The 143,261-nt window shown below is 47.1% G+C and overlaps 3 protein-coding genes and 1 long non-coding RNA gene across 6 annotated transcripts in view; 1 reads left to right on the forward strand and 3 right to left on the reverse strand.

Annotated features, from left to right (window-relative positions):
• LOC134396406 (major histocompatibility complex class I-related gene protein-like) overlaps positions 1–15,545 on the reverse strand; it is a 19,104-nt gene extending 3,559 nt beyond the window's left edge. The window contains exons 1-7 of one of the 2 annotated variants that reach the window (XM_063122897.1): positions 15,440–15,545; positions 13,005–13,240; positions 10,750–10,968; positions 7,554–7,826; positions 6,272–6,547; positions 2,322–2,624; positions 1,271–1,339 (exon numbers count right to left, since the gene is read on the reverse strand). In XM_063122897.1, the coding sequence (XP_062978967.1) occupies positions 1,271–1,339; positions 2,322–2,624; positions 6,272–6,547; positions 7,554–7,826; positions 10,750–10,968; positions 13,005–13,203 (1,339 nt within the window). In that variant the 5' untranslated portion in view covers positions 13,204–13,240; positions 15,440–15,545. Of the gene's footprint in view, positions 1–1,270; positions 1,340–2,321; positions 2,625–6,271; positions 6,548–7,553; positions 7,827–10,749; positions 10,969–13,004; positions 13,245–15,439 lie in introns of both variants that reach the window. The other variant, XM_063122896.1, reaches the window with a different exon arrangement.
• Positions 15,546–21,590: 6,045 nt separating this feature from the next.
• On the forward strand, positions 21,591–30,863 carry LOC134396497 (uncharacterized). The gene is made up of 3 exons (XR_010025272.1): positions 21,591–21,623; positions 24,752–24,815; positions 30,671–30,863. It is a non-coding gene; the product is annotated as an uncharacterized LOC134396497 (long non-coding RNA).
• A 15,543-nt stretch (positions 30,864–46,406) lies between these two features.
• Positions 46,407–80,814, reverse strand: LOC134396411 (major histocompatibility complex class I-related gene protein-like). 2 transcript variants are annotated; one of them, XM_063122902.1, is made up of 9 exons: positions 80,655–80,814; positions 76,772–76,948; positions 71,630–71,782; positions 62,001–62,264; positions 59,709–59,921; positions 57,027–57,290; positions 51,722–51,823; positions 49,866–49,901; positions 46,407–48,269 (listed from the first exon to the last, which is right to left on the reverse strand). In XM_063122902.1, exons 1-9 carry the CDS (start codon positions 80,719–80,721, stop codon positions 48,202–48,204), a joined length of 1,344 nt encoding a protein of 447 aa, XP_062978972.1. In that variant the 5' UTR covers positions 80,722–80,814; the 3' UTR covers positions 46,407–48,201. The 2 variants fall into 2 exon arrangements, with proteins under 2 accessions (XP_062978972.1, XP_062978973.1); XM_063122903.1 differs by lacking the exon at positions 62,001–62,264.
• A 33,051-nt stretch (positions 80,815–113,865) lies between these two features.
• Positions 113,866–123,056, reverse strand: LOC134395741 (RLA class I histocompatibility antigen, alpha chain 11/11-like). The gene is made up of 4 exons (XM_063121903.1): positions 122,777–123,056; positions 117,474–117,749; positions 115,203–115,490; positions 113,866–113,975 (listed from the first exon to the last, which is right to left on the reverse strand). The coding sequence occupies exons 1-4, from the start codon at positions 123,018–123,020 to the stop codon at positions 113,866–113,868; spliced, it is 918 nt and encodes a 305-aa protein (XP_062977973.1). The 5' UTR covers positions 123,021–123,056.
• Between the last annotated feature and the right edge of the window lie 20,205 nt (positions 123,057–143,261).

Here is a 143,261-nt window from a genome sequence, read left to right on the forward strand (position 1 = left end):
AATTTTAAATTTTGTATACTTGTTTTTATCTCAATTTTAGAATTTCTGTAAACCGCCCAGAGAGCCCTGGCTATGGGAGTGGTATATAAGTGCAATAAATAAATAAATAAAATCTGGGAGCTGAACTTCATAGGTTCGCTACTAGAGGGTTACTTAAACCCCATGTGTAGAGAAGAACCCTGCTTCAAAAGCAGGAGACGGGTAATGGTGTTTGAGGTGACGTTGTGGTGGTGTAGATTCCCTATTAAATGTGAAAGAATGAAGAAAGGCAATTCCAGAGCGAAGGGTTAGGGTGGAAGTGATCTATGGCCTTCAATGCTATCTCCAGTATTCGAGGCAATAAGCCTGTGTGCACCAGTTACTGGGGAACATGGGTGGGAGGGTGGTGTTACACCTGCTTATTCATCCCTGGCCGATGGCAGGTTGGCCACTGTGAACAGAGTGCTGGACTACATAGAATCATAGAATAGCAGAGTTGGACGGGGCCTATAAGGCCATCAAGTCCAACCCCCTTCTCAATGCAGGAATCCACCCTAAAGCATCCCTGACAGAGGGTTGTCCAGCTGCCTCTTGAAGGCCTCTAGTGTGCGAGAGCCCACAACCTCCCTTGGTAACTGATTCCATTGTCATACTGCTCTAACAGTCAGGAAGTTTTTCCTGATGTCCAGCTGCAATCTGGCTTCCTGTAACGAGCCCGTTATTCCGTGTCCTGCACTCTGGGAGGATCGAGAAGAGATCCTGGCCCTCCTCTTCGTGACAACCTTTCAAGTACCTGAAGAGTGCTATCATGTCTCCCCTCAATTTTCTCTTCTCCAGGCTAAACATGCCCAGTTCTTTCAGTCTCTCTTCAGAGGGCTTTGTTTCCAGACCCCTGATCATCCTGGTTGCCCTCTTCTGAACACGCTCCAGCTTGTCTGCGTCCTTCTTGAATTGTGGAGCCCAGAATGGGACGCAATACTCTAAATGAGGCCTAACCAGGGCCGAATAGAGAGGAACCAGTACCTCACGTGATTTGGAAGCTACACTTCTATTAATGCAGCCCAAAATAGCATTTGCCTTTCTTGCAGCCATTTCGCACTGTTGGCTCATACAGGGGCCCTTGGTCTGATCCAGCAGGGCACTGTTTATTGAGATGTTTTCTATATGACATTTATGGGGACGGGGCTTGTTGGGGTACCAGCCACAACTAACCCCAAGACTTTGCCATTGACACATTCTCAGCCAGAGTCTGCAGCACATGATCCAGCAAACACATTCACAGGTTACTTACTGATCCAATAGACGATCCCAGTGACCAGCAGGACAGCAGCCAAGACCCCGCCAATGACGCACATGGTGACTAAAAGGAGAAACACACGTCGCTGTTCAGACTGGCAGAAGCTCTCCATGGTCCCATGCAGAAATCCCAAGATCTTTAAGTGGAGATGCTGAGTACTGAGCCGGGGTCCTCACACATTCAAAACAGGTGCTGTGCCAATGCGCCACATCCTCCTTTGTGGTGGCCCCAATACAAATTAATCCCCTCCCCTCTGAGGCTCAGCAGAGCCCAACACTACAGGCCTTAAGAGAAGCTCCCACAATGCTTTCCTTTAAGTGGCCACAGAGAACAATTCTATTTTATCATCCTATCACAATAAATAGTTCGATTTTGCCTCCCTTCGAACAGAGAGAGCTATCTTCTGCTTCCAAGAATTTCTCCTCAGCTTGCTTACTAGAAAGAAAATCACCCCCAGGGCTACATCTCCTGCTTTGAAGCCCAAACCACACACAGGGTCCAATTGAGTGTTTTTGCTCGCACTGCTGCTGTAGGAAACTCTTTTTGGGGTCCCTCCATCCACCCTGGGTGAAAATTCACCTTAGGATCTGCCCCCTGATGAAGGAGCCATCCTTTCTCCCCACCTGTCTCTCACCACCAGGCCAAGACCAGAGCCTTTGACAGGCCAGCAGGGTCCACAGACAGGTGCTCCCCCAATGTGCCACGTCCCCCTCTGTGGTGACCCCGATACAAAGAAATTCCCTCTCCGCTGTGGCCCACCAGAGCCCAACACTACAAGCCTTAAGAGAAGCTCGCATAAACTTTTCCGTTAAGAGGGCATTCAGTGCCCATGTATAACAATCTTCTTTCCTTCTCTCAGAGAGAGGTGTCTTCTACTTCCAAGGGCTGGGTCTCCTGCTTTGAACCCCATCGAGGGTCCAAGAGAGTGTTTTAGCCTGCACTGCTGCTGTAGGAAGCTGTTTGTGGGGTCCCTCCTTCATCCCTGGGCAAAAGGGGACCTCCTAGTCCCACCCCCCTGACCAAGGAGCCAGTCCTTCCTCCTTACCCTGCCATCCCTCAGGCTCCTCCCAGGCCAAGACCAGAGGCTCTGGCAGGCCGGCATGGTCCAAGTGACACTGGTAGAGGTCCCTCTCCTTGGGGTCAATCTCAATGCCGAGCCAGGTGTGGTAGGTCCCGTCTGAACTGGTTGCAACGCTTTTACGGAAGGTCGCATGGTCCATGTTCTCCCCGTCCCTCGTCCAGGTGGCGTCGATCTCCTTGGGGTAGAAGCCGTGGGCCCGGCAGACGAGGGTCTCCACGCCGTCATGAGTAGCCTTGGCCATGCACGTCACCTTCCCCACGGGAGGATCTGTAAAAATGACAATACACAGAGGCTTTTCAGCAGTTGGCAGGACGGATGCTTTCCTCTTACAGCAGGGAAATAACCCATGCAGCTTTCTTGTCCCATCCCAGAGATTCAATATCCAACATCTGCAGCATCCCAAAGAGAAACCCCAAAGTTGTCCAGTTGCCTCTTGAAGGCCTCTAGTGTTATGCATGCAGCACCTGGTGAAATTCCCTCTTCAAATCAAATCTTTATTGTTACGGTCAATACACCATCAGACATATAAACAGGCAGTTTACAGTAAAACCATAAATATACATTTAATTAAAACCACATAAAGTTAGGTTAAAAGGAAAACCTAACAGTCCTACTTTGCCTCAGTCTTCTCCCAAAAGCGGGTCTATGACCTCCCTGGAAAAAGTGAAGCAGAAGTTGAGGGGGCAGGATTGCAGTTTGAGATTGATAAACAAATGGTCAAAGAACACCCAATTTCCTTGAATGATTTCAAATCTCCAGGGCCCGATGAACTGCATCCAAGAGTAATGAAGGAGCTAGCAGAAGGACTCTCAGAACCTTTGTCTATTATCTTTGCAAAATCATGGATGATGGGTGAGGTGCCGGACGACTGGAGGAGGGCTAACGTTGTCCCTATCTTCAAAAAGGGCAAAAAGGAGGAACCTGGGAACTACAGACCAGTCAGTCTGACATCCATCCCTGGGAAAAATTTGGAGCAGATTATAAAGAAGTCAATCTGTAAACACCTTGAAATCAATGCAGTGATTACTAGAAGCCAACATGGATTTGTCAGGAACAAATCCTGTCAGACTAATTTGATCTCATTTTTTGATAGGATAACCTCCCTTGTGGACTGTGGGAATGCTGTGGACGTCATATATCTTGACTTCAGCAAAGCTTTTGACAAAGTACCACATGACATTCTCATTAACAAACTAGCTAAAAGTGGGCTAGATGGAACAACTATTAGGTGGATCCACAGTTGGCTACAGAATCAGACTCAAAGAGCACTTATCAATGGAACCTTCTCAAACTGAGGAGAGGCAACGAGTGGGGTGCCGCAGGGCTCAGTCCTGGGCCCAGTGCTCTTCAACATTTTCATTAATGATTTGGACGAGGAGGTGCAGGGAACGCTGATCAAATTTGCAGATGACACCAAATTGGGTGGGATAGCTAATACCCTGGAAGACAGAAACAAACTTCAAAGTGATCTTGATAGGCTGGAGTGCTGGGCTGAACACAACAGAATGAAATTTAATAGGGATAAATGCCAAGTTCTACATTTAGGAAATAGAAACCAAATGCACAGTTACAAGATGGGGGATACTTGGCTCAGCAATACTACAAACAAGAAGAATCTTGGAATTGTTGTAGATCGCAAGCTGAATATGAGCCAACAGTGCGATATGGCTGCAAGAAAGGCAAATGCTATTTTGGGCTGCATTAAGAGAAGTATAGCTTCCAAATCACGTGAGGTACTGGTTCCTCTCTATTCGGCCCTGGTTAGGCCTCATCTAGAGTATTGCGTCCAGTTCTGGGCTCCACAATTCAAGAAGGACGCAGACAAGCTGGAGCGTGTTCAGAGGAGGGCAACCAGGATGATCAGGGGTCTAGAAACAAAGCCCTATGAAGAGAGACTGAAAGAACTGGGCATGTTTAGCCTGGAGAAGAGAAGATGGAGGGGAGACATGAGAGCACTCTTCAAATACTTCAAAGGTTGTCACACAGAGGAGGGCCAGGATCTCTTCTCGATCCTCCCAGAGTGCAGGACACGGAATAATGGGCTCCAGTTAAAGGAAGCCAGATTCCGGCTGGACATCAGGAAAAACTTCTTGACTATTAGAGGAGTACGACAATGGAACCAGTTCCCTAGGGAGGTTGTGGGCTCTCCCACACTAGAGGCCTTCAAGAGGCAGCTGGACAAGCATTTGTCAGGGATGCTTTAGGGTGGATTCCTGCATTGAGCAGGGGGTTGGACTCGATGGCCTTGTAGGCCCCTTCCAACTCTGCTATTCTATGATTCTATGATTCTAAATTATGCATGGTGTGGAGAATGTGGAGAGGGAGACATTTTTCTCCCATAATACTAGAACCTGGGGTCATCCCGCAAATGCTATTCTGTGATATCTATGATGTTCAGAATGGAGGTTGCTCGGTCCTCTGAAAATTTGTTAATGAGGAGGTCTGTATATTTCAATCATAAAATAAAAAATTGGGGGGGGGGAACATCACTGTTGCTCTCCTCCCCCCCCCCCATTTTAATCTTTTTTTTTTATTTTTTTACTATTTTAGAGTCGCACAGCTGTCTCCGCTGCCAAAGAAGTCGGGGTAAATGCCCGACTTTTTTTGGAGTGGATTTTCCAGGGTTTGCCCCTGGATGGCTTCTCATTTGCAGCTGTGTCATCTGTCCGAAAATGGAAAGAGGCGCATTTTTCCAACTAAGATTGTAGTGCCTGAGTTTGCTTTCCTTTTCCCCCTCCTCCTCCTCCTCCCTCCCAATCCCCTTTCCTTTTGTGTCATGTCTTTTAGATTGTAAGCCTGTGGGCAGGGACTGTCAAGAAATACTTTTGTAAGCCGCTGTGAGAGCCTTTTTTAGCTGAATGGCGGCATAAAAATCCTTAAATAAATAAATAAATAAATTTACAATGGTGTAAACAGCTGTGTGGACAAACCCAGGATGCCACCACCAAGAAGGCCCTCCGTCATGCTGGCCAGCACAGAAGTGCGTCCAGGCAAGTCATGCAGTGGCTGGGAAGCAGGGGGAGATCGGAAAGTTGAATGTCGGATAGAAATAGATTTTAAATGGAGACTCTTGTTTTTATACTGTTGTTTTTATGTTTCTGATGGTTTTTTTAAATTTTTGTATACTTTTTAATGTTTACTGTTTTAACTTTTGTGAACCACCCAGAGAGCTTCAGCTGTGGGGCGGTATACAAATGTAATAAAATAAATAAATAAATAAATAAATAAATAATAGTAAAAAAATTATTTGTTACCCGCCTCTCTGGATCGAGGCGGGGTACAACACAAATAAAAACGTCATAAAATACATAAAACTAATTCAAATGTTTAAAACCAGTGCGTCGTTAAAAGTAGCACACCATTAAAAAAGGCATCTTAAAAATTCAACTGGGTTGGCCTGCCGGAAACAGACGAAACAGAATAAGTGCAATTTTCTATGTGCAGGGAGAGGGATATAAAGAGATATTTTTAACATGGGGGAGCATTTTGTCCGGTGGCTCCTTGAGGATCACACAGTGGTATCTAATAGCAGTTAGATCAAGGCAGGTAAAGTCCCATCCAGGAGACATGGGCAGGACAGGCAAAATCTGCTTAAGATGATACAGTCCAGTCAAATTCGACAGGTCAAGCTGGAAGTGTACGAGTGTATAGAAGAATTAACACCTCCATTGCAAGCGTCCCCCTGCCTCAACATCAGGAAAATTTGCCTGACTGTTAGAGCAGTACGAGAATGGAATCAGTGACCTAGGGAGGTTGTGGGCTCTCCCACCCTAGAGGCCTTCAAGAGGCAGCTGGACAACCATCTGTCAGGGATGCTTTAGGGTGGATTCCTGCACTGAGCAGGGGGTTGGACTTGATGGCCTTATAGGTCCTTTCCAACTCTACTATGATTCTATCAACTATCCCTTCCTCACCTTTCTTTAGCAGAACCTCCTTCCCATGGTCCAGGCGCTTCTCCAGCAACCCAATGCAGATTTCCTCCAGGTAGTGTTTTACGTGCTTGGCAAAAGACGGATCCTTCTCCAAATTCCTTTTGGAGCGTTGGGCCTCCACACTGGCAGCCGTCCAGGTGAGGGTCTCCTTGTCAAAGCTGATGAAGTCCCTCCCATCGTAAGCGTCCTGGTCGTACCCGCTCTTGTGCCCGTCCTCGCTGAGTTCACAGCCGTACATCCAATGAAGGGTGTGAAACCCTGGAAGAGACACATGAGTCAGAGGCTTCAGGCCTGCAGCAGGATCAGATCCGCACGGCTCTGCCCTCCCCAATTTGCCCTTTTGCGATTCTGGTTTGCCCAGTAGCAAGACAGAGACCTCGTCCATTTGAAATGAGATAATAAACTTCTGCCTGCTTTTAACCAGAACCCAAGAATCCGACGGAGATGTGTATTTTATATCATGTTTTTATACCGTTTGTTTTATACTTTGAATGGTTTTAGTTTTTGTGGAGCTGCCCAGGGAGCTTTGGCTATTGGGTGATATAAAAATGCAATAAATAAATAAATAAAATAATAATATTAATTTTATTTTATTTATTTTATTTATTACATTTTCATACCGCCCAATAGCCGAAGCTCTCTGGGCGGTTCACAAAAGTTAAAACCATCATAAAACAACCAACATGTTAAAAGCACAATTACAAAATACAGTATAGAAAGCACAACCAGGATAAAAAACACGCAACAAAATTGATATAAGATTAAAATACGGAGTTAGAACAGTAAAATTTAAATTTAAGTTAAAATTAAGTGTTAAAATACCGAGAGAATAAAAAGGTCTTCAGCTGGCAACGAAAGGAGTACAGTGTAGGCGCCAGGCGGACCTCTCTGGGGAGCTCATTCCACAACCGGGGTGCCACAGCGGAGAAGGCCCTCCTTCTAGTAGAAAGCCTCACTTCCTTTGCTATCATGTCTCCCCTCAATCTTCTCTTCTCCTGGCTAAACATGCCCAGTTCTTTCAGTCTCTCTTCGTAGGGCTTTGTTTCCAGACCCCTGATCATCCTGGTTGCCCTCCTCTGAACACGCTCCAGCTGTGTGTGCGGGGATCCATACCCTTCTCCGCCCCCCCCCCCCCAAATCACCAAGTTCCACTCCAGTCCCGCCGGGGGAAATGGGAAGAGGACGAGAATTGAGGGAGAGAAAATGAGACAGGAAGAAGGAATTGGATCAGGGGAGGATTCATGTCCTCCTCTCGTCCAATCACCCTCACTGTGGTTGTAGTAATTCCCCAGGGTAACCAGGTTGATTTTGAAACCATCCTCAGCGTTCTGGGCTAAATCGGTGTACGAGTGCCAGTCCGGGTCCTCCTCTTTCAGCTCCTCCATCCATGTGGTCCGAGGGAAATAGCTCTGGGTGTTGCTGTCATAGTGAGCGACAAGTTGGTCATCCACGTACTCATCAATGCTCAAGTGGGGCAGCCCCTGGCTGGGCTCTGACACATAGGTGTAGGAATAGTGGAGGGTGTGTGAGGAGGAACCTGGGATGGAAAAGAAAGGGGTGACAGAATTAGGGGTTTCTGCAGCTGAGGATCCCCCACCCCCACCCCGAAAACCACCTCTATTCCTTCTCATGATTTTATTTATTACATTTTTATACTGCCCTTCAGCCAAAGCTCTCTGGGCAGCACACCATTAAAAACCATAAAATGTAACAAGTATAATTTTAAAACATTAAAAAGTTTTAAAAAAGCAATATAAAACCAGCTACATTAAAAACCAGGGGGAGCCTGTGTAAAAAGGAATGTCCTCAGGAGGCGTTTAGAAGATGTTCGGTTTTCTGACCCCTACATGGAATAATAATAATAATAAAATAATAATAATAATAATAATAATAATAATAATAATAATAATATATTATTTCCATTTTGATCGAGGCGGGGAACAACACTAAATATAAAATACATAAAGCTGAATTAAAACATAATATACATTGTTAAAACATCCTAAAAGCATCCTAAATTTCCACTGGATAGGCCTGCCAGAAGAGATCAGTCTTAATAGCTTTCTTAAATGCCAAAAGACTGTTAAGTTGACGAGTCTCCTCCGGCAGGCCATTCCACACTCTGGGAGCAGCAGAAGAGAAGGCCCTCTGGGTAATACCTGTCAGCCTAATTTTGGCTGACTGAAGTAGATTCTTCCCAGAGGACCTGAGAGCAGAAAGCTCATTGGCCCCGCTATAAAATAAACCCACTCCTAGTTAAGATCTATGAGAGAATCAGGCAGGTGGGAGCCGTGGAGGACCATCCATGTCGAACAGTCTTCCCCAACTCGGTGCCTTCCAGGTGTGTTGGAATACAACACCCATCATCCAGTGTGCCAACTGCTTTGGCACCAACTGAGGCACCTCGAATCAAATCAGAGCCGGTTGAGAACCCCCGAACAGGCCTCAAAGTTCAATCAGGAGGGCTGTGCACAGCCCTACATCAAAGTCATAGAATAATAGAAAAGTAGAGTTGGAAGGGGCCTCTAAGGTCATCAAGTCCAACCCCCTGCTCAATGCAGGAATCCACCCTAAAGCATCCCTGTGACAGATGGTTGTCCAGCTGTCTCTTGAAGGCCTCTAGTGTGGGAGAGCCCACCACCATCCTAGGTAACTGGTTCCATTGTCGTACTGCTCTAACAGTCAGGAAGTTTTTCCTGATGTCCAGCTGGAATGTGGCTTCCTTTAACTTGAGCCCGTTATTCTGTGTCCTGCACTCTGGGAGGATCGAGAAGACATCCTGGCTCTCCTCTGTGTGACAACCTTTCAAGTATTTGAAAAGTGCTGTCATGTCTCCCCTCCATCTTCTCTTCTCCAGGCTAAACATGCCCAGTTCTTTCAGTCTCTCTTCGTAGGGCTTGTGTAGTATAATCGCTTGTATAGCAGGCCATTATAATATTGTGGTGCAGGGAGTGGGGGGGACGGACCTTGGGGCTGAAAGAAAACAGTCTTTTCTTCCTCTGCTGTGAACACAGGCTTCCTTTGTCTCACAGGTTTGGAAAGTCTCTTCCACTGCTCTCCAAAACCTGGTCCTGCCTTTTACATGCCAGGAATAAAAATAATAACATATTTATTTATTTCCCGCCTCTCCCTCTGGGTCGAAGTGGGGAACAACATGGAACACAACATATTATAAAAAAACATAAAACTGATTAAAACATATAAAAACTAATACAGTATTAAAACAACAGCCAGAGGTCTTAAAATTCGACTTGGTAGGCCTGCCGGAAGAGATCAGTCTTTATTGATTTTTTTAGGGTGACCAACTGTCAGGATTTCCCCGGATTTGTCCTGGTTTTTGGTGTCAGGGGGGATTTTCTATAATTTTCAATAATGTCCTGGAATGACACACCTTCCTCTTTAAGGCTGCCATTAGCATGGCAGGAGGGAGTGACATGCTTTCTTGAGGCACATCATTCCCCCACCCCGAGCTCCAGTTGAGGTCTTAAAGGGGAAAGTGGGTCATTCGTGGACATTATAGAAAAGGCCCCAATTGGAGTGGATGGTGGTGGTGCAGAATGAAATCCTTTCCCCTCCTCCACTCCAATCGGGTTCTTTAAGGTGGCAGGGGAATAACGTACTTTCTGCAGGATTCAGAAAGCTGCTTCCCCACACACACACTAGGTGTCCTCTTTTTTGGTTTCCCAAATATGGTCACCCTAATTTTTTATATTCAGAAAGTCTGTTGAGTTGGCGAATATCTCCTGGAAGGCCATTCCAAAGTCTGGAAGCGGCAGTAGAGAAGGTCCTCTGGGTTACAGTTGTTAATGTACACGTCTCGGTGGACATTCTGAATCATAGAATCATAGAATAGCAGAGTTGGAAGGGGCCTACAAGGCCATCGAGTCCAACCCCCTGCTCAATGCAGGAATCCACCCTAAAGCATCCCTGACAGATGGTTGTCCAGCTGCCTCTTAAGGTCTCTAGTGTCGGAGAGCCCACCACCTCCCTAGGTAACTGGTTCCATTGTCGTACTGCTCTAACAGTCAGGAAGTTTTTCCTGATGTCCAGCTGGAATCCGGCTTCCTTTAACTTGAGCCTGTTATTCCGTGTCCTGCACTCTGGGAGGATCGAGAAGAGATCCTGGCCCTCCTCTGTGTGACAACCTTTGAAGTATTTGAAGAGTGCTATCATGTCACCCCTCCATCTTCTCTTCTCCAGGCTAAACATGCCCAGTTCTTTCAGTCTCTCTTCATAGGGCTTTGTTTCCAGACCCCTGATCATCCTGGTTGCCCTCCTCTGAACACGCTCCAGCTTGTCTGCATCCTTCTTGAATTGTGGAGCCCAGAACTGGACGCAATACTCTAGATGAGGCCTAACCAGGGCTCAATAGAGAGGAACCAGGACCTCACGTGATTCTGCCCTCCCTCCCTCCTTGCAAACGTGGGGTTGTAGCCCCAGAGAAACGCCGAGATACTCACCAGAGCAGCCTTCTAGGAGAAGGGCAGACACAAGGAAAAACTGGTGCCATCGGAACTGTCCAGCCTGGATGGAGCCTGGACTTGTCACTGGAGTCTTGCGGCCTGCAAGCCACTTGCTCCAGAGTGACAAAAATTGACGAGGAGGAATCCAGCACAGGAGGTGCCACAGGACGCCGGAAAATGCAGCGATGCAGTAAATAACGACCGAATTAAACAGGTCTAAAAAAAAAAAAAGATGCACAATAATAATAATAATAATAATAATAATAATAATAATACTAATAATAATCCACTTCAAAAAACCACATTGACCCTCTCTTTTTCAGCACGCAAAAACAGTTCTCGTCCATGCAAAGGGGCAGAAAGTAAGCGAACACGACATGCAAAGTGTGGAAATGAAGGCAGGAGGCTTAACTTGCAATTTCTTTACCGTTTGGAGTACGATTGCATTTATTAACACCATAAACCTCTTAAACTGAAGATTTTTTGATGCTACGATGTTAAAGGTGGGTTTTTTTTGGGGGGGGGGAAGAGAATTCATTGAATTTACACAAGACCACGGACATGGGTATAGCCGCTCACTCAAGCAATCCTCTTCCTGGTTTGCCTCCACATGTACGGATGGAGCCCACAAAAACCACTCTGTCTATCAAAGGCACCGAGATATTTCCCCCCACAGCTACGCACGCTCCGATAACATCCAGGTTAGACTACGGTAATGTGCCCTGTGAGGGGCTGCCTGTCAAGAATTTGGAAACACTGATTGGTTAAAACACAGCAGCAGGACTAGCGTAGGGGCTAGAGAAGGTATTATGCCAGCACACAACATCTATCAACCAACCGGAAAATTCCACTCCAGCCAATTTAATCAGCATTTCTTTGTTTTTTGGCAACTCTGCGCTACATTGCAGCTTTGAAAGCCTGTAGCTGCGCTGCTGCGCTGCTACAGTGCATTGAATACATGCGTTATACAAAAAAAGTGTCCTTAGTTTTGTTCTGGAAAGAGACTTTCATAGGCTGTTCAGGATTCATAACCCTATAATCTGCATATAAGGAACATTTAAATACACAATCAGCTGACTGAAGTGGTACATCATCATCATTATTATTATTATTATTATTATTTATTTATATAGCACCATCAATGTACATGGTGCTGTACAGATAACACAGTAAATAGCAAGACCCTGCCGCATAGGCTTACAATCTAATAAGTTGTAGTAAACAATAAAGAGGGAAGGAGAATGCAAACAGGCACAGGGAAGTGTAAACAGGCACAGGGTAGGGCAAAACCAACAGTGTAAAGTCAGAACAAACTCAATATTTGAAGGCTATAGGGAAAAGAAAAGTTTTTAGCTGAGTTTTAAAAGCAGTGATTGAGTTTGTAGTTCTCAAGTGTTCTGGAAGAGCGTTCCAGGCGTAAGGGGCAGCAGAAGAAAAAGGACGAAGCCGAGCAAGGGAAGTGGAGGTCCTAGGGCAGGCGAGAAGCATGGCATCAGAGGAGCGGAGAGCACGAGCGGGGCAATAGTGTGAGATGAGAGAGGAGAGATAGGCAGGAGCTAGACCGTGAAGAGCTTTGAAGGTCAGCAGGAGAAGTTTATATTGGATTCTGGAGTGAATTGGAAGCCAATGGAGAGATTTCAGAAGTGGAGTGACATGGTCAGAGCGGCGGGCCAAGAAGATGATCTTAGTGGCAGAGTGGTGGACAGAGACCAGCGGACTGATGTGAGATGAAGGAAGGCCAGAGAGAAGAAGGTTGCAGTAGTCCAACCGAGAGATAACCAGTGCGTGAACGAGAGTTTTGGCAGAAGAGACAGACAAAAATGGTCGAATCCTGGCAATATTATACAGGAAGAAACGACAGGATTTAGCTACTGCCTCGATGTGAGGAGTAAAGGAGAGCGAGGAGTCAAATATAAAGCCAAGACTACGAGCTTCCTTGACCGGAGTAAGTGTGACATCGTTGACAGTAAGAGAGAATGAGAGGTGAGGAGAGGGTTTAGGAGGAAAAACAAGCAATTCAGTCTTTGCCATGTTAAGTTTCAAACGACGATGAAGCAGCCAAGCTGAGATATCTGAAAGACATGCCGAGATACGATCGTGAACATCAGGAGAAAGTTCCGGAGATGAGAGATGACCACGTCTGTCTGCTGCATGCAGGGATCAGCTCTTCCATCCAGGATTAATGCGGGCAAGACACAGAAGAATCACCATCCCCTCCCCACACAAGATCCCTGCCAACTTCTCTTCCTCACCGCGCTTCAGCAGACTCTCTTGTCCATTTTCTGATGGTTTCTCAACGGCTTTCTTCTTCACAAAGTGTTTCCTGTCTTGAAAAATATCCGGGGCAGCCTGCCACTTTTTCATGCGCACATGATTGGAGATCACCTTGTCTGAGTTGGTCTTGCCTTCCCCGTTGCAGGCACACGTTTCATGGGGTTCTTCCTCATCCATGCTCAGTTTAGAGCTGTACACATACTGCCACAAGGAACTGCCTGAAAGACACAAGCTTCATCAGAGCCAAAGCAGACCCCAAACCCCTCGTTTTCCTCCCCGCAATTTGCTGTTCATGAAAACTGGTATCAAGAAGGCGGCGTTGGGTCATTTCATTCCATTTTTTTTCATTTATTATATTTCTATACCGCCCCATAGGTGAAGCTCTCTGTGCAGTTCACAAAAATTAAAAAACCATTAAAACACATTATACAAGGTACAAAAAAAGATTTCTCTTTTCATACAGGGGAACTTTGTCAAGCACAGTCTCCTCTCCTGCTAAAGTTTCATAGAACTGCTCCGGGAGCCAAATGAAATGGCAGAAGCCAAAGGTGCTAAAACTGACTCAAAACAGGCAAAAAGTTAAGCCACGGTTGGGCCGCTAACCCTTTTGCAGCAAATTGTGAGCGTGTTCAAACCATTGAGGCTCACCCTCAACTCTGCAAATTAAATTAGTTTCTTTTTCTCCTCTCTCACCCTCATGACAACCCTGCAAGGTAGGCCAGTCCTAGGCCTGTGAGGTAACTTTAAAACAAATTAAATTAGTTTCTTTTTCTCCTCTCTCACCCTCACGACAACCCTGCAAGGCAGGCCAGTCCTAGGCCTGTGAGGTAACTTTAAAACAAATTAAATTAGTTTCTTTTTCTCTCCTCTCACCCTCACGACAACCCTGCAAGGTAAGCCAGTCCTAGGCCTGTGAGGTAACTAAAACAAATTAAATTAGTTTCTTTGTCTCTCCTCTCACCCTCATGACAACCCTGCAAGGTAGGCCAGTCCTAAGCCTGTGAGGTAACTTTAAAACAAATTAAATTCATTTCTTTTTCTCCTCTCTCACCCTCACGACAACCCTGCAAGGTAGGCCAGTCCTAGGCCTGTGAGGTAACTTTAAAACAAATTAAATTAGTTTCTTTTTCTCCTCTCTCACCCTCACGACAACCCTGCAAGGTAGGCCAGTCCTAGGCCTGTGAGGTAACTTTAAAACAAAGTAAATTAGTTTCTTTTTCTCCTCTCTTACCCTCACGACAACCCTGCAAGGTAGGCCAGTCCTAGGCCTGTGAGGTAACTTTAAAACAAAGTAAATTAGTTTCCTTTTCTCCTCTCTCACCCTCACGACAACCCTGCAAGGTAGGCCAGTCCTAGGCCTGTGAAGTAACTTTAAAACAAAGTAAATTATTCCATGACTACTAAATTTATTCAGGAGTCTTTGGTGGGGGACTTTATCAAAAGCCTTTTGGAAGTCCGAGTAAACAATGTCCACTGGATCACTACTGTGTTTGTTGATACTCTCAAAGAATTCTAGCAGATTAGTGGGACAGGACTTTTGGGACTAGATCTAAGGTTTGTTTGTTTATTTATTTATTTATTACATTTCTATACTGCCGAATAGCCAGAGCTCTCTGGGTGGTTCACAAAAATTAAAAACATTCTAAGTATAAAACAACAGTATAAAACCATAATATAAAATACAATATAAAAGCTCAACCAGATAAAACAGCAGCAATGCAAAATTACAAATTTAATCCTGGGATCATCCAGGGTTCGCCCCTGCCTGAGCACTGGATCCCCTGTGTGTCACCTAGATGAACAGGTTTGACCCTGGACAATCCAGGGATAAACCTTAGGTCTAGCTATAGCCCTAGAATCACAGAACCATAGAATAGCAGAGTTGGAAGGGGTCTAAAAGGCCATCTAGTCCAACCCCCTGCTCAATGCAGGAATCCGTGTTGATTCTTCTTCAGCACTTGATTGTTTTGCCTCCCTTCCGCCTTGGGTCATCAGTTAAAGATACAGGAGCCCTGTCCTCCTTTTCATAGGGTCACACTACCCCACCCCCCATATAGCCTGACTTGTAGGGTGACCCTATGAAAAGGAGGACAGGGCTCCTGTATGTTTAACAGTAACATAGAAAAGGGAATTTCAGCAGGTGTCAATTGAAGTGGGTGAAATCCCCTCTTCATCACAACAGTTAATGCTGCAGAAGCCCTGCCCTCTTTTGTATCTGGCCACTCTAGTATAGCTCCTGCAGCTTTAACTGTTGTGATGAAGAGGGAATTTCATCAGGTCTTCCATATATACAAATGACACCTGCTGAAATTCCCTTCTCTATGCAACTGTTAAAGATACAGGAGCCCAGTCCTCCTTTTCATAGGGTCACCCTACTGGCTTGCAAATTCTGGCCGCCCCCGGAGGTACTCACCGGAGCTGCCCCCACGAGCAAGACAAGCCACGTTTTGCTCTCAAAACCCGAAGTGTCTCACTTCTGCTCGGGTTTCCAGATCACCCAAGCCCAACTCCCGCTCCCGAAGCGGTTACTGCGGAGGAGTGGGTAGCTCACGCCCAGAGGAACCCGAAGCACGAGCTCGGATTGGCCGAGGGGAAAATATTCGACCAATGGGAAACAAAAGTTTTGATTGCGAAAGTAGTTGCTGGGTAGATGGGGAGCACGCAGTGAGCGCAGGAAAGGGAAACTGAAACCTAAAAGTTTTCCCCTTTAAGGCGCTTCCCATACCCAATCTCTCTAGCACTGTGTTGTTGTTGTTGTTGTTGTTTAGGGTGACCATATGAAAAGGAGGACAGGGCTCCTGTATTTTTAACAGTTGTAGAGAAAAGGGATTTTCAGCAGGTGTCATTTGTATGCAGACAGCATCTGCTGAAATTCCCTTTTCATAGCAATAGTTAAAGGTGCAGATGCCCTCCTCTCTTTTGTATCTGGTCAAGAGGGCAGGGTTCCTGCAGCTTTAACTCTTATGATGAAGAAAAAATTTCACCAGCTGCTACATGCATTCAAATGACATTTGCTAAAATTCCCTTTTCTCTACAACTTTAAAGATACAGGAGCCCTGTCCTCCTTTTCATAGGGTCACCCTATTGTTGTTAAGCAAGTAGGGTATTATATTGGATTTTCATTCTTTTAAATATTTGCATTTTGTATTTTTAACTGTTTTTAAATGGCTTTTTAGTTGTTGTTTTTTCAACTTGTTGTACTCTCCTCCCCCCCCCCCAAAGTATTAGTTATTGGGTGGATTAGAAATGCACTAAAAATTAATTAAATAAATATTAGTAAAAGGCACAGATAATATGTTAATTAGGGTGACCGTATGAAAAGGAGGACAGGGCTCCTGTATCTTTAATAGTTGCATAGAAAAGGAAATTTCAGCAGGTGTCATTTGTATATATGGAGAACCTGGTGAAATTCCCTCTTCATCACAACAGTTAAAGCTGCAGGAGCTATACTAGAGTGAGCAGATTTAAAAGAGGGCAGGGCTCCTGCAGCTTTAACTAGTGTGAGGAAGAGGAAATTTCACCAGGTTCTCCATATATACAAATGACACCTGCTGAAATTCCCTTTTCAATACAACTCTTAAAGATACAGGAGCCCTGTCCTCCTTTCCATATGGTCACCCTAATGTTAATGGCTTCTACGGTTTTCTTCACCCACTCTTCTAGACTTCTGACGTTTGCAGTGAGCGTGCACAAAGTTTTAATAATTTTTGTGAACCGCCCAGAGAGAGCTTCAGCTATTGGGCGGTATAAAAAAATGCAACAAATAAATAAATAAATAAAGTGGAAAGGGTTTGCATACCTCCCACGGGCCATGCTGACTAACAGACCCCCCCCCCCAAGACACGGGGCTATAAGGCTCCCTCCCACTGCAATGGGGGGGTCCCCTAAAATTGCAGTTCTGGGGTGGTGGGTGAGGGATTGGTTGGCACTCTGCAATGTTAGCAAGCCGTGCCGCACCCCAAAAGTTGGGAAACTCCAGTTCCAGCTCTCTGTGTAGAAAAATGTCATGTAGAAAGGCTCTTAGTCCGGGTGCAAGAGACTTAGGCCATAGCTAGACCTAAGGTTTATCCCTGGATCGCCCAGGGGTCAAACCTGTCCATCTAGGTGACACACAGGGGATCCAGTGCTCAGGCAGGGGCGAACCCTGGATGATCCCAGGATAAACCTTCGGTCTAGCTGTGGCCTCAGAATTTTCTCTCCTTCTCTTGTGACGTGTCACACCCAGGACCGAGAGAAGACTTTGTATGCTACCCTGGCAAATCTTTCTGTGCTACCTGGAAGCCTGTGCAGTCAGCAAATTCTCTGCTAATTGAAACTGCAAATAAAATAATAATAATAATAATAATAATAATAATAATAATAATAATCTCCCACAGCAAATGAATTCATAGTTGACTTACTGAGGTAGAAGGTGATCCCAGCCAGTATCAGGACGGCTGACACAGCAGGGCTGAAACTGGGAAGAGAGCAAGTTTTTTCTCTCTACAGCTTTTAGAACTTCATAGAATCATAGAATAGCAGAGTTGGAAGGGGCCTACAAGGCCATCCAGTCCAACCCCCTGCTCAGTGCAGGAATCCACCCTAAAGCTTTAACTGTTGTGATGAAGAGGAAATTTCACCAGGTGCAACATGCATACAAACGACACCTGCTGAAATTCCCTTTTCAATACAACTGTAAAAGATACAGGAGCCCGGTCCTCCTTTCCATATGGTCACCCTAGTAAATCAGGTGCCTCCTTTCTGAAGGCTGCCTTCCCTGTGGCTGTTTGCAAAGGCCATCCACTGTTTCAAACTAAAATAACCCAAGGCTGTGCCTCTGGGAAAGAACATCAGCAGAAAACACACAGCTCAGCTATAATAACAGGAAACAGAAGAGTATCCGTTTAGCCAGAAAAACAGGAAACTTTCGAAAAAGAATATAGCTTTGGTGCTCCTAAACCAGGGGTGGGTAACATGGCCCTCCAGAAGCTTTCTCTGACAACTCCCAGTATCCCAACTCCCATTGGCTATGCTGGCTAGGGCTGATGGGAGTTGTAGTCCAAAAATTTGCAGGGCCACAAATACGCCAGCTGCGCCCCCTCCTAGAGTTGGAAGACCTAAAGACGGTAGTGCACGTGCTGGTAACTTCGAGGCTCGACTTCTGCAATGCGCTCTACATAGGGCTACCTTTGTGCCTAGTTCGGAAACTTCAGCGAGTTCAAAATATGGCAGCCAGGCTGGTCACCGGTACCCCTAGGGGGGACCACATTACACCAGTTTTAAAATCTCTTCACTGGCTGCCAATTAGTTTCTGGATGAAGTATAAAGTGTTGGTTATCATCTTTAAAGCCCTACATGGTTTGGGTCCAGGCTACTTGAGGGATCACCTTCTCCCGTACAATCCGCCCCACACACTCGGGTCCTCTGGGAAGAATTTACTCCAGCCAACAAAAACAAGGCTGACAACTGCAAATCCCCTTCTAACCACTGTATAGAAGTATATAAGCAATTGTCCTGCCTCAGCACAGTGTGACCCTGCCTTTGCAGCGTGAGCGCCAGCTCATCACCCTATTCTCGAGAATGAACGTTTGGTGCCCAACGCCTTGCCTGTGATCTTTCGCGAGTGTCTCAATATTGGATTTGAGCACACTCGGATTAGCATAATTTATGCAACAGGAACATAACAATATCTTACATCCAGCAGGAATGCCTTTGGCGACTACAGTTTACTTTCAGCTCTGCTAGAGGGGTTTTGGTGAGCCAAGCGGATGGGAGGTGGGTGTAGCAGAAATCAGCTTACCAATTTCTTTTCAAGAGAAATGATACTAGGATGATAAATTTGGGGAGAGATTAGCAGTGTTCCCTCTTTAGAATCATAGAATCATAGAATAGCAGAATTGAAAGGGGCCTATAAGGCCATCCAGTCCAGCCCCCTGCTCAATGCAGGAATCCACCCTAAAGCATCCCTGACAGATGGTCGTCCAGCTGCCTCTTGAAGGCCTCTAGTGTGGGAGAGCCCACAACCTCCCTAGGTAACTGGTTCCATTGCCGTACTTTTCTAACAGTCAGGAAGTTTTTCCTGATGTCCAGCCGGAATCTGGCTTCCTTTAACTTGAGCCCGCTCTTCCGTGTCCTGCACTCTGGGAGGATCAAGAAGAGATCATCAAACCATCAAGAAACCATCAAAAATAGGTGGTTTAAGGTGTCTTCTGAACCGGGCCCCTCTTTGCCTCTCTCTCTCTCTCCCTCCCTCTCCCCCACCTCCTTTCCTTTATTTATGACAGTTCTTCTTGTTGAAGTCAGTTCTTCATGACTTCATGGACCAGCCCACGCCAGCCCTAGTTCTAGTTCTCCTTTTAGTCTGTTCCTCCATAAAAGTGGGACAACAGTGCCATCTAGTGTCCAAATGAGGGGAAAAGCCACTTCTTCGTTCTCACCTGATTTCCCAGAAAAGGCCGTATCGCACTGAGGGATCCTCCCATGAGACGCCTGGGAGTGTTTCCTAACCGCTCGTTTCTTTATTTACTTTCCCCTCCCAGCTTTCAGTCACAAGCAACCCTCAAGGCGGCTAGCAGTTCATCAACACAAGGCAAGACAAAAAAAGGGAAACTATTTCTAAACAAGAAACACAGAACTGCGGCATCGAAACCAAATCCTGTTTGCCTTTACCGGCTATTTTGCTAACTTACAGTTTATATCTTTTGGCAGGTTGGCGCGCATCATGACAATGGCCCCGTTCAGACAACACACTAAACCACGCTGCTTAATCACAAAATGGTGTGGTTAAGCAGCGTGGTTTAGCGTGTTGTCTGAACCAGGCCACTGAGTCAGAGGGTAAAATCTAATGTCAGTCCTATGTAGAGTAGACCCATTGAAATGAATAGGACTTAAGTTAGTCATGACTAATTTAAGTCTTATTCATTTTATTGTGTTCTAGATTTTACCCAGAATCCTAAGCTGCGGCCACAGTAAAACCTTTTGCACCAGCCAATGGGCACAGAAGCCCAGAAATTGACTAGCAGCCAGTGCAGATGGAAAAGTACTGGCATAGAATCATAGAATCATAGAATAGCAGAGTTGGAAGGGGCCTATAAGGCCATCGAGTCCAACCCCCTGCTCAATGCAGGAATCCCCCCTAAAGCATCCCCGACAGATGCTTGTCCAGCTGCCTCTTGAAGGCCTCTAGTGTGGGAGAGCCCACCACCTCCCTAGGTAACTGGTTCCATTGTCGTACTTCTCTAACAGTCAGGAAGTTTTTCCTGATGTCCAGCCGGAATCTGGCTTCCTTTAACTTGAGCCCGTTATTCCGTGTCCTGCACTCTGGGAGGATCGAGAAGAGATCCTGGCCCTCTTCACACTGGCCAGCCCCCGTTAACCATCTCGCTGCCCTATTTTGGACCAGCTGAAGTTTCCAGAACATTTTCAAAGGCAGTCCCATATCTATCGCTTTGCGGTAATCCAGACGAGAGGTTTTTCAGAGCAGGGCTCACTGTAGCTAGGCTCCCTCCGTCCAGATAAAGGAGTAGTTGGTATATCAGCCTAAACTGATAGAAGGTGCTCTGTGTCACTAAGTCCTCAAGTGACAGTTCTGGGTCCATGAGTACCCCCAAACTACGAACCTGATCCTTTAGAGGAAGTGTAACCTCCCTCCCCAGAACAGATTATATATGGCTCATCTTGGCCAAAGAATCACCCACTAAGAGCACCTCCATCTTATTTGGATTGAATCTCAGTTTATTGTCCACCCACACTGGAGGCCTTCAAGAGGCAGCTGGACAACCACCTGTCAGGGATGCATTAAGGTGGATTCCTGCATTGAGCGGGGGGTTGGACTTGATGGCCTTGTAGGCCCCTTCCAACTCTGCTATTCTATGATTCTATGATTCAGAACAGCCACTGCCTCACCTGGATCTGATGAAAGTAGAGATAGAGCAGGGTGTCATTCATGTATTGATGACACCTCAGTCCACACCTCCGGATAGCCTCCCCCAGCGGTTTCATGTAGATATTGAACAGCGTAAGGGATAAAATTGAGCCCTGTGGAACCCCATAGCACAGTTGCAAAGGTACAGAGCGATAATTCCTCAGCACCACCTCCATCCAAGTAGGAGCAGAACCATTGTAATGCAGTGCCTCCAACTCCCAACCCAGACAACCTAGCCAGAAGGATACTCAATGGAATCAAAAGATGCTGAGAGGTCCAAGAGAACCAAACGGGTCCCTCTCCCCTGGTCCCTCTCTCAGCAGAGGTCAACGACCAAGGCGGTTCATGTTCCAAAACCAGGCCTGAAGCCCAACTGAAAAGGATTTAGAAGATCCATTTCATAAAAGCGTGCCTGGACTTGTCCTGCAACCACCCACTCGAGCACTGGGGAAGATGATCTTAGCAACTGGTAAACGTCATTAATGTTTTTTTAAGAGCAGCCTAATATAATATATTCTATGATTCTATGATCTGCCTCCTTTAAAGTCCCAACCCCACCCTTCTCTCTCTCTTGGAGGAGGAGAATGGGGCGTTTCCCAGCAGAGACTTCTCTTACTAAGAGCCTTACACACTAGCATCCACTTGCAAAGCTGCATTTTGAGGAAGCTTGCAGTACTGGAGTCCTCCGATTAAGGTAAGCGGAGAACTGGCTGTGGAAATGTGAGTAAAGGTAGGCAGTTAATTTATTTATTACATTTCTACATGGCCCAAGAGCCCATGATCTCTCATCTTCTGGGCAGTGGTGGATCAGAGGGAAGCTGCATTATATGAAGCCAGACCCGCGGTGGATCCCTGGCTCAGTGTCTACCCCAGGGGCAGGCAGCGAGACCTTCAGTCTTGCGGGATCTAAGATCTACCATCTGAATCAGGTGAAAGAGACATATCCTTGGAGCTCCAGAATTCTGAACTCAGGAATCTTTCTTCATTTCAGGAGTATAATTTAGGGTATTATTATTTATTTATTTATTTATTTATTTATTTATATAGCACCATCAATCTACATGGTGCTGTACAGAGTAAGGGAAGTGTGTGTGTATGAGCTTTATCACACCAGCGTTAAACTGTGCAATCACTGCGAATTGTGTGCAAAGGACTCCGAAGTTTCCCAGCTTATAATCTGCTTTGGCTGTGAAGTACTGCCATGAGTCCTGCTTTAATTGTGCTAAGAATCGAGGTATTTTGCTAGTAGTTTTCAAGTGAATCATTTGTTGCTTCCCGAGTGGCCACTGGGGTGCAGGAGCAGGATTTGACATGTTTAAAGAAAAATTAAACAAATGCTTACCTCTGCATAAACTTTAAAGATAGACATCAAAATTGGCACAGTAATAGATATTAAGGAGAGCTTTAAGCATACCAAATTTGAATCGAATTGGGTCATCTGTTGATTTTTTATGATTTTTTTTAACATTTCCCCCTTAAACCCATTTCCTGGTATGCAAAGGATCTAGCCGCCCAGTAGCAACAACGCCGACAGCTTAGCGCTGTAGGGGATAATTCGAGGGAAACAGGTACGTGGGATGAAGCTACAAGTGTGTGCTCCTCCTGTTGTTGCTTTTGTTAAACAAAAGTCTGAAATCTTTGCTGCTCTAGAATCATAGACTCATAGAATAGCAGAGTTGGAAGGGGCCTACAAGGCCATCGAGCCCAAACCGATGGCCTTGTAGAGTGCAAAGCATCCAGAGATTTACCAGTAGATCGAGTTCTACTTTTTGCCCACCCTTGGTCTACACTTACTGACAGTGGCTCTCCAGCGTTTTAGACAGGATTCTTTCCAAGCACATTCTGGAGGTCTGATCAGGGGTCTGGAAACAAAGCCCTATGAAGAGAGACGGAAAGAACTGGGCATGTTTAGCCTGGAGAAGAGAAGACTGAGGGGAGACATGATCACACTCTTCAAATACTTAAAAGGTTGTCACACAGAGGAGGGCCAGGATCTCTTCTTGAACCTCCCAGAGTGCAGGACACGGAATAACGGGATCAAGTTAAAGGAAGCCAGTTTCCAGCTGGACATCAGGAAAAACTTCCTGACTTGCTGAGCCAAGTATCCCCCATCTTGTAACTGTGACTTTGGTTTCTATTTCCTAGATGTAGAACTTGGCATTTATCCAATATTTCAATAAGATGTGAATCAATTTTAGAGACAAATCTTTTGGTATTAAGCATATATTTTTTACCTGTATGCTGCCCTGAGATCTCAGTGATCTATAGCAGGATGGAAATGCTTTAATAACTAAAAATAATAATAATGTAAACAACTGTGATTAGGGAGTGACAGGCGCACAATAAGTGCCTCGTGTGGAAAAGCTCTGTGTCAGTTCATAAAGACCTCTGTGTCTTTAGCCAAGCCCCCATCTGTACGACAACAGGATAGCTCCTTTTTTAACATAAACCTGAATTTTCATTTATTTATTTATTTCATTTATATACCGCCCCATAGCCAAAGCTCTCTAGGCGGTTTACAAAAGTTAAAAACAGTAAGCATTAAAAATATACAAAATTTAAAACCATCAAAAACAGCAGTATCCATTTAAACAACAGCTCTGGGGGCCGTTAGAAAACCAACTTAGTGTTGTTAAATGCCTTTAAATGCCCGGGGGAAGAGAAAAGTCTTGACCTGGTGCCTGAAAGATAACAGTGTTGGTGCCAGGCGAGCCTCATTGGGGAGATCATTCCACAGTCGGGGGGCCACCACCGAAAAGGCCCTCTCCCTTGTTGCCATCCTCCGAGCTTCCCTCGGAGTAGGCACTCAGAGGAGGACCTTAGATGTTGAATGCGTTGTATGGGTAGGTTCATGTCGGGAGAGGCGTTCCATCAGGTATTGTGGTCCCAAGCCATGTATTCGAATTCGTTGATTCGAATCTAGGCAAAGAGTGTCACACTGCAGCAGCAGCAGCGATTTATCTCCTGTATTTTTTTTTTTTTTTTTTTTGGTAGTGCAGTTATTAATGTACACATACGAGAATATGAAACGCTAAAGCTTTATCTGCGGAACTCTGCAGATCCATGTAAGAGGAAAACCGACTGGGGAAAGGAACGAGGCAGCAGAGGAGGATGAGAGCGGTGGACTGAACGTGTCTCCCCTCTCTCGCTGTCCGTTCCCTCCTCTTCGTTTTAATTTTAAAAGCTCCATCTGCGAACCTTCACAGATTCATATAATTCAACATGAAAATGGTGGGAAGGAACGCGGCAGCCAGAGGAGGATGTGATAGGTGGGAAGGCGGGAAATCAGCCAATCATTTCGTCCTGCCCTCAAAGTTACACCCACATTTCAAAATGCGATTTAACTCCCCCAAGGAGACATAACTATAATGCGGTGCAAACTCGAAGGTTGATCCAAAAGTTGCAGTGAATCGCAACTACGAATCTGCACATTATCGAGTTTAAAACCTGGCACTGTAGTGAATGGGCAGCTGCGTCATGTGTCCTGAAACGTGAATCTGCGCATTTAGGTCGGGGTAAAGAAGCCGTATAGACATCCCCCAAGTGTTCCCAACACTGACTGGCAATAGCCCACTAGGGTTTAAGGCTGAGACCTTCTGCGTGTCCCCTAGGCTAGGGAGGGGGGCAAGTTCCTGGTGCAATGTCACATGGAAATTTGAGGTGTGGGGTTTTTTTGGCCACATGAATTAAAACATGTCTCTACCTTTCTTACCTCTTTTGGGTCTCTAGGCCTTGGATCAGCCATGGGGTGGGAAGGAAATCAGCTGGAAACATAGACATGGCTCTTCCTTCTCATTAACTAACTTAATTTGTTCTCTCCAGGAACAGAAATCTGAGAAAATGGAGCCAGTAACCATCCACGCTTTTTCTTTTTCTTTCCTTTCATGTGAGTACCCAGAGCTGCTAAGTTAAAACTCTTTGTGGACGATGGAGAGGACGGTTGAGCTGTTGTGTTCTGCAAAGAGATGGATGCCCTAAATTTCTGGGGATTTCCACCCCCACCCCCTGGTGGCTTGGGCTGTGTGTATTCCACAACTGCTCACACACACAAAAGGATGGAATTTGGCGTGTTTTTTTGTTTTAAAATTCTCTTAATTCAGTGATACAAATAGAGATGTAAAATTTCCCGAAATTTTGAAGCCATGGGGGAAAAAAACACATTTTTTCCCCCAGGGGTTTTCAGAAAAAAATGGAAATTTTCAGGAAAATTGAAATAATGCAATATTAGCACTTTTTACAGATTGAAAGTCTCTTTGTTACTTTAGAAACATAAAATGTAATTACGTCCATAATTGGCATAAAATTATGACATTTGGTATATGACAAGTATAGTGTATTCAAACAATTATTACAAACTGTATTTACTTTTTTTTTATTTTAATTTTACCTTTTTGGTAACAAATGGAGCTACAAGCTCCTGAACTGTTAGGAAGACCTGAACCGTAAGGAACCTCTTTGGTTTTGCCAGTTTATGAGGAGCAGGCAAAAAATCAATTTAAAAACAACAGACGAAACCATCAACATTATTATTATTATTATTATTATTATTATTATTATTATTAATTTATGTAGCACCATCAATGTACACGGTGCTGTACAGAGTAAAGCAATAAAACAGCAAAACCCTGCCGCATAGGCTTACATTCTAATAAAATCATAATGACAAATCATAAAAATCATAATAACATAATAACAAATACATTAGTAACAAAGAAAAATTATGTCTCTGCTAGTCCGCCACAGTGTCAAGCAGACATAAAGCCCCCATTCCCATAGAAAGAACTGAGCAAAAAAGGGGATCAAGACTCAATTAATATGCATGAAATTAATTGAGCTATAGCCGTCATTATAAGTTTCAGTGTCTGCTTCAGTGGCAGTGCTGCCCCCTAGAGGCAGAAATGCATCTTCCTCTTTCATTGGAGAGTTGTAGTCTCAGTTTGCAACCTAGGACTTGCTTGTCCTTGGTGCATGGAAATTTTAATAATCTGATCCTGTACATAGTTTTTAGAAATAATGTTGAGAAGTAAATATCTGAACACCTTGTCTTAAACATTTTATTCATCATGCTAAAATAAAACATCCCGTAATCCGTTTTTTCTTCATTTTTTTTTCAATTTTCCCAATATTTTCCCAATATCACAATAAATACATTTTAACTTGGTGTTTTAAATTTGTAATTTATTTTGCATTGCTGCTGTTTTTATCTGGTTGAGCTTTTATATTGTATTTTATATTATGGTTTTATACTGTTGTTTTATACTTTGAATGTTTTTAATTTTTGTGAACCACCCAGAGGCTAGTGGGCGGTATAGAAATGTAATAAATAAATAAATATTTCGGGGGGAGGGGGAAGGCTTTTTTTTTTTTAAAAAAAGAACAACAATGCCCCCCTTTTGTTTTTTTTTCTGGGTTTTTTCCCCCAGATCTTCACATCTCTAGATACAAATCACACACAAGAAACAACAACAATCATAATGACCAAAAAAAGAAAAAGAAATGAAAAGCACACATTTGGTATTGAGGGCCAATTCCAGCTTCATCTACAGCACTGCTTTCTTTTGTTTCCTTTAGTTAAGTTTCTAGTCTTTAAGGCAGTTATAAAAATGTGTGTGCATAAGACACAAATGTTTGTGCTGTGGAGCCCACCGCTGATACATCAAGATGAGGCTTCTAGTGCACCCTCACCCTGCCTCATTCACATAATTTTACTGGGGGTCTAGACAACATTGTCTTCAATTCACAACCTTCCTGTGTTTTCCTGCCACGTCTTCCGTTTTTTTTCTTTTTATCAGGGGAGAAGAAAAAAGAGGGGAAGACAGAATAGCTGCATGATGCCTTTTGACTTGTAGCACTGGGAACAACCCCGTTTTGTGCTACGTACACCAGTTTCTGGTAAACATGGCAGGCAGGTGCAATTACAAAAGTGTCTTGACTATGGGTCCCAGGTTGACAGCTGGTTGGCCACTGTGTGAACAGAGTGCTGGACTAGATGGACACTTGGTGTTACACAGCAGGGCTCGCCGCTCTGACCATGTTACTCCACTTCTGAAATCTCTTCATTGGCTTCCAGTTCACTTCAGAATCCAATATAAACTTCTCCTGTTGACCTACAAAACTTTTCACGGTCTAGCTCCTTCCTATCTCTCCTCTCTCATCTCACACTATTGCCCCGCTCGTGCTCTTCGCTCCTCTGATGCCATGTTTCTCGCCTGCCCAAGGGCCTCTACTTCCCTTGCTCGGCTTCGTCCATTTTCTTCTGCTGCCCCTTATGCCTGGAACGCTCTTCCAGAACATTTGAGAACTACAAGTTCAATCGCAGCTTTTAAAGCTCAGCTAAGAACTTTTCTTTTTCCTAAAGCTTTTAAAACTTGATTTTGTTCTGACTTTCTACTGTTAGTTTTACCCTACCCTGTACCTGTTTGCATTCTCTTCCCCTCCTTATTGTTTTATTATGATTTTTTTAGAATGTAAGCCTATGCGGCAGGGCCTTGCTATTTACTGTTTTACTCTGTACAGCACCATGTACATTGATGGTACTATATAAATAAATAAATAAATAAATAAATAAATAAATAAATAATAATATTTATTTATTTATTGCATTCCTATACCACCCAATAGCCAGAGCTTTCTGGGTGGTTCACAAAAGTTGGAACGATCAAACAAAGCCCTATGAGGAGAGACTGAAAGAACTGGGCATGTTTAGCTTGGAGACGAGAAGATTGAGGGGAGACATGAGAGCACTCTTCAAGACTTGAAAGGTTGTCCCACAGAGGAGGGCCAGGATCTCTTCTCGATCCTCCCACAGTGCAGGACACGGAATAACGGGCTCAAGTTACAGGAAGCCAGATTCCGGCTGGACATCAGAAAAAACTTCCTGACTGTTAGAGCAGTACGACAATGGAACCAGTTACCTAGGGAGGCTGTGGGCTCTCCCACACTAGAGGCCTTCAAGAGGCAGCTGGACAACCATCTGTCAGGGATGCTTCAGGGTGGATTCCTGCATTGAGCAGGGGGTTGGACTCGATGGCCTTGTAGGCCCCTTCCAACTCTGCTATTCTATGATTCTATGTTAGATGCTTTTTATGTTTTTAAACTTTGTACATTAGTTTTTAATGTTTACTATTTTTGACTTTTGTAAAGCGCCCAGAGAGCTTCCGCTATGGGGTGGTATATATTATTATTATTTTTTATTATTATTATTATTATTATTATTATTATTATTATTATTATTAATTTACTTTTTACCCGCCTCTCCTCTTGGATCGAGGCGGGGAACAACAGTGAATATAAAACACATTAAAAACTGATTAAAACATACCATACAAGATTAAAACATCCTTAAAACATCCTTAAATGCAATAAATAAATAAATAAAATAAACTTTGAATTCCGCTCGGAACCTGACTGGTAGCTGATGATGATTGATGATTTATTACATTTATATACCGCCCATAGCCGAAGCTCTCTGGGCAGTTTACAAAGAAGCTGTTGTAACAAGGGAGTCATGTGCTTCCTGTAACCAGCCTGGTCAACTGTCTGGCTGTAGCACTCTGGACTAACCTTTTCTCACTCCTGAGGGCTCGCATGAACAGATATGATCATAGAATCATCGAATAGCAGAGTTGGAAGGGGCCTACAAGGCCATCCAGTCCAACCCCCTGCTCAATGCAGGAATCCACCCTAAAGCATCCCTGACAGACGGTTGTCCAGCTGCCTCTTGAAGGCCTCTAGTGTGGGAGAGCCCACCACCTCCCTAGGTCACTGGTTCCATTGTCGTACTGCTCTAACAGTCAGGAAGTTTTTCCTGATGTCCAGCTGGAATCTGGCTTCCTTTAACTTGAGCCCTTTATAATGATGGCCTTGGGCTTTTCCTGGCTTCTCCACATTGTGTTTATCTGTAGCCACTCTGAAGCCCAACACTCTCCCTCTAGGCCCTGAAAGCTTAGGCAAGTGAGGTGCTGCATAGCATCTCTGGGATGGTAAGGAGAGTCACTATCAGAGGTGCTCAGAGCAAGTCCCCTTTCCTCCATTTCCACACTGACTGGCCAGAATTGTCTTCTCCTAGAGGTCCCTTCCCCTCCCCTCCTCCTGTCCACCTGCCTTTCTGTTCTTCTTTCCCTCTGCAAGGCAGTCAACTTACCTCTTGCCTCGCTTTCTGTTGCGACTTGTGGAGAGGCAGCCGGTGCAGTTCTCTCTGCAACGGCTGCAAGGGGGAGGTGAGCTTGGGCTCTTGGCTCCGAGCTCCGAGCACCATCTCTGAGCTCGAATCCAGAAATCCGAAAAATTCTATGCCCTCCTAAGCCAATTAAACCATATCCAGTACCAATAAAATCAATATCAATGGCATATCCACACTAAGCAATCCATTCAGCTGGTTATACAAAGAGATCCAACAAGCTTAATAGCACGCTCAAGATAAAACTAAGAAAACTGAACTACTCTTAGGAGCATCCTCCACGCAAGCTTATTATATCTCTATCCCTATAACCCCTGCTCTAGTTCTAGACAGGACTGCCCCATCCCCTCACTGGAACAGTCCTTCCTTGAATTTCAAACCATATATGTCTCTTCCTCAAAAATGTGCCTTACTTCAGTGTTGGTTCCATCTACTGCACTTGAGGGAAGAAGAATTTCTTACAGACACAGGACAGGCTGTGATACATACACATACACACACACACACACACACACACACACACACACACACACCTTTGTCCACCAACACCCCCCACCCTATCTGCCACCAGAGGTAGAGTGACCATATGGAAAAGGTGGAAAGGGTCCTGTATCTTTAACAGTTGCATAGAAAAGGGAATTTCAGCAGGTGTCATTTGTACATATGGAGAACCTGGTGAAATTCCCTCTTCATCACAACAGTTAAAGCTGCAGGAGCTATCCTAGAGTGACCAGATTTAAAAGAGGGCAGGGCACCTGCAGCTTTAACTGTTGTGATGAAGAGGAAATTTCACCAGGTTCCCCATATCTACACATGACACCTGCTGAAATTCCCTTTTCTATGCAACTGTTAAAGGTACAGGAGCCCGGTCCTCCTTGCTGTAGATCACAAGCTGGATATGAGCCAACAGTGTGATATGGCTGCAAAAATGGCAAATGCTGGAGCGTGTTCAGAGGAGGGCAACCAGGATGATCAGGGGTCTGGAAACAAAACCCTATGAAGAGAGACTGAAAGAACTGGCCATGTTTAGCCTGGAGAAGAGAGGGGAGACATGACAGCACTCTTCAAATACTTAAAAGGTTATCACACAGAGCACGGCCAGGATCTCTTCTCGATCCTCCCAGAGTGCAAGACACAGAAGAACGGGCTCAAGTTACAGGAAGCCAGATTCTAGCTGGACATCAGGAAAAACTTCCTGACTGTTAGAGCAGTATGACAATGGTACCCGTTACCTAGGGAGGTTGTGGGCTCTCCCACACTCGAGGCCTTCAAGAGGCAGCTGGACAACCATCTGTCAGGGATGCTTTAGGGTGGATTCCTGCATTGAGCAGGGGGTTGGACTGGATGGCCTTATAGACCCCTTCCAACTCTACTATTTTATCATTCTTTGGTTCTATGATATGGTCACCCTAACCTGAGGCAGCCATCTCACTCTGCCTAATGATAGGGCAGGCCCAGCTGCTTATATAGCAGGGGTTCTGTGTGGAAGGCTGTTCCCTCACAGCTTTCACAACCACCTCATCTACACCTAGGCTTGACAAACTGTAAATCTGTCTTTTTAGAGTACTCCTGAGCGTCCGACAATGCACAGGAGAGCTACGTGGATGGAGTGATGGAGCTGCACAACAGCACGATAACTGAGTCCTTCTGAATGCCTCATAAGCCAGTCAATAGTGCAGCAAAAACAGCAGCCGCTGAATTGATGTAACTGCTTTGATTCGCTATGCAATAAACTGCTTTATGCAACAAACTGCACTGACCACCGAAAGATGTGATTTCTTTTTTATGGTCCATACTGAGCTGGATGGACCAATGATACGAGGGGTTTAATGTTAGCTCAACATTCCCTACTGATGGTTGTTTATACGGGCTCTTTGGACAATGCCGTGACTGCCCAGTTTCCTTCTGTTTTCAAACAGGACTTTGGGCATGTATTTATTTTTAGAATAGGGAAAATGTGGTATTATTTCTGAAAGCAAAAGAAAGCATGTGTGTATTCACTTTATTCCACTATACCACAGGGCCACCTAGTGGTTATGTAGTAGAAAAGCAGGAAAGGAAACTCTCCTTGTGGAAAGCTCAGATTTCAGTTCTGCGGTTAAACGGAAAGTAGACGCAGTGGTTCAGCAGCCTCATTTAGAAAAGCCTCGAGACAGGTTCCCTGTGTTCCTTTTAACAGCTATCCTAAAACTCTGTAGCAGAAATGCCCGAAGGCAGGGAAAGCTACCAAGGCGTCCATTAGGGCTTATTTGCAGAGTCCAAAAAGTTTGCTTCTACTGCATTTCTGCCTCCACAGGATGCTCTTTCTGTAAGTCCGTTTCAGTTCTTTATCCAGACCGAGTGATCCGATCCAGGAGGGGAATTCTTCGGTTCCCAGAAAGGAATAGACAAATTCATTGTGTGTGTGGTGTGTGTGGTGTGTGTCAAGGACTATGAACCATAAAAGCTATGAATGAATCTCCCATATTTGGGGTGGCAGCCTGTCTTTGATTACAAGATGTTAGGGAGGAAAATCCAGGGAGGTGTAATTAACCCTATTGCCCTTGTTTTGGGAGAAGATGTTTCAGGAAATCAATCAGAATCAGATTCAGAACTAGAAGACGCAGCGGCAGACACCAGCCAGCCTGGACCAGTGGGGAAGGAAGCTCTCACGGGCGATTCCCCAGCTGGGAGTCAGCCCTCTCCAGAGCTTATCTCCTCAAGGCCAAATCCTACACACTCGGTGGGAAGTGAGCCTTCTTCCGACAAGTTAGCTGATGCTAGGGTCCGCCAGAAACTCAAATGCATGGGGCGGAAGGAAGGCGTGAGAAAGTCAGTTTGATTATGCCAGAACCTGCCTCCGCCCCAGGCACTCTGAAGTTACCGGTGTTTGGGAAGTGGCTTCCTATTCTTCTTCAGTGGAAAATTATCTTGCTTAGTTTGCATAGTTTTGCCTAGGGGGACGTTTCCAAGAGGTTAGAGTCTCTTCAGGTAAAAGAGACGTTTGTTACTTAATAAAAGTTTTGTGGATTATTTAGCAAGCCTCGTAATTTGCCTCCCATCGAAAGCAGGAGTTTTCTGAGAAACACAATGGTAGGGCGTCTTTCTTTCTATCTATCTATCTATCTATCTATCTATCTATCTATCTATCTATATTTCTGGGCGCAAAGATTACTGCAGACGCTGACTGCAGCCAGGAAATCAGAAGACGTTTACTTCTTGGGAGGAGAGCAATGACAAATCTGGATAAAATAATTAAGAGCAGAGACACCACACTGACAACAAAGGTCCGCATAGTTAAAGCAATGGTATTCCCCGTAGTAACCTATGGCTGCGAGAGCTGGACCATAAGGAAAGCTGAGCGAAGGAAGATCGATGCTTTTGAACTGTGGTGTTGGAGGAAAATTCTGAGAGTGCCTTGGACTGCAAGAAGATCAAACCAGTCCATACTCCAGGAAATAAAGCCAGACTGCTCACTTGAGGGAATGGTATTAAAGGCAAAACTGAAGTACTTTGGCCACACAAGGAGAAGACAGGATACCCTGGAGAAGAGGCTGATGCTAGGGAAAGTGGAAGGCAAAAGGAAGAGGGGCCGACCAAGGGCAAGATGGATGGCTGATATTCTGGAGGTGACAGACTTGACCTTGGGGGAGCTGGGAGTGGCAACGGCCGACAGAAAGCTCTGGCGTGGGCTGGTCCATGAAGTCACGAAGAGTCGGGGCAGAGCACAACTAAAATAATAAAAATACAATAAGTATACAAAACATTTAAAATGTCAAAAGCTTAAGAGTGCAATATAAAATCAGATAAACTACAGTCCAGGGAAAGCCTGTTGTGAAGAGGAGCATTTTTAGGAGGCAATTTAAATGATACTACGTTTTCTGCCTTCCAAACCACACGAGGGAGAGTTTTCCAGAAGGTGGGTATCACGACAGAGAAGGCCCTGCCCACGCTCGGATGAAGGCAGACAGCATTTTAATACATGGGACTTAAAATCATTTTCCTGCTAAATTGGGTCTATGGTGTCAATCAGAACCCTACATGGCTCAAGTGAGAAACCTGTCACCCTACAGATGATTTACTGTTTAATTAAAACATTTGTATCTTATTCAATCTCATGGCCTCCAATATCACCTGTATGCCGATGATACACAATTATATCTTTCATCTCCGGATCTTTCTCCTGATGTTCACGATCATATCTCGGCATGTCTTTCAGATATCTCAGCTTGGTTGCTTCACCGTCGTTTGAAACTTAATATGGCAAAGACTGAATTGCTTGTTTTTCCTCCTAAACCTTCTCCTCATCTCTCATTCTCTCTTACTGTCAATAATGTTACACTTACTCCAGTCAAGGAAGCTCGTAGTCTTGGCTTTATATTTGATTCCTCGCTCTCCTTTATTCCTCATATTGAGACAGTAGCTAAATCCTGTCATTTTTTCCTGTATAATATTGCCAGGATTCGATCATTTTTGTCTGTCTCTTCTGCCAAGACTCTTGTTCATGCATTGGTTATTTCTCGGTTGGACTACTGCAACCTTCTTCTCACTGGCCTTCCTCCTTCTCACATCAGTCCGTTGGTTCCTGTTCACCACTCTGCTGCTAAGATCATCTTCTTGGCTCACCGCTCTGACCATGTTACTCCACTTCTGAAATCTCTTCATTGGCTTCCAATTCACTTCAGAATCCAATATAAACTTCTCCTGTTGACCTACAAAGCTTTTCACTGTCTAGCTCCTTCCTATCTCTCCTCTCTCATCTCACACTATTGCCCCGCTCGTGCTCTTTGCTCCTCTGATGCCATGTTTCTCGCCTGCCCAAGGGTCTCTACTTCCCTTGCTCGGCTTCGTCCATTTTCTTCTGCTGCCCCTTACGCCTGGAACGCTCTTCCAGAACATTTGAGAACTACAAGTTCAACCGCAGCTTTTAAAGCTCAGCTAAAAACTTTTCTTTTTCCTAAAGCTTTTAAAACTTGATTTTGTTCTGACTTTTATACTGTTAGTTTTACTCTACCCTGTGCCTGTTTGGTGCATTCTCTTCCCCGCCTTATCGTTTTATTATGATTTTATTAGAATGTAAGCCTATGCGGCAGGGTCTTGCTATTTTATTGTTTTACTCTGTACAGCACCATGTACATTGATGGCGCTATATAAATAAATAAATAATAATAATAATAATAATAATAATAATGTATCCTGCCCTATATCACTGGGATCTCAGGGCGGCATACAGACACCCACTTTATATTTCCTCCAGATGGATGGTGTAAGAATATAAAATATATATATTTTTAAAGGAAATAAGCCAAAAGGAAGAGAGAGAAAATCACTCTCTAGGGGGCTGTGCTGACAAGGGCACACTGGCACCACAAGCCCCCCCCCCCAAAACCCTGGCTTCGGGTTGTCCCCACCTAAGGAGTGCGCGCGGGGTTTGCATGTGAGGAGGACCGGCCGTCCCATGCACCATTGCCTGTGCACCAGGGCGCCCGCGCCTCCTCGCGTTCTTCCATTTTTTTTTGTTTTTTGTTTTGTTTTTAACCTTTTTGTGGGGAGCCAAGCATCCTCCTCCTCATGCTGGAGAAGTATGGAGCCGGTGCCAGGCTATTTTGCACCCTAGGCTAGGGTGACCATATTTGGGAAACCAAAAAGGAGGACAACATGGCCACCCTCCAGGAGGCATGCCCACCCCAACAGGCCCAGCCCCTGAGGAGGCGTATGCCACGACATAGGCTCTGAACAACAGACCAGGCTGAGGCTACTCCCTGCTCAAGCCAAACACCACCGCTTGATACGCCTGAGGCGAGGGATAAAGCCCACCTTCTTCCAAACTATGTGGAGAAAGGGGTTTAAAATGGAGAATGGATTTTAATATATATAATAATGCGCTGTGAGTTATATCTGCTTAGGTGAATGATTGTCAGAGTGGGTGTTAAATGTGTAAACTTAAGATGATAAATGCCAAACAGACACGTGGGACTTTTGTGGTAGTTTTAAAACAAACAATCAAAATTTATTTTTAAAAGTTCACAAGCTTTGTTTCAACTAACAACATTTAAAACCCTTTTTGAAATCTTTCATACAATCCTGTCACTCATTCACATTCGCGCTTTCCTTTCTCTCACACAATCACTCTTGAACTTTCTTTATTCTCAGTATTGATTAATATACATCCACTACGTGCACATCACACTCTAAAGACACCACGCACTACATTGACCCTCAAATTTCCCAGAACTTAAGTACCATAAACACAGAGAGCACTACAGACTCTAATAGTACCTAACAAGTCCCCCTGAAAAGTCCCTCACAATCCCCTCAGTCCTTCCCTTATATATGACTCCTCCCCCTCCCCAGACATTCTAACTCCGCCCACTCAGGCCAACATTCTAAAAACCACAGACTTACACACTGCAGACATACACTTGGAATTGACTTGTGGGGTGTAACGCCACAGCGTACCCATCCTGACGGGATACTCATACTAATTTGGCAGCCATCTCACAAGTCAGGTAAGCAAAATAACCCTGAACCAAATCCATGAGAAGTGAAATTGAATGAGAATGGATGGGAGAAATTTTCGGCACAGCATTGCTTCACAATATGTGTTTTGGCAAATCAATGTGTCATCTGGCGAGTCTTTTCCTCACCACAGTTGGTCATTTCCCAGAAATAGCCAACCCCAATCATTCAAGGGCTGTGCCGCCCCAGACTAAATCAGTCACCTGAACACCGGCTCTAGATGCTGAACTCCTCATAAATTGTACAAACCTGGAGATTTGAGTCCATTTAATTTTGAAAATTATTCATATTTAAAGGACTGAGGGATGTGGGAACACTCTTGCTAGTGAAATATCATTGGAGCGGAGATGAAACATACACATCTGAAAGTGAACCTCCAATACAAGCCATTTATTTCTATGATATTGACAAACTTAAAACATAATATTGCTGTTACAAGCAGGTGGGCAGTATGAAGACATCTAATGTGAATTAGGCAAGGGGTAGTAGATTCTGCATGGAGCAAAAACATTGAGTCTCCTTTTGCGGCTGCGGATCTGGGCCCAGGCCTGCTTAAAGGGTGATGGCAAAGAAAACTTCACAAGTTTCTTTCCCCGTTGGGCTGAGGAGGAGACAGCCTGGACTTGGGTCCTCACTGGACTCTGTTTTGTCATACCTCCCTTGGTGAAGGCCAGGGTGCCCAGATCTCCAGGGGCACTGCTGTTACAGGCCCCGCTGCATGGCTCTGGGGAAGGTACCCTTATTTCACCCAGCTTCACCCTCTCCAGCAGCCTCCATTTCGGGGCAAATCCACACACAGTCTTCGGGGCGCCTGGAGTGCTGCTGCAGTGCGCCCTGAAATCGATGCTGTAGACAGTACCTTAAGTGTTCCAAGAAGAGGCGGCGGAGGAGGACGAGGAGGAGGCCCCGCATCGCCCCGCGCGGGGACGGGGTGAAGAGTTGCCGGGCCCGGCGGCTTCGCTGGAGAATCGGCTGCATCCTTGGCACCGCCCACCTGCCCGCCGGCCTCCTGTTGCCGGCAAAAGAGCCACCCGGGTGATAGAGCTCGGCGGAAGAAGCCGGCGGCGGCTTTTTCCGCCGAGCTCTCCAACACAGGTGGGCCCGGGTGGCTCTTTCGCCGGCAACAGGAGGCCGGCGGGGAGGTGGGCGGTGGCGGCAAGGACTCCCCAGCGAAGCTGCTGGGCCCGGCAACTCTTCACCCCGTCCCCGCACGGGGCGATGCGGGGCCTCCTCCTCCTCCTTTGCCTCTTCTTGGAACTGTCATTTTTAAAGATAAAGAGCTGAAAGTTGGCACCATGATAGCTTTTAGGTAGAGCTTTAGCCATACCAAATTTGAAACAGATCTGGGGCCAGTAGCAAACCCTGTTAACAACAACAGCAGCTTGCAATGAGTGAAGATACAGTCAGAAAAGATATTTGAGGGAAGGGGAGAATGTAACACACAGAGTACAGCAAAAGCTTCAAAGTACAGCAAAACCTACAAAAGTAGGAGTGAGTGAAGTTAATTTCAGATACATTGAATCTCTCACTTGTTCTTTATTTCAGTGATTTTAACATTAAGATGTTATGTAGAACAGATTTGTCTTAAATGTGTGCTGTAAAATCAGACATGTGACCAAGGCTATGTTCGGGTGGGCACGCCCCCTTGGTGCTGGGCACGCCCCCTTGGGAGAGCGACCATGTTGTCCTCCTTTTTGGTTTCCCAAATATGGCCACCCTACTTGTTCTGAGCCCAGTGATGAGGCTTTGCCCTGGTCCAAAATGTTTTAGGTGAGGTGGCTGCCTATGAGCTAGCACAGGGGTGCCCCATACTAAGTCTCTAAGAGTGGGTTCCCCTCCCAGGATGTATCCGGATCAGGGCCGTGAAGAGGGGTTAACAACCCCTGTCCCAGATATTTATTTATTTATCATATTTATACCCCGCTCCTCAGCCAAAAAAAGGCTCTCTGAGCGGCTTACACTTAGCAAAAAAGACAGTCCCTGCCCTCAGGCTTACAGTCTAATAAAGACATGACATACAAGGAACAAGAGTTCAGGAGGGAGGAGGGAGGAGAGAGAGAGAGAGAGAGAGTCCAACAGGAGCAGGCCATGATGTTTCTTCCGCCTGCTCCTGCCCCCTTGCGCTTTCTTCTTCCCCACAGGGCCAAGATGACAATGTCTGTATCTTACCAGAAAGGTGGCGGCTGTCCGGAAGAAACCAACGACAGAGGAAATTGCACAAAGTACCGGCAGCTCTAAGGGCATTTCACCCAATATCACGTCCATGTCCATGTTCATGTCCATGATATCTGCCAACTGTTCTGGGCCCCAGCTGGACTCTCTTCCTGATGTCACTCCCGCATCACAAAGGCCTTTTGCAAGCTGAGGGAAGCTGGCTTGACCTCACAATGGGGCAGGAACACCTCGGCAACCAACTAGCCCTTCCTCACTACTCTGAGTAGGGGGGACTGACACAAGACCTACACCCTACACTCAAAGGTGCGCCCTTTCCTCCAGCTGGAGCTCAAACTGTTCAATACCAGCTGAGGTTGTGCCTAGAAAACGTAATGCAGATTAAGCCATTTCGCTAGAACCCTTTTTTCATTTCCATCCTTTGAGCCAACAAGGCTACAGAAAGTGCCTCTCGCAATCAACGCCTGCTTGGCCAGAGGAGTGTGTGTTCCTTTGAATCCCAGCAAGAGCTCTCCGGGTATGCCGAAAAGGAGGTCCCACTACAGAATAGGCCCTGCCCTGTGTTTCCACAAATGAAGGCCTTTATTGTGCTGTGCAGGAGGAAAACAGGCAACGATCAAGCAGGACTCCCTGTCTTGTATTGGCACCTCCTAACGTGCCTTGAATAAAAGCCCACTGACCCACCAGGGCAGCAAAATGATTGTGAAGCAACAGAACTCTCCCCCAGTTTGCATTTAGTGTGGGTTTGCCATGGAGGGCTTCTTAAAGGCCGAGGGAGGCTGCTTGGCTTGGGCCCAAGGGAAGCAAAATTATTTCTCCGAGCCCAGAGTGGCCACTACTGCCGATGGCAGTTTCCCATCCACCCCCACCTCCAGGCTTAACTGCAACGCGATGGGGACGGACAATTTTCCATCAGTGGCACACTTGGGGAGGGAAGCGCTTAGACACACCCCACATGAAACCTCCCACCCCACACATGTCCTCCTCTGTTCCAGTTTTTGCTTTGATTTGTGTGCATGTTGCTTCCCTAGTATGCAGCACTAGACACATAACTAGGGTGACCAGAGGACCAGGAAAACCCCGGAGACCTCTGGAAAAGTGGGGATCTCCAGGGCAACCGGGGCTGGCCCCCAATTTACCAGGGGTGGGGGGAGGATACCCACGTCTTCTGTGTCTTCCGGAGGAGCTCAGATCAGCTACGCCATTGGAGTAGCTGATCTGAGCACTTCCTGGAGACATAGAAGACGTGCCCACGCTCCCTCCCCGCCTCAGACAAATTGAAGGGGCTTGTGAGTATTGGGAGCAGCGTGGGGCACATGTGCGCTGCAAGGAGAATGGTGGCTGGTCATCGCAGTGGCGGCGCCAATCACAGCGGTGAAGTTACAACTGCGCCATGTTCCTGGGCTCCCGGTAAGTTCCTCCCTCCCAGGCAGTGCGTCCTGGGAGTTGTAGGATCTTTCCAATGTACCGGGTCCCTTGGGCTGGGCACATAAAATGGCGGTCCAATCACAAAATGGCGGTTCCATCATAAAATGATCTGAACCCTGAGGCTTGCACAGGCCTAATTCTCACCCAAAATGGAGTACCTATTATTTCTGGAAGTGGGGAACTATGATATTTGAAACTGTTAAACAGATTTCCAGCCTGAGAAATGCTTGGCATGCTAGCAGAAGCCACATATTTAGAGTATTTCACAGGTCTGAAAGTAGGGTGACCATATTTTGGAAACCAAAAAGGAGGACATCATGGTCGCCCCCCAGCATAGCCTTGGTCACACATCTGATTTTACAGCACACATTTAAGACAAATCTGTTCTACATAGCAACTTAATGTTAAAATCACTGAAATAAAGAACAAGTGAGAGATTCAATGTATCTGGAATTAACTTCACTCACTCCTACTTTTGTAGGTTTTGCTGAACGTTGAAGCTTTTGCTATACTCTGTGTGTTACATTCTCCCTTTCCTTCAAATATCTTTTCTGACTGTATCTTCACTCATTGCAAGCTGCTGTTGTTGTTAACAGGGTTTGCTACTGGCCCCAGATCTGTTTCAAATTTGGTATGGCTAAAGCTCTACCTAAAAGCTATCATGGTGCCAACTTTCAGCTCTTTATCTTTAAAAATGACAGTTTTAAAAATAATAATTTTAAAACCTCATTTTAAAAAAAAATTCTAAAAAATCAATGGATGAACGGATCTGTTTCAAATTTGGTATGGCTAAAGCTCTACCTAAATCCTATCATGGAACAAAGTTTCATCTCTTTATCTTTAAAAATGACAATTTTAAAAATAATTTTAAAACCTCATTTTTAAAAAAATTCCTAAAAAAACAATGGATGAACGGATCTGTTTCAAATTTGGTGTGGCTAAAGCTCTACCTCAATCCTAGCATGGTACAAAGTTTCATCTCTTTATCTTTAAAAATGACAATTTTAGAAATAATAATTTTAAAACCTCAATTTTTAAAAACTTCCTAAAAAATCCATGGATAAACGGATCTGTTTCAAATTTGGTATGACTAAAGCCCTTCCTAAGAGCTACCATTGTGCCGAGTTTCATGGCTTTATCTTAAAAAATGACAGAGTTATAAGCACTTTTGTTAATTCCCATTAGAGCTGCTCTTTGGAAAAAATCCGGATTTCCCCTTCCCCTCCCGGATTTGCCATAAAAAACCTGGGCAGATCCAGGCAAATCTGGGCATATGGTCACCCTACCCTAGGCAAGATGAGCTCTGAACGTGGGCGGGGAGAGAGGTTTCCTCAAAGTGGGGTGTGTGAGGGGGTGACACTAGCGCTGTCCCAAAGCTTATTGGATGTGTGGCCTCACCCCTTATTCTGAGTGAAAGCCTGTGGGCACCACTTCTTCAATGCCTCCCCAAGGGCCGCCCCCCCATGCCTGGAAGGGCAGCCCACCCAAGCCTCCTTTGGGGCACAGCGCCCTGCGAATAAGCCCTGGCTGGGGTGGTGGTCTCGGCCTTGCAGTCTCCACTCAATCTCCAACAGCTGCAGCCCACAACGGGGAAGGAGGCGCACTGGGGCTGCTGCTCCTCCGCGGAGGCTGCCTGTCTCTGCGCCCTCCTCTTCACCCACCTCCCCGGCCCATAGAGCCTTCAGCTGTCCCTCGGCCCACTCCTCTTCAGCCCCACCCCACGGACAGCAGAAATGAGCAGCGCCTCTCCGGGGCCTCTGATTACAGCTGCAGGAAAAGGCTGGCCACGCGGGGGCACGCACAAGCCAAGCCCCCACCCCCCAAAAACTCCGACCCTGGGAGAGGAGGCAGTCTGCACCCTAGGCGGCTGCCTAGTTTGCCTTAATGGTAGCGCCTAGGGTGACCCTATGGAAAGGATGACAGGGCTCCTGTATCTTTAACAGTTGTATCAAAAAGGGAATTTCAGCAGGTGTCATTTGTATATATAGGGAACCTGGTGAAATTCCCTCTTCATCACCACAGTTAAAACTGCAGGAGCTATACTAGAGTGACCAGATTTAAAAGAGGGCAGGGCTGGCTGCAGCTTTAACTGTGCTGATGAAGAGGGGATTTCACCAGCATACAAATGACACCTGCTGAAATTCCCTTTTCAATACAACTGTTATACAGGAGCCCGGTCCTCCTTTTCATAGGGTCGCCCTAGTAGCACCTGCCCTGGCTGCAGCGGCCATTCGGCTCACTGGCCCACCCCCTCCCGGCTGTCTAGACATGCTCCAACACAACTCCAGAGCAAGACGACAGACAGCAGATGCTGTCGTCGCCTTGCTGCAAGGGAAAAATGCCAGGGTGCCCAACTTTTTTATTTCGGATCTTTGGGGGGAAAGCCCTGGAACGGCTTCGTAATGGCTGCTGCGTCGTATCAATGTCCTAGCGCCACTGTGGAGCCACTCCGGGGCTTTCCCCTCGTCAAGACAAGGCCCTGCTGCCTTTAGTGTTCAATGTGATCAAGACTCAAAATCCACAGTTGTGCAAAGTTTTATAATGCCAGCAAAATCAAGGAGGCGTGGCCAAGCATTTATGTTTAAACCGTCGCATTGTCACTCATTCACGATCTGTTCTGCGGACGCTGCTTTCTCACGTGCAAAGTGTGCAATCCTAAACCATGGCCGGATACACGACTGCTTTAAAACAGTTTATAACAGTAGTGACAACTGTTGGGGCCCAGGACACACCCTGTATACAATCATCAAACCATTTCCAAAGTGTCCTATCCTGCTTGGTGTAGACCTGGCCCATGTCTAACGAATCCCCATTGAGTTCGATGGGATTTGTAGGGCTGCAGCCAACATCTTTATCCCGGAGATGATTGGCATGGTGCAACATTACCCTCTAGTGGCCAAAGAAAAAAATGGCCATTTCTTAACGCTCATGTGATTTCCTAGAAATCAACCATCTCCCTGGATTTCCCACAAAAACCCCAATGTTTCCTTTTCTGAAATGAGAGCTAGTTAGCGCCCCTGCATCTGGAGCCAATACTTCATTTATTTATTTCATGCTTCCGTACAGCATTTCTTTCTCTGCCCTCGGTCACAATAGTCCTGTTCAGAAGAACACCATAACCAGGGTGACCCTTTGAAAAGGAGGACAGGGCTCCTGTATCCAGGGCCAGTGCGGGACTATTTTGTGCCCTAGGCAAGGCACCCCTCCAGCCCCCCACCCCAAATTGCCAACTTCGATTTTTAAGAACATGTTTTGTAGAGAAAAAAATAAAAAGCACAAAACTTGAAACTGCTAAATTTATTTTAAATTGCAAGAATAAGTAATAATTTTAACGGCATTGAAGAATAACCCCTTGAAGGCTGGATGATGCTTTGTACAGAAACTAACAGGCCACGGTGCAACACCAACCAATTATAGATCGCCATTATAGTCACCAACTCTGGGAATACTAGACCCCTTTTCTGCCCACCACCTCACTTCCTCAGGTTGATGGAAAAGCTGCTGTGGTACCTGCTCCGCTGCTGCTGCCTCACCTGCGCACCTGTGCATTGCTGCTTCCCCCTTCTTTGGCACCATCACGTGCGGCTCGGGCAGGCCCAGGAAGCAAAATCAATCCGCCTGCTGCCGCCTCCACCTCCGCATTATTATTATTATTATTATTATTATTATTATCATCCCGCCTTTTGCCCAATGCTGGGCCTCAAGGCAGCCTTACAAAGTTTAAAATATACATGGGGGGAGGGAAACAAAACCATAAACAATTAAAAAATACACAACAAAATTATAAGACATTAACATAGATGGAGGGCTGGATTATTCTCCAAAGGCCTGCTGGAACAAAAAAGTTTTCGCCTGCTTCCGAAAGCCCATCAAGGAGGGAGCCAGCCTAGCTTCCCCGGGAAGAGAGTTCCAGAGCACCGGAGCAGCCACCGAGAAGGCCCTCTGCCATGTTCCCACCAAGCGTGCCTGTGAAGAAGGTGGGACTGAAAGAAGGGCCTCTCCAGAAGATCTCAAAGCACGGGCAGGCTCATAAGGGAGAATACGTTCTTTCAAATAACCTGGACCCGAACCATATAGAGCTTTAGAGGGCATAACCAGCACTTGGAATTGTGCCCGTAAACAGACTGGAAGCCAGTGGAGCTGTTTTAACAGGGGAGTTGTCTGCTCCCTGTAACCAGCCCTGGTCAACAATCTGGCTGCAGCTCTTTGAACCAGCTGGAGTTTCCGAACACTCTTCAAAGGCAGCCCCACGTAGAGCGCGTTACAGTAATCCAATCGGGATGTAACTAAGGCATGTGTCACCGTGGCCAGGTCCGACATCTCTAGGAACGGGCGCAGCTGACGCACTAGTTTTAACTGTGCAAATGCACTCCTGGCCACCGCCGAAACCTGGGCATGCAGGCTCAAGACTGAATCCAGAAGTACACCCAAGCTGCGGACCTGAGTCTTCAGGGGGAGTGTAACCCCATCCAGCACAAGCGGAGTCCGCATGAGGCCTGTGCAGCAAAATCAAGCCGCGTGCGTGCTGCCCGGACCAGAGCAGCCTTCCAGCCGCTGCCGCCCCCTCCAAATGAGGCAAACCGACCAAGGCGAAGCTAGAGGGGAGGCAGGGGGAAGCGAAGGTGATCAGAGGAAAAGAGAGAGAATAAAAGAAAATTACAGGCAAGACTTGAAAGATTTGGGGGACTACATTGGTGAGAGGGTCAGAGAAAGCTGAAAACTCCGACTTTGAGAAAGGGCAGTGGGGCGGGCAAAGGGAAGGAGATGGATTTTGACTCGGGGAGAAATAAAAATAAATAAATAGGTATCAAAGCAGGGATGGGGGGGGGCAAAAAAAAAAGCCAGAAAAGGCACAGAGAGACGGGCGTGGGGGAGAGGAATGCACACTAGGCAGGGGTGTGTGTGATTAAATAAAAAGGACTTGGTGGGGAGGGTTACTAAGGAGAGATTTTCTTCTTCTTCTTCTTCTTCTTCTTCTTCTTCTTCTTATTATTATTATTATTATTATTATTAATTAAGACAAATTAAAATACATCAACATAACCTTAAAACAATCGATCGAAAGAAAGAAAAATATTACATAAATTTGCTCAACTGTTAACATTTGTAACTTATCGTTATTCATAATCAAACAATACAATTGCTCCCCTTCACCCTTTGGGATCTATTCCTGCTTCCAAAATCTCATTTCTTCTTCTGGTGGTGGTTTTCCACTTCCCTTAGAGAACACATACACCAGGAACTGTTTCCAAATTCCCTCGAATTCATTCGTATTTGTTATGCCTCTTCTTACTTTTGTATTTACATGTCAATTTATCATTAATGGCAATATCCCAAATTTCCTTATACCATTCTTCAATACGATAATCTGCTTGAACCTTCCAGTTCCTAGATATAATTAATCTCGCTGCTGTCAGCAAGGAAAGGAAAGGAACCTCTCGTGCAAGCACTGAGTCATTACTGACCCTTGGAGGGACGCCAGCTTTCGCTGACGTTTTCTTGGCAGGCCTTATAGCGGGGTGGTTTGCCGTTGCCTTCCCCGGCCGTTATTACCTTTCCCCCAGCTAGCTGGGTACTCATTTGACCGACCTCGGGAGGATGGAAGGCTGAGTCGACCCGAGCCGGCTGCCTGAAACCAGCTTCCGCTGGGATCGAACTCAGGCCGTGGGGAGAGTTTCAGCTGCAGAAACTGCTGCTTTACCACTCTGCGCCACAGGCTGTCAGCAAATTTGTTATCAATTCTTTAATTTCTTTATTTAAATCTCCACATAATGATAGTAAGAGACTAGGTGTCTCTTCAATCAATAAGGAGAGATTTTCAAGGGACAAAACACACACATACGGAGTGGGGAGGACAAACCAGGCAGAGCAACGGAGACAGCGAGAGGGTTTGGGGGAACTGGATGCAGCGAGAGGGAGAGACGGTAGGCTTGCTACGCAGAGACAGACAGGAAGGCAGCTCCGATCCCTCCTGCGTTGTGATTATTGTTGTTAATTACCCTCCTCCTTATTCCTGGTTATGGTAATGAATTATTTTCCTTTTGCTTTTTCTCTTTTGCTGTTTTTAAGGCTTTTTCTTCTTCTTTTGTATTTCCCCCCTTGAAATCGCGTGAGATCTTGGCCGGGTCCTGGCCAGCGGCGCCCCTCTGAGGGCTGCGCCCTAGGCCGCTGCCTAACAAAGCCCTATGAAGAGAGACTGAAAGAACTGGGCATGTTTAGCCTGGAGAAGAGAAGATTGAGGGGAGACATGAGAGCACTCTTCAAATACTTCAAAGGTTGTCACACAGAGGAGGGCCAGGATCTCTTCTTGATCCTCCCAGAGTGCAGGACACAGAATAACGGGCTCAAGTTAAAGGAAACCAGATTCCAGCTGGACATCAGGAAAAACTTCCTAACTGTTAGAGCAGTGCGACGGTGGAATCAGTTCCCTCGGGAGGTTGTGGGCTCTCCCACACTAGAGGCATTCAAGAAGCAGCTGGACAACCATCTGCCAGGTATGCTTTAGGGTGGATTCCTGCATTGAGCAGGGGGTTGGACTCGATGGCCTTGTAGGCCCCTTCCAACTCTGCTATTCTATGATTCTATGATTCTATAAGTGTCTCAGAAAAGTGGGTCTTACAAACTTCCAGTGGTGGGGGGCTGCGTGATGACATCATCGATATGGCTGCAGCGCTATAATGCAGTTGCCATGTTTCAATTTGCATAACTTCTCACCCGTTTATGTTACAGAGATGATTCTTTTCCTGAAATGCTTCAAATTTAATGACAAATACTTTTTGTAATTACACAATTTTGTTAACTCCATTAGTTTTGGAGATAATTTCATTTGAATATATAAAATTAGCGTTCACCTTGGTTATGTGCGGTGTTTAACCACGATTTACTCAAAAACTATACGACTTTTGAAAGAATGCTCAACAACAAAAAAGTTGCATTTTTAAAATGAGGATTAAGAAAATGTATAATAACATGGGGTTTACCCCAACACTTATGGAATTATGAGTGATATCTCGTTATATGTCCACTTTTTCAGGATTGTATGATTTTACAGTTTATCGTACTGGGCTTTCATTTCAAAAGCATCCACCCTAAATATCTCTCGATCTGATGCACAGATCATTTTGAACACGTTCAACCATGATTTTTACAGTTGAACATGTTCAAATGTTCTTTACAAAATTTCAAACAGGACGAGAATGATGAAATATTAAAAAAAGACAATTTATTAGGTTGAATTGTTTTTAACAATTTTTTTTTTAAAAGCTTCAGCAAAAATTTACAATTTACAAAACAAAAACTGTTCTGTGAGAAGGGTTAACAAATAAATTTCATTGGATGTCCTCTTCACTTTCATTGGAACGGCTGTCATCACTGTCAAAATCACTTTCCTCGTCTTCTTTTTCACTGTCCTCTTCTGTGGCTGTTTCAAGATTTTGGGGGAGTGTTAGACCATTGTACCATATGCTGCTTAACTGGAATATTGTGCTTGGTAATGGATACAGCCACAGAGGTCAGTAAGCCTGTATAAACCAGTTGCTGGGGAACATGGGTGGGAGGGTGCTGTTGCATCATGACCTGCCTTTGTTGGTCCCTGGCCAATGGCTGGTTGGCCACTGTGTGAACAGAGTGCTGGGCTAGATGGACCCTTGGTCTGGCTTCTGCCAAATAGCTTTCCCCAAAGGCCTAACAGCAGCTAATAACAGTTCAAGCTAGGGTGACCATATGGAAAGGAGGACAGGGCTCCTATATTTTTAATAGTTGTGTAAAATTTCATTAGGTGTCATTTGTATGCATGCAGCACCTGGTGAAATTCTCTCTTCATCCCAACAATTAAAGCTGCAGGAGCCCTGCCCTATTCATTTATTTATTTATTACATTTTTGGTATCTAATCATGCTAGGCAGGGCTTGTGCAGCTTTAACTGTTGGGATGAAGAGGGGATTTTACAAGGTGCTGCATGCATACAAACGACACCAGCTGAAATTCCATTTTCTACACAACTGTTAAAGATATAGGAGATATGGTGACCCTAGAGAAAGCCCTCATGGAAGAAGAAAGGAGTAACCCCAACCCCCTCCACCTTGTTTGTGACGTATTGATTCCTCTCTATTTGGTACTCGTTAGGCCTCATCTTGAATATTGCGTCCAGTTCTGGGCTCCACACTTCAAGAAGGATGCAGACAAGCTGGAGCATATTCAGAAGAGAGCAAAAAGGATGATCAGGGGTCTGGAAACAAAGCCCTATGAAGAGAGACTGAAAGAACTGGGCATGTTTAGCCTGGAGAAGAGAAGATTGAGGGGAGACATGAGAGCACTCTTCAAATACTTAAAAGGTTGTCACACAGAGGAGGGCCAGGATCTCTTCTCAATCCTCCCAGAGTGCAGGACACGGAATAACAGGCTGAAGTTACAGGAAGCCAGATTCTGGCTGGACATCAGGAAAAATGTCCTGACTGTTAGAGCAGTACAACAAGGGAACCAGATACCTAGGGAGGTGGTGGGCTCTCCCACACTAGAGGCCTTCAAGAGGCAGCTGGACAACCATCTGTCAGGGATGCTTTAAGGTGGATTCTTGCATTGAGCAGGGGATTGGACTCGATGGCCTTGTAGGCCTCTTCCAACTCTAATATTCTGGATTCTCAGTACTTTGGAAAGTTCTAGACATGAAGGGAGTGTTCCAGCCACTGTACATATCTGGGACATCCATGATTCTTGAGGGTGAGAAGAGGGTGACTTGAGGCCCAGCTCAGCTGTCAACTGTTGATATTTCAACTTTCAAACCAGGGTCACTCACACTATTGATCCCACATCTTCTTTGTCCCTGAGTGGAGTGGGCAGAGACCAGCAAGGGACATGCCTTTTCCAACTGGAACGCTGAACTAGGAGCTGGCATGTGTGTGGGAGCGTGTGCACACACACACATACATAATAGAAGGGAATCGAAGCCCCGACAGGAGCAGGTGATTCAGTTCACCTGAGGGGATGGCCTCTGTCTTCTACAGCAGGTTGACGGAGAGGCAGAATTCCTCCTCAGACTTGCCCTCGTCGGATGCTTCATGACTTACTGGACAGGAGAGGAAGGACAGGAGAGGAAGGGTGTCAGATTAGGTGGGCGCATGGGACTCCTCTTCTTTCTCTTATTCAAGCCCACACACATGCACACACAACCCTTTTTTGATCATCTACACCTGGTTGCTTTTAGCATTACAGCTGTACTCTAGAACCAACAAAATCTCAAAGAGATATTCAGCTTTCCACCAACTTTCTACTTGTTTCATTATACAGCCACTAGATGGCGATGTAGTATAGCGGAACTGCACAATTACACAGAACCATTATTATTATTATTATTATTATTATTATTATTATTATTATTATTACATTTATTGTTGTTGTTTATTCGTTCAGTCGCTTCTGACTCTTCGTGACTTCATGGACCAGCCCACGCCAGAGCTTTCTGTCGGCCGTCGCCACCCCTAGCTCCCCCAAGGTCAAGTCTGTCACCTCCAGAATATCATCCATATCCCGCCTTTTTTCCTCCAAGGAACCCAAGGTGGCGTACATAATCGTCCTCCTCTCCATTTTATCTTCACAACAACAACCCTGTGAGGTGGGTTGGGCTGAGAGTCTGTGCCTGGCCCAAAGTCACCCAGTGGGTTTCCATGGCCGAGTGGGGACTAGAACCCGGATCTCCCAACTCCCAGTCTGACACTCTAGCCACTACACAACCCTGGCTCTATCAGGATGTGTGTGTCTGTCAGTCTCTATGTCTCTCTCACTGTGTTTATCTGTCTGACTCTCTGTCTTTCTTTCCATATGTATCTTTGTCTCTCTGGGTGTCATTCAATGTGCGTTTATTGAACGCTCATTACCGGGCACTCACAGATTTTCGCAGGTCCTATTCATGAGATTGTCTCCGTCCCGCACACCTCCTGCCCCTTTTAGCTTTCTAGACCCCGGTAAATCCAATTTTTGAGACGGAAGTTGCCTAGGGTGACCATATTTGGGAAACTAAAAAAGAGGACACCTAGTGTGTGTGTGGGGAAGCAGCTTTCTGAGTCCTGCAGAAAGTACATTATTCCCCCCCCTTAAAGAACGCGATTGGAGTGGAGGAGGGGAAAGGATTTCATTCTGCACCATCACCATCCACTCCAATTGGGGCCTTTTCTATAATGTCCACGAATGACCCACTTTCCCCTTTCAACTGGAGCTCGGGGTGGGGGAATGATGTGCCTCAAGAAAGCATGTCATTCCCTCCTGCCATGCTAATGGCAGCCTTAAAGGGGAAGGTGTGTCATTCCAGGACATTACTGAAAATTATAGAAAATCCCCCGACACCATGGAAAGAACAAAAACCAGGACAAATCCGGGGAAATCCTGAGAGTTGGTCACCCTAAAGTTGCCGCTATCTCCTATCGTGTTGTCCAAATTCAGTCTCTCTCTCTCTCTCTCTCTCTCTCTCTTCAGTGAAAGCCAGTGGCCTTAGCTAGACCTAAGTATTATCCCAGGCAAATGGAGGGGTTGTCCCTGCCTGCTCCCGGGATCCCCTGTGTGTCATTTAGGTGTACAGGGATGACCCCAGGACGATCCCGTGATATAGGCCTGGTCTAGCCATGGCCAGTATCTCTTGCCTCTGGAGTTGGGATTCCCTCACACTTACCCCTAGTCCTGGAGACGTTTGACCCTCGGTTCTTTCCTTGAAAGGAGAGAAATGAAAGAGAATCAGTTCTGAATAGGTTGCTCACTGCTTTTCTTTGTTCAGTCCCCTCACTCACCATTCACACACTGTTGGGTCAGGTATACCTATTAAACCTCATAAGGAAGAGGGGGAAAGAGCCAGCATGGGTTGGGGAGGCTGCATTTGCAAGGAGGAGGGGGGCAGGAGCACTTAACCTTGCTTTTACCCGCTGAGCCTTTGATCTCTGAAATTTATTCTTAAAGTTGTATTTTCATATGTCACTTTATCTCATATGCAAGGGTGGACAGAAGGTAGATCAGGATTTTTTGTTGGTATTATTATTATTATTATTATTATTATTATTATTATTATTATTTAGTTTTTTTTAAAAAAAATGATTGTAAACTGGCAGCATTTGTCATTAGTTAAATTATGGCTGGACTACTGCAATGCACTTTACATAGGGCTGCCTTTGTGCCTACTCCGGAAACTTCAACTAGTCCAAAATATGGCAGCCAGGTAGGTCAGCGGTACACCTAGGGGTGACCACATTACATTAGTTTTAAAATTTCTTCACTGGCTGCCAATTAGATTCCAGGCAAAGTATAAAGTGTTGGTTATCACCTTTAAAGCCCTACATGGTTTGGGTCCAGGCTACCCGTGGGATCGCCTTCTCCCGTACAATCCGCACCAAACACTCAGGTCCTCTGGGAAGAATCTACTTCACTCTGCCAAAATCAGGATGACAAGTATTACTCAGAGGACCTTCTCTTCTGCAGTTCCCAGACTGTGGAATGGCCTACCAGAGGAGACTCGTCAACTTAACAGTCTATCAGCATCTAAGAAAGCTATCAAGACTGATCTATTCCAGCAGGCCTATCCAGAGGAATTTTAGGATGTTTTAATAATGAATACTATGTTTTTAATTCAGTTTTATGTATTTTATACTTATTGTTGTTCCCTGCCTCGATCCAAATGCAGAGGCGGGTAAGAAATAAATTTATTCTTCTCACATCAGTTCGTTGGTTTCTGTTCACCACTCTGCTGCTAAGATCATCTTCCTGGCCCGCCGCTCTGACCATGTTACTCCACTTCTGAAATCTCTTCATTGGCTTCCAATTCACCTCAGAATCCAATATAAACTTCTCTTGTTGACCTACAAAGCTTTTCACTGTCTAGCTCCTTCCTATCTCTCCTCTCTCATCTCACACTATTGCCCCGCTCGTGCTCTTCGCTCCTCTAATGCCATGATTCTCGCCTGCCCAAGGGTCTCTACTTCCCTTGCTCGGCTTCGTCCATTTTCTTCCGCTGCCCCTTATGCCTGGAACGCTCTTCCAGAACATTTGCGAACTACAAGTTCAATCGCAGCTTTTAAAGCTCAGCTAAAAACTTTTCTTTTTCCTAAAGCTTTTAAAACTTGATTTTGTTCTGATTTTTATACTGTTAGTTTTACTCTACCCTGTGCCTGTTTGGTGCATTCTCTTCCCCTTCTTACTGTTTTATTATGATTTTATTAGAATGTAAGCCTATGTGGCAGGCTTTTGCTATTTTATTGTTTTACTCTGTACAGCACCATGTACATTGATGGTGCTATATAAATAAATAAGAATAATAATAATATTTTGTTTTTTTAAAAAATGATCGTAAACTGGCAGCATTTGCCATTAGTTAAATTATGGCTGGACTACTGCAATGCGCTTCACATGGGGCTGCCTTTGAAAAGTGACCCAGCCGCTTCAGCTTTTTCGAACTGTAAGCAGCTTAAAGCCAGCTACTGGGATCACATCCCCACATTACTGGAAATGACTGCATTGGTTCTGTATCCACAGATCACTTACTGACATAGACGATGATCCCGGCCACCAACAGCACAAAAGCCAAAGTCCCCAGGATGCCACCTAAAACGCCCCTCCAAATGGGTGTTGAGGCAGTGGCTAAGCCTGAAATGAGGGGAAGAGGAAATGAGTGAAGGGAAGCCTAAAGCAATCTTCCCCTGTTATGAGAGAAAAGCATACAACTTTGCACTCGTTTTAGGGAGGTAATTTCCTATTGGATGATACTCCACTTTTCTCCCTATAGCATCCAACAGTAATGGAATGATATAAATTTAAATACAACTCAATTCAATAATATTCAGGGTGACCAAACGTCCGGATCTGCCCGGACATGCCAGGAAAACGGGGGGCAAATCTGGGTCTGGCCGGAAACGCCCATTTCCCCCCTTTTGCCCGGGGAAAAAATGCGCCAAAAAGGCCCTCCAGGCTTCCATCGGGGCCTCTCCTAGGTCGTTGTCACTACAGCAGCCAAGGAGAGGCCCCAATGGAAGCCTGGAGGGGCTTAAACCGCGCATTTCTGAAACGCGGAAACGCCCAGCATAAGCCACGCCCACCTCGTCCATCCGGGCCTCTCCTATGGTGTCGATTGGCGAAGACGGCAGCGCAGCAGAAGGCTGCAATTGGCCCTGGGGGGAGGAGTTGGAGGACACCATCCCAGGACTTCCGGGACGCCATCTCCCAGCTCCTTCCTGCCCCCAGGGCCGCTCTACCCCTTCTGCTGCACTGGTGCGATGGCGGAAGCGCAGCAGAATGCTGCAATCGGCCCTGGGGGGAGGAGTTGGAGGACACGATCCTGGGACTTCCGGGACGCCGTCTCCCAGCTCCTTCCTGCCCCCAGGGCTCCTCTACCCATTCTGCTGCGATGGCACGATGGCGGCAGCGCAGCAGAAGGTTGCAATCAGCCCTGGGGGGAGGAGTTGGAGGACACGATCCTGGGACTCCTGGGGTGCCGTCTCCCAGCCCCTGCCTCCCCCCAGGGTTCCTCTACCCCTTCTGCTGCACTGGCGCGATGGCGGCATGACCAAGGCAGCGAAGGGGGACACCAGCAGTGACGGACCAAACAAGGCGGCAAACAAACAAACAAATGAGGACTGCAGCGGGACCGCTTCCAGGAATGCATCCCTCACCCCCTCCACAGCGCAGCCTGGGTCTGGATGCAAAACAGACCGGGAGGAAGACTCGGCCAGCGGCAGCCCAACCCCCTCTCAAGAGTTTCTCAATTCCTGGAGCTGGCTTAGAAATGCAGCAACAGCTCCGGCCGGTTGGCTGGGAGAGCAAGAGCAGCCCTTTCCTGCTCCCTCGTGGCTGCAGACGCGGAGCCTGGCGGAGGTAAGCGAGGCCCCGTGGCGGAGGATGCTCTCCCTCTCTCTTTATTTCTCCCCCTCCCCTTTTCCTCCGAGTATTTCGCCTTTTTGCCTTTGGCGCTGCAAAAATCAGTTGGGGCGACTGCTGCCGCTGCTGCCTCTCTCTCTCCCCCCCCCACGCCTTCCTTTTCACTCCAAGGCAGGAACAGATCTCTCTTTCCCTTTCCTCCCTTCTCTCTTTCTCTCCATCCATCCAGCCCCCACCCAACCTGATGCTGCCCAGATGAGTTGGACTTTTCTTTCTTTCTTTCTTTTAAAGCTATTTTCTGTTTTTTGTAATATATATATTTTAGGGGACACACAGACACAGAATTTAGGAGGGGGAGAGAAAATTAGGGGAAGAGACAGAGAGAGATGAGTGTGTAGGGGAGAAAAAAATGTGTTTACTGCCTTCCTAAAAGGTTAAATAATCTGGGCAGGGGGTCCAGTGACCCCAACTGTGTATTACGTGTTCCCAAACCCAGTGCCTTCAACATGTGTTGGACTACAACTCCCATCATTGCCAGCCAAGATGGGCTGGGGAAGACTGGTGCATTAAGTCATGTGGTATGTGAGTGTTTGTGTTTGACTTGTGTTCCTCGTGTCTCTCATGGAGACTTAATGCTAAGTGTCCAACTTCCTAGCCTGCTCTGATTGTGTTTTCTTCTCTGTATCTCTGTGTTGGGGTGGGAGCAGTCAGCGGGCAGTTTACCTCTTATTCCCCTTCAAGAAATTCAAGGTCCACCAGAAAGACTCTAAGTATTTTTGAATGTATAAGTCTTGTTAGAATCCACAGGGTTTTATTTTTGTTTTTTGCATAGGGTTTAAATATTCAAGAAAAACGTGGTAGATTTGTTTACAACTAATTTTAAAAGCATTAGAAAAAAGCATTTCTGAAGCCTTAAACTAAATGAAACTAGAAATGGATGCAAGCTTTGAAATTGAAGATTTGTGTTTAAGAGCCTTAAATCTCAATGAATTATGTGGGACTTAATTCTGAGTAAAATATGTATGGCCTCGGCTTTACAACTACCTTGCCACAGTATCTCACTGGAAAGTCTCCAATTAAGGTATTTCCATTGGAGTTCTACTGAGGAAAATTCTGACCAGCAAAATATCACAATCTATGCCAATATGAGCAAGATTTCCTAAAACCTTTGCTGGGTCATCAAACTTGGTAGCAGAAATTTTGAATCATGAAGGAAATTATTTCTCAACAGCGATAGTAGTTTTTAGCCATCCTCTGTGGCATGTGGTTTGGCTCACTTGCTTGAGTTAGTTGTGCCTAGTTGCTCTGTAGTGCAAAGGAAAAAGTGGGTCTCTAGTGCTAAAAGATAGTAATTTGTTTTTTAATAATCTATTTGACCCATAAAAACTAATATCTCCGAGTATTTTGCCTTTTTGCCTTTGGCCTTTGGCCATAAAGACTAATATCTTCTGGCAGGCTTATTCAGATGAATTTTAAACCTAAGAGATTTAAGATGTTGTGATTGTTAAATGTTAAGAAAGGTGAGACTATGGTCTTTGCAGTCAGAAAAGATATTTGAGGGAAGGGGAGACCATATCACACAGAGTATAGCAAAAGCATCAAAGTACAGCAAAAGCTACAAAAGTAGGACTGAGTGAAGTTAATTTTGGATACTTTGAATGCCCCACTTGTGCTTTATTTCAGTGTTTTTAACATTAAGATGTTATGTGGAACAGATTTGTCTTAATTGTGTACTGTAAAAACAGACATGTGACCAAGGCCATGTTTGGGTGGGCACGCCCCTTTGGGGGCTGGACATGTTGGTGGGCATGCCCCTTTGGGGGCTGGACATGTGGTGGGCACACCCCTTTGGGGGCTGGACATGTTGGTGGGCATGCCCCTTTGGGGGCTGGACATGTGGTGGGCACACCCCTTTGGGGGCTGGACATGTTGGTGGGCATGCCCCTTTGGGGGCTGGACATGTGGTGGGCACACCCCTTTGGGGGCTGGACATGTTGGTGGGCATGCCCCTTTGGGGGCTGGACATGTGGTGGGCACACCCCTTTGGGGGCTGGACATGTTGGTGGGCATGCCCCTTTGGGGGCTGGACATGTGGTGGGCACACCCCTTTGGGGGCTGGACATGTTGGTGGGCATGCCCCTTTGGGGGCTGGACATGTGGTGGGCACACCCCTTTGGGGGCTGGACATGTTGGTGGGCATGCCCCTTTGGGGGCTGGACATGTGGTGGGCACACCCCTTTGGGGGCTGGACATGTTGGTGGGCACGCCCCTTTGGGGGCTGGACATGTGGTGGGCACACCCCTTTGGGGGCTGGACATGTTGGTGGGCACGCCCCTTTGGGGGCTGGACATGTGGTGGGCACACCCCTTTGGGGGCTGGACATGTTGGTGGGCACGCCCCTTTGGGGGCTGGACATGTGGTGGGCACACCCCTTTGGGGGCTGGACATGTTGGTGGGCACGCCCCTTTGGGGGCTGGACATGTGGTGGGCACACCCCTTTGGGGGCTGGACATGTTGGTGGGCATGCCCCTTTGGGGGCTGGACATGTGGTGGGCACACCCCTTTGGGGGCTGGACATGTTGGTGGGCACGCCCCTTTGGGGGCTGGACATGTGGTGGGCACACCCCTTTGGGGGCTGGACATGTTGGTGGGCATGCCCCTTTGGGGGCTGGACATGTGGTGGGCACACCCCTTTGGGGGCTGGACATGTTGGTGGGCATGCCCCTTTGGGGGCTGGACATGTGGTGGGCACACCCCTTTGGGGGCTGGACATGTTGGTGGGCATGCCCCTTTGGGGGCTGGACATGTGGTGGGCACACCCCTTTGGGGGCTGGACATGTTGGTGGGCATGCCCCTTTGGGGGCTGGACATGTGGTGGGCACACCCCTTTGGGGGCTGGACATGTTGGTGGGCACGCCCCTTTGGGGGCTGGACATGTGGTGGGCACACCCCTTTGGGGGCTGGACATGTTGGTGGGCATGCCCCTTTGGGGGCTGGACATGTGGTGGGCACACCCCTTTGGGGGCTGGACATGTTGGTGGGCATGCCCCTTTGGGGGCTGGACATGTTGGTGGGCACACCCCTTTGGGGGCTGGACATGTGGTGGGCACACCCCTTTGGGGGCTGGACATGTTGGTGGGCATGCCCCTTTGGGGGCTGGACATGTTGGTGGGCATGCCCCTTTGGGGGCAGCCATTTTGTCCTCCTTTTTGGTTTCCAAAATATGGTCACCCTAATAATATTGCATTAAAAAAACCTCTCTATTAGCTTCATCACACCAGCGTTATACTGTGCAATCACTGCGAATTGCATGCAAAGGACTCTGACGTTTTCCAGCTTCTAATCTGCTTTGACTGTGAAGTGCTCCCCTGCATCCTGTTTTAATTGTGCTTCTTGGGCAAAAGAAGCGTTGCATTTTACTACCCCTTTAAGAACGAATCTTTTGCTCTTCTCCGAGTGGCCACTGGGGACACAGGAGGATGACTTGCTATGTTTAAAGTACAAATTAAACAAATGCTTACATCTGCGTATGTTTTAAAGATAAAGACATCTAAATTAGCACAGTTATAGATATTAAGGAGGGCTTTCAGCATACCAAATTTGAATCAGATTGGGTCATCTGTTGATTTTTTAAATGTTTTTTTTTTTTTTACATTTCTCCGCCTTAAACCCTTTTCCTGGTATGCAAAGGCTTTTAGGAGCACCGCCGCTATGGGGATAATTTACGCTATGGGGATAATTTGAGGTAAACAGGTATGTGGGATGAAGATTATAAGTATCTGTGTCTATTACATAGAAACTCCCATCTCTGGTAGCCACTCTTCTAATTTCTGATGTTCAGAGAACCTTCAAAACAAGAGCAGCTTGTAATGGCAGGGATCTCATGTTTGAGTCCTTCGCACCCCAGTTTCTTCTAACCTACTCCCCGAAAGAGCCATCTCTCCCCCATATCATCCCCACGTTTTTGGTCTCTCACCAGACTCCTCCACGACCAAAGGTTCCTTCAGGCCAGCATGTTCCACACAACACTTATAGCGCCCTCTGAATTTTGGATTGATCTTGATGGAGATCCAGGTGTAGTGCGTCCCATCTGAGTTGGGGAGAACATCCCCGCGAAGGGTCTCTTCCTCCCAGTCCTCGTCATCCTTCAACCAAGTAGCATTGATTTCCTTGGGGTAGAAGCCATAGATGCGGCAGAACATAGAGCTCGCCTTACGGACTACCTTCACCTGTGGGGACACTGCAAAAATGGCAATATTGGGGGGGGGTTTCTACACTTTGTCGCGAAGGCACTTCATTTAGGTACGTCTTTTTAAAAGGCGCACGGAAGCGCCTCTTTCTTCACTGTGTGTACTGGAAAACGCTCTGCCTCAACTCCCCAGCCCCCACCAATGGCTCCAACGCTTGACCATGTTACTCCACTTCTGAAATCTCTTCATTGGCTTCCAATTCACTTCAGAATCCAATATAAACTTCTCCTGTTGACCTTCAAAGCTTTCCACGGTCTAGCTCCTTCTTATCTCCCCTCTCTCATCTCACACTATTGCCCCGCTCGTGCTCTTCGCTCCTCTGATGCCATGTTTCTCGCCTGCCCAAGGGCCTCTACTTCCCTTGCTCGGCTTCGTCCATTCTCTTCTGCTGCCCCTTACGCCTGGAACGCTCTCCCAGAACATTTGAGATCTACAACTTCAACCGCAGCTTTTAAAGCTCAGCTAAAAGCTTTTCTTTTTCCTAAAGCTTTTAAAACTTGATGTTGCTCAGACTTTAGACTGTTAGTTATACTGTTATACTGTTAGTTTTACCCTACCCTGTGCCTGTTTACCCTACCCTGTGCCTGTTTGCATTCTCTTCCCCTCCTTATTGTTTTATTATGATTTTATTAGAATGTAAGCCTATGTGGCAGGGCCTTGCTATTTACTGTTATACTCTGTACAGCACCATGTGCATTGATGGTGCTATATAAATAAATTATAATAAATAATAATAATAATAATAATAATAATAATAATAATAATAATTGTCGTAGTTTGTGAAGGAGCCGCCCCTCGGCTCTTAAGGAGCACGGTAATGTATCTTTGCAGAACTAAAAGCGTCTGCCTTGTAGAAGTGGGGGTTGGAGTGAGTGGAGATGTACCCTCCGTGCGCAGGGGGAACTTACGTCCGAGTAAACACATCTCCCTGCCCACATCTATTCCTTCCTGTGTCAGAGAAACAAATGCCATGCTTAGCACACCCACACCCATCACCACCCCCAGCTCCATTTTTTGGGTGGAGAGAGATGAGTGTGGGGTGGGGGGAGGGAGAATCCAGCCCCAGACTCTCAGCCCAGCCCACCTCACAGGGTTGTTGTTGTGAGGATAAAGTGGAGAGGAGGAGAGTTATGTACGCCGCCTTGGGTTCCTTGGAGGAAAAAAGGCGGGATATAAATGTAATAAATAAATAATAGAAAGTACTTAAAGGCCATTAACCCAGAGAGGGAGAGTGACTGGCAGTGGTGGAAAGGGGCGTGGGTTCTGTGGGGAATGGAGGGAGAAGGTGGAGGAGCATTTGCTGGTAATTTAGGCAGCGGTTTGGAGCTAAGGAAGGGCCGGTTCCCCCTGGCAACCAATCCTTCTAGAACAGTGGTTCTCAACCTTCCTAATGCCGCGACCCTTTAATACAGTTCCTCATGTTGTGGTGACCCCCAACCATAACATTATTTTCGTTCTTCTCTACACGATCCATTGTCATGGGATGGTTTGCTAATGAAAATAATACATAACAATAGCTTTAAAGATGATACATGACATAGTTCAGTCAATGCAGTTTTCTAAGACCATCGGAAATATGTGTTTTCCGATGGTCTTAGGCGACCCCTGTGAAAGGGTCATTCGACCCCCAAAGGGGTCCCGACCCACAGGTTGAGAACCTTTGTTAGAAACCAAGTAGTGATGAGTTTGGTGTGTGTGTATGTGTGCGTGGTTGGGAGGCGAGGATGTCAGGAAGCAGCGCTTAGCCATTGCTCCTGTTCCAAGCATCTGATCAGGAGCTGTCACCACGATCTCGTCTCACGTGCCCCAGAGACTTCTGGGAAACCAATAGATTCAGTGAGGTGTAGTGGCTAGAGTGTCGGACTGGGAGTCGGGAGATCCGGGTTCTCATCCCCACTCGGCCATGGAAACCCACTGGGTGACTTTTTGGCCAGTCCCAGACTCTCAGCCCAACCTACCTCACAGGGTTGTTGTTGTGAGGATAAAATAGAGAGGAGGGGTTATGTACGCTGCCTTGGGTTCCTTAAGAGGAAAAAAGGTGGGATATAAATGCAACAATAAATAAATAAATAAATAAATAAATAAATAATAAAAATTCCATACGTCTCCTGGGGCTGGACCATCGTAACTGCCCAACGTGAACCCTGTGGAGATGAGCCATCAGATTCATAGAGTTGGAAGAGGCCTACAAGGCCATCGAGTCCAACCTCCTGCTCAATGCAGGAATCAATGTACATGGAGTTCCCAGGTAGTCACCCTTCCAGGAACTGACCAGTCCTAGACCCCCTTAGCTTCATCACGGTTGCAGCACTCCATGCCTTCACACCATTCGTATGTGACCTGGTCCATTGGTGACTTAGAAGAAGAAGCCAGCATTTCTCCCTAGACTCAGCCTTTCCCATCCTCACCTGTCCTATTCAGTGGCTCCTTCCCAAGTCTCATCATTGCTTCCAGCCATGCCATGCAGCCTAAATCGAGGAAATACATTTTCCTATGGATTCTTCTGGTGAGGTGATGGGGGCTGTCCTGTTCTCTGCCATCATAAGCATCCCGGTGATATACTTTTGCACCGCCATCTTCACTGAACTCACAAACCTCCAGGCATTGCCAGGTATGAAACCCTGAAAGAGGTAGAAAATTGGGGGTTGGCAGTGGTGGCGGAGGAAGAATCATAGCCAGAGCAGTATCAGCTCTCTCCAATCCCTCAAACCTCTCTCTTACCTCTCAGGGATTCTTTTACTGTGCAGTTGGGGGGGGGGGAAATGTGCAGTTGGGGAAAAAATGTGCAGTTGGGGAAAAATGTGCAGTTGGGGGAAAATGTGCAGTTGGGGGGGGAAATGTGCAGTTGGGAAAAAATGTGCAGTTGGGAAAAAATGTGCAGTTGGGGAAAAATGTGCAGTTGAGGGGGAAATGTGCAGTTGGGGGGGAAATGTGCAGTTGGGAAAATGTGCAGTTGGGGGGAAATGTGCAGTTGGGGGGAAATGTGCAGTTGGGGGGGAAATGTGCAGTTGGGAAAAAATGTGCAGTTGGGAAAAAATGTGCAGTTGGGGGGGGGAAATGTGCAGTTGAGGGGGAAAATGTGCAGTTGGAAATCTGATCATGTGCAGTTGAAAAAACTGGTGAAAAATATAAGACCCGTGTTATGTGTATGTTTATTAAGAACTTTACAACAGACAAAGTCAGGGATGGCATGTCACACAAATTATATAACGATGCAAGTGAAGGAGCCCTTGATCGTGTGACTGATGTTGTTGGGTCCTGTGACAGGGTTGCCTGAATAGATGTGGGGGCAGAGTTGGCACTTGGGTCTATTGCAGGGTCTGGTCCCTCTGTCTTTGTCCTGTGTACTATTGCTGGTTAGCATCTGCTTCAGGTTGGGAGGTGGTCTGTAAATCAGGACAAGTCTGCTTCCCAAGGCTTGTGAGAGAGAAGCATCTGTGCTGATGATGGGTTGGAGTTCCCTGATGATCCGTTGCCGTGGTTTCAACTGGGGGCTGTAGGTGACAAGCAATGGTGTACTTCTCTGGGTCCGTCGTCCTTCCTGGGTATCCGTATGGCCCTGTCAATCATGTCTTTAAGTTTAAGGCGCTACTAGTTTTGGTGATAATCTGTCCAGTCATGAAAGAGAAATAAATAATGTGTTTGGTTTCGGGGGTGGTGTCTTACAGGGCATTTGTACAGTTGGAAAATTTGCTTTAAAAAACCCTGCTGGTATTTCTGTCCAGGGTGGTGGTGGGAAGAGTAGGGTGACCCTATGAAAAGGAGGACCGGGCTCCTGTATCTTTAACAGTTGTATAGAAAAGGGAATTTCAGCAGGTGTCATTTGTATACATGGAGAACCTGGTGAAATTCTCTCTTCATCACAACAGTTAAAGCTGCAGGTGCCCTGCCCTCTTTTAAATCTGGTCACAGTATATCTGCAGTATAGCTCCTGCAGCTTTAACTGTTGTGATGAAGAGGAAATTTCACCAGGTGCAACATGCATACAAATGACGCCTGCTGAAATTCCCTTTTCTATACAACTGTTAAAGATGCAGGAGCCCTGTCCTCCTTTTCATAGGGTCACCCTACTTTCACCAGCCTACATGGGAGGGTGTTGCTATTCTATTCTTTTAACTAAGCACAGCACCATGTACATTGATGATGCTATATAAATAAATAAAATAAATAAAAACAGTAATAATAATAAAGGTGCTGCATGCGTACATAGGGTCACCCTAGGGAAGAGGGTTCTGGTCCCTTCTGCCTCCTTGAATAAGAGGTATTCCTCAATGGGAGGCACTGAGTGACTGGATTGATACTTACCATAGAATAGTAGAGTTGGAAGGGGCCTACAAGGCCATAGAGGCCAACCCCCTGCTCAATGCAGGAATCCACCTTAAAGCATCCCTGGCAGATGGCTGTCCAGCTGCCTCTTGAAGGCCTCTAGTGTGGGAGAGCCCACAACCTCCCTAGGTCACTGGTTCCATTGTCAGAGAAGCATAGAATAGTAGAGTTGGAAAGGGCCTACAAGGCCATTGAGTCTATCCCCCCTGCTCAATGCAGGAATCCACCTTAAAGCATCCCTGACAGATGGCTGTCTAGCTGCCTCTTGAAGGCCTCTAGGGTGGGAGAGCCCACCACCTCCCTGAGTAAATGGTTCCTAGTGTCCACGCCCCCCAGGAGACCCTGTATTCCATGACATCCCATCCCCCACTCACCCTCCGTCTGGTTGTGGTAGACCTGCAGGCTTAGCAGACTTATTCGGAACGGCAGCTCCTCCAACTGCGCTAAATAACTTAGATAGCTGCTAAACTGCTTCATTTCCAGATTCAAGCTTGGCGGTACAAACTGCACCCTGTTGATAGTGCTGGTGTAACGTTCGAAGAACACGCCGTCCAGATACGCTACGGCAGTGAACCGGGGCAGCTCCTTGGAAGGCTCTGATATGACTGTGCGTAAATAGCTCAGGGTGTGTGGAATACCTGCAAGGGAGAGAGTTCAGGGTACTTTTCTATGCCAAGCTTTGAAGTCTGCTATTGCTTCTGGAATCTTTGTGGAATTGACACCGTACACCCCATCTTTTCTTTCCTAACTTTCAGTACATTCTGCTATATGGAAAGGAAAGGAAAGGAAAGGAACCTCTCGTGCAAGCACTGAGTCATTACTGACTCTTGGAGGGACGCCAGCTTTCGCTGACGTTTTCTTGGCAGGCCTTATAGCGGGGTGGTTTGCCGTTGCCTTCCCTGGCCGTTATTACCTTTCCCCAGCTAACTGGGTACTCATTTTACCGACCTCGGGAGGATGGAAGGCTGAGTCGACCCGAGCCGGCTGCCTGAGAACCAGCTTCCGCTGGGATCGAACTCAGGCCGTGGGGAGAGTTTCAGCTGCAGAAACTGCTGCTTTACTGCTCTGCGCCACACGAGGCTCTTTCTGCTATATAACCTTTATATTTTTACTTGTCAAAGGTTGAGCGACTGGGTATGTTAACTACCAGCTGGCCATCAGGAAAAACTTCCTGACTGTTAGAGCAGTACGACAATGGAATTAGTTTCCTAGGGAGGTTGTGGGCTCTCCCACACTAGAGGCCTTCAAGAGGCAGCTGGACAACCACCTGTCAGGGATGCTTTAGGGTGGATTCCTGCAGTGAGCAGGGGGTTGGACTCGATGGCCTTGTAGGCCCTTTCCAACTCTGCTATTCTATGATTCTAAAATTCTATGATTCTGTGATAAGGTTCGAGCATGTAAGACCCACTCTGGCCCGCTTGCATTGGCTGCCTGTACATTTCTGAGCCCAATTCAAGGTGCTGGTTTTAACCTCTAAAGCCTAACATGGCTTGGGACCACAATACCTGACGGAACGCCTCTCTCGACATGAACCTACCCGTACACTGCGCTCAACATCTAAGGTCCTCCTCCGAGTGCCTACTCCGAGGGAAGCTCAGAGGATGGCAACAAGGAAGAGGGCCTTTTTAGTGGTGGCCCCACAATTATGGAGTGATCTCCTCAATGAGGCTTGCCTGGCGCCAACGTTGTTATCTTTTCAGCACCAGGTCAAGACTTTTCTCTTTTCCCGGGCAGTTGACAACATATGCTGAGTTTTTTTGTTTTTTAATTGACCCCAGAATCATTGTTTTAAAAGGATATTGTTGTTTTTATGTTCTTGATGGTTTTAAATCTTGTATACTCGTTTTTAATGTTCACTGTTTTTAACTTTTGTAAACTACCCAGAGAGCTTCGGCTATGGGGCGGTATATAAATGTAATAAAATAACTAAATAAATAAACAATAAGAACTCAATAGGGCTGACTTCCAAGGAAGCCTTTATAGGAATGAACAAAAAGCAAGTGAATCTTTCTGAAGCAGGTACCCAACATATAACGGTAAAGGACCAGAAGTGGTAAGTTGAAGATGAAACTAAGGAGGCGTGGTCATGTAGCACCAACCACTGAATCATTACTGGTGACATTCAAAGCGCTCCCTCTAAAACGGAGCAAAAAAAAGAAAGAAAGAAAGAAAGTGGAATAATGCAACTACACTGGTGGATGGTGCGGTTTAATTTCAGGATTGCAAAACAAAATACTGCATTGTCCTGCTCAAAAAAAGCAACAAGCAGGAGAGACACAGGAGGATGACAACATTACCTAAAGCATCAGTAAAGTACTATGAGTAAGGAACGGAAAGTGAATAATAAAAGTCCCGTATAGAGTAGCTCAGAAGATTTAGGGGGATATGAAACAAACAACATCCCAAACCATCCACCTAACCCTCTTCCACTATTACCGGATGGCCACGTTCAGAAGACACTGTAAACCATGGCTTTGACCATGGTGGTTAAGCCAGAAAGCTGGGCTGTGTTCAGAAGACACCTTAAACCATGTCTTTAACCATGGTAAATAAAGCAAAAAGCCTTATTAAACGTGGTTAAAGCCATGGTTTAAGTGGTCTTCTGAACACAGCCTGGCTTTCTGGCTTAACCACCATGGTTAAAGTAATAGATTAAGGTGCCTTCTGAACGGGCCCGATGGCCACTTGTGGCCCACTAGGTGCTTTGGCCTGAAATTCCCACCAGCTGCCCTTCATAGTGTGTGTGAGAGGCCCTGCCCTTTGGCGAGGGTGACAAGCAGCCAACCTTCTTCTCAATGTTTAAAGTGGCAGAGGCTGACCCCATGGTCCCTTTAAGAGAACATCTCCAGGGAGAGGGGTTTCTTTGTGTCTGAAAAGGGAGTAGCAAGCGAAATGCCAAGGCCGCGCTGGGCGAGAAGTGCCTGGCATCTGATAACGCCTCTGCAGGTTAGTACCGGGGAGAGTAACAAGTTGCAGCTGTGCAATGTCTGGGAGCATTCCCCCCTCCCTTCGGGAGAGGTGTGGGTTGCTATGGGGTTTCTATTGGTCAGGGTGGGTCTGGCGACAAGGGGGTTCCAGAAAGGGATAAAAGGCGTAGGCACCTAAGGGTCCGGTCTCTTTCCTGTGGGTGTTACGAGTCCAGTGTGCGCGTGGTAAGTAAGAGTGTCCAGGCCGGGCCGGCTGGATGGCAGAAGCTCCACGAGGCCGCTGAGGGAATGAGTCCTAATTCGAGTGGCGTAAAGTCAAGTCGGAGTGAGCAACAAGGGGTTGAGTCGCAGAATTAAGTGTTTGTTTTGTTTTAGTTTAGGTTTGGGTACAATTGGGCAAGGGACCTTGCTGGAGTTACGGCTGGTGGGAATGGTTAAGTGGGGAGTGAGTGCGAATTCTGTTAGGCTTGAGCGTGTGAAAGGGAAGGGTGAGGTATTAGTCCCTGATGTCCTGTGTGTGGCATTCCTTTGTCCGTGTTCCCCCCCAAACCTCATCTCCACCGTGCCTGGGTCCAGCTCCAGCTGAGAGCCCCCTCCCTCCTGCTACCAACTATCTCTGCAGAGGCCACCAGTGAGGGAGGAAGCAGCAGCCAGGCACCTCTCCACCGTGCCTGGGTCCAGCTCCAGCTGAGAGCCCCCTCCCTCCTGCTACCAACTGCCACTGCAGAGGCCACCAGTGAGGGAGGAAGCAGCAGCCAGGCATCTCTCCACCGTGCCTGGGTCCAGCTCCAGCTGAGAGCCCCCTCCCTCCTGCTACCAACTGTCTCTGGAGAGGCCACCAGTGAGGGAGGAAGCAGCAGCCAGGCACCTCTCCACCGTGCCTGGGTCCAGCTCCAGCTGAGAGCCCCCTCCCTCCTGCTACCAACTGTCTCTGGAGAGGCCACCAGTGAGGGAGGAAGCAGCAGCCAGGCACCTCTCCACCGTGCCTGGGTCCAGCTCCAGCTGAGAGCCCCCTCCCTCCTGCTACCAACTGTCTCTGCAGAGGCCACCAGTGAGGGAGGAAGCAGCAGCCAGGCACCTCTCCACAGTGCCTGGGTCCAGCTCCAGCTGAGAGCCCCCTCCCTCCTGCTACCAACTGTCTCTGCAGAGGCCACCAGTGAGGGAGGAAGCAGCAGCCGGGCACCTCTCCACCGTGCCTGGGTCCAGCTCCAGCTGAGAGCCCCCTCCCTCCTGCTACCAACTGTCTCTGCAGAGGCCACCAGTGAGGGAGGAAGCAGCAGCCAGGCACCTCTCCACCGTGCCTGGGTCCAGCTCCAGCTGAGAGCCCCCTCCCTCCTGCTACCAACTGTCTCTGGAGAGGCCACCAGTGAGGGAGGAAGCAGCAGCCAGGCACCTCTCCACCGTGCCTGGGTCCAGCTCCAGCTGAGAGCCCCCTCCCTCCTGCTACCAACTGTCTCTGGAGAGGCCACCAGTGAGGGAGGAAGCAGCAGCCAGGCACCTCTCCACCGTGCCTGGGTCCAGCTCCAGCTGAGAGCCCCCTCCCTCCTGCTACCAACTGTCTCTGCAGAGGCCACCAGTGAGGGAGGAAGCAGCAGCCAGGCACCTCTCCACAGTGCCTGGGTCCAGCTCCAGCTGAGAGCCCCCTCCCTCCTGCTACCAACTGTCTCTGCAGAGGCCACCAGTGAGGGAGGAAGCAGCAGCCGGGCACCTCTCCACCGTGCCTGGGTCCAGCTCCAGCTGAGAGCCCCCTCCCTCCTGCTACCAACTGTCTCTGCAGAGGCCACCAGTGAGGGAGGAAGCAGCAGCCAGGCACCTCTCCACCGTGCCTGGGTCCAGCTCCAGCTGAGAGCCCCCTCCCTCCTGCTGTCAACTGTAACTGCTGAACTTTCCAACTAAGATTGTAGTGCCTGAGTTTGCTTTCCTTTTCCCCCTCCTCCTCCTCCTCCCTCCCAGTCCCCTTTCCTTTTGTGTCATGTCTTTTAGATTGTAAGCCAGGGACTGTCAAGAAATACTTTTGTAAGCCGCCGTGAGAGCCTTTTTTGGCTGAATGGCGGCATAAAAATGCTTAAATAAATAAATAAATAAATAAAGTGTTAACCTTAATGTGTGGACCCTTATGAAAGTGTGTAGTGTCAAGGATAAAAGTGTTTGGTCCCTATTTCTGGAGAGTGGCGTGGTTTCCTTGAGAACCTAGACTGCAAAGGGTTACCAAGCGGCAGTGAAGGGGCGTGTGTCTGGGCTGGCTGAGTCAGACCTCCTTTCTCCGGCCGGGGAATTGCTAAGCCAAACGGAGCAATTCCATTACAGATGGGTTTGTCTGAGCAGCTGCCCTGGAAAATTGCAAGTAAGCGCTCCGTTGTAAATCAAATAAATAATCCGCACCACCTCCCCAGCTCCAGAGGTTGGAGAAAGGACTAGGACTTGCTTGATACTTGTGTGGCGAAGGCAGCTGGTGAGACTACACCATGCACGGACAAATCAGCAGATAATATTCCACTTATCTAGCCCAGAAGACACTCCAGGTAGAGGAAGAAGAGCAACCAGGAGAGGATGTGACCCCTAAGAATCTAAACAGGGCTGGGTAAGAATCCTGTAATCCCTGAGGGAAGAAACCAGGGAGTAAAAATTGGCGGATGAGGGTGGGGAAGAATTAACAGAAGACCTCAATTGTACATTATGGGGTGAGGATAGAATATCCGAGCAGGGCCAGCCGTCATATGAAACAGGGACGGCAGAGCAGGAAAAGCGGCAAATACGCTATGTTGGGACAAGGGAGAGGGCTTTCTCTGTGGTGGCACCCCGACTGTGGAATGCCCTCCCCTTGGAGGCCCGACTGGCACCAACGCTGACTTTATTCCGGCGCCAGGTGAAAACATGGCTTTTTAACAAAGCCTTTAATGGTTAAATTCATCCACTTTGCACATTGTTTTAACTGTTTTAATTGTTTTTACTGCTTTGAAATTATGAATTGATTTTAACTTGATTCATGGTTTAATTTGTTTTTAGCTGTGTATATTTATTGTTTTGTATTGTATGCCCTGAGATCCTAGTGATATAGGGTGGGATACAAATGTTTTAAATAAACAAAAATAAATGTCCAAATTGGCAAAAATTGCAGGTGTCCTTGGCCCTGCCCTGTGACCATAGACCCACCCCCTGATGGATTTGGGCCCCTGAGACCCTGCCTAAATTGGAATCCAGGTTCGCCATTCCTTTCCTGAGCAGGGCACAGAATCATAGAATCATAGAATAGCAGAGTTGGAAGGGGCCTACAAGGCCATCGAGTCCAGCCCCCTGCCCAATGCAGGAATCCACCCTAAAACATCCCCGACAGATGCTTGTCCAGCTGCCTCTTGAAGGCCTCTAGTGTGGGAGAGCCCACAACCTCCCTAGGGAACTGATTCCATTGTTGTACTGCTCTAACAGTCAGGAAGTTTTTCCTGATGTCCAGCCGGAATCTGGCTTCCTTTAACTTGAGCCCGTTATTCCGTGTCCTGCACTCTGGGAGGATCGAGAAGAGATCCAGGCCCTCCTCTGTGTGAAAGCCTTTCAAGTATTTGAAGAGTGCTCTCATGTCTCCCCTCAATCTTCTCTTCTCCAGGCTAAACATGCCCAGTTCTTTCAGTCTCTCTTCATAGGGCTTTGTTTCCAGACCCCTGATCATCCTAGTTGCCCTCCTCTGAACACGCTCCAGCTTGTCTGCGTCCTTCTTGAATTGTGGAGCCCAGAACTGGATGCAATACTCTAGATGAGGCCTAACCAGGGCCGACTAGAGAGGAACCAGGACCTCACGTGATTTGGAAGCTATACTTCTATTAATGCAGCCCAAAATAGCATTTGCCTTTCAGCAGACCTCAAAGAGCCACGTTTATCTGCACGAGAGCTTCTGAGCACAGCGTTTTGTGTTCCAGGATTTCAAACCCACTGAGCCCAGGTCACCGCCTCACCGTGAAAGTTGCAGTTGGCATGGGTGTTGTCACTGTAATCCCCACAGAAATTATGCGTAGTACAGGTATTTTCCAGAAGAATGCAACGCCCATTCTGGCATTGAAAGAACCTAGCGTCACGGCACGGGCGATGGACACAGCCTTCCTCGTCACTGTTTATTATTATTATTATTATTTATTTATATAGCACCATCAATGTACATTGTACATTGATGTACAATGTACATTGATGTACAATGTACAACTGTTGTCCTTGCAGTCGTCAAACCCGTCGCAGGTGTTTCGGTCAGGCACGCAACGCCCGTTGTCGCACCTGAACTCGTAGCGGGAGCAGGGGCGGCCGCAGAAGACTTCGTCGCTCTGGTCGCCGCAGTGGTCATACCCGTCGCAGGTCAAATGCTTCGGGATGCAAGGGCCGCCGGCGCATTTGAACTGGTGAGCAGGGCAGAAATCCAGGCAGCCGGCTTTGTCGCTCCCGTCCTCACAAGACAGTTTCGTATCCCCATTGCATGACAATTGCTCAGGAATACAGTTCCCATCACTGCATTTGAATGAGTTCATGAACGCCCTGCAATGTTTCTCTGCAACGAGAAGGAAGACGGGAGTGGTGGGGCAGGAGAGAGCTGTTGCCTCCCCCCAAGACACTGGCCTGGTTCAAATGACACTCTGGGTTTTGCGGTTAGCATAACCATGGCCTGCTTGTATTGGCTGCCCGCACGTTTCCAAGCCCAATTCAAGGTGCTGGTTTTAACCTACCCTATTTCTTCGATTCTAAGATGCACTTTTCCCCCCATATAAACATCTCTAAAAATGGGGTGCATCTTAGAATCGCGGGTGTGTCTTAGGGTGTTTTTTTTCTGTTGGTGGTACTGAAATTAGTGTGCGTCTTACAATCGATGGCCTCTTACAATTGAAGAAATAACAGCTTGGGACCACAATACCTGATGGAACACCTCTCCTAACATGAACCTACCCGTACACCACGCTCAACATCTAAGGTCCCCCTCCGAGTGCCTCCTCTGAGGGACGCTCGGAGGATGGCAACAAGGGAGAGGGCCTTTTCGGTGGTGGCCCCCTGACTATGGAATGATCTCCCCAATGAGGCTCACCTGGCGCCAACGCTGTTATCTTTCAGGCGCCAGGTCAAGACTTTTCTCTTCTCCCAGGCAGTGAACAACATTTAATAACGCCAAGTAGTTTTTTTTTAACGGACCCCAGAACTGTTGTTTTTAAATGGATGCTGTTCTTTTTATACTGTTGTTTTTATGTTTTCGATGGTTTTAAATTTTGTGTATTTTTAATGTTTATTGTTTTTTTGTAAACCGCCGAGAGAGCTTCGGCTATGGGGCGGTATCGAAATGTAAGTAATAAATAAATAAATAAATATGTTCAGCTGTGGTGCGTCCCACATGTGGAAAGCTTGCAGACAACACTTTTAACCCTTTTGTGGTTACGTTTTCCTTAGTGAGCCTAACGAGGAAGATGGTTAGGGAAAACGTGTGTCAGACGACACCGTAAACCATGGTTAATCATCCCGTTAACCATTTTGTGGTTAAGCAACATGGTTTAGTCTGAATGGGGTTGTAGTGGACCTGCATGCCAGTGATAGGCAGAAAGTAGCTCTCCAGATGAGACGAGATCGTGGTGACAGCTCCTGATCAGATGCTTCGGACCAATTGCCACCATTTCTAACCATTGGCCATGCTGGCAGAGGTTTTTGGGAGTTGAAGTCCAAAACAGCTTGAGATCTACTCTCAGACCACCCCTGCTGTACATCAAACTCCTCCTTGATGGCCACCAATCTGGATGGCTTTAAAAGGGGGTTGGATAAATTCCTGGAGGAGAAGGCTATCCATGGCTACTAGCCCTGATGGTTGTGTGCTATCTCCAGTATTTGAGGCAATAAGCCTGTGTGCACTGGTTACTGGGGAACATGGGTGGGAGGGTGCTGTTGCACCATGTCCTGCCTTGTTCATCCCTGGCCGATAGCTGGTTGGCCACTGTGTGAACAGAGTGCTGGACTAGATGGACTCTTGGTCTGATCCAGCAGGGCACTTCTGATGTTCTTATGATCCCGCTAAGATGCTGTTCCCAAAACTGTGTTAGTGAATATAAACAGCAAAACAAAACGGTCAAAATAGGTTATTCAAGATACTAAAATGATAGGCATACAGTGAAGCCACGGAGAAACTTGGAAAAGCCTTGAATAAGGTTTCAAGAAGGAACCCAAAAGATACAAGAAAAACACGGGAATGTCCCACAACCAGTAATGCATTGCTGAAATTCCAAGTGAACATGGAATTGTGGTCAAATGACAACTCTGCATCTCATCAGTTTATTGTGACATGTACATTTTTTCATCTGTATAGATATTTTATGCTATTTTTGACATACCCCATATGTTTTCACGAGACTGAGGTGGTGTAACCTATCATAGACAACTCTAAAATCGTATTTGAGTTCTTGAGTTTTTTGAGGGTAGGGCAAATCTATATTTTTGTATCTCTTTGCAGAGGGAGGAATATTTAAAAGAGCCTTTTAAAATATCTAGGAAGCTATGGAGGAAGGAATATTATCTTATCTGTATGCCCCCCCTGCAATCCTAGTGATATAGGGCAGGATACAAATGTTTTAATTAATTAATTAATTAATTAAATAATAAAATCAACAGCTGGAAGGCTTCAATGTTTCCTGCTGTGTGTCAAGGGCATTGCTCTGATAATGGACATATTATTATTATTATTATTATTATTATTATTATTATTATTATTATCATCATATTACATTTATATTCCGCCCATAGCTAAAGCTCTCTGGAGGGCACTGGGTTGGGGAACTGTGGAGTAGAAGTACTTAGGGTGTCTCAACAAATCTGCTTTAATGCCAAACTTTGTTAGCCAATAGCCGGAGCTTTAATGCAGAGCTCCGGCTATTGGGCGGTATAGAAATGTAATAAATAAATAAATAAATAAATAAATAAATAAATAAACCCCATATTGGCCACAGCCAATCATGATCCCCCTCTTGTGCTGGACAGAGAAGCAATGAGGTCCCTGCCCCAGAGCACTTACAGCACAGAACGTCTGTGGGATGGATGTGTGAACGGCCCTGCTCCTGCCATGCCCTCACCTTGATCTGTGCAGTTGACGTAGGTCTCGTCACGTCCGTCTTTGCAGTCAGGAACATTGTCACAGACATACTTCTCAGGGATGCAGCGTCCGTTGTCACACCTGAACTCACCACTGGAGCAGGTGGTGCTGTCCTTTCTGATCCAATAGTTCCCTGAAAGGCAAAGGAGGGGGTATGAAAGTGTGTGGGAACACCCTCCCCCCCCCTCCAATATTGTCTAGGGCAGAATTCTAATTTCTCACGTGGGAAAGCAATTGGAAAATCTGAGTTTTTCAGCTCTGACTCCTTCTCTGAGCAGAAAGGATCAGTTGATCCTACCTGCATTTATGGCAAACCAATGCAGTCTCCTTAGAAACCAAATGCACAGTCACAAGATGGGGGATACTTGGCTCAGCAATACTACAAACGAGAAGGATCTTGGAATTGTTGTGGATCACAAGCTGAATATGAGCCAACAGTGCGATATGGCTGCAAGAAAGGCCAATGCTACTTTGGGCTGCATTAATAGAAGCATAGGCGTGCGCAGCACATTTCATTAGGGGGTTCAGCCAGGGATTTTTTTTTTAAGGTAAACATTGATTAAATATACAGTAATAAAGGACTTTTTTTTCATTCATCAAACAAACAAAATAAACAAAAACTGAAGTAAACTGTATTTTTTTTAATTAACAAGTAATCTGTACTTTAAAAATACACATTTTAAAATGGAGACTCTGAATACTATTTTTTTGCTATAGTGATAACCAGGCATATATAAAGAAACAGTCAATTTTCACCATCTTTAAATTTAATCAGATAATGACCTAATCCAAACTTACTAAAACAGATTCACATTTAAAACAGTTTCTATCACATTAACAACAATGAGTGTCATCTTAAGTTCCAGCACCATACAGAGAATACACCATACATCAAATGCCCTAATAATGATTTTAAAAGATTGCCCTGTGTGCTGCTGAGCAAAGAATTTGGAATGAGGTCCAGGAGAGAGACTTCTGGGGTGAATATAGTGAGGACGAGGGGTGGCTGCAAGCCTAGCGTAAGAGAGGGCTGGCTGGCAAGATTTGGAAAACTTGGGGGAGTGTAGGAGATCTGGAACTAGGGGCATCTCTGAAAGGCCGCGAAGGGGCTATTGGCAGAAGACAGGAGATGAAGGAGAAAAGAGAGGATGGGAAACCGTCACAAGGGCACATCAGTCTTCTTTACTGATCAATTGTAAGCCGCTCCGGGAGACTTTTAGGCTGAGGTGCAGGATAAAAATACTCTAAATAAAAATACTCTAAATAAAATAAGGGCAGAAGAAGAGGATTGGTGTAGGGGGAGCCCTGGGGAAAGAAGAGAGAGAAATGCCCCTATGTGTGGGGCTAGAAGAGGGAGAGAGGGTGCAGACAGCAGAGGTATGAGTGTCCCGGAGGGGAGAGGAAACAGAGGTAATGTTTAGCCTTGAGGAGAAGCCTGAGGGGAGACATGATAACACTCCTCAAATACTTGAAAGATTGACACACACAGGAGGGCCAGGATCTCTTCTCGATCATCCCAGAGTGCAGGACACGTAATAATGGGCTCAAGTTACAGGAAGTCAGATTCCAGCTGGACATCAGGAAAAACCTCCTGACTGTTAGAGCAGTATGACAGTAGAACCAGTTACCTAGGAAGGTTGTGGGCTCTCCCACACTAGAGGCCTTCAAGAGGCAGCTGGACAAGTATCTGTGGGGGATGCTTTAGGGTGGATTCCTGCATTGAGCAGGGGGTTGGACTCGATGGCCTTGTAGGCCCCTTCCAACTCTGCCATTCTATGATTCTATGATATATTGTTACCATCCTTGGGCTCAATTCTCTGCCTGTTCAGACAGAAAAAAAGTCCTACAACTTCCAGAATGCCCAAGCCATCTATGCTGGCTGGGACATGCTGGGAGCTGTAGGACTTTTTCTGTCTATAGGACTGCACCCTAACTCAACCTAACTTCGCAAAAGCACAAGCTCTTGGACCTAGTTCTAACCTTAACCCTAAAAAGAGCCCTGTGCAACCCCATGCATGTCTACTCAGAAGTAAACATGCTGGCTGGGACATGCTGGGAGCTGTAGGCCTTTTTCTGTCTATAGGATTGCACCCTAACTCAAGCTGACTTCTCTTGGGCCTAGTTCTAACCTTAACCCTGAAAAGAGCCCTGTGCAACCCCATGCATGTCTACTTAGAAGTAAACATGCTGGCTAGGACATGCTGGGAGCTGTAGGACTTTTTCTGTCTCCAAATCATCCCCCCAAGTCACAGAAAACTACAGCAACCCCCACTACAAACATACATTCATTCAGTCAAACAACCAGGCATCCCATTCAGACATCAATACACTCACACTGTCAGCACACACATACACACACTCAGCATCACTCACTCCAAAAACACACATGCATGCACACGTGCATTCACTCAAAGACCCCATGCACCCCCACATTCTCTCTCACACACAAACCTCAGTCTTTCCTCCTCCTCTATCTTCTCCTCCTCCTGCTTGCTTCTTCTTGCTGCTTCTTGTGCTTCTTCTTGCTGCTGCTTCTGCTTCTTCTGAGCTGGGGGGTGGGGTGCTGGAGGCTGCGTTGTTGCACGCAGCCCCCAACCCCTCACCTTGCTCTTAAGGACCTAAATTTCTCCCGTGAGTGGCGGCGGCCATCTTGAATCTCGCCCGAACTCACGTGAGATCTCGGCTGTTGGCTGGGTCTCATAGAGTTCCCAGCCAGCTGCCGAGATCTCGCGTGAGTTCGGGCGAGATTCAAGATGGCCGCCGCCACTTGCCGGGGAAATTTAGGCCCGGTAAGTTGGAGTTGTGGTTGCTGCGGACCCAGTAACCACAACCCCGGTATTTTGGCAGGGACGGGGCAAACATGGCGGCGGCAGCATATTAGGGGGTTCAGCTGAACCTGCTGAACCCCCTGTCTGCACGCCAATGAATAGAAGTATAGCTACCGAATCACATGAGGTACTGGTTCCTCTCTATTCGGCCCTGGTTAGGCCTCATCTAGAGTATTGCATCCAGTTCTGGGCTCCACAATTAAAGAAGGACACAGACAAGCTGGAGCGTGTTCAGAAGAGGGCAACCAGGATGATCAGGAGTCTGGAAACAAAGCCCTATGAAGAGAGACTGAAAGGACTGGGCATGTTTTTCCTGGAGAAGAGAAGATTGAGGGGAGACATGAGAGCACTCTACAAATACTTCAAAGGTTGTCACACAGAGGAGGGCCAGGATCTCTTCTCGATCCTCCCAGAGTGCAGGACACGGAATAACGGGCTCCAGTTAAAGGAAGCCAGATTCCAGCTGGACATCAGGAAAAACTTCCTGACTGTTAGAGCAGTACGACAATGGAATCAGTTCCCTAGGGAGGTGGTGGGCTCTCCCACACTAGAGGCCTTCAAGAGGCAGCTGGACAACCATCTGTCACGGATGCTTTAGGGTGGATTCTGCATTGAGCAGGGGGTGGGAGTCAATGGCCTTGTAGGCCCCTTCCAACTCTGCTATTCTATGATTCTATGATTCATCTGGCTCCTTCCCGTATGAAGATTCCTTGGTGCTAGTTTGATTTATTGAGCCTAGTTAAAGGCAAGCGTCTCAAAATGCGATGCTAGGTTGTGTTTTTTCTCCTCAAGAAATTGAAGCTGGAAACTTAGGAACCCGGCAAAGTAGGCTCATATCATCATCATCATCATCATCCTATTAACAAACGTAGGCCAGATCTACACTGAGTAGGATGTGACACTCTGAAAACAGTTTGAAAACTGTACATGGAGTGTGTCCTGGGCCCCAACAGTTGTCACTACGGTTATAAACCATTTTAAAGCAGTAGTGTAGATCCTGCCATATTTAACATGTTGCATTAAGATCTTTCCATGTTCACTCTAGCTTAGGGTGACCCTATGAAAAGCAGAACAGGGCTCCTGTATCTTTAACAGTTGCATAGAAAAGAGAACTTCAGCAGGTGTCATTTGTATACATGGAGAACCTGGTGAAATTCCCTCTCTATCACAACAGTTAAAGCTGCAGGAGCTATCCTAGAGTGACCAGATTTAAAAGAGGGCAGGGCACCTGCAGCTTTAACTGTTGTGATGAAGAGGGAATTTCCCCAGGTTCTCCATATATACCAATGACACCTGCTGAAATTCCCTTTTCAATACAAAAGGAGCCTTGTCCTCCTTTTCACATGGTCACCCTACTCAAGCTCCCAAATGCCACGAAATTGCAACTTGTGAGGGCCTCGCCATTAGCAGATGCATTATTTAGCCAATATAGATACAATAGGGAATCCTAGGCTGTGACTAGTTCCAGGTTCCAAGGAATTACTGGCTGGTTAGCTTATCATTTCTGGGTGAACTGTTGGAAAGTCATGGAATTCCATGAAGCCGAGTGGTGGAGTTTCAGGAGAGGTAATATAAAAGGAAAACTATGGGGCAGAGGGAAAAAAGTCATGTCTTTTAGGATGACCATATGGGAAAGGAGGACAGGGCTCCTGTATCTTTAACAGATGTATCGAAAGGGGAATGGCAACAGGTATCATTTGTATGCACGCAGCATCTGGTGAAATTCCCTCTTCATTGCAACAGTGAAAGCTGCAGGAGCCCTGCCATCTTTTGTATCTGATCCCAAGACCACGGGAGGATTTGGGTTTTCCCAGGGATTATTTCCCGGGAGTCTCTGTGCATCATTTGGATGCCCAGGGACTCGGCCGTGACCAGCCAGGATTTTCAGGCTGGTGTAGAAATGGCCTAGGATATGGTGGCCATATGAAAAGGAGGACAGGGCTCCTGTATCTTTAACAGTTGCATAGGAAAGGGAATTTCAGCAGGTGTCATTGTATATATGGGGAACCTGGTGACATTCTCTCTTCATCACCACAGTTAAAGTTGCAGGATCCCTGCCCTTTTGACCAGATACAAACAAGGTCAGGGCTCCTGCAGCTTTAAATGCTGTGATGAGGCGGAAATGTCACCAGGTGCTGCATGCATACAAATGATTCCTGCTCAAATTCCCTTCTCTAGGCAACTGTTAAAGATACAGGAGCCCTGTCCTCCTTTTCATATGGTCACCCTACCTAAGAAGCAGACTCTCAGTGTGTGTGTGGTCTGTGATCTCTCCACTCATGGCGCACCCTCACCATGCTCGGTGCAGTTGACGTGCCTCTCATCGCTCATGTCCCCGCAGTCATCAAAGTTATCACAGACGTACTCCTTAACAACGCAGCGCCCGCTGTTGCATTTGAACTTGTCGCTGGGGCAGGAACGCCTGCTGCTAGGATCACTCTTGCCACTGGGACGGATGTCCCCATAGTTCTCTGAAGGCAGAAGGGAGAGCTCAGTGAAGGGAAAGGGTCCGGTGAGCTTATTAGAAGGTCAAGGAGCTGAGTCAGAGGAACAATAAAAGTGGCTTCCAGTACAGGCAGCACCAGACGGGAAAGTTTAAGACCAAGAGGATCAAAAAATGACCTTCCCACCTCCAGCTTTCATTCTGATCCTGCGGCCACTTACTTATGTTTCAGCGTTGGCATCCACCCTGGTCCTGCAACCCTTTGCCTGGACTTTGGGGAATTCATCCTGCTCCTGCATCTACTTACCAGTATAGCCAAAGGGTCGTTCCATCTTACCCAGCAGTAATTTACTATGGATCCTTAGAAGGGATTCTGTTTCTGTAGGGTGACCCTATGGAAAGGAGGACAGGGCTCCTGTATCTTTAACAGTTGCATTGAAAAGGGAATTTCAGCAGGTGCCATTTGCATGCAGACAGCACCTGGTGACATTCCCTCTGCATCATAACAGTCAAAGCTGCAGGAGCCCTGCCCTCTTGACCAGATACAAAAGAGAGCAGGGCTCTTGCAGCTTTGACTGTTGTGAATTTTACCAGGTGCTGCAGGAGCCCTCCTCTTATTTGTATCTAGACACACTAGGTAGGGCTCCTGCAGCTGTAACTGTTGTGATGAAGAAGGAATTTCACCAGGTGCGGCATGTGTACAAATGACACTTGCTGAAATTCCCTTTTCTGTACAACTGTTAAAAATACAGAAGCCCTGTCCTCCTTTTCATAGGGTCACCCTAGTTTCTGCAACTACTAACTTAAACGATCCTGTGCTGTAACAAGTAGGGATGTGCTCCGCTTCTAATCGGACCGATGAATTAGAAGTGGAGCGGGGTGCTTCGCCTCCCCTTAAGGCGGAGGCGAGGAGGATTGGGGGGGCGGCGGAGTGTGGCGAAGAGGATCGAGGTGAAGGCGGATCCTTCGCCTTGATCCGGAGCTCCGCCGGAAAGGTAAGTGGGGTTTACTGGGCCCTGCTGCTGTCGCTGTCGCCCATGCGGTGACAGTGGCCGGGCCCGGTAAACCCCCCCCCCCTCCCTTACCTGCCTCTGTCTGCGGTCCCTCGGCTTCTTCAATTGAGCCCGCGGTTCAACCAGGAAGTCTAGGCCGCACTTGCGGCCCAGACTTCCTGGCTGAACCGCGGGCTCAATTGAAGAAGCCGACGGACCGCGGACGGAGGCAGGCAAGGCCCCCCTCCCCCTTGGTCCCTTACTGGGCTCCGCCGCCGTCGCCGCACAGGCGGCAACAGCGGCAGGGCCCGGTAACCCCCCGCCCTCCTCCCCGGGCCTTACCTGGCACCACTCCCCTCCACTGTGGAGCTCCGATTCGGAGCCAGAGCTCCGCGGCGAAGAGGAGCGGAGTATGGGCGGAGCGGCGCAGAGCGGAGTGGGCCGATCCGAAATTTTTGGATCGGCCCGCGGGGCGGAGCGGGGGGGTCTGTGCACACCCCTAGTAACAAGGATGAATAAATTCTAGAGGTTGTCCTTGACTGACCGAGGAAAACTGCCACTGAATGGAGGGTAAGTTATGAGCAAGGACAATTTGTGATATTGCACAACATCATTACTGCATCAGCTGTAGCTTCCAATTTTCTGGCTTTGTGGAACTAGAGCTAAGGGTACATAGCATGAACTCTGGCCTTAACTAGAATTTGTTGGGGTTTTTAAACCCCGCTGGATATGATTTGAGTCAGTGGCCATTTCATTTGTAAATCTTTAACTGTTACATAGACATGTATTTCCCTCTGGCAAACATTTGAGAAGAGGCCAGACAGACCCCTCTCATAGGTGGGTTGATTGTTTTTCCTGCACATTGCAGAGGGTTAGACTAAATGATCTTTGTGGACCCTTCCAACTCTACAATTCCATGATTCCATGGTCTGCTGACTATATAACAAATCAACAAATTTGACTCCATTAATATAATAAACTCATAAAACCGAAATAACAGTTATGGGAGAACACCAAACCCTGCACTTATTTAGGCTGACCATATGAAAAGGAGGACCGGGCACCTGTATCTTTAACAGTTGTATTGAAAAGGGAATTTCAGCAGGTGTCATTTGTATATATGGAGAACCTGGTGAAATTTCCTCTTCATCACCAAAGTTAAAGCTGCAGGAGCCCTGCCCTCTTTTAAATCTGGTCACTCTAGTACAGCTCCTGGAGCTTTAACTGCTGTGATGAAGAGGGAATTTCACCAGGTTCCCCATATATACAAATGACACCTGCTGAAATTCCCTTTTCTATTCAACTGTTATTTATTTATTTATTTATTTATTTATTTATTTATTACATTTTTATACCGCCCAATAGCCGAAGCTCTCTGGGCGGTTCACAAAAATTAAAACCAATAAAACCAATAAAACAACCAACAGTTTAAAAACACAAATACAAAATACAGTATAAAAAGCACAACCAGGATAAAACCACGCCGCAAAAATTGATATAAGATTAAAATACAGAGTTAAAACAGTATAATAATTTAAGTTAAAAATTAAGTGTTAAAATACTGGGAGAATAAAAAGGTCTTCAGCTGGCGACGAAAGGAGTACAGTGTAGGCACCAGGCGGACCTCTCTGGGGAGCTCATTCCACAACCGGGGTGCCACAGCGGAGAAAGCCCTCCTAGTATAGGGTGACCATATTTTGGAAACCAAAAAGGAGGACAACATGGTCGCCCCCAAGGGGGCGTGTCCAGTACCAAGGGGTTGTGCCCACCCAAACATAGCCTTGGTCACATGTCTGATTTTACAGCACACATTTAATAGGGTGACCATATTTGGGAAACCAAAAAAGAGGACACCTAGTGTGTGTGTGTGTGTGGAAGCAGCTTTCTGAGTCCTGCAGAAAGTACGTTATTCCCCCGCCACCTTAAAGAACTCGATTGGAGTGGAGGAGGGGAAAGGATTTCATTCTGCACCACCACCATCCACTCCAATGTGGGCCTTTTCTATAATGTCCACGAATGACCCACTTTCCCCTTTAAGACCTCAATTGGAGCTCGGGGTGGGGGAATGACGTGCCTCAAGAAAGCATGTCATTCCCTCCTGCCATGCTAATGGCAGCCTTAAAGGGGAAGGTGTGTCATTCCAGGACATTATTGAAAATTATAGAAAATCCCCCCTGACACCATGGAAAGAACAAAAACCAGGACAAATCCGGGGAAATCCTGACAGTTGGTCACCCTATCCTAGTAGCCACCTGCCTCACTTCCTTTGGCAGGGGCTCACGGAGAAGGGCCCCTGTAGATGATCTTAAGGTCTGGGCAGGTACATATGGGAGGAGGCTTTCTTTCAGATAGCCTGGCCCCAAGCCATTTAGGGCTTTAAATGTCAATACCAGCACTTTGAATCGGGCCCGGACCTGGACCGGCAGTCAATGAAGTTGTAAAAGGACTGGCGTTATGTGGTCTCGCCGGCCAGTCCCTGTTAGTAGGCGAGCTGCCCTGTTTTGTACCAGCTGAAGTTTCTGTTAAAGATACAGGGGCCCTGTCCTCCTTTCCATATGGTCACCCTAACTTATTACACCTAAACTTGATACTCTGGAGCAAAGCCGGAAGACCAACAAGCAGGATACTGAACAGGAGAGACAAGTAGCTCCTGCGCTAAAACACTTACTAAATATAGAAGCTGGTAGGAAGCAGAGATTTGCAAGCACATGGGTAGGGGTGTTAGACCCCAAAGGTACTCACCCGAGCAGTAACCCAGGAGGAGGGCAGCTACCCCCAGGAGCAGGAAGTGCCACCAGAACAAACCCATTTGGATCCCAAACCCAAGGAGACTGACCGTGCTTTCCTCCCTCCCAATTCTGAAAGCTCATGGAGGATGAACCTGGAGCAATAGCCAGGAACAACCAAGAGGAAGATATTTGGCCAACAAGGAAAAAAAAGTTCTCTGGCCTCTGCCAATGGTTGGTGACAGGCATCCTGGGCCAACTGGCCATTTAGTATTCTTGCACAACGTTAGATCGACAGGTTGTTTCATTTTTAGTGGGTGGAAGGCAGGTGAGCATCCAAGCTGAACACAAAAATGGTACAATAAACTTTTCTACAGCGTCCTGAGACTTCTCGCCCTTTCTGTGGCCTTAGGTAAACCTAAGGTTTATCCCGGGATCATCCCGGGGTCATCCCTGCCTGCTTCCGGGATCCCCTGTGTGTCATTTTGATGCACAGGGATGACCCTGGGATGATTCCGGGATAAACCTTAGGTCTAGCTAAGGCCTGTGTTTCATTTGAGTGCCTTCCTTCAAGAGCTCAGAGTGACTGTTCCTCCCCTAGATTCCAGATGGATTCCAGATTCCAGCCAGATTCCAGCCAGATTCCGGCTGGACATCAGGAAAAACTTCCTGACTGTTAGAGCAGTGCGACAATGGAATCAGTTACCTAGGGAGGTTGTGGGCTCTCCCACACTAGAGGCCTTCAAGAGGCAGTTGGACAAGCATCTGTCGGGGATGCTTTAGGGTGGATTCCTGCATTGTAGGCCCCTTCCAACTCTGCTATTCTATGATTCTATGATTCTACCCCATATTATCCTTACAACAAATATAAGGTTCATGACTGAGGGCGTTTCTACATCAGGCAAAAACCCTCCACCCTTACTGGGCTCTCTTCTTCCAGAGTCTTTCCGGGTTAACAATGAGCTCCTTTAGATGGCGAACACGCGATTTGGAATTGAAAACGTCCCCTCTTGTCAACGTTCTATACGTTCAATGAAACAGCCCCATTTAGTGGCTGTGTTATAGAGCAATGCTGGCATTACACGCTGCCGATATCCTGTGATAATTTTAATTACTCCATTAGCTCCGATCCTTTTAAAAGCGAGATGAAGGGGGGAAAGTGTGGGAGAACTCCTGGAGGTTGATGACAGCATGGAAAGGACCCACAATCCTTCATGAGTGGCCAATCAAGAGCGTGCAATATATTTCTTGTGTAGAGAAGCTGAGTAAGGATTTGAATATGGTCTGAGTGCCAAATCTGCGCTTCTGACATTCCACTTTAACCTCACTCCATTTTATCCTCACAATTAATGTGTGAAGAAGGTTCAGCTGTGAGGCAATCACCCAATGAGCTTCGTGACTGAGGCCTTAGCTAGACCTATTAATATATACCCGGTCACTACGTTCAACATCTAAGGTCTTCCTCCGGGTGCCTACTCCGAGAGAGGCTCAGAGTGTGGCAACGAGGGACAGGGCCTTTTCGGTGGTGGCCCCCAGACTGTGGAACGATCTCCCTAATAAGGCTCGCCAGGCACCAACGCTGCTATCTTTCCGGCGCCAGGTTAAAACTTTCCTCTTTGTCCAGGCATATGGCGGCACATCTTAATCACCCACTTGTTTAGTTTTTTAACGGTTTTTAATGCTTTATGTGTGTATGTTCTGTGTTTTAGAATTTTAAATTTTGTATTCTCGTTTTTATCTTAATTTTAGAATTTCTGTAAGCCGCCCAGAGAGCCCTGGCTATGGGAGCGGTATATAAGGGCAATAAATAAATAAATGATCATCCCAGGAAAATGGAGGGGTTGTCCCTGCCTGCTCCCAGGATCCCCTTTGTGTCATTTGGATGATCCCGTGACAATCCCAGGACATAGGCCTGGTCTAGCCATGGCCGATGTCTGGATTTGAATCCTGGTCTAAGCCTCAACTCTGCATTGCCATTTCACTGTTAGCAGATTGGGGCTCAGGCTCTGGCTTGACATAGGCCCAAGGCTTTAATTTTACCTGTACTGTTCAGGATTTTTAGGAAATAGCATTTTCGTTTGCTTTATTGTGTTTGCTCAGAAGGTTTTTGAAAAATTGCTAGCCCAATTATCTTAAAACAATGTAGGATGTCTTGTTATTAAACACAAATGCTACATATTTAATGACAAATAACTGATTGACATGGTTGGCTGGGGAATGCTGGGAGTTGTAGCATTTTTTTTCTGTGTAAACATGCATAGGATTGTGCCCTAAGAATAAAAGAAAATGTATATAAGTAGGGAGACCCTATGAAAAGGAGGACAGGGCTCCTGTATCTTTAACAGTTGTTTTGAAATGGGAATTTCTTCAGGTGTCATTTGTATATATGGAGAACCTGGTGAAATTTCCTCTTCATCACAACAATTAAAGCTGCAGGAGCCCTGCCCTCTTTTAAATCTGATCACTCTAGTATAGCTCCTGCAGCTTTAACTGCTGTGATGAAGAGGGAATTTCACCAGGTTCTCCATATATACAAATGACACCTGCTGAAATTCCCTTTTCTATGCAACTGTTAAAGATACAGGAGCCCTGTCCTCCTTTTCATATGGTGAACCTGATGTAAGTAAAAGGTTGTAACTGTATTAAAGAGAAGACAGACAAAAATACGCATGCAGGTTCACAATGAATTCTGGGTAACGGGCATAAAAACAGTGGTCAAGATGACCTGAATGGTACCCAAAGAGAAAATGCTGAGATAAAGCCCTGTTACTTTGGCCAAAATGTTATTTGAGTAGCAAACACGTGTGAGACTGTATTATTCTCGGTCAAAGTTTTCACTTAAAGTATTTGCTTATCAATTGATAATCAAAAACTATTGTGTAAGGTATACATGTCCAAAAGCTTGATATACAGATGTCTAGAAAAATGTATATATTCATTAGAAAATTTTGACTAAGAAATTATTTATTTATTTATGACATTTATATACCGCCCCATAGCCGAAGCTCTCTGGGCGGTTTACCAAAGTTAAAAACAGTGAACATTAAAAAGTATGCAAAATTTAAAACCATCAAAAGCATAAAAACAACAGTATCTATTTAAAAACAACAGTTCTAGGGTCCATTAAAAACAAAAACAAACACAATTTTTTAAAACGTATTTTAGGCTATATCCGATCAACAGTACGATTCAAAATTGATCAAATATAGCCTGAAAAGTTGATGTGCGTAAGCCGTGTTTAATTGTTTAGGAAAATTGAGTAACAATGAGATCATTAAGAGATTAATATTCTCACTAGAGAATATTAGCTGTGAGGTCATTTCTATACAAATAGTATGTTGTAATTTTGGAATGAGGGACCTTATTAGCCTTTGGAGTCTATTCGGAATTGAACGGAGAACTTGGCAGTGAGAATGAGCTCCGAGTAAAAGGACTTTCTAAAAAGGTGGCTTTTTAAGAGGGAAAGTGCAGGTTGGCTGCAGGCCGGTGATAATAACGTCATGTGTCCTAAAGGACCTCAAATTGCACTCCCTCTGCAGTAAATCAGTCATGTAGGTTGGCTCCTTCTCTGCCCTGTATTTGGGATGGGACTTCGAACACTGCCCTGATGCCATAGTTCATATGGGAATAAACATCCCCACAGATATTTCCCAATTGCTTAAATCGAAAACTTTCCTCCCCCTTGCCTGGGATCAGAGACTAACATCATTAAACACCAAAGAACGCGAGAGGAGTTCTTTGCCAGCTCAAAGTGGAATGCTGTATTACTTTAAGAACATAAGATGTTGCTGGATCAGACCAAGGGTCCATCTAGTCCTAGGGTGACCATAGGAAAAGGAGGACAGGGCTCCTGTATCTTTAACAGTTGCATAGAAAAGGGAATTTTAGCAGGTGTTTTTTGTATGCATGTGAGATTCCCTCTTCCTCACAACAGTTAGAACTGCAGGAGCTATACTAGAGTGACCAGATTTAAAAGAGGGCAGGACACCTGCAGCTTTAACTGGTGTGATGAAGAGGAAATTTCACCAGGTTCCCCATATATACAAAGGACACCTGCTGAACTTTCAATACAACTGTTAAAGACACGGGAGCTCTGTCCTCCTTTCCATATGGTCACCCTATCTAGTCCAGCACTCTGTTCACACAGTGGCCAACCAGCCATCGGCCAGGGATGAAGAAGCAGGACATGGTGCAACATCACCCTCCCACCCATGTTCCCCAGCAACTGGTGCACACTGGCTTACTGCCTTGGATAGTGGAGATAGCACACAACCATCAGGGCTAGTAGCCATGGATCGCCTTTGCCTCCAGGAACTTGTCCAACCTCCTTTTAAAGCCATCCAGATGGGTGGCCATCACCACATCCTGTGGTGCTTTTCTGGTGCTTTTCTGTACCACCCTATGTGAGTTGGGGAGACTGGAAAGGGTGAGGTGGAGAAAGAGGTGTTGTCCTGTCCTCTAAGGCCCTGGCTAGACCAGGGGGAGCTGGAAGGGGAGAATCTCACCATATGCTGATCGCGAGATCTTCCCCTTCAGTCTACACATGGTGCGCAATGTCCCAGGAGGAAGAGAACGTTGCGCCCCCCATTTTGCTTCTTTTTTAAAAAAAAATCTGAAATGAGTGCAGGTGCGCTCCAACGACAAAGGTATATTTAAAAACAAAAAACCAAAAAAAAACCTTCCACTCCCCGCATCCCAACGCCAATGGGCACGGAGTTCCTGAGGAGCTCCTTGCTGGGTTCCCGGCTCCTTGCAGTTACTCATGAGGAGCCGGGACAAACCAGGACGTCCGCCCACACGTCCCACGGTCTCGGGACGATCCCTGGACCATAGGAAAAGCCAGGATTAAAGCTGCCTCTGCTATCCCAGGAAAATGGAGGGATCGTCCCTCCCTGTCCTTGGGATCCCCTGTGCAGGGATGATCCCAGCGTGATCCCCAAGATATCGCCCCATCTAGCCATGCCCCTAGTCAAACCACCTCTTGTAGGCAGATTGCTCTCTTGGAACAGCCAGGCTGGGGGTATCTACATGTGCTGTTCCTGACTGGAGTGGAACCTACCACTGCTTTGCTTTTAAGTCCTATCCTATCATCTCCTGTACTTCCAGGCAGGCCAGTGGCTGGCTTGGCTTGCTGAGAGTGTGAAAACTCCAGTGAAAAGGCCATAAATGAACAACAAAATGAATTCATGATATTAAAGAGGTCACTGCATTTCTTTTAAAGCACAAACTTTCATTCTATAATAAACACTTCTGGACTTCTGCATTGTTTCCTTCTTTCTTTCGATTGCATGATGTACTAGTATTTCATGGCAAATATTTATTTTCAGAAGGCAAAGTGCAAACATGCTACACTACTACTAGGGTACTGTGTGTGCTAGGCCTTCTTTGACCTCACACATACAGTAAAGTCCAATCCCAGAAAAGTCTATGGGGGTTAAAGTGCTGCTGCTCTCTCTCTCTCTCTCTCTCAGCTGGATCCATAACATGATGGACAGGGAGTCAGGATAAGGTGACCATGTGCCTGGTTTTGCCCGGACATGTCCAGGAAACGGGGGGGGGGGGGAACCAGGGTCTGGGGAGGAAATCCTTTATTTTTGTATAAATCTGGAAAAAAATTGCCACCCAGGAGAGGCTGGAAAGGCCCATATCAGTGACACAACAGGATGTGCCATTGGGAGGGTCTGGAAAGGCATGTTTCTGGAAGTGTTGAAACCATTTCCTCACTTCTGGAAATGGGCCTCTCCAGCCCCTCTTATCATGGGAAGTTGTAAAGATGGCGGCTACCATGTGGGTGAAGGCACTTGTGGGTGAAGAAGCAGGCTTAGTAAGTGAGGCTCTGGCAGGCACGGAAGCATTGGAAAAGCTCCTTGACTGACCTGGAGCCAGTGACTCTGTCCTGCCTGGCTAGGGTGACCATATGAAAAGGAGGACAGGGCTCCTGTATCTTTAACAGTTGTATTGAAAAGGGAATTTCAGCAGGTGTCATGGGGAACCTGGTGAAATTTCCTCCTCATCACAACAGATAAAGCTGCAGGAGCCCTGCCCTCTTTTAAATCTGGTCACTCTAGTATAGCTCCTGCAGCTTTAACTGCTGTGATGAAGAGGGAATTTCACCAGGTTCTCCATATATACAAATGACACCTGCTGAAATTCCCTTTTCTATGCAACTGTTGAAGATACAGGAGCCCTGTCCTCCTTTTCATAGGGTCACTCTAAATTTGACACACTCCCTGGCCTACAGACTTAGTGTCTAAGTGTTACTAATATTCTCTGAAAGCACCCCCCCCCCGGTGTGTGTGTGTTACAGACTTAGTTTCCCATGCCCTCAAAACAGAAACAAGATTTCTTACTTCTCTCAAGAGGTTGCTTGCCCCGTGGTTACAAACAATGTTACCCAATCATGGTGTTCTGGTTGGATAAATATACAGCTAGCCTCTGTTGGGTTCCCACCATCTGAATCTCTGTTGGCTGCACAGCCCAGTGGCAAATGCAATTCCCACCAATGAGATCCTCTTTCAACCCCCTTCAACCCCATTTTGTATAACCTGAAAACGGACACAAGAAGTATGACAAAGGTTTGGGCTGGCGAGAGCAGGAAGGTGCCTGTTCCATTTGAATGCACAACTTTCAAATCCAGAGGTGATCAACTGATGGCCCTTGAGCTATTTTGGCCTGCAAAGCCACCAGAATCACCACCGGTGAAGGATGGTGGGAGTTATAACATCTGGAAAGTCACAAGTGCCAACCCATGTCCTGATTCAGGGTGTGTGGTTTTTTTAAGGTACCAGTTTCACAATTATTTGCCACCATCAGAACTTGGGATTCTTATTCAGATTGTGGTTGGGGGTGGAATTATTCTCAATCTCTAGTTCTAATTAGCTGCTATCTTTGGTTTTCATCATGAGGTGTTCCTTTGTGTTCAGTTCAGGTCTCAGTACAATAATGTAGCATTTGGGGATGAAGATGCAGCCCAGCAACCCAGCACTGGAGGCCAACATAGAGAAGACCTGCACGGCTACCATGTATTTCCCCTTCGTACTCAGGTAGGTGGGCACAAAGGACACCCAAACGCTGCAGAAGACCAGCATGCTGAAGGTGATCAGCTTGGCTTCATTGAAGGACCCAGGCAACTTCCTGGCTGGGAAAGCCACTGACAGACAGATAGCAGCCAGGAAGCCCATGTAGCCAAGGGCGGTATAAAACATGGTGACAGAGCCTTCATTGCATTGCAGTAGGATCACTCCAGGCTGGGAGTGCAGGTCAGAGTCAGGGAAGGGTGGGGAGGTGCCCAGCCAGGTGGTGCAGATGACAACTTGGACACTGGAAGAAAAGATTACAATAGAGTTGGCCAAACTCTTCCTTAGCCATCTCTTGACGTTGCTCCCTGGCTTGGTGGCCAGGAAGGCCAGCACCACAGTGATGGTTTTGGCCAACACAGAAGAGACGGCCACTGAGAAGATGATGCTGAAGGCTGTTTGTTGGAGAAGGCAAGTTGCTTTGCTCGGAGGGCCAATGAACAGGAAAGACGATGAAAAGGAAAGCAGGAGGGAGATGAGGAGAATGTAGGAGAGGTCCCGGTTATTGGCCTTGACTATTGGTGTTTCTAGGTATTTCATGAAGATTCCCAACACAAAGCCTGTGGTTAAGGAGAAGAATAGTGCAAAAGAAGCCAGGATGAATCCCAAAGGTTCCTCATAAGACAGAACAATTATATCCTTGGGGACACATTGAACCCGGGCCTTGTTTGGATGCTGATCATCTGGACACTTGTTGCAATGGTCTGCGTCTGAAAAGAAGGAGAGTGACTTCAACATGGCGAACATCAATGATATTTTGACAACTGTCTTTCTACTGTATTTGGAACAGAGATGGGCATGAATCAGACCTCAGGAAAACATCCATGTGTAATAGCGCAGTGAGAGAGACAAACATTCCCTAGTAGAAGACCTGCCTTATTTATTTAATTAATTGCTATATTAGGCTGATATACCAGTAGCGCCCTTATCTGGACAGAGATAGCCTAGCTACAGTGATCCATGCTCTGATAACCTCTCGTTTGGATTACTGCAATGAGTTATACGTGGGGCTGCCTTTGAAAACAGTCCGGAAACTTCAACTGGTACAAAACAGGGCAGCACGCTTACTAACAGGGACTGGCCGACGAGACCACATCACGCCAGTCCTTTTCCAGCTTCACTGGCTGCCAGTCCAGATCCGGGCCCGATTCAAAGTGCTGGTATTAACATTTAAAGCCCTAAACGGCTTGGGGCCAGGTTATCTGAAGGAACGCCTGCTCTCGTATGTACCTGCCTGGACCCTAAGGTCATCCTCAGGGGTCCTTCTCCGCGAGCCCCTGCCAAAGGAAGTGAGGCAAGTGGCTACCAGGAGGAGGGCCTTCTCTGCTGTGGCACCCCGGCTGTGGAATGAGCTCCCTAAGGAGGTTCGCTTGGCACCTACATTATATGCTTTTAGACGCCAGGTGAAGACCTTTTTATTCTCCCAGCATTTTAACAGTCTATAAATAAATTTTAACTTGGTGTTTTAAATTTGTAATTTTGCATTGCTGCTGTTTTTATCTGGTTGAGCTTTTATGTTGTATTTTATATTATGGTTTTATACTGTTGTTTTATACTTTGAATGGTTTTAATTTTTGTGAACCGCCCAGAGAGCTCCGGCTATTGGGCGGTATAGAAATGTAATAAATAAATAAATAAATAAATAAATAAATAAATAAATTTATATCCTGCTTTTTTTCCTCCAAAGAACCCAAGGCGGCATATATAATCCTTCTTCTCTCCATTTTATCCTCACAACAACAACCCTGTGAGGTAAGCTGGGCTGAGAGTCTGTGACTGGCCCAAAGTCACCCAGTGGGCTTCCATGGCTGAGTGGGGACTAGAACCCGGATCTCTCGACTCCCAGTCCGACACCTTTGCCACTACACCACACTGGCTCTATAAATATCGCTCCCCATTCAAAATGTCAGAGCGGTGGACAAAATAAAATAGAATAAATAGTATAAAAACACATTAAAATAGATTTTTAAAAGAAACGAAGTTTAAAATAGGTTTTGGCTGGTCGTTAAGAGAGCATAAGCTTTGCGAGCAGAAGTTTTAATCCAAGGCTTTGTCCGCAAAGTAGGATTTCAGCTAGTGGGGCCAGGAAAGCTGTATCTGGGAGACATTATGGAACTCCTGCCCATCAGCGTAGAATACTCATCACTCTATAGCAGCCTTCCTCAACCTGGGGCGCTCCAGATGTGTTGGACTACAACTCCCAGAATGCCCCAGCCAGCTGGCTGGGGCATTCTGGGAGATGCAGTCCAACACATCTGGAGCGCCCCAGGTTGAGGAAGGCTGCTCTATAGTATGGGTTGGTGGCCATTTTGAACATTCAGCCAACAGGAAGTTGCCATGGTTGGCCATGTGGTCTGAATCCGACAGGATTGAAGTCTCCCATAATCCTACCACAAGCCATGCTGCCCAGATTCATATGAGACTAGGGTGACCCTATGAAAAGGAGGACAGGGCTCCTGTATCTTTAATGGTTGTATTGAAAAGGGAATTTCAGCAGGTGTCGTGTGTGTACATGGAGAACCTGGTGAAATTCTCTCTTCATCACAACAGTTAAAGCTGCAGGTGCCCTGCCCTCTTTTAAATCTGGTCACAGTATAGCTGCAGAATAGCTCCTGCAGCTTTAACTGTTGGGATGAAGAGGAAATTTCACCAGGTGCGACATGCCTCCAAATGACACCTGCTGAAATTCCCTTTTCTATGCAACTGTTAAAGCTACAGGACACCTGTCCTCCTTTTCATAGGGTCACCCTATATGAGACAACAAGCCACACCTCGGGCTTAAATAGAAAACATGGTCCCTGTAGGTTCCACGACTCCTCGTGGCATAAATAAGCCATGAGGTTTTGCAGTGATCGTGCAAACAAGAGGCTTCATCCCACGTACCTGTTTCCCTTGAATTATCCCCTACAGTGTTGAGCTGTCATTGTTGTTGTTGCTAGCTAAATCACACCCCGGGCAGCAGCGCTCCTAAGATCCTTTGCATACCAGGAAAAGGGTTTATTGGGGAAAATGTAAAAAATCATTAAAAAAATCAACGGATGACCCAATCCGATTCAAATTTGGTATGCTTAAAGCCCTCCTGAATTTCTATTACTGTGCCAATTTTGATGTCTTTATCTTTAAAACTTGCGCAGATGTAAGCCTTTAATTTGTTCTTTAAACATATCAAATCCTCCTCCTGCGCCCCCAGTGGCCGCTCGGAGAACAACAAAAGATTCGCTCCTAAGAGGTAGTAAAATAGGTCGGGTCTTTTGCCTAAGAAGCACAATTAAAGCAGGATGCGTGGGAGCACTTCACAGCCAAAGCAGATTATAAGCTGGAAAACTTCAGAGTCCTTTGCACACAATTCGCAATGATTGTACAGTATAAACGCTGGTGTGATGAAGCCAGGGCCGGTGCCAGACTATATTGTGCCCTAGGCAGGCCCCTTTCTGAAGCCGCCCCCCCCCCACTCCTCTCGCTCACTCATTCTCTCCAGCTCCCGGCTTTGAAGCCAGCACGCTGGGGTTGGGGGGCCGGAGTGTGTTGCGGGCGAGAGCCAGGTTGAGGCAAGGCGGCGGCGGCGGCGACGCAGGGTGGGGCCGCCGCCGCCGCGGGCCGGCCCACCAACCCCCTCACAGCCGCCGCCGCGGCGACGTAAGGGGCATGGAGGAGAGCACGTTGCAATTCTATTCATTTATTTTTGGGAATAAGCCCCATTGAAGTCAACAGGACTTGCTTCTGAAAGAGGCCACGCTTCCCAAACTTCCTGCCCCACTTTCTCAGCAGCCGGCTGCCAGGAGCTCTAGCCGCCGCCGCCCCTGAGCGCTCCCGGAGCGAGAGGCACGGAGAGAGAGCGCCGCAGGAGCCGCCACTCCTTCGCTCCCTAGAGATGAACCTGAGCGCTTGCAGCGTCGGCAGCAGCAGCAGCGTCGTCGTCTTCCCCTCGCAAAGAGCGCGCGCGCGCAATGAGCGAGCCCCGGGAGGAGAAGGCGCCCTCGGCTTCGCCCCAAGGCGGCTGCGTCGGAGGCGCGGGCAGGGCCCCCATGATCCTTTCGCTGCTCTTCTCGCTCCTCTCGGTGGGCGCCTGCTCAGCGCCAAGACCTCCAAGCTGCAGGGACGGCTGGTGGCCCTTGAGGAGGAGTGGCCAGCCGCGCTTGGAGCCCAGGAGACCAGTTTGGCACTGAGCCTCTCCTTGCCGTGTTGCAGCCTCAGGTGGACCTTCTGCAGGAGGTGAGAGAGGAGAAAGGAAGCGACAGGTGAGGAGCCGCTGCTGCTGAGAGGCTGCCGAGGCCGCCCCCCGCCCGGCTGCCCCTGCTGCTCCCCCCCCCCGCGGGCCAGTCAGCTCCAACCCCAGCATCCTGGCTTTGAAGGAGCCAGGACGCTGGGCTAGAGCGGCTCTGGGAGTGGGAGGGCGACTTCCGGGGCGCTGAACTTGGCGCTCTAGGCAGCCGCCTTAGTGGCCTTTATGGACGCACCGGCCCTGGATGAAGCTTAAGGTCTCTGTGTGGTTATCCTGCTTTTATCTTCTCAAAAATTGTGTGAAGGAGGAATCCTTCATAAAGCCTTCTAATCTTACGTATGCATGGAGTGTTTTGCTAAAGGGTTTTAAAGAGGAGAAGTGAGGATCAAGATAGGGCTGGGGAGACTACTGAGAAGACTCAAATATTCTTTGTTTCCCAAGAGAAAATTCTTTCTGCTGAGGTCACCCACCTTCCTGAGTGGAGATGGTCCCTTCTGCACATGGAGCGCAAGTGTAGCAGCAAGGTGGCTCTCCTTCCTGGACCTCCTTGGCATAGCCGGGGGGGACAGCTTTCGACGCATCTGGAATGAGGTGCCATCTAGGAATAAAGAGAAGGAGCATCAAGGGAAATGGTTTGGCATATTTGTGCGTATGGAAACGAAAAATAGTTTGGAATGAACCCAGTGACCCCAAGCCGTTGTTTCAGGGAAGCGCTCCTTCTACACCACCTTGGTCTGTTGGCTTGTTTCAATGCTTAGCTGCTGTCTTTTCTAAACCAGTACTCAAGACAACGTACAGAACATAAACACTAATTATGAAGAACGGCAATGAATCAGCAAATATATCACTGGTTATTGACAGACTGCAATCCTTACATTACATACAGGCTGTCTGTCGTGTTTCTCAGAAAACTCCTGCTTTCGATGGGAGGCAAACAACGAGGCTTGCTAAGTAATCTACAAAGCTTTTATTAAGCAACAAATGTCTCTGACAACCATCTGTCAGGGATGCTTTAGGGTGGATTCCTGCATTGAGCAGGGGGTTGGACTCGCTGGCCTTGTAGGCCCCTTCCAACTCTGCTATTCTATGATTCTATGATTCTTCTACCCGAAGAGTCTAACCTCTTGGAAACTTCCCCCTAGGCAAAATGATGCAAACTAAGCAAGACAATTGTACGTTCAAGAAGAACAGGAAGCCACTTCTCAAATGCACGTAACTTTAAAGACAAATTTTGTTTAGACTACCTTTTGTCAGGCATGAATGCCCAAGTTACTGTGAAAGTGGCCAGATTTTGTGCTGCAGCCATCTCACTCTGTAAAGAGGCGAGACAATAATAATATATGCACGTTCTACATCTGTAATGTAATGTAATGTGTTAAATTGTATGGTGTTTGATTGGAGTGCTGGTTGTTATACTGTAATAAACTTATTCACGTAACTTCAGAGCACCTGGTGTGGAGGCAGGTTCTGGCGTAATTGAACTGACTTTCTCACGCCTTCCTTCCGCCCCATGCATTTGAGCTTCCAGCAGACCCTAGCATCAGCTGGCTTGTTGGGATGCTCACCTCCAGAAGAAACCTCACTTCCCACTGATTGTGTAGAATTTGGACTTGATAAACTCTGGAGAGGGCTGACTCCCAGCTGGGGAATCGCCCGTGAGAGCTTCCTCCTTCACTGGTCCAGGCTGGCTGGTGTCTGGCGCTGCGTCTTCTGAATCTGATTCTGATTGATTACCTGAAACATCTTCTCTCAAAACAGGGGCAGTAGGGTTGACACAGTAGTGTTGACACTCATGACACAGACTAGGTTCCAATGACACCATGGTGGTTTGTTTAACCCATGATGGGTTAGCGGGTCATCTGTGAGCTGGTCTCCAATTCATTGTGGGTTATTTCCTCCGGATAAGCCACCCTGAGAACCCATGTTCTGCTGTTAGGGTTATTTTATACATGGTGGGTTAGAATGTCTGCTGTTGTACCAGCATAGGTGACAGACATGAGCGACAGAACTGCTTGGCATGAGTGGCCCAAAATGGTGTTGCCATGGGAACAGGCCCATAAAGTAGATTTATTTGCTACAACTTCAAAATGTATTTGTGTTGTCAGTCTGAATGCTATTGCAATTGACTCTGCAGGAGAGAACTTAATTTGACTTCTCTTGTTCTATGTTCTGTTATTAAATGGTCTTTCAAGCTATCTTGTTGTAATTGCTATTGCCATATATACAACACGGCTTGGGACCACAATACCTGACGGAACACCTCTCCCGACATGAACCTACCTGTACACTGCACTCAACATCTAAGGTCCTCCTCCGGGTGCCTACTCCGAGGGAAGCTCAGAGGATGGCAACAAGGGAGAGGGCCTTTTCAGTGGTGGCCCCCCAATTGTGGAATGATCTCAATGATGAGGCTCGCCTGATGCCAACATTGTTATGTTTGCCCTGTCCTGGACGGGGTTGCACTCTCCCTAAAGGATCAGGTCCGTAGTTTGGGGGTGCTCTTCGATCCAGAACTGTCACTTGAGGCACAGGTGAACTCAGTGGCAAAGAGCACCTTTTATCAGCTTAGGTTGATATACCAACTATGCACTTATCTGGACAGAGATAGCCTAGCTACAGTTATCCATGCTCTGATAACCTCTCGCTTGGATTACTGCAATGCGTTATATGTGGGGCTGCCTTTGAAAACGGTCCGGAAGCTTCAGCTGGTACAAAATAAGGCAGCCCGTTTACTAACAGGGACTGGCCGGCGAGATCACATTACGCCAGTCCTTTTCCAGCTTCATTGGCTGCCAGTCCAGGTCCGGTCCGATTCAAAGGGCTGGTATTGACATTTAAAGCCCTAAACGGTTTGGGGCTAGGTTATCTGAAGGAACGCCTCCTCCCATATGTACCTGCCCGGACCTTAAGATCATCTACAGAGGCCCTTCTCCGTGAGCCCCTGCCAAAGGAAGTGAGGCAGGTGGCTACTACGAGCAGGGCCTTCTCCGCTGTGGCACCCCGGTTGTGGAATGAGCTCCCCAGAGAGGTCCGCCTGGCGCCTACACTGTACTGCTTTCGTCGCCAGCTGAAGACCTTTTTATTCTCTCAGTATTTGAACACATAATTTTAACTTAAATTTAAATTTGACTGTTCTAACTCTGTATTTTAATCTTATATCAATTTTGCTGCGTGGTTTTATCCTGGTTGTGCTTTTTATACTGTATTTTGTATTTGTGCTTTAAACCTGTTGGTTGTTTTATTATGGTTTTAATTTTTGTGAACTACCCAGAGAGCTTCGGCTATTGGGCCGTATAAAAATGTAATAAATAAATAAATAAATAAATAAATATCTTTTTGGTGCCAGGTCAAGACTTCTCTCTTCTCCCAGGCATTTAACAGCATTTAACAACATATGCTAAGTTTGTTTGTTTTTAATGGACCCCAGAACTGTTATTGTTTAAATGGATATTGTTGTTTTATACTGTTTTTTTATATTTTTGATGGTTTTAAATTTTATGTACTTTTTAATGTTCACTGTTTTTAACCTTTGTAAACCGCCCAGAGAGCTTCGGCTATGGGGCGGTATATAAATTTAATAAATAATAATAAATAAATAATAAAATGTCTAAGTGACTGAGCAGGAGGCCACGATTATGACCGCTCTCACCCATGTGCAGTTGCTCTTACAATGAATAACCCACAGAACATAGTTGAGCTATGGAATATACTTCCACCAGGTGTAGTGATGCGACCAATTTGGATGGTTTAAAGATTTCATGGGACAAATTCCCAGGGGACAGAACTATCAATGGTTAAAAGTACTGATGACTATATACTACCTTCAGTATCCTGTTGCACTCATGTCTTGAGTACACTAGCTGTTGTTTGAAGTTCAAGTTGAGCTATTTGTAACATGAAAGACGGATTAAAATGAAATTGTGAACTGGGCTCTGAGTTTAGCAGACAGAATATAGTCCTGTAGCCTAACGTGCGTTCAGAGGCCAGAATGATCATCACAAATCAGGGTGCTTTTGAGGAGCTAAACGTTCCCCAACCTGTGCTGCTGTTAGAAGGCTCCTTTTACAATACCTCTCTTTCCGTTTTGTTTTCACCACACCCATAGAATCTATTCTATTTCAATCTGATTAGTCTTCCTTCTCCTGCTGAGTATTTGAAGCCATTAATTTGTGATGGAATCAGTTACCTAGGGAGGTTGTGGGCTCTCCCACACTAGAGGCCTTCAAGAGGCAGCTGGACAACCATCTGTCGGATGCTTTAGGGTGGATTCCTGCACTGAGCAGGGGGTTGGACTCGATGGCCTTGTAGGCCCCTTCCAATTCTGCTTTTCTATGATTCTATGATTCTATGAGTAGTGTGCATAGTGTTCCACTAGTAGTGTCTCTACACCAGTGATATATGGCACACTCGTGACTGGCCACTCATGGAAGTTTGTGGATCCTTTAGATGATGTCATCCTCCTCCTGGGTGTCTATCATGACGTTCCCTGTTTATCCTGATCAAAAAATTACACCCACCCACCGGATATCCAGATTCTTCTGAATTATCATGGGGTTTCCTAATGCACGTAGCAAAAAGTTGTGGTACAAAGCACCCACTAAAGGGTTCTATCCCGTTTAAGCATACTATGAGCACGGAGACCAGAGGAAGTTTTCAATTACATGGTTCTCCCTATCCGCCCATGTAATGCAGCCCATTACAATCACAGAAAAGTGTCAGGAAAAGCAAAGGTCCAGTAAGGCAATGTGATAATATCCCCTTAACGTAGGGACGCTGTAGAAGTCTGATGTCTATTATTCCAGATAATATTACAACTTATCTGATGTCACAAATAAATCATGGGATGCAAATAACTTCCCCTACCCCTTTAAAATGTGTGGGCCACACAATGGCTTCCGGGTTAATCGTGAGCTTTATGTCTGCCTTCCCCTGTCTGCTCACACTCGCAATAGTCACTCTACCATGAGAATGGTTGGGGAACAGCACCCAGTTCACAACATCCATGTCGGGTTCCAGCTCCCCATTCTCATCCAAATACAGTCCGTCAAAGGAAATGTTAGAAAGATGTCCTTCTCTTAAGAAAGTGTGGAACTAGAATGACAAGGAAAGGAAGCAGCATTTAGAAAACAGGAAAGGATACTGAATATCTTATCCCTCCTTCTTGGATTAGAGCTTTAATCCTCTCTGAACCAGGAGCATTACACATCCCCGCTAGGACTCCAAGTGGCTGACAGCTATTGATTTTCCAGGTGAGGAGCCTTATGACAAAGGTGAAAGAAGAAAGTGCAAAAGCTGGGTTGCAGTTAAACCTCAAAAAAACCAAGATTATGGCAACCAGCTTGATTGATAACTGGCAAATAGAGGGAGAAAACGTGGAGGCAGTGACAGACTTTGTATTTCTGGTTGCAAAAATTACTGCAGACGCTGACTGCAGCTGGGAAATCAGAAGACGTTTACTTCTTGGGAGGAGAGCAATGACAAATCTTGATAAAATAGTTCAGAGCAGAGACACCACTCTGACAGCAAAGGTCCGCATAGTTAAAGCAATGGTATTCCCCGTAGTAACCTATGGCTGCGAGAGCTGGACCATAAGGAAAGCTGAGTGAAGGAAGATAGATGCTTTTGAACTGTGGTGTTGGAGGAAAATTCTGAGAGTGCCTTGGACTGCAAGAAGATCAAACCAGTCCATACTCCAGGAAATAAAGCCAGACTGCTCACTTGAGGGAATGGTATTAAAGGCAAAACTGAAGTACTTTGGCCGCATAATGAGAAGACAGGATACCCTGGAGAAGAGGCTGATGCTAGGGAAAGTGGAAGGCAAAAGGAAGAGGGGCCGACCAAGGGCAAGATGGATGGATGATATTCTGGAGGTCACAGACTTGACCTTGGGGGAGCTAGGGTTGGCAACAGCCGACAGAAAGCTCTGGCGTGGGCTGGTCCATGAAGTCACGAAGAGTCGGAAGCGACTGAACGAATAAACAACAAACCTGCAATACGATTTTGATTCGCCCCATTTTGCTTCAGTATTTGCCTCTATAAGCTGAATTTGCACCCTCCATCTGGTGTCCTCCAGCTGTTTTGGGCTACATCAGACCTACTGGACCAGTATATGTTGCAGCACACCTAGGTGGTGATTTATTGCCACCCTCTTTGACTCAATATTTTTGAAAATACGCCTGCTCCCGTACAATCCGCCCTACCCACTCAGATCCTCTGGGAAGAATTTACTCCAGCCAACAAAAACAAGGCTGACAACTATTCCCCAGAGGACCTTTTCCTCTGCCGCTCCCAGTTTGTGGAATGGCTTGCTGGGAGAGATTCATCAACTTAACGGTCTTCCGGAATTTAAGAAAGCCATAAAGACTGATCTCTTCCGGCAGGCCTGTCCAGTAGAAAAGACGGTCCCGGGGACTGCCCCAGGATAAAGCCTCATCTAGCTATGGCCTCTGTTTCCAGCCTATGCAAAAGGAACAATTGTGTGCTTATAACACATTTTTAGCCTTCTTCACACCAATCCCATTGCTATACCCGGGCTCACCCCTGTGCGTCCAGATGATGCACAGGGGATCCCGGGGTCAGCCTGGGCTAAACCCTCCCTTGCTCCAGGATAACCGGATCCACTTGCCGGATCCGCGGCTTTTCCCAGCTACGCAGCTTACTCGCGAGTAGCTGGGAGAAGCCGCACACTGTGCGCACGCTGTGCCCATCGGGCCGGGGGGGGGGGAAATCACGGCGGGGAGGAGATGGGGGCCGGAGGGAGAAAGAGTGGATCCGGCGGGAGAGATGGGGGGGGGGGAAGAGCGGAGCCAGGGTGGGGAGATCACAGACAGGGGTGGTGGAGGGGGCAGCGGACATGGCAGGCGGGTGATTGCATCATGGCTCACGCAGGCCCGGTGCTGCCATAGAGGCAACTCAGGCGGCTTCCTAGAGCACCAAACAAACGAGGGCGCCGAACAGCGTACCCGGAAGCTGCTCTCCTAGAGCGGCTTCCGGGTGTGCTGTTCCAAAGCTGCCGCCCCAGCCTCCGCTCAACCCCAGTGTCCTGGCTCCTTTGAAGCCAGGATGCTGGGGTTGGAGGCGGAGGCTTCAGTACGGCGCGCCAGGAAGCCACTTCCAGGCACGCCGCTTCAAAGCCTCTGCCCCGCCCCTCAACCCCAGCGTCCTGGCTTCAAAGCCAGGAGTGGGAGGGAGCGGGCGGTGAGTGGGCGAGCAAGGGGGGAGCCGTAGCGGTGAGTGGGCGAGCAAGGGGGGGAGCTGGAGCGTGTGAGCGAAGGGGGAGCCGGAGCGGCAAGCGGGAAGGGGCGGCGGGCGAGCGGGCGGGCGAGTGGGCGGGGGGAGCAGTGAGTGAGTGAGCGAGCAGGTGGGCAGGCGAGTGAGGGGGTGTTGAGTGAGCGAGCGGGGGGGCGGCTTCAGAACGCGCCTGCCTAGGGCGCAATATAGTCTGGCGCCGGCCCTGGGCTCACATGTGCATACGGGCAAGATCTCGCGTTAGTCATAACGCGAGTTCTCCCCTCCTCTCCTCCGGATTTTCGACCGGGTCTAGCAGGGCCCCCAGTCTTCCACCATTTCTGGTGGTGTTGCAAAAGGAAAAGGAAATACCTGCCATGGCTGCAGCCTTTGATGATCCAGCCTGTTTCCTCCACCCACCGTCGTTATCCGCTTTGAACTGGATGAATACGCAGCATTTAACGCATGGGCCACGGCCTGGACACTGTTGTAAGTACCGTAGCTGTCTTGAGACAGAGCCCTCTCGAGCTCCTCCTGGGACAGCGTTGCCAGGTTCTCTTTCTCTAGGCATCTTTTCCAGATTCTCTTGGATAAGTCATGCTTCAAACAGAAGCAATCAAAGGTTCTGTCCCAAAACTGACCCAGAGCAGTGGAATAAGGATAGTAGAAGTCATACTTGGTCTTTTTGTGTGTCTTCCCTTTGAAGGTCCAAGAACCATGGATGGACTTGAATTCATTAGATGGATAAGTCAAGTAGAGATCCGTATCAGGAATCGTTGTTGTGATCCAGAGTTTCCCCCCAGCTTTTCTTGTTTCAAGTTCTCTTTCCGAATAGATAAGAGGAAGGAATCCATTGTGAACATATAAATAGAGTACAGCTACATTGACCTTTCCCCACATATCAGATGGTACATTCAGAGGATGGTTCCTGATTCTTTTTGTGAAGGCTACACAAATCCCAATGCCGGTCATCAAAGGTGTCACGGCACTCATGAATCTCTCTCCACTCTCATCATCTGGAGCAATGAGCCCAATCCAGGTCCATCCAAAATACAGGAGCAGCTTGATAATCCCCAGGTACTGGGTTTCCTCCTTTGCAGCCATCCGGTAGACAAAAGGGAACTGAGTTTTATACTCATGACCATGAGAAACAATGGCAAAAGTGATCTAGTGTGGAAAGGAAGAGACTGGTGTTTTGAACTGTATTCTTTTCAGAATAAAGGACAGTGAAATTATAAATGTCTAACAAAACGCCTAGCAATATGATAAGTCTGAAGCACATGTTTGAGGCAGACAGCCATAATAACTCAAGGGTCCTTTGTGGTGCAGCCATTGTTGTGCGATTTCTTGAAAGATGTGCAACGGCGTAATGGTCCGAGGAGGGGGAAGGACACCTGAACCACCCCACCCAGTGTGAAATCAACACCATCCCTCACAGGCATTCATGCTAACCTTTTTCTTATTCTCCATAGAGGAAAGCGGTACACTTGAGGACACGACTAGATGGTATTACTTCCTGATCCCTGATGCAATAAACCGAGTTGGATAGATGAAATGAAGATAGTCAGTATCCAGAAAGTCTGGTAATATTACTCTATCTAGACAAGTGATGAATGGACAGTTGTTAAGCAGCAGAAGAGAGTAAAATCCAGTTGTACGGTATAATCCAGTAAATGAAAAAATGAAAAGCATTTTAACTATAGGTGTTCCTCAGTTGTCTAGTATGTAAAAACTTACAGATAGAGAGAGAGAGAGAGAGAGATTGAGAAAGAAGAGAGAGAGAGAGAGAGAGAGAGAGAGAGAGAGAGAGAGAGAGAGAGAGGATTCCACTTCCTTCCGAATTTTTACCTGTGGGATTTTGTAGATGCCTGACATGACTGAAATAAGGGTGGAGAAGTCAGCTTCAAGTCCTTCAAGAATGGCCAGGACATCATTCTTTCTTTCTCTACCACAGCGGTAATTTGGAAGGTGGCTTTCACCCCCAGCCAGCAGTTGTAACGTGGCATAGGAAGCTGGTTTTCCAAGAAAATGGGCCTCATAGATGTTGTAGCCCAGAGTGACGTTAGGTAAGAGCCTGGGATTCTGATTGATCTCTTGAACGGCAAACATGAAGGACAAGATGTGGAAGTACCTCAAAAGTACGTTTCTGCAAAAGGATAAATGCAAAAAAGGCATGTCAAGGAAAACAAAAATGTCTCTCTTGGTTTTTTTATATATCTATAGTCATTTTCAGGTAACATGGATGTCAGAAGAGCTGATCTTCACATAACGGTTTGTATGTTTGTTGGGGACAATGGAGATGCCTCATGCCATGGTAAATAAATATCCGTTGGTTGCTTAAAAACAACAGAAGATCTAGCTTGGTTTTCTCCTCATTTCTTCACCCACTCCTAGAATGGACACACAGCATAGCCCCCCTCATCCTCTTGTCAGTGACCTTGTCAATTTCAGCCTCCACATTTGCTAGTGAACACCTGCAAAGTTTCATGTCACTCTGTTGATCTATTCTCTCAGCATAGACTATAGAACACTGGTACACACCCAAACCCACACACCATTTCTGGTTATAATGAAGGATGTGATTTTGCTGAATCACCCTGAACGTAAGGCGATGAATGTGGCTGCATAATTCTCCAAAAAACCCATTTTGCAGTTTCATAAAGAACTTTGTACCTACATAAAAGCATAAGTAGAGCCATGCTGGATCAGACCAAGGGTCCATCTAGGAAACGGCGCCACTCTCCCACCCATGTTCCCCAACAACAAGTTTATTGCCTCTGCTATTTGAAGTTGTATTTAGCCATCAGGACTAGTAGCCATTGATAACTTTCTCCCCCAGGAATCTATCCAACCTCCTTTTAAAGCCATCACAATTGGTGGCCATCACCACATCTTGTGGTAGTGAATTCCATAGTTTACCTATGCACTGTGTGAAGAAGTCCTTACTCTTTTCTGTCCTGAATCTGACACCAAACAGCTTTATGGGATGACCCCAGGTTCTAGTATTTTGAGAGAGGGAGAAAAATGTCTCCCTATCCCTATACCATGCATAACTTTGTATACCTCTATCATGTCTCCCCTTAGCCTCCTTTTTTCCAACCTAAACATTGAGATTTTCATCTTCTTAAACTCTTACCTCAAACTATCATTGCACCCAGTTCCATGGGTAAATCGCTCTTTCCTCAATCGCATTGCAATGGCAGTGTCAGATCAGGGACATTAATTCTGCCTGATACTCTTCAGGAGGTAGCTTCAGAAAGGAACTGGGGACGCTAAATACCACAGGACCTCCAACATTCTGGGGAGAAATACTTGAATCTAACTCTCCAGTTCTCATATGAAGGAACTCTGCCTGACCATTTCCCCTGCCTTTCCCCTCTCCCTAAATGTTCAACTGCACAATGAATTCTGTTTATTACAGAATAGCTGCAAGTCAAAAATACGCAATACAACGTGCTATAGTATAATAAGGGGGAAGCCGTGCGGTGGCATTTGCCTTCTGACCACCCTAAAGAAAGAGCCACCTTGCCTCCACCCTGTGTCTTATCACTGGCTTTAAAAGCACAGAAGGTCTTCCTTGTTTTGGTTGAAACTTTGCAAAGAAACCCATAATAATAATAATAATAATAATAATAATAATAATAATAATAATAATAATAATAATTCTTACCCACCTCTCCATTTTGATCGAGGTGGGGAACAACAGTAAATATAAAATACGTAAAACTGAATTGAAACATAATATTCATTGTTAAAACATCCTAAAAACATCCCAAAATTCCACTGGATAGGCCTGCCGGAAGAGATCAGTCTTGATAGCTTTCTTGAATGCTAGTAGACTGTTAAGTTGACGAATCTCCTCCGGCAGGCCATTCCACAGCCTGGGAGCAGCAGAAGAGAAGGTCCTCTGGGTAACAGTTGTTAATCTAGTTTTTGCTAACTGAAGTAGATTCTTCCCAGAGGACCTGAGTGTGCGGATCGGTTTATATGGGAGAAGGCGATCCCACAGGTAGCCTGGACCCAAACCAGGTAGGGCTTTAAACTATCCAACTGTAGATGGTCATCTTGAACTAAATGTTGCCTTTATGTTAATGAACTTCTGAATTCTCCATCAAAAGACATAACAAGAGCAAAGTAGGGAAAGCTATTTACTAGGGATGATCAGGAGTCTAGAAAATATGGGTCGTCTGCAGAGAATGGGGACTTCATAGAATCATAGAATAGCAGAGTTGGAAGAGGCCTACAAGGCCATCGAGTCCAACCCCCTGCTCAATGCAGGAATCCACCCTAAAGCATCCCTGACAGATGGTTGTCCAGCTGCCTCTTGAAGGCCTTTAGTGTGGGAGAGCCCACAACCTCCCTAGGTAACTGATTCCATTGTCGTACTGCTCTAACAGTCAGGAAGCTTTTCCTGATGTCCAGCTGGAATCTGGCTTCCTTTAACATGACTCCATTATTCCGTGTCCTGCACTCTGGGAGGATCGAGAAGAGATCCTGGCCCTCCTCTGTGTGACAACCTTTCAAGTATTTGAAGAGTGCTCTCATGTCTCCCCTCAATCTTCTCTTCTCCAGGCTAAACATGCCCAGTTCTTTCAGTCTCTCTTCATAGGGCTGTTTCCAGACCCCTGATCATCCTGGTTGCCCTCCTCTGAACACGCTCCAGCTTGTCTGCGTCCTTCTTGAATTGTGGAGCCCAGAACTGGACTCAATACTCTATATGAGGCCTAACCAGGGCCGAATAGAGAGGAACCAGTACCTCGCGTGATTTGGAAGCTATACTTCTATTAATGCAGCCCAAAATAGCATTTGTTATTTTGGGCTGCATTTGGGGTTCAAGTTGGGGGGGGCTGACGTCAGAATTACTTACGGATGACTCATGGGTTGAGGGTGCCTGAAGTTGTGTGATTGTCCCAAGTAACTCATCTCTGAAGATACGATTGCTGTAATGAGGTAGTCTCCTGGCCGGGAGTATTGTGATGCTCCCTTTCGATTTTGGGGGCATTCGTGCCTCTCCAGCGGACAGACTTCATGAGGCAGCAGCAAGAGCAGCAACAGCAACAGTGAGACCATTCTGGGTTTCACTGGTACACACGCATTTTGTTCCATAGCCAGTTTGTCAGCAGAAGCCAGAAAACTCTTGCAAGGCAGAGGCTGCCGTGAGTTCTGAGCCAAAGGAGGTCCTTGGTTCTCCTAAACGGCACTAGAAGCACGGCCATCCCATGCTGCACCATTTCTCAGCCCTAGCTTTTGTTGGGCAGCAAAAATTTCCAGGCACGGTGCAAGACGTTGCATCATGTTTTCCTCCACTCTGATGCTTAGGTCATTGGTCTCAAAGGAAATCTATAGTAAAAAATCTCTTGGAGCTTTGACAAGAATAAGACTAAATCATAATGTTCTTGATAATTACAAGGGGAAGCATCACGTCTGCAACTTCATGTGTCTCTCCGAGACACTCAAGGGGCACGTGAAGAGCTGGAGAAAAACATGTTTGCAAGAAGGCGCAGAGGAGGCTCCATCTTCTTGACGTGGTCAGGAGGTTGCTTGGCCTGACTTTTCTTACAGAAACATGAACTAAAGAGCCCAGATATGGCCTTGTAGGCCCCTTCCAACTCTGCTATTCTATGATTCTATGAAAGAAAAGCTTTGGAAGTGGGGGAAACATTGCTCTTTATATACTGTTGGAGTATATGCTGAGGGCTGTTGGGAGATATATAAACACCAGTTCCTTGGAAACATGGGTGGGAGGGTGCTGTTGCACCATGTCCTGCTTGTGGGTACTGGGTTTACAACTGGTTTGCCACTGTGTGAACAGAGTGCTGGGCGAAATGAACTCTTGGTCTGATCCATAAGAAGAGCCCTTCTTATGTTCATAGAATCATAGAATAGTAGAGTTGGAAAGGGCCTATAAGGCCATCAAGTCCAACCCCCTGCTCAATGCAGGTACATACCGACCAAAGGAGCAGCAAAAACACATCAAATTCATAGCATCTTTGTTTAACACAAATGTCCGCCTGGCGCCTACACTGTACTCCTTTCGTCACCAGCTGAAGACCTTTTTATTCTCTCAGTATTTTAACATTTAATTTTAACTTAAATTTAAATCTTACTGTTTTAACTCTGTATTTTAATGTTATATCAATTTTGCTGCGTGTTTTTCTCCTGGTTGTGCTTTTTATATTGTATTTTGTCTTTGTGCTTTTAACCTGTTGGTTGTTTTATTATGGTTTTAATTTTTGTGAACTGCCCAGGCTATTGGGCCGTATAAAAATGTAATTAAATAAATAAATAAATAAATAAATAAATAAATAAATAAATAAAATCTACCATTGTATTATCAATATCTAGCAGGTTTAGTTCTGTTCTTTTTCTTTCCATTTTTTGTATAATTACTTGTGATCCAGTACATCTCTATTGCTCTGTTAGGACTTCTGTTAGCACTCTTCAAGTCCTTGAAAGGTTGTCCCACAGAGGAGGGCCAGGATCTCTTCTTGATCCTCCCAGAGTGCAGGACACGGAAGAACGGGCTCAAGTTAAAGGAAGCCAGATTCCGGCTGGACATCAGGAAAAAATTCCTGACTGTTAGAGCAGTACGACAATGGAACCAGTGACCTAGGGAGGTTGTGGGCTCTCCCACACTAGAGGCCTTCAAGAGGCAGCTGGACAACCATCTGTCAGGGATGCTTTAGGGTGGATTCCTTCATTGAGCAGGGGGTTGGACTCGATGGCCTTGTAGCCCCCTTCCAACTCTGCTATTCTATGATTCTATGATTTCTACAGTTTTTTTCTAATTCTGATTTCTGTTTTTAGTATTGGGCTATATTCTGACGCTAATCTAATTTTTAAAAGTCCATTCGAAATTCCTTCCACAAAGATCTATCTTCCTTCCTTATCGTTAAATATGTTTGTTCCTTTGAAATCAATTTCAGTCTTAATTAAAATTGCCACCCCTGTTGCTTTGCAAGTTCCTTTAGCCGTACATTTCCCTCCCACTGCTTACTGTTAAGTACACCACCCTTTTCCGTTGCCTTAAGCATGCAAAATATATACAGTGAGAGAAAGAAATGCAAGGCCTTCTTGGAAGAATGAAACAGCGTAAATAAAATGCTTATTTATTTGGAAGTTAACACTGTTTAGTGATCGGATTTCCACCATCAGCCAGAAAATACATGAAAAAGTTTCCATGGGACACTTGATTTAAATCAATCTTTTTTTCTTGCTGATTTAAATCTTGGATGAAGCAACTACAGGTGCACCTAGCGTACAACACGACCAGTGATCACCAGATCCCTGATCCTTCTCCATTGACTCACACTACGACTGTCTACACCTCATCATTTATGCCTCTTCAGTCCCTGACTCCAAGCTAAACGTCAGAGGGTTGTTGTGAAGGTTCAAATGGGGCAGGGAGTGGAGGACAATGCAATAATAAATTAATGCAAAGTGAGGGGAGCCAGCTGTCCTGCTTGGTTGTAGGATGCTATACTTGCAGATCAGGTATATACAGAGAGACGATCCATCCAGGCTGAGGTCAGAGCACATGCAGTGAAGCAGTAAAGAGGGTCAGGCAAAAACAGGATTTACAAGTTACAGTTACAAGATGGGGGATACTTGGCTCAGCAATACTACAAATGAGAAGGATCTTGGAATTGCTGTAGATTGCAAGCTAATATGAGCCAACACTGCGATATGGCTGCAAGAAAGGCAAATGCTATTTTGGGACCTACAAGGCCATCGAGTCCAACCCCCTGCTCAATGCAGGAATCCACCCTAAAGCATCCCTGACAGATGGTTGCCCAGCTGCCTCTTGAAGGCCTCTAGTGTGGGAGAGCCCACAACCTCACCAGGCAACTGATTCCATTGCCGTACTGCTGTAACAGTCAGGAAGTTTTTCCTGATGTCCAGCTGGAATCTGGCTTCCTTTAACTTGAGCCCGTAATTCCGTGTCCTGCACTCTGGGAGGATCGAGAAGAGATCCTGGTCCTCCTCTGTGTGACAACCTTTCAAGTCTTTGAAGAGTGCTGTCATGTCTCCCCTCAATCTTACCTCCTCTCCAGGCTAAACATGCCCAGTTCTTTCAGTCTCTCTTCATAGGGCTTTGTTTCCAGACTCCCTGATCATCCTGGTTGCCCTTCTCTGAACACGCTCCAGCTTGTCTGCATCCTTCTTGAATTGTGGAGCCCAGAACTGGACACAATACTCTAGATGAGGCCTAACCATGGCCAAATAGAGAGGAACCAGTACCTCACGTGATTTGGAAGCTATACTTCTATTAATGCAGCCCAAAATAGCATTTGCCTTTCTTGCAGCCATATCGCACTGTTGGCTCATATTCAGCTTGTGATCTACAACAATTCCAAGATCCTTCTCATTTGTAGTATTGCTGAGCCAAGTATTCCCCGTCTTGTAACTGTGCATTTGGTTTCTGCTGCTTTGCTTTTTTAATTTATTATTATTATTATTATTATATACACTAAACTCAAGAAAAAAACAAAACAAAAACAAAACTATACATATCAAAACTTATTCTATAACCCTCCCTGTTCCCTCACCACACTTCGTCAATTACATCAAAGCACAGCACTAAATATGCAAAATATAAGTATCCCAGTAATGGTGACAAGCCAACAAAGTATTTCAGGAAGATTGTTGATTATCCATTTTTTTACGAGTCCCACAGATTTCAAAGTTGTTGCGTTTGATTCCTTTTTCATGTAGTCTATATATTTTTTTTCCAGTCCATCCTGAAAGTATCTCTTTCTTTATCCCTCTATGTGTTCTTAGCTTCTATGTCAACTTTCCGTATATTGCTATGTCCCAGATTTTCTTTCTCCACTGTGATACTGTCAGCATTCAAGCTGTCTTCCAATGGCCTGGCCTGCGATTAATTGCCTCTTGGCTGTTAACATAAATCCAATTAATTTTTTCCCCTTTAATCTCTCTATTTTCTTTAACATACATATTCAATAAAGCTAGTTCTAGTGTTTTACAAACCTTTTGTTCAGTAATTTTTCTTATTTCTTGAAAAACCTTGTCCCAAAACTTCTTGACCTTCCTACATCCCACCAAATATGAATTTGTGTCCCATTGATTTGACATCCCCTCCAGCGCAAAGGGGATATATTATTAATATCTGCCAATTTTACTGGTATCAGATACCACATCTGTACTAATTTTAGTGCACCTTCTCTTATGCTTGTAGATATTGTTTGGAAGGGGAATCTGTCAAAAAAATTCTCCCCTTCCCCTTCATCTATAACAGCCTTCCTCAACCTGGGGCGCTCCAGATGTGTTGGACTACAGGTTGAGGAAGGCTGATCTATAAGGTCTCTTTCCCATAAATGTTTAACTGTTAAATCCCCCCTTTTCTCCTGCTTCATCAACATTAGGCTGCCCGTATGAAAAGGAGGTCCGGGCTCCTGTATCTTTAACAGTTGTATTGAAAAGGGGATTTCAGCAGGTGTGATTTGTATATATGGAGAACCTGGTGAAATTCCCTCTTCATCACAACAGTTAAAGCTGCAGGAGCTATGCTAGAGTGACCAGATTTAACAGAGGGCAGCTTTAACTGTTGTGATGGAGAGGGAATTCCACCAGGTTCCCCATATATACAAATGGCACCTGCTGAAATTCCCTTTTCAATACAACTGTTAAAGATACAGGAGCCCTGTCCTCCTTTTCATAGGGTCACCCTAATTAACATTGTATAGATTTGTGTTATTGTATCCTTATCTCCTAGTTGATATTTATCTATAATTTCCCCCCCATTCTGTTAACTCTCTTGTGTTTTGCCTTATTGTCTTTCTAGTTGGTGGTGGCCCCCAGACTATGGAACAATCTCCCTGATGAGGCTCGCCTGGCGCCAACGCTGCTATCTTTCCAGCGCCAGGTTCATTCATTTAGTTATTTATTAATTGCATTTCTATACCGCCCAATAGCCGGAGCTCTCTGGGCGGTTCACAAAAATTAAAACCGTTCAAAGTATAAAACAACAGTGTAAAACCATCATATAAAATACAATCTAAAAGCGCAACCAGATTAAATAAGAGCAGCAATGCAAAATTACAAATTTAAAACACCGAGTTAAAATTTATTTGTAGACTGTTAAAATGCTGGGAGAATAAAAGGGCCTTCACCTGGCGTCTAAAGGCATATAACGTAGGTGCCAAGCGTTAAGACCGTCCTCTTCGCCCAGGCATATGGCAGCACATCTTAATCGCCCACATGTTTATTTTAAACGGTTTTTAATGCTTCATGTATGTATGTTCTGTGACTTAGAATTTTAAATTTTGTATACTCGTTTTTATCTCAATTTTAGAATTTCTGTAAACCTCCCAGAGAGCTCTGGCTATGGGGGCGGTATATAATTCTAATAAAGAATAAATAATGGTCCTTATAAATTTACTGAGTTGCATCCACACTAGCCATGACCTTCACATATTTTGTGAGCGATTATTCCATATTTCTTGTGTTACTGGGTGCTGCTGTTCATAAAAAAATTCTCATTTGTATCAATCCTATTTTCCCCCCAAATCGTTTTTGCCTGCTGCTTTCCTTTTGATATCGAAATCCGGGTGTGCCCAAATTGGACACCAAAAACGAAGAGCTGCTTTGTAATTAGTAACTATGCAATCCATCACTGAAGCTTAACTTGGGCAGCAATGCCAAGCTCAGCTATGCTATAAATGTTCTTGTGCCCAGGGGGGTGGGGTGGGGCGTCGGGATTGAGCCGAAGGGTCTTTTGTGCAGGAAGTTTTCACAGTCTGGTCCGCTTGTATTCGGATACATGTAATATGCTAATCAATTAGCCTCCTTGTAAGCAAACCTGTGAGCCTGGCTACTTTTTTTGTCTACATCTGCCCTGTGAGGATGCTCAGAGCTCTGTTCAAATGAAGGTGTTCAAGTGAATCAAGCACTGGCAGAGGCCGAAGCGCAGCCGCTCCAGCAATGGCACCACTTCCTCTTCCTGTTTGGAATGGCGGCCGTACCCTCAGTAGGGAAGAGGTGAGGTCCAGCTGCAGGAGAGTCTCCCTTTCCCAGAGTCAGGAGGAAGTGAGCGACCCGGGAGAGGAAGCGTCCTGAAGCTCAGCGCTTCCTCCTCTCTCTGATCACTCTCTGACCCCTCCACAAAGGACACCCCCTCCTCTGCCACTCACCTGCTTGGGGGCTCCTAGATGGCCGGGTTGCTCCCTGCATTGGAGAGAAGAAACACCAGCGTTAGCCCAGCCCTAAATAACACGTGTCTGATGGACAATTCAGGGCCTTTTCCACTTTCAGGGGGAGGGACACACCTCCCAGCCTTCCTGAACCTCTGGGAGGAGGCCAGGTTGTGCCACCAGAAATGTCCCCCCCCCCATGTTGGCATTATGGCACTGGAGGGGTTTTCCGTGCTTCTCAGGGCAGAGCCCAGGGGGCGCTTTAGTCAACTGCAGCCCTGCCGTCTCCCGGCCTGGATCAGGGCACAGAATGAGTGGGGCTGGCAGACTGCGAACCAGGGTGGAGGGACGAAGGTATGAACTGGGAGTCAAGCAGAATGGGCCTGGGAGGGACAACGGCCGTCTCTCTCTCTCTCTCTCTCTTCTCCCCAGCAGCCTGAGGTGGGGGCACAATTCCTCCTGCCCTTTTTGGGGTGGGATTCCCTCACACTCACCGGAGCTGTCGGAGTTTTGGTCCTTTGCTGGAAAGGAGAGAAAAGAAAAGGAATCAGGGTTTGACGCCACACTGGGTGGCGGGGAAGGGATGGAGGGGGGGCGTGTTGGGCTCCTTCTGTCCTTCGCTCTCAGACGCAAACACACTTTCCACTCCGCTATGACCAACTGCGCCAGCCACAGAAACAGCCCACAGAAAGACACACGTGGAAGAATCTAAATCTCTGCCCAGAACGAATCAATTCCTAAATGAACCTGCAGCTTCCAGGCGTTGTTCCTTCCGGGGAGAAACATCCAAAGAAACCTTTCAGGTGCCAGGCAGTTCCAACGGTCTCAGGATACAGACAGCTCAAAAGCGCCTCTCTCTGACCTGGCCCCCGTCTATACGACAACGGGATTGCTCCTCATTAAATATAAACCCAAGTTTTTGTCGATTCGAATGTAGGTAAAGAGCGTCACACTGCCGGAACAACAGCGATTCATTTCCTGGTTTTTTAAAATAGTGAGTTATACATGCACACATGTATAACTCACTATTTATTTGAGCTATACTCAAATAAATAAATACACTATTTATTTGAGTTTTATTTAAGCATTCCTTATTTGATAAGGAACGTTTATCAAATTTGCAGATGACACAAAATTGGGTGAGATAGCTAATACCCTGGAAGACAGAAAAAAAACTTCCAAGTGATCTTGATAGGCTGGAGTGCTGGGCTGAAAACAACAGAATGAAATTTAATAGGGATAAATGCCAAGTTCTACATTTAGCAAATAGAAACCAAAGGCACAGTTACAAGATGGGGGATACTTGGCTCAGCAATACTACAAACGAGGAGGATCTTGGAAATGTTGTAGATCGCAAGCTGAATATGAGCCAACAGTGCGATATGGCTGCAAGAAAGGCCAATGCAGGTTTAGAGTAAGAACATTGGGACCCTGCCTTCACGGGGCTGCATTGATGCTGCACTGCTGCAGGGGGGCGGTGAAGAAACCACACTGGGGGCCCTTGGGATCACCAGGCCCACCCCAGTGAACAAGAGGTCACCTTTCACCCGGGAACCACACTGGAGCAAGGACAGACAGCGGAAGAGCTGTGGTGAACTCGCTCCGGTAGGAAAAATTGGGGTGAGTCCCCAACTTTTCTACTGCACAGTTTTGTCTCTTTGCCCCACAGGGGCAGCGAATCAGTGGCTGTGTCATATAACTGACACAGCGCCACTGCTTTTAAAGCGTCTAGGCAGGCCCAAGAGGAGCCCCGTTGGATCACACTGGCTCTCATCTATACGAGTTTGTTAATCATAGAATCATAGAATAGCAGAGTTGGAAGGGGTCTACAAGGCCATCGACTCCAACCCCCTGCTCAATGCAGGAATCCACCCTAAAGCATCCCTGACAGATGCTTGTCCAGCTGCCTCTTGAAGGCCTCTAGTGTGGGAGAAGATCCTACAACCTCCCTAGGTCACTGATTCCATTGTCGTACTGCTCTAACGGTCAGGAAGTTTTTCCTGATGTTCAGCCGGAATTTGGCTTCCTTTAACTTGAGCCCATTATTCTGTGTCCTGTACTCTGGGAGGATCAAGAAGAGATCCTGGCCCTCCTCTGTGTGACAACCTTTGAAGTATTTGAAGAGTGCTCTCATGTCTCCCCTCCATCTTCTCTTCTCCAGGCTAAACATGCCCAGTTCTTTCAGTCTCTCTTCATAGGGCTTTGTTTCCAGACCCCTGATCATCCTGGTTGCCCTCCTCTGAACACACTCCAGCTTGTCTGCGTCCTTCTTGAATTGTGGAGCCCAGAACTGGACGCAATACTCTAGATGAGGCCAGCGGAACAAGCCAGGGTGCAGCTGCATTGACGCTCCTTCTCAGCGTCTACATGCGAAGGAGTGCAGTTGAGGGTTTCCCACTGCCGCCCACCACCGCGCCCGCCCACCCGAGCAGTCACGAGGTGCCTGGGAGCATCCGCGCCCCCTCTGCTCTGGTAAGTGGGGTTTTTAATGGGAAAATGGGGCTGACGTGTTTTTATTTTTGTTTAGCTATAAATGCGAAGGATCACATTTACAGCTAACGGGGGGCAGGAAACAAGAGGGCGGAGGAAGGGGGTGCTCCCTCCCTGAATGGGTTTCCAACCACCCCCTCTTAAATTTTATTTATTTTTCCTTAACAAGGCTCCGCAGAGGCGTAGAGCCTTCCTCCGTTGTAAAAAAGTCGGGGGAGAGCTCAGGGCAGCATCTAAAGAAGCGGGTTGGGGGGGAATTTTGACTCTTATTTTAAGATTTCTGTGCTGCTTTTCCACCCACTTTGAAAGGGAGAGGATACCACTCACCACCTGTGGGGTGGAGCAGGGCTGCCCCCACCGTGAAGCGGGAGGAAGCGGGGGCAGCAGGTGGCGGAGGAGGGAGGAGCTGCACCCTGCACCTCCACTCCAAAGACTTGGTCACCGCTTCGTCCAGCTGGCCACCTTCTTGGCCGGCCAGGCATGCAGTCGGCAGGATCAAGAAGCAGTCTTTGCTGCCTCACCCCAACCCAGCTGCACCCCTGGCCTCCCCCACCCTGCCAGCCAGCTGCCTGTCTTGCCCTAGCACAGGCCCACACATGGCCTGGAAGTCAGGAACACAAGAAGTCCGGGAGGTCCTGGGATCTCTGGCAATACTTTGCCAGGCATTCAGGCACCGCACAGCTCCAGAAGGCAGAAAGACCTTACAGGCAGCAGGTGGGCCCCTGTGAGGGAAAGGAAACCGGGTTGGCGAGGGGTGGCGGGGAGACAAGGCAAGGCACGGGGTGAGCAAGAGGCTGCTTCTTGGAGGGGGAGAGGTGGCAGTGGGTGGGGGGTCCTGCTTCAGGCGGCAACCTGTGTCAGGCCAGGCCTGGTGTGGAGGCAGAACCCACCAAACATCAGATAGAGTTGAGGCACAATTGGATCTGAAGGGCAACTCCTCAGATGCACATCATGAGGGCTGAATGGAAGGTGTGGGGAGCAGGACCCAGAAGCCCAGCAATGCCTCAAAGACCTGGACTGTATTGAACCTCCTCCCTCCCCTCACAAGAAGAGAGTTACTCAGCAGGAACGTTTATACTTACTGTAGAAATAGATCCCAATGATCCCAGCCACCAGCAGGGCCATGGCGGCTCCCACAACGCACCTGATAATGAGCCCCAAGTTGGATGCTAAAGGTGAATGGAGAAAAAGAGCAAAGCAATTGGAGGGAAACCCCCAAAACACCCTTCTCCTGTGATGAGGGAGGCCCCGGATGGTGTCATGTATAGCCCTACTGCTCCTGTATTGGGAGCAGGTGATGCAGGTAATCAATTAGAAATAGACTCAGAAGACGCCGAGCCAGACACCGGGCAGTTAGAGCGAGTGGGGGAAGGAGGTTCACACGGGAGAGGCTTCAGCTGCAAATCTGCCCCCTCCAGAGTCTATCTCTTCAAGGCCAAATTCTATGCTTTCAGTGGACAGGGAGTCAACTTCCCGGGGTGAACATTCAGAAACCTTACTTGATGCTAGGAATTGCTGGAAACTAAAACGTTCAGCAAGGTTAGCGGCAAAGAGGCAGTTGGACAGATTGCATGAGAAATTGTTCACGCATCAACCACCTTGAAGTTATAGACATTTGAAAAGCCTTTTCTTTTCTTTGAACGGACAATTGTCTTGCTTAGTTTGCATAGTTTTTGCCTAAGGGGGAGTTTCACAGAAAGTGTCTACTTTGTGTTACAGAAGTGTTTATTGCTTGCAATAAAGCTTTGTAAATTGCCTAGCACTTAGCCTCATTTGTCTCCCAGAGAAAGCTGAAGCAGCTACAGTACACAACAAATGGCCCATGAGGACTGTGGTGGAGTGGGGGTCAACAGAGGGAGAAAACGCTGCAGTTGCCAGAAGGGGAGAGGTCCAATGAACAGCCTACCCCCCAACCCATCATCCCCTGCGAAGGTTTGCACAAGTCCTTCCAGGGCTGGGCTGGGAGGTGGGGGAGGGTCTCTTCTCAAAGGGAGGAGCCATAACAAGGCTCGACTCCTCCCATTTTGCTGACATGTTTGCCTCCAATAATATAAATACTGTCAGAAATCTCATGATTTCAGAGCCACTCAGTCTTGCAGAGAGAGACAGAGACCGAGAGCTCTTCCCTAGGACGCAATGTCAGTTTACGGCCTCCAAGGCAGCAGGTGCCGGCCAGAAAGGACGACAAGGGTGTCGAAATCTACAACATCCTAAAAACTTCGTTTGTATCCAAGAACACACACAAGAGGGGGGGGGTTGTGATGTAGTCTGTGATTCTGCTGGGGGTGGTGTTACGCCGCCTCCTTCAATGGGGATAATGCCCCTCCCAGAGTCCTCCCCTCTGACCAATAACCACCACCACAATAATGAAGACACACACTACTCCAGTCTCTCACCACTGGTCTCCTCCCAGGCAAAGACCAGGGGCTCCAGCAGGCTGTCATGCTCCACACGGCACCGGTAGCGGTCCCGATCCTTGGGGTCGATCTGGATGCTGAGCCAGGCGTGGAAGGTCCCGTCCGAATTGGGGGCGACGTCCCTGTGGAAGGTCTTATGCTCCAAGACCTCCCCATCTCTCGTCCAGGTGGTCTCGATGGCCTTGGGGTAGAAGCCGTGGGCCTGGCAGACGAGGGTCTCCATGCTGTCATGCTCCGCCTGGGTCGTCACCTTCACCACGGGGCGCTCTGCAAGACAGGCAGCTTTGGAGTTAACCCAGAGCGTCTCCAGCGCTTGGCAGGATGGATGCTTTGCTCTTTAGAGCAGGAAAACAACCCTTGTGGGGATCTTGTCCTATTGCAAAGACTGAACGCCCTGCAGGGCTTTCAGCATACCAAATTTGAATTGGATTGGGTCATCTGTTGATATTTTATGATTTTTTAATGGAAATTAAACCAATGCTTACATCTGCGTAAGTTTAAAAGATAAAGAGATCAAAATTGGCACAGTAATAACTATTAAGGGGGGCTTTCAGCATATCAAATTTGAATTGGATTGGGTCATCTGTTGATATTTTATGATTTTTTAATGGAAATTAAACAAATCCTTACATCTGCGTAAGTTTTAAAGATAAAGAGATCAAAATTGGCACAGTAATAGCTATTAAGGAGGGACTTCAGCATACCCAATTTGAATTCAATTAGGCTATCCGTTTATTTTTAATGATTTTTAAAATTTCCACCCTCAAGCCTTTTGGATCTTATATTCCACTAGTTCGAAGGAGATATGAAACTCAGGAGTGCAGGAACGCATTTGCGCTCATTCATTCCTTTGATCATGTGCTGGTTTCCTTGCTCTAAAGTTAATCCCATTGATTTCAATATGCAGTTCATGGAAGGGGGAGGAAGGTTTTCCAGCAGGATGAATGGGGCGCTCTTCCATTCCTTTGAGGAAACAGCATGGGTGTTTAAAAGGCTGGGAAAGACATAAAGCAAACAAGAATTTCCTCTTATTTTCTAGTTTGGGAGAGCAGAGGAAGGACAGGGGCGTGCCTTTTCCCCAGTGGGTGTTTTTAAATCCTTTCCTCCTCGGAACTCCCACGCTCCCTCCTGGCAGGGAAACAGGAGTGGCTAAATTTTAAATTTACTCAAAATTTACTCAAAATTCACTCAAAGGGATTTACTCAAAAGTAATTCCCATTGACTTCAACTGCTCCATCACACCTACACAGACTATAAAGCTGATTTGACGGATCTCTTTCTTTTCTCCCCATTTACGAAGATCACAACCTGCAAGTGGTGGGGAGGGCTTTCGCGGGGTCCTAAAGCCCCAGCAGCTTCTTCCTCCCCTCCTCCTGCTTCCTCCACACCAGATGCGAAGTCTGTGATGCTTACTCGTGGCCCTGGATCCCCTGGATCTCACCAGCTACCACAGCAGTAACGTCCACCTTATACTGGGTTTACTTTTAGATCACCGTACCACTCTAGTGACCCCCCCAGTACCCAGCTCAGGTGCACAAGTCAGGGCTAAAGACACTAATTCTGTCTCCATGGCACGCTTCTTCTGTTCAGGCTCTTTCTCTCTCTCTCTCATCTCATACTACGCACCCATGTTCAGAAGGACAGGGAGGAAGCGGAGGCCACAGAGTTCAGTAACAAGAGAAGCAAATCCCAGTGCAGGACCCTGTTGTCTGACAAAATGAATGGAAGGGGAGTGGTCCTACTTCAAACAACCAATAAACTGTAGTGGGAGGTACAAAGGAGATCTGGAGTGGGTGGGGATGTGCTTCTCAATGGGATCACAGCAACGCGCTACGACAGAGGTGTAAAGAGGCTTGGTTCATAAAAGCGCACAGGTGTAAGTTTGCAAGCTTTCACACACTGTATAAACGCTATATAACCAAAGTGGGATAATTCGAGGGGAAACCAAAACAAAAGCGTACGTGGGATGGACCTCTACAATACGTAGGGGGGAAAGGGAAGAAAATCCACCACCACCACCCATTTCTGTGTACATTGTGCTAGTTTTCTACTTCCGGGGATTTTCATTTTAAAAATCTGGAGGGTACTGAAAACCTCTCCCCCCACAGGGGTCTGAAGGGGGGCAGCCCCAGATGTGCCCCCTTTAAGGTGTGTGGATTGGGTCTCAGGCTGGGATGAAGCAGGGATAGAAGGCCCCCCAACAGCCCCTCCCTCTTCCCCACAGACTCCTCCCCCCCATAATATACACACCTTTCCTCAGCAGAGTCTCCTTGCCGTAGTCCAGGTATCTCCGCAGCCACTCAATGCATTCCTCCTCCAGGTAGGCCTTGTCGTGCTCGGCAATGGCAGGTTCAGCCTCCAGCTTCCTCTTGGTGTTTTGTGCCGGGACATCGGCGGCCGTCCAGGTGAGGGTCTCCTTGTCCAGGGCGATGTAGTCCCTCCCATCGTAGCCATACTGCAAATGCCCTCCTTTGCTCCCGTCGCCCCTCAGCTCACAGCCGTACATCAGCTGCCAGGTATGAAACCCTGAAAGAGACACACAGAGGAGGAAAGGAGATGAAGAGATGGGAGGGGAAACCCAGGGAGGGGCAGCCATTTCACCCCACCCCACCTACCCCGCCCCCACCCTCAGGCATCAAGCCCCAGAAAAGAGGCTCAGTTCAACATTTTTTCTCTCCGGCTCCTAGAAGGAAGAGGCTGCTCGAGAATAGGTGAATTATCTTATTAGCTGCTGAGCCCTAAAATTTGGGTCACCTTGCCTTAAATCCAGAGAGGCACAATCCCTCCACTTTCTCTTTCCGTGTCCTTTTCTCTCACACACACATTGATCTGACTGACATCCACCACCCCCAGCCCTTGTTGCCTGGGGTGCTCCTGTCAATCAAAAACAGCCCCTCCCCCTCCCCCTCAGAAGGCAAGGGAGGGGCCCCCACCCAACATCCCCCACCCTCCTAGGTCAGAGCAGGGCCGTCCCAGCCTCTGTGACTCTGGTCTTTGCACACCTCAAGGGGTGGGGTGAGGCTATGCATGTAGACATGGCCACAGTAACACATCCCTTAATTATATCACATCTGGATCATTGCAGTGCAATTCTACATAGGGCTACCTTTGAAGAGTATTTGGAAACTACAACTGGTCTGGAATCCAGCACCTGGGCTTTCAATAGGGAGCAAGTTGACACAACTGCATCCAATTGGTTTCCAGGCACAATTTAATGTATTGGTGATGACTTTCAAAGCCCTCGTGCGTTTAGGATCAGGATATCTGAAGGAACACATTCCCCTCCATGAGCCCACCTGTTGAATCATAGAATAACAGAGTTGGAAGGGGCCTACAATGCTTGTCCAGCTGCCTCTTGAAGGCCTCTAGTGTGGGAGAGACCACAACCTCCCTAGGTCACTGATTCCATTGTCGTACTGCTCTAACATTCAGGAAGCTTTTCCTGATGTCCAGCTGGAATCTGGCTTCCTTTAATTTGAGCCCTTTATTCCGTGTCCTGCACTCTGGGAGGATCGAGAAGAGATCCTGGCCCTCCTCTGTGTGACAACCTTTCAAGTATTTGAAGACATTTTCTCATGTCTCCCCTCCATCTTCTCTTCTCCAGGCTAAACATGCCCAGTTCTAGCATTTGCCTTTCTTGCAGCCATATCGCACTGTTGGCTCATATTCAGCTTGCAATCTACAACAATTCCAAGATCCTTCTTGTTTGTAGTATTGCAGAGTCAAGTATCCCCCATCTTGTAACTGTGCCTTTGGTTTCTATTTCCTAGGTGTAGAACTTGGCATTTATCCCTATTAAATTTCATGCTGTTGTTTTCAGCCCAGCACTCCAGCCTATCAAGATCACTTTGAAGTTTGTTTCTGTCTTCCAGATCATCCCCAGGCACCCTCTTGTACGGCCCAACAACCCCAGAGACACACTTCACTGGGATGAGGGACAGGGCCTTTTCCACAGCTGCCCCTGGGCTCTGAAGCTCTCCTCTGAGTCTCCATCTCACCCCCTCATGAAAGACTTTCTGGAGGCTGGTAAAGATCTTCCATTTCTGGAAGAAATTTAATATACCATTTTTAATTTGCTGTTTTAATCTGACTGCTTTTTGGAATATTTTAAATATTTTGACCGGTGTTACTATTTAGTAGTTAGTTTTGTTTTCAATCGTTAGGATGTTTTTAATTGTTATATTTAATTTTGACTCTTCGCTGCCTTAAGCTTCTGGGACAAACGGTGGGGCATGCATGGTTTTTTTAATAAGTATGTAATAAACTAAAGGGCAGAGAGCAGGTACCAGGCCAGGCCTTAGGTGTCTGTGGTGGATATTTATAAATACAAGTTGTACGGACTGAGAAATGCAGCTTGGAGCAGGAGTTACCTGGAGCCAGCCTGGATAGTATGGATTCCTGAGATCTCATGGTCTTGGCTGGATGGAAGAGTTGCAGTTCCAGCTGTGGCCACCAGGCGGAGGAGGCACTGCTGTTGCTGCGTAGCACGAATTGGGGCCCAGGAGGCCGGAGGGATCCAGGATAAAACTGCTCACCTTGAAATGCATTCATACAAATTTGGCTTTTTACAGCAACCACACACCGGTGGTCAGCATTTTCATGCTATTTGGAGATACATATTGTTTTATGTAACTGGCTTTAAACACTGGGGAAAGCAATATTAAAATATTTATTTAATTAAGGCTATTTCAAATGAAATAGCCTTGTGTGGCACAGAGTGGTAAGCGGAAATTTCTGCAGCCAAAACTCTCCCCACGGCCTGAGTTCAATCCCAGCGGAAGCTGGTTCTCAGGCAGCCTGCTCAGGTCCACTCAGCCTTCCATCTTTCCGAGGTCGGTAAAATGAGTACCCAGCTAGCTGGAGGAAAGGTATCCGCGACTGGGGAAGGCAATGGCAAACCACCCCACTACAAAGTCTGCCAAGAAAATGTCAGCGAAAGCAGGCGTCCCTCCGGGAGTCAGCAATGACTCAAGTGCTTTGCACGAGAGGTTCCTTTCCTTTTTTCCTTCAAATGAAAGCAGTGTTAAGTACTAGTCCATTACCTTTGTGTCTTTCCACTCATTGGTCCAAATATGGGACGGTGGGAGCAGGTGGATTTCACGGATCTCACAGAGGAAGTGAGCAGAAGTTATATTAGCAACACGTTTTGCTGTGACTAAAAGGATAGAGGGTTTTTTTCTCTCTCTCGAAAGGAAGAAATACAGAGAAAGGGTGAAGAATGCTTTCCACGCAGCCCCCTCCATCTACGAAAAGGAGGACAGGGCTCCTGTATCTTTAACAGTCGCATAAAAATGGGAATTTCAGCAGGGGTCATTTGTATGCATGCAGCACCTGGTGAAATTCCCTCTTCGTCACCACAGTTAAAGCTGCAGGCGCCCTGCCCTCTTTTAAATCTGGTCACTCTAGTATAGTTCCTGCAGCTTTAACTGTTGTGATGAAGAAGATATTTCACCAGGTGCGACATGCATACAAATGACACCTGCTGAAATTCCCTTTTAAAAATAATAATAATAATAATAATAATAATAATAATAATAATAATTTATTTATTTCTTACCCACCTCTCCCTTTGGATCGAGGTGGGGAACAACATTAGAACAGGAATCAATACCGTATTTCTTCGATTCTAAGACACACTTTTCCCCCTAAATTAACATCTCTAAAAATGGACTGCGTCTTAGAATCGATGGCGTCTTAGAATCGAAGAAATACGGTACAAAGATAGATAGATCTATATGGGACAGGGCAGCAGCATTCCATGGGACAGGAGGAGCCCTCCTCTAAGTTCAATGGGGCTCTCTTTACAAGAAGAAAATTGCTTACTCTCCTATGGGGCGGGAGCCAGGCTGTTCCGGGAGGCCCTTCTTTGAATGTGGGGCTGATGAATGGGATGAAGAGCAAAGCCTGTGGGGAGGAATGGGGGGGCTCCCCCACCATTTTGCACCCCCTTCTCCAACCGTCTGCCAGGCTCCACACTTCTCCCTCCCCGACCCCCAAGTAAAGCCCCACTGAGGAGGAGGCCTCCCTCTGCCCCCTTCCCTGGCCCAGCGGCCTCTCCCCCCGCGGCGTCCACCCACCTGCTTTCTCGATCTTGCCGGACATGTCACAGCCATGCCGGGGCTGGGCTCCGATCCCGCCCGCTGGAGAGGTCCAAGGCCCAGCCCGGCTGACGAGGAGGGTGACAACGAGGAGGAGGAGGAGGCCGCCACGGAGCCGGGCAGGCAACAAGGGCTGCGCTGCCGCCGCCACAGACGCCGCAGCGGCCTACGACGAGCGGCTCAGCCCGGCCCCCTTGCCTCGCTTCGCTTCGCCGCCTCCCCCCGCCTCGCTTCGCTTCGCCGCCTCCCCCCGCCGGGCCCCGGAGAGAGGCAGGCAGGCGAGAGAGCAGCAGCCGGAGGAGGCGGCGGACAAGGCCGCACAGCGCGCCCTGCTCCCGGGCCTGCAGAAAGCAGCGCGGTTCTGAGGGAGAAGCTGAGGCGCCTCACGGATGGCCCACGCCGCTGCTGCAGCCCCCAGGCCACGGCAGCCTCCTCCTCCTCCTCCTCGTTGTTATTATAATTATTAGTAGTAATACTACCACGTAAAGGAAACGGAGCCATTTGCGTCTTCCCCGCCCCTTCTCCCTCCCTTCTTAGGCGCGAAACCAAACTCTGGCGTTTCCTGCCCTGGATGCAGCGGAGAGCGGCTGGAGGCCTTTCGGGGTTCGTCTCCCCCTCTGTGCTCAGGACCCCCGAACCTTTCAGGCTGCCCCTCGGCCGGCCCCCTCCTGCCCGCAGCCCCTGCAGCTCCTTCCTGCCGCGACCCTGGGCTCAGTGGGGAGGAAGCAGGAGGGTGGCAGAAGGGCTCTTGCTTCGTCCTGCGTGAGTGCAGGGAGGGCGGTGGGGCAGCTTTTGACAGGAAACAAACTATTTCTTTGATTCTCAGATGCCCTTTTCCCCCCAAATTAACATCTCTAAAAATGGGGTGCGCCTTAGAATCGATGGCGTCTTAGAATCGAAGAAATACGGTACATCTTAAAAATTCATGATTTAACATTGATCTGGATAGGCCTGCCGGAAAAGGCTAGTCTTTAAAGCTGCCTTAAAATCACATAGAGAGTTAATTTTACGAATCTCCTCCGGCAGGCCGTTCCACAATCTGGGGGCGACAGAAGAAAAGGTCCTCTGGGAAACTGATGTCTATGCAACTGCTAAAGATACAGGAGCCCGGTCCTCCTTTTCATAGGGTCACCTTCCTTCATCGCTCCAATAAGAGGGGTTTCACTTTGTTTAAAATCCCCTTCCCCTCTGGTGCTCCTGCTTAGATGAGAGGGGGGGGTGGGGGTGGGGGAAGGGAGGGGCTCTGCTCTGCTCCCTCCCCACTTCCTCTAGTTGTAGTCAAGTGCATCTGGGGAGGCTGTGAATATGTAAAGTGGGGGGGAACCAGTTTTTCTCCTAGGAGTGGCCTCCTCTTTCCTTTCCGTCCCTCTCAGCACTCCGCTCTCCTGGCCCTGGAAGGGAAGAATCTGGGGGGAGGGGAGAGAGAATCAATGTTCCCCCCCATTTCCTACTAACCCTTGCTCTGGTTGTAAAAGTTCCGTGCATTCTCCAAATCCACTCTGAATTTCTTCACCCAGCCATGCAAGGCCTGGGTCTGCCGGTCCAAGTATTGGGCGTCGTCCTTCTCCAGCTTCTCCATCCAGGGGACGCGAGCCTGGGCCTTCTTGGTGTCGCTGTCGTACTGGATAAAGAGCTGGTCGTCTACGTAGCCCGTAGCGGTAAACTGGGGCAGCCCCTGGCTGGGCTCCGACACCCCCATGTATAAATTGCGCTGGGAGTGTGTGGAGGAGGAGGAGGAGCCTGGGAAGGAGACACAGAGAGGAGGTGGAGTTAGGGGCCTTGCATAGGAAGACCCTGCCAGACCTCACGCCTTCATGGGCTCTGCCGTCCTACAGCAGGTGGCACTTGGGTTGTTGGGAGAGGATCCATCCAAGCAAGGAGGATTCCCCAGGCAGGAGATATGGAGGGGGAGAAGGAGGGACGGGCGGGAAGGACCAGCAGGTAAAAGGGCTGCAGGGAGTTAAGAAGGAAGGGGGCACTAAGGGAAAAGGGGGAATGAAGGGAAATAAGGAAGGTACGTGGGAAGTAAGGGAGAGAAAGGGGAAGAATATTTACAACTCCTCGGGAGGGAGAGGAAAGAAAACGAGGTAGGGGCAGCAAGAGGGCTATGAAGGGGAGCTATGAATCTATCGGGAGCTATGAATCTAATAGCTTCATCACGCCAGCGTTATACTGTGCAATCACTGCGAATCGCGTGCAAAGGACTCCGAAGTTTTCCAGCTTCTAATCTGCTTTGACTGTGAAGTCCTCCCCTGCGTCCTGCTTTAATTGCGCTATAAAGCCAAAAGACCCGACCGATTTTGCTACCTGTTTAGGAGCGAATCGTTTGTTGTTCTCCGAGCGGCCACTGGGGGCGCAGGAGCCGGATTTGAGATGTTTAAAGTACAAATTAAACCAATGCTTACATCTGCGTAAGTTTTAAAGATAAAGACATCAAAATTGGCACAGTAATAGATATTAAGGAGAGCTTTAAGCATACCAAATTCAAATCGGATTGGGTCATCTGTTGATTTTTTTAATGATTTTTTTACATTTCTCCCCCTTAAATCCTTTTCCTGGTATGCAAAGGATCTTAGGAATCCTGCTGCCTGGGGTGTGATTTAGCTAGCAACATTTCTTTTGGGAGCTCAGAAAAGCAGAGAACGGAACGGTCTCATAATCTATGCGGGTGCTGGTTGTCTTAGAGAGGAATCTTATGGGCCCTAGACAGCATCGGGGTGTCAGAGAACGCTGCGCATCTCTGCCTCCACGGCCGCAGACAAAGCTACAAGCACATCCTGTTTGAAATTTTGTAAAGAACATTTGAACATGTTCAACTGTAAAAATCGCAGTTGAACTTGTTCAAAATGATCTGTGCATCAGATCGAGAGATACTTCTGAAATGAAAGCCCTGTATGATAAACTGTAAATTCATACAATCCTGAGAAAGTGGATGTATAAAGAGATATCACTCATAATTCCCAAAGCATTGGGGTAAACCCCAGGTTATTATACATTTTCTTAATCCTCATTAAAAAAAAGGCAACTTTTTTGTTCTTGAGTATTCTTTCGAAAATCGTATAGTTTTAGAGTAAATCATGGTTAAACGTCACACATAACCCATGTGAACACTAATTTTATATCTTCAAATGAAATTATCTCAAAAACTAATGGAGTTAACAAAAATGTGTAATTACAAAAAGTATTTGTCATTAAATTTGAAACATTTCAGAAAAAAATCATCTCTGTAGCGTAAACGGGTGAGAAGTTATGCATATTGAAACATGGCAACTATATAATAGCGCAGCAGCTATGTAGAATCATAAAACAGTAGAGTTGGAAGGAGCCTACAAGGCCATCGAGTCCAACCCCCTGCTCAATGCAGGAATCCACCCTAAAGCATCCCTGACAGATGGTTGTCCAGCTGCCTCTTGAAGGCCTCTAGTGTAGGAGAGCCCACAACCTCCCTAGGTCACTGATTCCATTGTCGTACTGCTCTAACAGTCAGGAAGTTTTTCCTGATGTCCAGCTGGAATCTGGCTTCCTTTAACTTGAGACCGTTATTCCGTGTCCTGCACTCTGGGAGGATCGAGAAGAGATCCTGGCCCTCCTCTGTGTGACAACCTTTCAAGTATTTGAAGAGTGCTATCATGTCTCCCCCAAATCTTCTCCAGGCTAAACATGCCCAATTCTTTCAGTCTCTCTTCATAGGGCTTTGTTTCCAGACCCCTGATCATCCTGGTCGCCCTCCTCTGAACACGCTCCAGCTTATCTGCGTCCTTCTTGAATTGTGGAGCCCAGAACTGGACGCAATACTCTAGATGAGGCCTAACCAGGGCCGAATAGAGAGGAACCAGGACCTCATGTGATTTGGAAGCTATACTTCTAGGAATGCAGCCCAAAATAGCCTTTGCCTTTCTTGCAGCCATGTCGATGATGTCATCATGCCGTCCCTGTCACCACCACTGGAATTTTGTAACACTCACTTTTCTGAGACACTGATGTCATGTATAAACAAACAAACAAAAAATCGCTAAGCTTTTGCACTTGCTGGGGTAAATAAATCCTGGTCTGGCTCTGGGACGAACAGATCCAAGAGGGGAGGGCTGCCTTCAGCAGCTTTGAGAAGCTACAATGAGGCTCCTTTCCAAAGCACCAAAACACCAAACCCAAAAACGGTTGCATGGTTTGAGTGGGGAGAATCTTAAAACCACCGTCGATTCTGCTTGTAACTGCACACACCTGGAAGGTCTGCGGCTTTCTGAGATCACGACACCCCCCTCCTTAGAGCTGCGCTTCCTTCTCTCTTTGACAGCATAATCCTGTTGCACTGGCTAGAGAAAGCCGAACAGGTGTGAAGAATGAGAGTCCCCTCTTGTCCTGTTGCGTTCAAAAGCCACAAAGTGTCTCATTGAAGACTCACAAATTGATTACGGCATAATAAACTTTCGTGGACTAGAAGTCCGTAAAGGCCAAAATAACTTGACGGGCTCTTGATATTACGCACCTGGACTTGGTGGGAGTGGGTGGGTGGGCGAGGTTGTCCTGCAAAAGAAGGCGACACTGAAAAAATGAAACTTGCCACTGGTGAAATGACGCCTTTGTGGAGGGCCACAGCTTACTGGTGGAGCATTTAGTTTGCATGCCGAAGGTCTCGGGTTCGATTCCCGGCTTCTTCAGGGAGGGCGAGGAAAGAACCCTGGGAAGCCACTTCCCTTCTGGGGGCTCCCCCAGTTCAAGACACAAGAGCACTTTGTGTGCTGTCTCCAGTATTCCAGTGTGTGCACCAGTTGCTGGGGAACATGGGTGGGAGGGTGCTGTTGCACCAGGTCCTGCTTGTTCATCCCTGGCCGATGGCTGGTTGGCCACTGTGTGAACAGAGTGCTGGACTAGATGGACCCTTGGTCTGATTCAGCAGGGAAACTTCTGATGTTCTGTTCCTAGGTTAGGCACAAAACGTCCATACTGCAAAAAGTTGACTGTTCACTTTTCCTTCCTTCCTTAAACATATAATTGGTGGGGGTGGGGGGAAACGGACCAGAAAGGGGACTGGGGTGGGGGAATGGATCTGCTTCCCCTTTTGGGGGTCTCAAATAGGGTGACCATATGAAAAGGAGGACAGGGCTCCTGTACCTTTAACAGTTGTATTGAAAAGGGAATTTCAGCAGGGGTCATTTGGATATATGGGGAACCTGGTGAAATTCCCTCTTCATCACCACAGTTAAAGCTGCCCTCTTTTAAATCTGTCCACTCTCGTATAGCTCCTGCACCTTTAACTGTGGTGGTGAAGAGGGAATTTCACCAGGTTTTCCATATATACAAATGACACCTGCTGAAATTCGCTTTTCAATACAACTGTTAAAGGTACAGGAGCCCTGTCCTCCTTTTCATAGGGTCACCCTATCTCAAATAAACGCATTGCAGAGAGGCTGGGGGTAAATTCGGCGCTCCCCCAACCCTCCCCAGAACAGTTTACCCCCCCCCCCCCGGTAGGGACTCACCAGCGCAGGCCCCCATCACCCCCAGGAGCAACACGAACAAGCACCGTTCCATGGCCATCCCGACGCGCGAGTAGCATTCTTGGCTCCAGTCGCTCACAAGCCCCCTCCCCCCCGGCCTGGGCGTGGAGGGGGAAAACGCTCCGCCCTCTCCACCGAGGAAGCCTCGGGATTGGCCGAGGGGGGAGTATTCGACCACTCAAAAAATTCGAGCTCAGCGTTTGATTGTGGTTGCTGGGCAGACGGCACGTTGCAAGTGGGGGATGGCTGGGAAGGGGAAGGTTTCTCCGCTCGGCTCCTTCTCGGGATTCCCCTTGGGAGAGACTCTGGGGAGAGGGAGAGGGAGAGGGAGGGGGAAGGGGAGATGGCAAAGGCCGGAGGGGGCAACAAGCAGGCGGGTGAAAGCCCTGAGAGAGATCTGTGGAAGACGGCTCAGCCCTGGCAGAGGGACTCCTGCTGCTTCAGGGGTGGCGTCAAAGTCAAAGTTAAGCAGTCGCTAAACTCAACCTTCTTTACGCCACCTGGGCAAATCTGCCCTGTCTTTACTTGGTCAGCAGAAAACAACAACACCCAGCAGAATGTCTTTATTTTTCCACTATAGCAATGCCAAATTGACCTAGCAATGAGTTTATTATTATGGGACCCGCGAAAATCCGTGAGTGCCCAGTAACCAGTGTGCAATAAAACGCTGGTCTGATGGAGCTCACTGTGGTTGAACTAGCAGCCATCCAGTAATACTGACGGACAGCTCCCAGGTCATCTGAAAGACCGTCTTCTCCCTTATGAGCCTGCCCATGCTTTGAGATCTTCTGGAGAGACCCTTCTTTCAGTCCCACCATCTTCAGAGGCACACTTGGTGGGAACACGGGACAGGGCCTTCTCGGTGGCTGCTCCAGTGCTTTGGAACACTCTTCCCGGGGAAGCTACGCTGGCTCCCTCCTTGATGCGCTTTCGGAAGCAGGCGAAAATTTGTTTGTTCCGACAGGCCTTTGGAGAATAATCTGCTCCACTGTCTATGTCAAGGACTTGTAAAATTGTCTTGTGTTTTAAATGTTTAATCATAGAATCATAGAATCATAGAATAGCAGAGTTGGAAGGGGCCTACAAGGCCATCGAGTCCAACCCCCTGCTCAATGCAGGAATCCACCCTAAAGCATCCCTGACAGATGGTTGTCCAGCTGCCTCTTGAAGGCCTGTAGTGTGGGAGAGCCCACCACCTCCCTATTAATGTTTTAATACTGCAATTTATTTATTTTTTAAAAAAAATAATTTTAATTTTAATTTTTGTACATTTCTTTTCCTAGGTTTAAAATGCAGTGTTTTAAATTTTGTAAGGCCACCTTGAGGCCCAGTATTGGGCAAAAGGCAGGATACAAATAAATATACCGTATTTCTTCGATTCTAATACGCACTTTTTTTCCCCATATAAACATCTCTAAAAACGGGGTATGTCTTAGAATCGTAGTTGTGTTTATTATTTGTTAGAATCAAAGCTTTTTTTCTGTTGGTGGTACTGAAATTAGTGTGCGTCTTACAATCAATGGCGTCTTAGAATCGAAGAAATATGGTGATGATGATGATGATGATGATGATGATGATGATAATAATAATAATAATAATAATAATAATAATAATAATATACTGTTAGGAGCCAGTTTTCAGGAGCAAATTGCTCCTATCCTTTGCATTGGGTCCTGGTATGTTCCATGACAAATTCAAAATGCTGGATCTGTGAAGCAGTTACTGGCCTCTATAGCTCAGATCTATGTGGAGGCATAGAATCATAGAACAGCAGAGTTGGAAGGGGCCTACAAGGCCATCGAGGCCAACCCCCTGCTCAATGCAGGAATCCACCCTAAAACATCCCCGACAGATGCTTGTCCAGCTGCCTCTTGAAGGCCTCTAGTGTGGGAGAGCCCACAACCTCCCTAGGTCACTGGTTTCATTGTCGTACTGCTCTAACAGTCAGGAAGTTTTTCCTGATGTCCAGCTGAAATCTGGCTTCCTGTAACTTGAACCTGTTATTCCGTGTCCTGCACTCTGGGAGGATTGAGAAGAGATCCTGGCCCTCCTCTGCGTGACAACCTTTTAAGTATTTGAAGAGTACTCTCATGTGTCCCCTCAATCTTGATGGCTGTGTGCTATCTCCAGTATTCTGGAGGTGACAGACTTGACCTTGGGGGAGCTAGGGGTGGCAACAGCTGACAGAAAGCTCTGGCGTGGGAGGATCGAGAAGATATCCTGGCCCTCCTCTGTGTGACAACCTTTCAAGTATTTGAAGAGTGCTCTCATGTCTCCCCTCAATCTTCTCTTCTCCAGGCTAAACATGTCCAGTTCTTTCAGTCTCTCTCCATAGGGCTTTGTTTCCAGACCCCTGATCATCCTGGTTGCCCTCCTCTGAACAGATGTGATGTATGATATGCAGATGTGATGTATGATATGCTGGTGTATGGTGATATTTTTCTTTAAAAATCATGAAGATCCCTGCCTCAGATCCATGTTTTTACACTGCGAAGGCGCCCAGGAGTGGCGGATTCCTTTTCTAGTACAGTCAGTGGGGCAGATGTGCTCTGTGCTTGGAGTGTGGTTTGGGGAGTGGGGTTCCCTATAAAATAATGAGGATCACTGAGGATCCCTGCTTTGAATCCATATCTTTGCACTGTTTGGGCACCAAAGAGTACCAGACCCATGATTTTTGCGGTTCAGTCTGTGGAGGCGAATAGGCTCTTTGATTTCAGGGGGGTTGGGGTAGGGGGGAGTATTTTTCATGTAAAAATCATGAGAATCCCTGCCTCCGATTCATGTTTTTGCACTGTGGCCGTGCCCACAAGTGGCAGATCCTGGATTTTTCTAGTTCGGTCCGTGGTGGAAGGTGTGCTCCTTAACTGGATGATGGTTGTGTGGGTGTCCCTTTTAAAAACCATATGAAACCATGAGGATCCCTTTTTGATTTCATGGATCCTTGTTATACTTCAGAGCCTCGTGTGGCGTAGAGCGGTAAAGCAGCAGTTTCTGCAGCCGAAACTCTCCCCACGGCCTGAGTTCGATCCCAGCAGAAGCTGGTTCTCAGGCAGCCGGCTCGGGTCGACTCCGCCTTCCATCCTCCCGAGGTCGGTAAAATGAGTACCCAGTTAGCTGGGGGAAAGGTAATAAGGGCCGGGGAAGGCAACGGCAAACCACCCCGCTATAAGGCCTGCCAAGAAAACGTCAGCGAAAGCTGGCGTCCCTCCAAGAGTCAGTAATGACTCAGTGCTTGCACGAGAGGTTCCTTTCCTTTCCTGCTATACTTCCTTCCGATTTGGGGATATATAAAGCTCTGAAGTAAGTCCCAAAGGTGTTCAATGGGGCTTATTCCAAGGGAAGCGGGTTTGGGATTTCAGACTGACCAACTAATCAAGAAGTCTCCAGTTCGAATCTCCCTTCTGCCCGGTGACCTTAGACAAGCTGCTCTCTCCCAGCCTCAGACCTTCATCACACCAGCGTTATACTGGTGCAATCACTACGAATTGCGTGCAAAGGGCTCCGAAGTTTTCCAGCTTATAATCTGCTTTTATTGTGAAGTACTCCCATGCGTCCTGCTTTAATTGTGCTATAAAGGGAAAAGAATCGAAGTATTTTGCTAGTAGTTTTTGAGCGAATCATTTGTTGTTTTCCAAGTGGCCACTGGGGGGCGCAGGAGGAGGATTGGATATGTTTAAAGAAAATTAAACAAATGCTTACATCTGCGTAAGCTTTAAAGACAAAGACCTCAAAATTGGCACGGTAATAGATATTAAGGAGAGCTTTAAGCATACCAAATCTGAATCAGATTGGGTCATCTGTTGATTTTTAATGATTTTTTTTTTACATTTCCCCCCCTAAACCTTTTGCAAAGGATCTTAGGAGCGCTGCCGCCCAGGGTGTGATTTAGCAACAACAACAATGACAGCTTTACACGGTAGGGGATAATTCGAGAGAAACAGGTACAAGGGATGAAGCTTTGCGTCTCCACTATGCAATATGGGGGTCAACAAAACTAACTTTCCTTGCAAGGTTGTTGTAAGGATCACAGCCTGATCATGCATGTTTATTTTTTTAAAAAAATATTTAATACTTCAACATACATCAATACAATAAAACCAATACTACATAATACATAAATTGTTAGATAACGTTTGATAACATATATTCTAACTTATTCTATTAACATAATCATACTTAACATAAAAGTGCACCCCCCACCACGGGATCTTATTCCTGTTTCCAAAATCTCATTGCTTCTTCTGGAGGTGCTTTCCCACTCCCCTTAGATAAGACAAATTCTAGGAACTGTTTCCATATTCCCTCAAAATCATTCGTTTTTATCATTCCACATCTAACTTTTATATTACATGTTAATTTGTCATTAATAGCAATATCCCATATTTCTTTATACCAATCTTCTATATGATAATCCCCCTTGAACCTTCCAGTTCCTAGATATCATTAATCTTGCTGCTGTTAACAAGTTCGTTATCAATTCTTTTGTCTCTTTGCTACAATTTAATTCTCCATATAATGATAACAATGCCACTATAGGTGTCTCTTCAATCTCCATTCCTAAAATTTCTTTTATCTCATTAAACACCATTTTCCATCATTTTTGTACTGATCATGCATGTGAAGAACATTGAATGCTCTTTATTACTGTTGTTGGTACCAACAACGACATAGCAACTTAGACTGTCCCACATTTATAGAAGTAGCAATTGCAAAATGATGGGCAGGAAGGCTCCGAACAGAAGAAAGCAATCCGTAGCAAGGAAGGATTCTTGTTACATCAGGGTAAAAACCGGTTATTTGATGGGGGGAATCAGCCCCATGGAGTGGATCTGAAAGCCAACATTCCGTTCTAAAGAAGTGGGTCTCATGAAGCAAAGTGGGCGTCTGAACACTCCCCATCATCAGAGATGAAAAGCAGAACTCCCACGCCCAGTTCTGGGAACAGGGAACTGGGTTTCCAAGTGAGAAGGAAGAGGCTCATTCCAGGAACTTTGAATCACAACCATTCTTGCGAACCCAACAGTTTTCGCAGCTTTAAGAACATAAGAAAAGCCTTGCTGGATCAGAGGTCCATCTAAACCAGCATTCTGTTCCATCGCAAGCATGTAATAAAAGCCTCGTGTAGAAATGCTCTGTGAATGCATTTTGCTATTCATTTGTTACATTTATAACCTCCTGCTATGACTTTCAAGCAGTCCTCCAAGTCCGTGATTAATAAGAACTTAAGAACGTAAGAAGGGCTCTTCTGGATCAGACCAAGGGGCCATCTAGCCCAGCACTCTGTTCACACAGTGGCCAACCAGCCATCGGCCAGTGATGAACAAGCAGGACACGGTGCAACAGCACCCTCCCACCCATGTTCCCCAGCAAGTGGTGCACACAGGCTTATTGCCTCGAATACTGGAGATAGCACACAACCATCAGGGCTAGTAGCCATGGATAGCCTTTGCCTCCAGGGATTTATCCAACCCCCCTTTTGAAGCCATCCAGATTGGTGGCCATCACTACATCTTGTGGTAGTGAGTTCCATAATTTAACTCTGTGCTGTGTGAAGAAGTCCGTCCTTTTATTTGTCCTGGATCTCCCACCAATCAGTTTCATGGGATGACCCCGTTGGGTTCTAGTATTTTGAGAGAGGGGAAAAAATGTCTCCCTTCCACATTCTCCACTCCATGAATCATTTTGTACACCTCTATCATGTCTCCCCTGAGCCTCCTTTTTCCCAAGCTAAACAATCCCAGTTGATGTATCTTTCCCTCGTAGGGGAGATGCTTCAGTCCCTTGATCATTTTAGTTGCCCTTTTCTGCACTTTTTCCAGCTCTATAATATCCTTTTTTAGGTGTGGTGACCAGAACTGTACACAGTGTTCTAAGTGTGGTCGCACCATCAATTTATATAAAGGCAGTACGATACTGGTCATTTTATTCTCAATTCCTTTTCTCATAATGCCTAACATGAGTTTGCCTTCTTTACAGCAGCCGCACACTGGGTGGACATTTTCATCATGCTGTCCACCACAGCCCCAAGATCTCCTTCTTGATGGTCTTATTGATAGACTGGTTAGCCAGCAAGAACACATTAAATCATAAATCACCTTTAATTCTGCATTTCTTGAAACCACAGTTCAAGAAAATCCATTAATTGAAAGATTACTCTTTCTTTCTTTCACACTGGTTAATAAACATTTCTAGGGCTTTTTTAAAAAATTTGTTTTGTCTTGTTTCCCCTTTTCTCTTTACGCTTGCACAATGTCCTGCATTTCATGACAAATATTTATTTTTAGAAGTATGTATTGTGAGCTATCTAAACGCGGAAACTGCACTCAAACCATCCTTTCTTTTTTGAGGGGGGAATACTAATTTTCTAACTGAACACAACACTGTTCGTTTAAAACATTATTTTCTTGCAATATAATAATGTGCTTGTGAAATGTGCTTGTGAAAAAGAAATGGGAATATGTGTGCATTAGTTTACTTTACATATCTTCAGTTGTAACACTGCTCCATCCTTCAAGGTCTACTAGGTGGTTTAATATCAATTTAGGGTCCAATTCTATGCATGTTTAGTCAGAAAAAGGTCCTGGAATTATCTGTATCTCTCCAACCAGCAGTGCTGGCACCATAGGCGTGCTCAAGAGTAGGGTGACCAGATGACCCGGAAAACCCTGGAGACCTCCGGAAAAATGGGGATCTCCAGGGTAACCGGGACTAGCCTCCAGCCCCACCTGTCACCTCTGTCGCACATCCGGGACTTTTCTTGGCCGGCCTCAATGTTGTCCTCCTTTTTGGTTTCCAAAACATGGTCACCCTAGCAAGGGATGTCTCAAGCAATAATATCTCAAGCAATAATGTCTCTCTGCCAGAAGCCATGTTTCAAAGATGCCAGGAAGAAGGCCCCTGAAGGCTAATATCGCCTCGTAAGACCCTCCTCCAGCCAGAGTTCACCACAAAGCCCCACTAATGGCGGGTGTCACGACACAGTCTCTTCACAACAGGCCTGTCCATGGACACTCCCAGCTCAAGCTAAGCGCCACCACTTTATGAGCTTGAGGTGAGGGACAAACACCACCTTTCTCCAAACTATGCAGAGAAAGGGGTTAAACTGGAATGATTTCAGGAATAAAATAATGCGCTGCAAATTAGTTGTGCTGATGGTGAATTAATGTCGGAACGGGTGTTAGACGTCATTAGACAGGGTTCAGGGGGTTCAGCTGAACCCCCTAATACGCTGCCGCTGCCATGTTTGCCCCGTCCCTGCCAAAATACCAAGGTTGTGGTTACTGGGCCCGCAGCAACCACAACTCCAACTTACCGGGCCTAAATTTCTCCCGTGAGTGGCGGCAGCCATCTTGACTCTCGCCCAAACTCACGCGAGATCTCAGCAGCTGGCTGGGAACTCTGTGAGACCCAGCCAATAGCCGAGATCTCACGTGAGTTCGGGCGAGATTCAAGGTGGCCGCCGCGTGGGGTGGGCGATGAGAGCAAGGTGAGGGGTTGGGGGCTGCATGCAACAACGCAGCCTCCAGCACCCCACCCCCCAGCTCAGAAGCAGCAGCAGCAGAAGAAGCAGCAAGAAGAAGCACAAGAAGCAGCAAGAAGCAGCAAGCAGGAGGAGGAGAAGATAGAGGAGGAGGCAAGACTGAGGTTTGTGTGTGAGAGAGAATGTGGGGGTGCATGGGGTCTTGGAGTGAATGCACGTGTGCATGCATGTGTGTTTTTGGAGTGAGTGATGCTGAGTGTGTGTATGTGTGTGCTGACAGTGTGAGTGTATTGATGTCTGAATGGGATGCCTGGTTGTTTGACTGAGTGAATGTATGTTTGTAGTGGGGGTGGCTGTAGTTTTCTGTTACTTGGGGGAATGATTTGGAGACAGAAAAAGTCCTACAGCTCCCAGCATGTCCCAGCCAGCATGTTTACTTCTGAGTAGACATGCATGGGGTTGCACAGGGCTCTTTTTAGGGTTAAGGTTAGAACTAGGTCTGAGAGAAGTCAGCTTGAGTTAGGGTGCAATCCTATAGACAGAAAAAGTCCTACAGCTCCCAGCATGTCCCAGCCAGCATGTTTACTTCTGAGTAGACATGCATGGGGTTGCACAGGGCTCTTTTTAGGGTTAAGGTTAGAACTAGGTCCTGGAGCTTGTGCTTTTGCGAAGTTAGGTTGAGTTAGGGTGCAGTCCTATAGACAGAAAAAGTCCTACAGCTCCCAGCATGTCTCAGCCAGCATAGATGGCTTGGGCATTCTGGAAGTTGTAGGACTTTTTTTCTGTCTGAACAGGCAGAGAATTGAGCCCAAGGATGGTAACAATATATCATAGAATGGCAGAGTTGGAAGGGGCCTACAAGGCCATCGAGTCCAACCCCCTGCTCAATGCAGGAATCCACCCTAAAGCATCCCCCACAGATACTTGTCCAGCTGCCTCTTGAAGGCCTCTAGTGTGTTAAGGTTCCTATGGACAAATAAAAGAGGACGTATTAAAAAATGGAAGAGTGGCATGAAGATTGCAACCCTAGTTGCTTTTTATATATGTATATGGCCTGTATAGGTTGGTCTCAAGGTGGCATACGTCTGCACAAAAGCAAAACATAGAATATCAGAGTGTAATTGGCACTAAAGTTACCCCCCAAAAAGCACCAAAATACAGAGTCCAGTCAGGGGATAGTCTCATTGAAATTGGTTGGGCTTTCTTCTGAGGAAGCAGGTGTAGGATCACTCTATAAGTCTTTGCAGTGCAATCCTGGAGTGGTCTAGTAATCATTGATTTCAGTGAGACTTAATCCCAGGTAAATGCGTATAGGGTGTTCCATGTTGCCGTCATGACTAGTAGCTGTTCACAGATTCCTTCTCTTCCATAACTATATTGAATTCCCTTTTAAAGCCATCTAAGCTACTGTACTTATCACTCACTCCCAATATCTAATTTTTTTTGCCTTTTTCATACTCTTTCTCTTCGTCGTCATCTTTCACTTAACCCCCCCCACCTAAATAATTAACCAGTTGTGGGGGGGATGACCCATCAATTGAACATGAGTGGAGGCAAAGGACTGAGCAATTTAAAATAATTTTAAAATAAATGTAGCTGTTTTAAGTTTTGTGCTTATTTTTTTCTACAAAACAACTGTTCTTAGAAATCGAAGTGGGCAATTTTGGGGTGTGTGTGTGCAAGTAGCTCGCCTTGCCTAGGGCGTAAAATAGTCTGGCACCAGCCCTGCAGCAGTTCATTGATCGCACTATGGTGCTGATTCTCTAATGGTGTATTTTTGCTGAATGAAAATATTAGCTCAGTGTTGAACTCTTCTTTATTTTTACTGTTTCAGTGAGCAAGGATGGTGTAATGCTTTAAATCTGGCCTCTAGAATACATTTAGTGGCCTCTGCTATTGGTTGACTGGCAGACTACAGGAGTAACCTTAGCCTGCATGCATGAGGCCTGTCAACAGCATTGTTGTCACATCGGGTGTCAGTGGCAGCTTGTCTGATGCTGGCTTGCTTTACGCCTTGATGTCTCCACCCATTAGATATGGTCAGCTCCACTTTTGGATGCGTGTGCATGCATGTTTATTTGTCATTAGAGGTGCTTCTTTCATTGGTAGAAGTTGAGAATTGGATATGTTAGGGCGTATCTACATCAGCAGGTGTGTGCTTCTTGGTGGGATGCCACATTAACATTGGGTACAGTGTATTGATGTCTGAATGGGGTGCATGGGGTATTTGAATGAATACCTGGGTATTTGAAGCTATACCCTCTCCTGCTGCTCGTAGTAATAGAGTCAGTTCGACCCGGACAGGTGGCCCCTCCAGAGAATCAGACCCTAAGGCCTTTAGATCTTTGAAGGGCAAAGCCAATGCCTTAAAATCATAGACTCATAGAATAGTAGAGTTGGAAGGGGCCGCCTACAAGGCCATTGAGTCCAACCCCCTGCTCAATGCAGGAATCCACCCTAAAGCATCCCTGACAGATGGTTGTCCAGCTGCCTCTTGAAGGCCTCGAGTGTGGGAGAGCCCACAACCTCCCTAGGTCACTGGTTCCATTGTCGTACTGCTCTAACAGTCAGGAAGTTTTTTCTGATGTCCAGCTGGAATCTGGCTTCCTTTAACTTGAGCCTGTTATTCCGTGTCCTGCACTCTGGGGGGATTGAGAAGAGATCCTGGCCCTCCTTTTAAATATTTGAAGAGTGCTATCATGTCTCCCCTCGATCTTCTCTTCTCCAGGCTAAACATGCCCAATTCTTTCAGTCTCTCGTCATAGGGCTTTGTTTCCAGACCCCTGATCATCCTGGTTGTCCTCCTCTGAACCCCCTCCAGCTTGTCTGTGTCCTTCCTGAATTGTGGAGCCCAGAACTGGACGCAATACTCTAGATGAGGCCTAACCAGGGCCGAATAGAGAGGAACCAGTACCTCACGCGATTTGGAAGCTATACTTCTATTAATGCAGCCCAAAATAGCATTGGCCTTTCTTGCAGCCATATCGCACTGTTGGCTCATATTCAGCTTGCGATCTACAACAATTCCAAGATCCTACTCGTTTGTAGTATTGCTGAGCCAAGTATCCCCCATCTGGTAACTGTGCCTTTGGTTTCCCTGTGCCTTTTACCCTACCCTGTGCCTGTTTACCCTACCCTGTGCCTGTTTGCATTCTCTTCCCCTCCTTGTTTTACCATGATTTAATTAGAATGTAAGCCTATGCGGCAGGGTCTTGCTATTTAGTGTTTTACTCTGTACAGCACCATGTACATTGATGGTGCTATATAAATAAATAATAATAATAATAATTTGGTTTCTATTTCCTAGATGTAGAACTTGGCATTTATCCCTATTAAATTTCATCCTGTTGTTTTCAGCACAGCACTCCAGCCTATCAAGATCACTTTGAAGTTTGTTTCTGTTTTCCAGGGTATTAACTATTCCACCCAAGTTTGTGTCATCTGCAAATTTGATCAGCGTTCCCTGCACCTCCTCGTCCAAATCATTCATAAAAATGATTTCAATTGGGGCTGGAGAATCACTGGCACCCAGTGCAAATCTTTCCCTGCTGAGCTGATAGGATCACGTTGCTTGAGCTTCATGGGCAGGCTGACCAACTCCAAGAGGGCGCGGATGCAGGAAGAGGGGGAGGGAGGAAGGAGCCCCGGCGGCGGAGGAAGAGGAGGCTCCGCGCCGCCGTTGCCGCTGTCCCTTCGGCTGCCGGGGAAGAGGCGAGCCCGGCGGAAGAGGCTCCGCAGCCCCGGCGGGAGGGCGAAGAGCCCTTGGCGGGGCAGGACGCGGCTCTGCCGCTCGCCAGTAAGTCCTACGGCGGTGGCGGCGGGTCGCTTTCCTTTCTCTCCCTCCCTCCCTCCCTCCCTCTGGGCTTGGCAGCGCAGGCAGGAGCGCTCCGGGACAGCGCGCGCGCGCGCCCTTCCCTCCCCTTCCCGAGGGAGCTGCACCGGCGGGCTCTCCGCCTGCGACCGCGAGCCGCCAGCGGCAGGCAGCGCCAGGCGCGGGGCGTGGGGCGGGCGGCCGGGAGAGGCGGCGCGGGCTTTGTGACGTGTACACAAAGGGGCTTTGTGACATGTGTACACTGGAGGGGGGGCGCTTTGTGACATGTGTACACTGGAGGGGGGGCTTTGTTACATGTGTACACAAAGGGGCTTTGTGACATGTGTACACTGGAGGGGGGGCTTTGTGACATGTGTACACTGGAGGGGGGGCTTTGTGACATGTGTACACTGGAGGGGGGGCTTTGTGACATGTGTACACAAAGGGGCTTTGTGACATGTGTACACTGGAGGGGGGGCTTTGTGACATGTGTACACAAAGGGGCTTTGTGACGTGTACACTGGAGGGGGGGCTTTGTGACATGTGTACACAAAGGGGCTTTGTGACATGTGTACACTGGAGGGGGGGCTTTGTGACAGGTGTACACAAAGGGGCTTTGTGACATGTGTACACTGGAGGGGGGGCTTTGTGACATGTGTACACAAAGGGGCTTTGTGACATGTGTACACTGGAGGGGGGGCTTTGTGACATGTGTGCACAAAGGGGCTTTGTGACATGTGTACACTGGAGGGGGGGCTTTGTGACATGTGTACACAAAGGGGCTTTGTGACATGTGTACACTGGAGGGGGGGCTTTGTGACATGTGTACACAAAGGGGCTTTGTGACATGTGTACACTGGAGGGGGGCTTTGTGACATGTGTACACAAAGGGGCTTTGTGACATGTGTACACTGGAGGGGGGCTTTATGACATGTGTACACTGGAGGGGGGCTTTGTGACATGTGTACACAAAGGGGCTTTGTGACATGTGTACACTGGAGGGGGGGCTTTGTGACATGTGTACACAAAGGGGCTTTGTGACATGTGTACACTGGAGGGGGGGCTTTGTGACATGTGTACACAAAGGGGCTTTGTGACATGTGTACACTGGAGGGGGGCTTTGTGACATGTGTACACAAAGGGGCTTTGTGACATGTGTACACTGGAGGGGGGCTTTGTGACATGTGTACACAAAGGGGCTTTGTGACATGTGTACACTGGAGGGGGGGCTTTGTGACATGTGTACACTGGAGGGGGGGCTTTGTGACATGTGTACACTGGAGGGGGGGCTTTGTGACATGTGTACACAAAGGGGCTTTGTGACATGTGTACACTGGAGGGGGGGCTTTGTGACATGTGTACACAAAGGGGCTTTGTGACATGTTACACAAAGGGGCTTTGTGACATGTGTACACAAAGGGGCTTTGTGACGTGTACACTGGAGGGGGGGCTTTGTGACATGTGTACACAAAGGGGCTTTGTGACATGTGTACACTGGAGGGGGGGCTTTGTGACATGTGTACACTGGAGGGGGGGCTTTGTGACATGTGTACACAAAGGGGCTTTGTGACATGTGTACACAAAGGGGCTTTGTGACATGTGTACACTGGAGGGGGGGCTTTGTGACATGTGTACACAAAGGGGCTTTGTGACGTGTACACTGGGGGGGGCTTTGTGACATGTGTACACAAAGGGGCTTTGTGACATGTGTACACTGGAGGGGGGGCTTTGTGACAGGTGTACACAAAGGGGCTTTGTGACATGTGTACACTGGGGGGGCTTTGTGACATGTGTACACAAAGGGGCTTTGTGACATGTGTACACTGGAGGGGGGGCTTTGTGACATGTGTACACAAAGGGGCTTTGTGACATGTGTACACTGGAGGGGGGGCTTTGTGACATGTGTGCACAAAGGGGCTTTGTGACATGTGTACACTGGAGGGGGGGCTTTGTGACATGTGTACACAAAGGGGCTTTGTGACATGTGTACACTGGAGGGGGGGCTTTGTGACATGTGTACACAAAGGGGCTTTGTGACATGTGTACACTGGAGGGGGGCTTTGTGACATGTGTACACAAAGGGGCTTTGTGACATGTGTACACTGGAGGGGGGCTTTATGACATGTGTACACTGGAGGGGGGCTTTGTGACATGTGTACACAAAGGGGCTTTGTGACATGTGTACACTGGAGGGGGGGCTTTGTGACATGTGTACACAAAGGGGCTTTGTGACATGTGTACACTGGAGGGGGGGCTTTGTGACATGTGTACACAAAGGGGCTTTGTGACATGTGTACACTGGAGGGGGGCTTTGTGACATGTGTACACAAAGGGGCTTTGTGACATGTGTACACTGGAGGGGGGCTTTGTGACATGTGTACACAAAGGGGCTTTGTGACATGTGTACACTGGAGGGGGGGCTTTGTGACATGTGTACACTGGAGGGGGGGCTTTGTGACATGTGTACACAAAGGGGCTTTGTGACATGTGTACACTGGAGGGGGGGCTTTGTGACATGTGTACACAAAGGGGCTTTGTGACATGTTACACAAAGGGGCTTTGTGACATGTGTACACAAAGGGGCTTTGTGACGTGTACACTGGAGGGGGGGCTTTGTGACATGTGTACACAAAGGGGCTTTGTGACATGTGTACACTGGAGGGGGGGCTTTGTGACATGTGTACACAAAGGGGCTTTGTGACATGTGTACACTGGAGGGGGGGCTTTGTGACATGTGTACACAAAGGGGCTTTGTGACATGTGTACACTGGAGGGGGGGCTTTGTGACATGTGTACACTAGAGGGGGGGCTTTGTGACATGTGTGCACAAAGGGGCTTTGTGACATGTGTACACTGGAGGGGGGGCTTTGTGACATGTGTGCACAAAGGGGCTTTGTGACATGTGTACACTGGAGGGGGGGCTTTGTGACATGTGTACACAAAGGGGCTTTGTGACATGTGTACACTGGAGGGGGGGCTTTATGACATGTGTACACTGGAGGGGGGGCTTTGTGACATGTGTACACAAAGGGGCTTTGTGACATGTGTACACAAAGGGGCTTTGTGACATGTGTACACTGGAGGGGGGGCTTTGTGACATGTGTACACAAAGGGGCTTTGTGACATGTGTACACAAAGGGGCTTTGTGACATGTGTACACTGGAGGGGGGGCTTTGTGACATGTGTACACAAAGGGGCTTTGTGACATGTGTACACTGGAGGGGGGGCTTTGTGACATGTGTACACAAAGGGGCTTTGTGACATGTGTACACTGGAGGGGGGGCTTTATGACATGTGTACACTGGAGGGGGGGCTTTGTGACATGTGTACACAAAGGGGCTTTGTGACATGTGTACACTGGAGGGGGGCTTTGTGACATGTGTACACAAAGGGGCTTTGTGACATGTGTACACTGGAGGGGGGCTTTGTGACATGTGTACACAAAGGGGCTTTGTGACATGTGTACACAAAGGGGCTTTGTGACATGTGTACACAAAGGGGCTTTGTGACGTGTACACTGGAGGGGGGCTTTGTGACATGTGTACACAAAGGGGCTTTGTGACATGTGTACACTGGAGGGGGGGCTTTGTGACATGTGTACACAAAGGGGCTTTGTGACATGTGTACACAAATGGGCTTTGTGACATGTGTACACTGGAGGGGGGGCTTTGTGACATGTGTACACTGGAGGGGGGGCTTTATGACATGTGTACACTGGAGGGGGGCTTTGTGACATGTGTACACAAAGGGGCTTTGTGACATGTGTACACAAAGGGGCTTTGTGACATGTGTACACTGGAGGGGGGGCTTTGTGACATGTGTACACAAAGGGGCTTTGTGACATGTGTACACAAAGGGGCTTTGTGACATGTGTACACTGGAGGGGGGGCTTTGTGACATGTGTACACAAAGGGGCTTTGTGACATGTGTACACTGGAGGGGGGGCTTTGTGACATGTGTACACAAAGGGGCTTTGTGACATGTGTACACTGGAGGGGGGGCTTTATGACATGTGTACACTGGAGGGGGGGCTTTGTGACATGTGTACACAAAGGGGCTTTGTGACATGTGTACACTGGAGGGGGGCTTTGTGACATGTGTACACAAAGGGGCTTTGTGACATGTGTACACTGGAGGGGGGCTTTGTGACATGTGTACACAAAGGGGCTTTGTGACATGTGTACACAAAGGGGCTTTGTGACATGTGTACACAAAGGGGCTTTGTGACGTGTACACTGGAGGGGGGCTTTGTGACATGTGTACACAAAGGGGCTTTGTGACATGTGTACACTGGAGGGGGGGCTTTGTGACATGTGTACACAAAGGGGCTTTGTGACATGTGTACACTGGAGGGGGGGCTTTGTGACATGTGTACACAAAGGGGCTTTGTGACATGTGTACACTGGAGGGGGGGCTTTGTGACATGTGTACACAAAGGGGCTTTGTGACATGTGTACACTGGAGGGGGGGCTTTATGACATGTGTACACTGGAGGGGGGGCTTTGTGACATGTGTACACAAAGGGGCTTTGTGACATGTGTACACTGGAGGGGGGCTTTGTGACATGTGTACACAAAGGGGCTTTGTGACATGTGTACACTGGAGGGGGGCTTTGTGACATGTGTACACAAAGGGGCTTTGTGACATGTGTACACAAAGGGGCTTTGTGACATGTGTACACTGGAGGGGGGGCTTTGTGACATGTGTACACAAAGGGGCTTTGTGACATGTGTACACTGGAGGGGGGGCTTTGTGACATGTGTACACAAAGGGGCTTTGTGACATGTGTACACTGGAGGGGGGGCTTTGTGACATGTGTACACAAAGGGGCTTTGTGACATGTGTACACTGGAGGGGGGGCTTTATGACATGTGTACACTGGAGGGGGGGCTTTGTGACATGTGTACACAAAGGGGCTTTGTGACATGTGTACACTGGAGGGGGGCTTTGTGACATGTGTACACAAAGGGGCTTTGTGACATGTGTACACTGGAGGGGGGCTTTGTGACATGTGTACACAAAGGGGCTTTGTGACATGTGTACACTGGAGGGGGGGCTTTATGACATGTGTACACTGGAGGGGGGGCTTTGTGACATGTGTACACAAAGGGGCTTTGTGACATGTGTACACTGGAGGGGGGCTTTGTGACA

This window comes from Elgaria multicarinata, chromosome 3, assembly GCF_023053635.1.
Source record: "Elgaria multicarinata webbii isolate HBS135686 ecotype San Diego chromosome 3, rElgMul1.1.pri, whole genome shotgun sequence".
NCBI classification, from domain to species: Eukaryota; Metazoa; Chordata; class Lepidosauria; order Squamata; family Anguidae; genus Elgaria; species Elgaria multicarinata.

What these genes read in the sequence shown, in the direction of transcription:
- LOC134395741 (XM_063121903.1), bottom strand. Translation starts at nt 123,020, where the DNA reads ATGGGGGTGTCGGAGCCCAGCCAGGGGCTGCCCCAGTTTACCGCTACG. An exon ending in CTTTTACAACCAGAGCAAGG is followed by an intron (nt 117,750 to 122,776) that starts GTTAGTAGGAAA and finishes TGTCTCTTTCAG; the next exon opens with GGTTTCATACCTGGCAGCTG. An exon ending in TGCCTGGGAGGAGACCAGTG is followed by an intron (nt 113,976 to 115,202) that starts GTGAGAGACTGG and finishes ATTCACCTTTAG; the next exon opens with CATCCAACTTGGGGCTCATT.
- LOC134396411 (XM_063122902.1), bottom strand. Translation starts at nt 80,721, where the DNA reads ATGGGTTTGTTCTGGTGGCACTTCCTGCTCCTGGGGGTAGCTGCCCTC. An exon ending in CGTCAACTGCACCGAGCATG is followed by an intron (nt 71,783 to 76,771) that starts GTGAGGGTGCGC and finishes TTTGCCTTTCAG; the next exon opens with GGAACTATTGGATCAGAAAG. An exon ending in TTTGGTCGTGGAGGAGTCTG is followed by an intron (nt 51,824 to 57,026) that starts GTGAGAGACCAA and finishes CCCTCATTTCAG; the next exon opens with GCTTAGCCACTGCCTCAACA.